Below are 144179 nucleotides of genomic sequence, written 5' to 3' on the forward strand. Positions count from 1 at the left end.
TTTCTGTGTGATGAATGAATCCTGAGCTGAGCTGTGAAGGCAATTTGGTTAAGATCCACTGCCCTAGTTAAATTTCCAATGAGGAAAACTTATGCCTGCAGGCCACTCATGAGGCTTTATGCTAGTGGGCAGGAGGTTATTTCTTTTTGCTTCTGTAGGAAGAAGGATCTATCAGTTACTCCTGTGGTATATTTGTGTGTGCTGGTTACTGGCTGCGGCTTCTTTAAAACAAAACAAACCAAACCAAAACAAACCAAAACAAAACACCCTGCAGAGATGGCTCATGATGAAAACCAAAACCCTTTGTAAAGAGGTTTGGCTATGCTGCTTTCTATGACTAAGAACAAAGGAAGATTTCTTCCTAAGCCTGTGTGACCAAAGAAAGCACACCTCACTCCAATAATACGATTTCTCTTGTTGTTGTTCTGTGAGAGCAATGAACACAGTCAGGAAGGACCAAGGTTTAGACGTGCTTAGCACTTCAGGCAAGTTGACAGCAAATGTGTCACTAAAATAGTTAAATTTGGGCCACTGAAAATTTTTCTTTTAAAAAAAATAGAGACTGTTAAAAGAATTTCATTTCTTACCTGTTCCTTGCTCACAGACTGGGTAATTTCTACAGTGCTTGGTGATTTTCTGTAGCACATGGGATATGTGAAGAAGAGAAGGACAGATGAATCCAGTACAAAATGATGACAAGGAGGATGTGGTGGCTGCTGTGGTTGGGACAAGCTGAATCTGTGGAGTTTCAGAGCGTTCCAAAGTGTTCTGGGTATCTGGAGGAGAAGTACAGGGCTTCGATACTGGCCGTACTTCATATTCATCGTGAGCGTCCTGGGCCTGTTTTCCTCTTTGTAAAATGGATATTAAAATGCCTATATTTATAAGTTGGCAGGATTACTGGAAGTGCTTGGAAAGCATAAAATAGTTCTTGGCACAGGGTGGTTTTTCAGTAATCAAAGATGATCATCACCATCATTGCCATAATCATCCTTATTACCTAGGAGGTTGACGTTTAAGGAGTCTTTGTCCCATAGTTAGGATTTGTACTTCCAGCACATGAATGCTAGATTTTTCCTGTTGGAGATAAGGTAAGCAAAAGTAGTGGAGCAGAAGTGTGGAAGGAGCACATTGTCTGTGAAGGCTTAAATGGAAGCCAGGGGTTCGGGATAAAGCTTATTTAGTTTTGGTTTTAAGTTGATATTTTTTGGCATATATTTGACTACTTAACATCAAACCAGTACAGCATCATTCAGTGACCTGGTTCCACTAATGCTTCTCACTAATTTTCACAAAGGCTATGCCATTCATTAATGACTCTATTATTCTTTTGTTTGAAATGTCTTCCTCCACCCCCAAATTAGTTTTATCCTACTGGGTCCTTCATTAAAGTACCAAGCCTTCTATAACTCTTCAGAATGTTAGAAAAATTAATATGTGTCTATTTAATTCTTATAAATTGTAGTTGCCCCTCTCTCTGACTCCACATTTACTTAACAACATCAACATGCCATATGCATTGCTAGGCATCAGGGAATGCTAGTTGGTCAAGTTCCCGAGGCATCAGGGAATGCTAGTGGTATTCTAGCCTGTGAGGATGAAAATCAAGAGAACAGATAAGTGCCACCAGTATGATTTAACATGGGTTACATGGGAGATGCATTATGCTCAGCCAGGAGTGACTGCTTACAGGAACTTTTGACCAATGTCAGTGGTGACTAAGAATCAAGGGGACCAAAACAGGTGACACTCAGCCACAGAGGGAAGCCAGAGAAGGTGTGAGGGCTTGAGAAATGCTACTCCTCTAGCACTGTGAGAATAAAAGGAACCTGAGTAATTTCACTTCTGAAACTCTTTGCAGGAACATAACCCAAGTGAATTCATAGCTTGCATAAAACTAGCCCTAGAAGGAGTAATGAATAAATGAAGACGGTATTCATTTTTAAACATTATTTAAATGTTTAAAAACATTATTTTGTGGTCCATTATCTACTAAACATAATTCTTATGAAAAAAGAGAATTAAAATTACTTTTTAGATTTAGATTTTGATATCCTAGGGCTATCTCTATGAGACCATTAGAAAAAGAGATAAAGGAACAAGAAAAAATACTAAAGATAGCAGAGGCAATAATTTATTTTAAGGAACTAAGAAACCAGAAAGAAAATTCAATCCAATACTTACACAAACAGAACAAAAGAATATTCTTCATTTTAAGAATCTATGCCTTTTTATATAAATAGATGAATATATTGAATATATGCATATATTTATATGAATATATAAGCTTATAAATAAGTATATATATTTAGTTATAAAACAGTACATTTCCATATGGCCTTTTCAAACATCTTTAATGTTAAAATTGTCCTTTTCCCCACCTCTTCGCATGCCCTACCTTCCCCACCTCCTTCCTCATTATTCCCCATTTCCCCTTCACAGCTTCCATTCCTACCTCTTAAGGTGTTCTTTAACTTTATACGGGGAATATTGTTCCTTCTAGTAGCTACAGGTCACCAAATAAAACCCCAGTGCCAAATGTGGGAAACCTCCCCTTGAAGTGTTGGTCAGGGATGTTCTGGAGACCCTCGACCCCCAAACAATACAGCTTATCGGCGTTGTTCTTGGTTGTCTACCAGAACTTGATAGGTTCTAGTAGAGGGTCTTGATAAGAATGCTGTTGACGACTATCCACTTTGGTCACAGGACATGGAGAAACTTTGTTGGTACCAGTAAGGAAGTTTCCTCCTTGATGGCTAGCTTTCATAGTACTGGAAGATGCTATGCAGGCTGCTGTGGGGAAAAGATATCCACAGTGGTACCCAGATCAGAACCCTGTGAAGTAAAATAATGACTGGCACAGTAAGATACACCCATGCATCGTACCATAAATGTTATGGGGCTAACCAACTGTCTTCTGATTGTCTATAAGGCCCACTCCCCAGGAGCTAACACATGTCTTGTACTGTAAGTCTGGTCCCAAACCTATGGTAGGGAAGTCTACCATCTCCATGCGTGAACCTACTGCTGGTATTCTGCTAAATGGACATTCTATCAAAGTGCTCTTTAAATTTGTGTCTCTATGCCCATAGATTGATGCAGCTGTTGAAGTGAAGAGAGCTAAGTGTCAGTGGAGTGCTCAGTCACAAATATGTGCATTAGCCCTTTCCCAGCCCTCAAAGCTTGGAGACCATCTCAAAAGAGAGGGCAGAAAGATCAGAAATGCCAGAGGTCAGGGAATACTGGGACAAAACTTTAGATACAACAGGACCACTCCACTCTTGCGTATCTAAGGGCTGCACAAGACCAAGGCAGTCAACATTCTATCAAGGAGGGAGGTGTGCCTCATGAACCCTAGCTCTAACTGAGGACCCACTGGCAGTTGGTTGCTTCTTGGTGAGAGTTTCCCTAAGCTGCTATTCCTTGTAGGCTGACCGTGCTCTAGTAATGGCCCCACACCAAGGAGTGCATGGACATCACAGATTGGACTGGGTAAGTAACTAGCAACAACAAAACCCCCAACAAAACAAAAGTGGACATGAAGTTGGGAGGGTGGGGAAATGAGAAGATCTGGGAAGTTAGGGTAGGTGTGGGGAGAAAATATGACTAAAATGTATTATATTAATTTTTGAAGAATTAATAATATCTGTGAACATATATTTTAAAGGAATATATGGCCTCACAATGAAAAAGGCTAATATTCAGAGGGTAGAACTGTCTTATACAGAGAACATTAATCATTTGATGCAATTGTTTTTACTTAGCAGTTAAATGAATATTAAAAAACCAGGAATTCTTTTTTTCTTCATCTATTTTTGAGACAGAGTCTTGCTATTTTGACCAGTCTGGCTTGAACTTATGAGCCTTCTGCCTTCGCCTCCCAAGTGATGGGATTATAAACATACACCACTTTGTTCAAACCTATTTATTTGTTTAAACTTATTTAAAATTTTAATTTAATTTTATAGTATCGTGTGCTGTCAGCACACCATTCCTCCAAACACACACCTACCCCTAGAAAAGTAAAATGCTGAGATGGTCTCTTTGGGGACATCTGTGGGGGACAGACAGGACAGCGTTTGAAGAGCGTGGGAAGTAAGGAAGCGCAATGTAGTACATCCTTGAGCACGTGCGAAGCTGCGCTAGTCACAAGGACTGCCAGCCGTGAACAGTTTCCATCATTCTCCCAAGAGCCTCTGCAATCAAAATGCCAAAAATACTTCGAATCCCAAAAACAAAAATCAGAAGACCGAAGTGTTATAGTTTTCCTCTTCAAATAGCATGGAGGCTGGAGATGGTTTTCAAACCAGTGCATGGACCTTATGAAACAACTTGGAGGATCCTGGATTCTTACTTCCTTTCCCCTTAGCCAGGCACAATGGCAATTATAGGATAATTATTTGTAGGCCTTAAAAGCAAATGTGAAATTACCTCATGTGTCTTTATTTGAAGATAGGACTTTTTAATGTACAATCCTCAAATGGAGAGGGTTCTCACTTCAATTTACACTCCAGCACTTTCTCTGTTACTTTTAAGATAACCTTTGCAAAATGTACATGCACTTTGATTACTTTTAATAAATAAATATTTCCATACCCATAAAATTTTAATATCACTAATTTGTATAGCTGAATGAAATTTTCAATGGCCAATGGATAAGAACAGGGAAGGAAAATATTAGACTTATTGAAGTTTATGGATTTATCATGCATTTGCTATGAATAATAGGCTGTTATGAAGATTGGTGAGAATCTGAATGAGGCTGTGGACCATTTCCCCTCATTTAAATATGGACAGATAAATACTGAGGGGACATCAATACATAGACGAGAAAGATAGTCACAGTCTGGACAGTTCTAGGATGCCCAGTTGCAATGAGGAAGAGGTAAAGCATGAGAGGACTTGGTGTGAACTAGCTGAGGATTTCAGAGGCAGACACACATCAGTGTTCTCTTGCTGTGTCATCAATTAACCACAAACTTACAGGAGCGTGGGTGTCCTGTGGATGTGGCTGCTGGTCCCTTTACCAGGCTTGCTTGGGTTATCTCTTGGATAAAGTTTCTGCTAGATTTGGACTCTGGCTACAGTCAGCCTCTGTGGTCCTTCCTGCTGCTGAAGAGACTCTGCCAACCACCTAACTGGTGTCTGCATACCACTTGGACTCCGCCCTCATGAACACGAATGCTTCACCAGTCCCCTCTCCCATGATCCTGTTCAACCAATACAAATGATTACTAGATATTTCAAAGTTGATATTGACCCATATTTCTCAACTCCATGCTCTGTCTGTTGCTGTGTTTATAAGAAAATTAAGGTGGTCACCCATGAAATACAGGGACTCTGCTGCTGACACAAAGCCTTTGAGTTTCAGTCTATCTTTTTCCCTCTCAGGGGATGATGTGTCTTTCTTGTAGTGCACGGTCAATATTGCCATTTCCTACCCTCAAGTGTAGTCTTGTGATGAAGTATATGAGAAGTTCTGAAGACACAGCGCAGATTCCCAAACTCCAACATCTCTTGCAGATTACAACCCGATGCTCTTCTCGCTCTCTCATATGCCTCATGAGTAACACCTGAGTTGAATTCCAAGTTCAGTTTCTTTAAAAAAATCACCGGAACAAAGTCACCCAAAGAACGACATCCAAGGGTGCTTATTGCAGAATAGTAAGACCCGTGCTCAGCATTACATGGCTACATGAATCCTATATTCTAGATAGCAGTTCTACTGTATAGAGAGAATGAATGATTGCTGTAGAGAGGAGACACGAAGCTATGAAGCAAGCCACTGATGCATGCCTTTTTGGGGGGGTGGGGCTTCAGGAATTGTCTCTAATGGTCATAAAAGAATTCAGCATTCTCTGTTAAAAGCCAGGACTTAGAGAAGTTCAACGACTCAAGCAGAGAACCATTCAGGAATCTGGCAGACCTTAGAACCCTTGGATGCCTTGTGGTCAGGTGGCATTTCTGAATGGCAAGCACAAGTCGGGCCTGGAGATGTAAATGGTTTTAGTTCAGCATTTTGCATTACTTGAACCAGTTGGCTGAGCAGCCATAATGGGAAGAAGCTCAACTGTAATTGAGTGAGACAACTATGTGTTATGAAATTAGGCTTTCAATTAGTTTACACACTAAGTTAGGCAGCGGCTACTATAAAAGGAATCAGGGTTTGAAGCTGGAGGACTCCTCTGGTTGAATTTTGTTTGGTTTAACATTCTATAGTCCATCCCTGTTTGAAAGTGGAGTGCAAATGAGTTGCGATTATGAACACAAATGCTGGGCTATCAGAGACCTCCATCCATGGATGTTGCTTACGCACTAAGAGGCGTAAGATTCTCTTAGCTTGAGCTCCCGGACCAGAGGTACTAGCATCATCTGGGGAATTTGGAGCTGCTGTCTTTGTGTCTCCCACAAGAGCTACTGGAGCAGAATCTCTGGGGGTGCAGTCTCACCATTGTGTGTTTTAGCAGATTCTCTGGGAGATTCTGATTCTTTAGAGGAGCAGGGCAGCTCATGAATAAATTTGTTTCTTATAATGGAAGGTAGAATATAGTAGATAATTGTCTTTGAAAACAAGGGGGCCGAATGCACCCAGCCTCTTGAATGACTGGAAGCTAGAAGCACGAAGCAGATGGAGGTTGGGGGAGGAGCTCCTCTCTGTATTTATAGATCTGGTCTCTGGGCAAACTAGATTCTGGGAGCCACCAGGTAATGTGGAAGAGTTTGGTTTCCTGTCATCCTGAGTGTACCTGTCTGGCTTCTGTCACATGGAAACTCTTCTATATGTATAATCTATACATATATAGATCTCTTCTATATGTATAATGGGCTCAATGACTTACCAAGCGAATGTTTGGAAATGGTATATGGCGTCATAAACGGTGACTTGATGAATATATTAATGTAGTCTTGATAAAATTTAGAAATAATGTACAATAGAGACAGAATGTTGTTTTAAATGATAGAATCCTGATATTTAAAAAGCCTAAAAGTTGATGCTGATAGACTAAATATAAACAAAGCTTACATTTGGGAACAAGGGGGAAGGCTAAACAAGTGTTATTTGCCACCGAGAATCTGACTTAGGGTCTCTGAACACTTAAGCCAGGCGTGGTGTGTACCTGTAATCTCAGCACTCCCAAATGTGATGGATAAGGGAGACAGCAGGGTCCCCAGGAAGCTCCTGGGCCAGGCAGCCTGCTGTACACTCTGGTAAATGTCAGGCAGGAGAAAAAGCTCATTTTAGTAAACCATACATTTAATATGAATCAGTGACATGGTGTAACTACAACTTGTAAATATATAGTTTTATTTATTCATTTGTTAATTTATGCAATGCTTATTCATTGAATCTACTATGAATCAGATTCTCTACTGGACAAAAGAATATAAAGATGTATAAAGCAGACATTTAAAGAAAACAGGAACAGTCGTATAAGATTCCTTTTAATTGTGGTGTTCACTCTCGTTTGGATGACCGTTATCTGATGATCCATGTGCTAAAAGCTTGATGCTTAGAATAGCGCTTTGAGGAGGTGCTGTGGATTTCTGTGAGTTGGGGGATTGCCGGAGGTCCTCAGATATCTGGGAGCACGCCATTGAATAGGATTGTAGAGCCCTGGCTACCTTTTTTCTCTTTGATTTCTGCTTCATGAGTAACCTGCTACACATTCCCACCAGAGACCCAAAGCACTGAAACTAATTGATCTTTAGCTGGGATCTCTAGAGCTAAGGGCCAAAGCAAACCTATGATCTTCATCTCAACAACTTTGTCACAGCAACGGAAAGCTGACTAACGGAGAGTTGACGGGGTTAACAAAGTCACAGTGACCATACTATGTTTACGTCTTTTCTTAGTCCCGCCTCTGTGCTACGGTGCTCAGCGGAGGGTGAGAGATGGACTGGGAAACTCAGGAGACAGATGAAAGTTTAGTGGTTATTAAACTTCATCACAGACAAGGCACACGTGGGGGTATTGCTAAAACCCAGAGTGGCATGTTCTAAGCTCCAGAATCCTTGGTTCAATTGGTTTCAAGAATTTGTATTTCTAGCATGCTTCCCTAGGTGATGCTGATGCAATTAATCTGGGAGTCTCCATTTGATAATCACTAATTTAGTGTGATGGGGCTTGAGAGGGCTAGGACCAGAGGATGTTTTGCTTAGAGAATTCTTTAATGAGACATTATAACTGTCTTGAAGTATCTGCAGGAGTGATGTATTTAAAGTAGATTAAATTTATTCTATGTGCTCTCTGAAGTAGAACATGAACACTTGGTATGGACAGAGGCAGAGTATGGATAAGCCTGAATAATGTTCATTCTTTAGGCTGACTTAGACAGGGATGGACAGATCAGAAAGAACAAGATTTCTCCCAGGGGCTTTGAAGACAAGAAACCTGGTGGTGACCTATTGGAGTGTTACATAAGCAGAAGAAAGCCAACCACCTACAGAGACTGAGGGAGTCAGGGTGAAGGCAGGGAGAAAACACTTCCAAGCTGCCAGTCCTCTCTGCTTCCAGTCCTTCCTTAAGTGTGTTGCTTTGTCTTTGAACTTCATGGAGCAACCTCAGAATAAATTCTGCATATGATTAAGCTAGCTGTTTACTTTAGTGTTCTAATCATAGCATTAAAGGACAAAAATCAAGCATCAGTGAAAGGGTGCAGTAGCTCAGGGCATTTGTTGGAGCAAGCAGCATGGAGAGCCCCCTTGCCAGCGTCATCTGTGGCTGTATAGTGAGCAGATGCTGGATTATGGTGAGCCAAGAAGTAGAGGGATCCCGAGCAGTTTAGGAGTAGGGCAGAGAGAAAGGAGGGGAAGAGGAGGCAGAAGATAATGACAAAGCACATTGGGGCTGAAATCAAATTGGGTGAGATTAAAGTTCAAGGGAAGGAGTTGGTCTTGAGTATCATGGAAAAGTGTCACCTGACAGGCCAAGAGAAAGGAGGCTCAGCCTTAAATAAGTGGCATGTGGGAGGGCGGGCTAGATATGGAAATTTGTGTAAGTCTGGAATGAGATGAGTGCCTGAGAGAGAACAGAGAATCCTGGCTGTGGAGGGCTGGGCAGGAAGCTTGAAGAAAGCTTGACCGTTAGAGACTGGAATCTCTCAGATTGGGAATTCAAGAGGGACACTGGGGTGGACTTCCCTTTTTAGTAAGAGATTTATTCTGGAGCTCTTGATGTGCAAATCAAAGGTCCTGAAGAGAATTCAGGCCTCTGAGACAAAATGGAGTTCCCTTTTGGGTTTCCTGGAAGGGTGGGAGGGAGAGTGCAGAGGAGATCCTCCTACCTTTGCACCTAGTTACCAAGTAGCTCCCAGGACTGCTGTCAAGTTGCTTCTGGAGTTGGGGGAGGGAGGAAGAAGCAATTCTACCTAAATGCAGGGCCACAGCAGGAGTTTCTCAGTTTCCTAGGGTCCAATTACCTGGGGATGCTGCTGAATTCTTTGGGAAAAGTAAGGATTACACACTCATAGACTGTCACAGCAAGGTGCATGTCACTCCACCCATACCCCCAAGTTAGTCCTGAGATTTAAGAAAGAGGCCTGAGTAACTCCTGGCTGAAACCACTGATTTTCAACAGTCACTCAGGGGAGAAGAAGGTGTTGGCTAAAACATAATAAAGGCTCTTGGGACAGCAAGATACCCAGGAGGGTAACACTGGTGACATAAGGAGAAGCAGGTAGACCAGAAGCCTGGGAGAATGTTGGATAGATTCTAGATGGTAGGTGGTCCCACTAGCATCCTTCTAGGTTGCCTAGGAACCTCTGATGTCATCATCTGCTACCACCAGAAGCACTCCAGGTGTGTTTCAGATATAAAGGACCAGATATAAAGCACACATCACTGTGTGCTCCTCTCCCTCTCTCCCTCTCTCTGTCTCTTTCTGGGGTGCCCCTTCTCTCTCCTCTTACACTCTCCCACTGTTTGTCTCTCCCTGTCTCTTCCTCTCTCTACCCTCATGCCTTACTCAGGCCCTAATTCCGCCCCTATTCCCCCTCAAATAAACCTCTTTGTATCAGACCTGTTGCATGACATGCAATTCCTGCAATTTCTTATATACTATAACACTAGGGAGCATGAAGAAAGACAAGATAGTGACAAGAAACAGTTAGAAACTAGTTAGAAAGAGAGATCACCTGAAACTCTGTTTAGGGAGCTGAGACAGTGAAGACAGGATGCAGAGGACAAATGAACAGGAGGAGCATTGAGAAATTCCATTTCTTTGTAAATAATTGAGTGATGCATTCAAGATCACATCAAACTTAGTTCATCATTTTCCAAAATTTGTTTCTTGAAATACTGTTATGAGGGTTCTTTATAGTGGTGCGAAAAAAATAAGATCAACCAATTCTGCTTCTTCACACCTTTGATGACTTAACACACTCAGATAGCTACTAGACAAGGGTGATAAATGGCTGAGAATTCTGCGAAGTGAATAGTCTGGCTGTGCTTAGATTTGTACTTTTCAAAGTTGAACGTAAACACCTCATCTGTAATTTCTACCCACATCATTAGGCGCAGTGTTTGATAGATACCGATTTGGGAAATTCAAAACGAAGAACCCGGTATAGAACTCTGCTCTCCAGTTTCCCAGTGAAGCATCCTCTTTATCCATCAAAAGACCTGCACTGAGAATGGGGTGTTGGCATTTAGTCAGGGGAACTATATGACAGAACCCATAAAGTCACACCACACAACAGGCCTCCTGTGGGAGGTTTACTGGGAAAGGGCACACGGAGCCGGTCTCTGAACAAGAGAAGCGGGGAGTGGGGGAGGGAAGGGAACAGGTCATTTTATAAGGTGATGCAGTGCCTGTGCAGGGAAGGAACAGGCGGCTAGGAGTGGCAGTGGAGGTGTGTCACATCTCTGCAGCTAGCCACGGTGTATCCTGTTGTTGACAAGTCTGTGAAGCTGTCTACAGAGGTGCCTGATTGCCAACACAGGGATGAAAGGACTGTTACTCATTCCTGTTTCCTTGAAATGTAGTATAGTTGTGTCCTCAAGGCTTTATTGAGCACCAGCTGCCCTTTGTATGTCTTTAGTGCTTTAGCTTCTGTTGTACATCATACTCAGCACAGACCCAGCCTGAGCTGCCTGGATTAGAATCCTGACTCTGTGATTTTTATTACTTGTATGTTTTGGATAATGTCATTTTATGTCTACAGCTTCTGTTTTGTTTTTTTCTTCAAATAAAAAACAGCTTCAGGATTCAGCAAGATGGTGGCACCAGGACTATTCTCATTCTGACCAACAGCACATCAGGCTCAGCACAGTGACCAGCAATCAGAACTCACAGCCATAAAACACAAGTGATTGTGTTCCCCAGGTGAGAGGATACCCAACGGTGGGGGATTCAATCAGCTTTAACTCACCCAGCTAAACCATGGAAGAGATCCCGGTTCCACCAGGCACTTGGTCGCCAGCCCAGAGCCACACACCAGAGTACTCTGATCACTGTCCCAGACTGAACTGTGGGTACCACAACATCAGAGACTGAGATTTCCAGTCAAGAGATAACCCCACGGTGCAGGAAACGGTTAGGACTGACCTTAGGTCACCCAGACATTCCCTGGAAAAGACTCGGGGTTCCGAGGGTGCCCAGGAGCCAGCCCAGAACCAGAGCCGGGGACCCAGGCACCCGCACAGAGTCCTGCCTGACTCGCTGCCCCAGATAGAACTATAGGCCCCAGGGCACCAGAGACTGAGTTTCTCTGTCAGGTGCAAACCCACAGGGAAGGGAACGGCTGGTCTGATCTCAGAGCACTCAGCTGATACCACCACCCCGAAAAGGTCACCAGAAAAATTACCCAGTTTCGGCAGATGCCCAGGCACCCAATCCCCAGAAAGGCAGAAAGGTGAAGCCATTAGAGGCCAGCGAAAAAGCATAACCAACAAAAGGCAAAGCAATACGGCATCTCCAGAACCCAGTTATCCAGGGGCAAGTAGCCCTGGACACCCTAACATAAGTGAAATTCAAGAAGATGACCTTACATCTATGCTTATGAAGAGGTTAATGAAGGAAGCAAATAAAATGTGTAAAGAATTAGGGGAAGATATAATAAAAAAGATTATGGTCATCCATAAAGAAATACAGGAAGATGTAGCCGAATAGTTTGTGGCATTCAGAGAGGAAATGATTAAATCACTGAAACAAATAAAAGAAACAGAGGAATGTTCAAACAAACAGCTGAAGGAAATGAAGGAAAAACAGGAAAATACAGTCAGACAGGCGAAGGAAATCAACAAAACAGTTCAAGATCTGAAAATAGAATTGGAAAAATTAAAGAAAACAAAAATGGAGGAAATCATGGAGAGGGAGAACTTGGAAAGAAAATAGGAACTACAGAGGTAAGCATAACCAACAGACTACAAGTGATGGAAGAAAGAATCTCAGGTGTGGAAGATACAATGGAAGAGAAGAAATTGATGTATCTGTCAAAGAAAATAATAAATCTAAAAAATTCCTGACACAATCATCCAAGATATCCAAGACAACATAAAAAGACAAAACCTAAGAATAATAGGAATAGAGGAAAAAGAAGATTCCCTCCTCCAAGGCCCAGAAAATATTTTCAACAAAATCATTGAAGGAAATTTCCCCAACTTAAAGGGGAGGCCTATAAGAATACAAGAGGCCTACAGAACACCTAATAAATTAGAGCAGAAAATTCTCCTATCACATAATAATCAAAACAGTAAGTATACAGAACAAAGAAAAAATACTAAAAGCAGCAAGGGAAAAAGGCCAAGTAACATATAATGGCAAACCCATCAGAATCACACCTGACTTCTCAACAGAAACTATGAAAGCCAGAAGAGCCTGGGCAGAGATCATGCAGACCCTAAGAGAACACAGATGTCAGCCTAGGCTATTGTACCCAGCAAAACTCTCAGTCCTCATAGATGGAGAAAACAAGATATTCAATGACAAAAACAAATTTCAACAATACCTACACACAAATCCAGTGTTAAAGAAGATACTAGAAAGAAAAATAGAACCCAAGAAAACTACTTTCAAGAAAACACAGGAAATAAATAACCTCACTACAGCAAAACAAAAAGTAGCCAAACACACTACCATAGCCAACATCAATATCAAAGGATCTAACAGCCACTGGTCATTAATCTCCCTCAACATCAATGGACTCAATTCTCCAATAAAAAGACACAGACTAACAGAATGGATGCGTAAACAAGACCCAACAATCTGTTGCATACAAGAAACACACTTAAATCACAAAGATAGACAGTACCTGAGAGTAAAGGGCTGGAAGACTGTTTTCCAAGCAAATGGACCCAAGAAGTAAGCAGGAGTAGCCATTCTAATATCTAATAAAAGAGATTTTCAACCAAAATTAATCAAAAGAGATAGAGAAGGACATTTCATACTCATCAAGGGAAAAATCCACCAGGAAGATATCACAATCCTGAACATCTATGCCCCAAATGCAAGGGCACCCACATTTGTAAAAGAAACTTTAATAAAACTTAAACCACACATAGACCCCCACACATAGTGGGAGACTTCAACACCCCACTCTCAACAAAGGACCAGTCAACAAAACAGAAATTAAACAAAGAAACAATAACTCTGACAGAGTTATTTGATTCTGACAGAAGTCATGAATCAAATGGATCTCATGGACATCTACAGAACCTTTCACCCAAACTCAAAAGAATTTACCTTCTCAGCACCTCATGGAACCTTCTCCAAAATAGACCATATAGTTGGTCACAAAGCAAGACTCAACAGATACAAGAAGATTGAACTAATCCCTTGTATTCTATCTGATCATCATGGACTAAAGCTGGACCTCACTGACAAAAATAGCAAAATGTCTACACACACACATGGAAACTGAACAACTTGCTACAAAGTGACAGCTGGGTCAGAGAAGAAATAAAGAAAGAAATTGAAGTCTTCCTATAATTCAATGAAAAGTAAGGCACAACATACCCAAACTTATGGGACACAATGAAAGCAGTGCTAAGAGGAAAGTTCATAGCACTAAGTGCCTTCAAGAAGAAATTCGAAACGTCTCATGCAAGCAACTAAATGGCTCATTTAAAAGCCCTAGAAAAAAAGAAGCAGACACACCAAAGAGGAGTAGATAGCTGGAAATAATCAAACTCAGGGCTGAAATCAATAAATTAGAAACAAATAAAACAATTCAAAGAATCAATGAAACGAAGAGCTGGTTCTTTGAGAAAATCAACAAGATAGACAAACCCTTAGCCAAACTAACTAAAATGAGGATAGAAACAATCTAAATCATCAAAATCAGAAATGAAAAGGGGACATAACCACAGACATTGAAGAATCCAAACAATCATTAGGTCTAACTTACAAAGTCTGTATGCCACAAAATTTGAAAATCTAAATGAAATGGACAATTTTCTTGACCTATTCTACATGCCAAAGCTGAATCAAGACCAGGTAAACCAATTAAATAGTCCTATATCCCCTAAGGAAATAGAAGCTATCATCAAAAGTCTACCATGCAAAAAAAGCCCAGAGCCAGATGGTTTCAGCACAGAATTTTACCAGACCTTCAAAGAAGAGCTAACACCAATACTCTTCAAACTATTCCACAAAATAGAAACAGAAGGAACACAACCAAACTCATTCTATGAAGCCACAGTCACCTTGGTACCTAAACCTCACAAAGACTCAACAAAGAAAGAGAATTTCAGGCCAATCTCCCTCATGAACATTGATGCAAAAATACTTAACAAAATACTTGCAAACTGAATCCAAGAACATATCAAAGATATCATCCACTACGACCAAGTAGGCTTCATCCCAGGCATGCAGGGGTGGTTCAATATATGGAAATCCATCAATGTGATCCACCACATAAACAAACTAAAGGAGAAAAACCACATGATCATCTCCTTAGATGCTGAAAAGGCATTTGACAAAATCCAACATCCATTCATGTTTAAAGTATTGGAGAGATCAGGAATACAAGGCACATACCTGAACATAGTAAAGGCGATATACAGCAAGCCTATAGCCAGTATCAAACTCAATGGAGAGAAACTTAAAGCAATCCCACTGAAATCAGGGACAAAGCAAAGCTGCCCACTCTCTCCATATCTCTTCAACATTTTTCTTGAAGTCCTAGCTAGAGCAATAAGACAATTGAAGGAGATCAAGGGGATACAAATTAGAAAGAAAGAAGTCAAAGTATCAATGTTTGCGGATGATATGATAGTATACGTGACTCCCAAAATTCTACCAGGGAACTCCTACAGCTGATAAACACCTTCAGCAAAGTGGCTGGATACAAAATTAACTCAAAAAAAAAAAAAATCAGTAGCCCTCCTGTATACCAAAGACAAATGGGTAGAGAAAGAAATTAGGGAAAAAACACCCTTCACAATAGCCACAAAGGACATAAAGTACCTTGGTGTGAACCTAACCAAGCAAGTCAAAGACTTGTATGAAAAAAATTTCCAGTCTCTGAAGAAAGAATTAGAAGAATATATCAGAAGATGGAAAGATCCCCCATGCTCATGGCTTGGCAGGATTAATATAGTAAAAATGGCCATCTTACCAAAAGCAATCTATAGATTCAATGCAATTCTTTATAGACCTTGAAAGAGAAATTCTCATCTTCATATGGAACAACAAGAAACCCAGAATTGCTAAAACAATTTTCTTCAGTAAAAGATCTTCAGGAGGTATCTCTATCCCTGATCTCAAGCTGTACTATAGAGCAACAGTTATAAAAACTGCATGATACTGGCATAGAAACAGAATGGTGGATCAATGGAATCGAATAGAAGACCCTGGCATAAATCCACACACTTATGGACACCTGATTTTTGACAAAGATGCCAAAACCATTCAATCAAAAAAAGATAGCAACTTCAAAAAAATGTTGCTGGTCTAACCACATGTCTACATGTAGAAAAATGCAAATAGATCCATACTTATCACCCTGCACAAAACTAAAGTCCAAGTGGATCAAAGACCTCAACATAAATCCAGACACACTAAACTATGTAGAAGAAAAAGTGAGTGAGACATTGGAACTCCTTGGCATAGGAGACAACTTCCTGAACAGAACACCAACAGCACAGGCTCTAAGAGCAACAATCAATAAATGGGACCTCATGAAACTGAAAAACTTCTGTAAGGCAAAGGACACTGTCCTCAGAACAAAAAAACAGCCTACAGCCAACCCTTTATATAACAGAGGACTAATATCCAGTATATATAAAGAATTAAAGAATTTAAACAGTAAAAAATCAAGTAATCCAATTAAAAAATGGAGTACAGAGCTAAACAGAGAATTCTCAATAGAGGAATATCGAATGGCAAAGAAACACTTAAAGAAATGCTCAACCTTATTAGCCATCAGGGAAATGCAAATCAAAATGACCCTAAGATTTCACCTTACACCCATCAGAATGGCTAAGATAAAAATCTCAAGAGACAATACATGCTGGAGAGGTTGTGGAGAAAGGGGAACCCTCCTTCACTGGTGGTGGGAAGGTAAACTTTACAACCCCTCTGGAAAGCAATCTGGCGCTTTCTCAGACAAGTAACAATAGCACTTCCTCAAGATCCAGCCATACCACTCCTAGGCATATATCCGAAAGAGTCTCAAGTACACAACAAGAACATTTGCTCAACCATGTTTGTAGCAGCCTTATTTGTAATAGCCAGAAGCTGGAAACAGCCCAGATGCCCCTCAGTGGAGGAATGGATGCACAAATTGTGCTATATCTACACAATGGAATATTACTCAGCAATAAAAAACAAAAAACAAAAAGCAAGGAAATCATGAAAATTGCAGGTAAATGGTAGGATCTGGAAAAGATCATCCTGAGTGAGCTATCCCAGAAACAGAAAGATGCACACGGTATATACTCACTCATATAGACATATAATATAGGAGAAAGCTAGTAAAACCTATAACTAATCAAGAGGGAGGACTCTTGCTAAAATGCTCAATCCCTGTCCAGAAAAGCAAGGAGGCTGGACATCAGAACAAGGAGAAAAGAGGGAACAAGTCAGGAGCCTGACACAGAGGACCTCTGAAAGGCTCTGCCCTGCAGACTATCAATGCAGATGCTGAGACTTATGGGCAACCTTTGGGCAGAGTGCAGGGAATCTTAGGAAAAAGTAAGATCTGGAGAGGACAGGAACTCCACAAGGAGAGCAACAGAACCAAAACATCTGAGCACAGGGGTCTTTCCTGAGACTGATACTCCAACCAAGGACTGTGCATGGAGATAACCTAAGACCCCTGCACAGATGTAGCCCATGGCAGTTCAGTATCCAAGTGGGTTACACTGTAATAGGAACAAGGACTGTCTCTGACATGAACTGATTAGCCTGCTCTTTAATTACCTCCTCCTGAGGAGGAAGCAGCATTATCAGGCCACAGAAGATGACAATGCAGCCACTTCTGATGAGACCTAATTGACTAGGATCAGAAGGAAGGAAAAGAAGACCTCCCCTATCAGTGGACTTGGGGAGAGGCATGCATGCAGAGGGTGGTGGAAGGGAGGGATTGGGATGGGAGGAGGGAGGGAAGCACAGAGGGGATACAAAATGAATAAAGTGTAATTAATAAAGAATTTAAAAAAAGATTGAAAAAACAGCTTCACTCTAAAAACGTGGAAATAATAGTTCCAGTTCTCAGTCTCATAGGTGTGCTGGGATAATAGGGAATTGCTTCACGTGAAGCATTTACAGAAGTGCCTAGTCCACAGCAGCTATTTTGTTTCCTTTACTGCTACTTCACCCCTGTCCCTACCATCACCATCATCACCACCATCATCAACATCATGATTATCATCACCACTAGCACCATCACCATCAAAGTCATCACCATCAGCATGACAATCATCACCATCACCATCAAAGTCATCACCATCAGCATCACGCTCATCACCATCAGCATCACAATCATTACCATCAGCATCACAATCATCACCATCAGCAGCACAATCATCACCATCACATCACAATCATCACCATCACATCACAATCAGCAGCAGCACAATCATCACCATCAACATCAAAATCATCATCATCAGCAGCAGCACAATCATCAGTATCGGCCTCCTCCTTTTACTCCTCTGAGGTAACCTGTAATTCATAAAGGCTCAGTTAACTCTGGGAACCTTTTTCCCAGGGAGTTTGAGTGGATGTGATAGGTACAAGTAGGTAGGCTATTCAGAAGGTGCTGTTAATGGTTTAGCAAACCTGTTTTTCTTCCACCACCCACATTTCCAGAGTGTCCCCAGCACTTTCTTCTTCACAGTGACCTTCCAGCGATGTAATACTGTCTTGTGAATCTGAAGTATCTTTGCTGTCCTCACTCATCCATCCATTTGTCCACAGCTCAGCCAGCCTCCCAAACCACTCAGCGCCCTCTTCAGAGTGCACTTTAAAATGGATCTCCCCCTTATGGTAGTTGAAACCAAGCTGTAATTTTGGTTTAGTTATTCTTTGTAAAATTGCTAGAATTACCTTTCCCTCAAGGAGAGAAGCCCTGCACTTCCTACTTCTCTGTTATGCAAGGGCAGTTTCTGAAGAATGGCCAAAGGCATCTTGGTGCCTGGGACACATTCAAAGCACCAGCTGCCTCCACACAAGGACTCTAGGTTTGCTTGAGGTATGAGATCAAAAGGAGTTTTAAACTCAATAGCAGAGAAAGTTCTAGTAAGTTAAAGAGGCCACTGGGGGGAAAGTATATATTGTAATAGCTTCTTCTTGTTGCTATGGTAAACTACCACAATGTGTTGGAGCTTAAAAGAACACAAAATATGTTCTTTGAATGGAGGTTACAGGTCAAAAGCAAGGTGGTAAGAATATATTCTTTCATGGCTCTCAACTTAGTGGGTTGAGACCACTTTTGGGGTTTGAATGATCCTTTCACACAGGTCATCTAAGACCACCAGAAAACACAAATATTTACAGAATGATTCATATCAATAGCCAAATTTTAGTTATGAAGTAGCAATTAAAATAATTTTGTGGCTGGGCATCACCATAATACAAGAAACTGTATTAAAGGGTTGCGACGTTGGGAAGGTTGAGAAGCACTGCTCTAGAGGTTTTGGGGCAGAGTCTGCTTCTTTGTTGCATCTTTTTGGAGTTGTCTATGTTTTAGGGATAATGGTCTCTCCTGACTCCAGCTCCAAGCTCATCTTATTGTCCTTGTATCTTTTGTGATGGATGACAAACCTCTGCCTCACTCTCATCAGGATGTTTTGATTCTACTGGGGATACAGGGGAATCTGCCATTCTTATTTCAACCACATGCATAATTCGTTTATAACACAGGATAACATAGTCAAAGGTTCTGGAGATTAGAATCGATATTTTGGTTTTGAGGAGGGCATTAATCTTTCTGCAACAGACACTAACCATTTTAGGGGAGTATGAAGAAAAACATCATTTCACTGTAGGATTCTCTTTTGTTGAATGGCATAGGATAGACAGATTTTCTTAAATAGTTACTAGGCCCAGTGGTATCTATTTTCAGTGAGGGTTTTACATTATCTGATTATCTTATACATTATCACCATCATTAATGAATTAAACTAATAAAAATATAAGACAGGATATAAAAAGCAAAACATGCTGAAAGATATCATCCTCTAAATGCCCATGTAATAACTAGTAACATTTTGAAATGTATCATTAGAAATTATTTTTTTAGAAAAACAAAATTAAGAAGTAAAATTATCCATTTTTTTTCTCCAAAGAAATATATTCTCAGAACCAAGAACATCATGAGCTTGTAGTTTAAGGTACTTTTAAATTTTGACCACATTTTGAGCATTATTCAGTCACTATAGCTTAATGGGAGGGAGTTTGCCTAATGTCTAAGTTTGACCCTCAGCACTACAAACCAATAAACAAACACAAAACCTCTAAGTTAAACCACTGTAGAGCATCCCATGGCATGCATGATCATGATTTCTTTAGATAATGTTGGGTTCAGGGGAAGTTGAGAAAACTCATTTCAGAGACAAAAGCTTAAAAATCAAAGCTTTATTTTCTGTGTGTACAGGGAGGCAGCCAATTCAGGATGTGAAATGTGTCCCTAAAGGGAGACTGTACAATATTTTGAAAGAATGGGACACAAAGAGAGGGGAGCAGGGTTGACTGTTTCATTGACCAATCATATTATGACGAAAGGAGTTGAGCGAGGAAGTAAGTGTGAGTGACTGGGCCTTACCCACCTGGTTTCAGGACCCTCAGCTTAGCTTCTGCAATTAGATCCCCTCTTGGATTTTGGTCATGAATTTAGAGTGATAAGGGAACCAAGGAGTGGGCAAGCTTTAAGTTAAGACAGACAACACATTTATGCCTTGTGTGCTTGAGTTTAGATAATGGGATAACGTCAACTTCCCTCTTTACATCCTTTACTGGTTAACAGCAAGACTTGAAACACCCGAAGAGGCATCGTCCCTCCTGAGATGATGAGACTCAGGCAGCTGTCTTCTAACATTAAGATATTAATCAATTATAAAAATATTTTGGCATCATTAATGCTGTTAAATAAATTTCAAAATAAAACCAAACCTTTAATTGAAAGGAGGGAAACATTTTAGAGCACAAGGCAATAGTATAAATTATCATCTAAAAAGCATTGCGTTGCTTGTTTCCTTCCTGGTTTGTCTTCTTTAATACTGGATGACATAATGGCCTTAAAATAGTGTCTTATTAGATATATGAAAATTAGCTTGGCACCTTTCTCCATGATAACTTGTGACTGTTTCCTGGCCATATTTCTTTTCTGTTGAATTGCATATTCAGTAAGGCAAGAATTATAGCCTTACTATATTAAAATATGCTTTATGATTTCTGTTTTTATTACTTCGATTCAAAAAGACCTATTCTAACATCAGATAAACTGTGATGTATGTTTTCTTCTAGTTCATTTATGTCTTTACTTTCTATATTCAAATATTATGCCAATTAAAATCTATTTTTATATACAATCTGAGGTAGGAACACACACAGCACTTACACATACATGCATATGCACACGTATACACATGCATGCTTTACACCAGCTGTCAGAGTAGGTGATACTTACTATCCATGTATATCATTTAGGAAATCCTTCAGACATCAGCATTGGAAAAGTGAAGATGAGACTTAAATTTTTAAAATAAAATGATAATTTTTAATTGTAGTATGTAGGCCATTTATATTTAATGCAATTATCAGTTTGGCTTAACTCTAAATTGCTTCTATTTGATCTCTATTTGTCTTACTTTTACTCCATTATTTTTTGTTTTGTATTCAATAGTTTTGGTTTATTGGTCATTACTTTCTTTGTTATATCTAAGTGGCTGATTAATGGTTTCCAGTATATGTTTTTAAATGTATCAGAATATACTATGAGATCATATATAGCTTCACATGAAATGTAAAGTCCATGGTCCCTTCCTGATCCCTGGGCTTCATTATCACACAACACACTATTGTTACTTGAAATGCTAAAACAAACACAAAATGAAAACCTAAAAACAACAACAGAAAAGAAAAGTGAGAGAAAAACACTTCCATTTACTAATGTTTTATATCATTTCATGTATGCTTCACTTCCACAGAGACCAAATTGCTAGCTGATCTCAATTTCGCTCTGACCAAAGAGTCTGGAGCATTTACTTACATTCCCTGCAGCTTGGGTGTGCTGTACCTGTTTCTTTGTTGCTGTTTTAAGTCAAGATTTATCTTCATTTTTAATTTTGCTTAAAAAAAATTGTGTTTGCTGCAGGCAGAATTCTAAGTGGATTCGGCTTTCCCTCCTCTTAGCATTTTACATCTATTGTCTCCTAGCTTGAAGGATTTATTACTGGAAATTGGAGATGATTTTTTTTTTTTTTGTGTGTGTGATTATCATGTGTCCCTTTTCTAATCCACCCACACCCGTGTGTGTGTGTGTGTGTGTGTGTGTGTGTACATGTCTGTGGATGACAAGAGGTGGCATTGGGTGGCTTCCTCAGTCACTCTCCAGCTAATTTCCCGAGGTAAGGTCTCTCAGTGAACCTGGAGCTCATTGGTTTGGCCAGGCTGGTTGACAATGGCCTGCCGCTGGTGTTGGAGGTGCCTGCCACCACTTCCTGGCTCTTCACCTGCCTAGTGGGCTCAACTCCTCACACTTGCACACTTTACCAACTGAGCCACCCCACTAGATTTTAAAACTTTTCTCTGGATTTATAGGACCTTCATAATAATGTATTCTGGTTTTATGCTGTGACTGGGCGGTAGGAGGCTTTTAAAAACATGTGTTCGTATTATTTTAGAATAATTGAAATATATATGTAAATTTATATACTTTTCAATTTTGAAGACATTTTAGCCTGACTTCCTGCAGATCCTAACTTAGTCAGTCAGGTAACCAGTATCTCCTACTTATCACAGCCAATCATCTTCAGCCTTTTTTTTTTTTTTTTTTTTTTTTTTTTTTTTTTTTGCCTTTTGTGTCTTTAGAATATTGTTCTACTCCTCTTTTGCAATTTTTTTTTTTTCCTGTAGCTACTAGCTTGGACTTCTTTTGCTTGTCTTCCAAGTGAGATATAGCTAACACTGAGCTTTGCTAGCTGGGATCAGGCAGGTGGGCAGAGGAGTGCCCTTATTGTAAACGTGGGTAGTGTTTAAGACCTTTCTAACTGCGTGGTTCCCAGTCCTACTCTTCCAGTCAGAGTTCCATTACCTGGGGAAAAATCCTTCCTCGCTGCATTCTTGACCTGTGAAGTAGTACCCAAATACTACACTCCCCAGTGTTGGTTTTTCCCAGTGCCTCTATGTGTTTGCTTCTGTCTTACTTTGCTGCACTGATAAAACTCTCTGATCAAGGCGACTTGGAGAAGAAAGGTTTATTTGGGTTCACAGTTCCAAAGGGATAAGAGTCCATTAACTGTTCTAGCAGCGAAGTGTGGCGGCAGGAAGGCGTGGTGACTGGGGCAGCAAGCCCAGAGCTCACATCTCAAACTGCAAGCAGGAGGCAGAGAAAACGAAAGTAGGAGTGATGTCCGGCTTTTGAGCCTCAGTGCTGGTACCTAAGGGCATACTTCCTCCCGAAGGCCACACCTCTTAAGTCTGCTCTTACAGTGCTACAGCCAGAGGACCAAGGAGCAAATGCCCAAGGCTGTGGGGACATCTCATCAAAACTACATGTCCAAATCTGTGCATCTAACCCTCTAAGGATCATGTTCTCTTCCCTCTTCTGTCTATCTCTCTGTCTGTCTCTTTCCTCTCTTCCTTTCCCTTCTTTTCTTTCTTTCGTTCTTTCTCCCTTTCCCACCCTTCCTCTCTCTCTCTCTCTCTCTCTCTCTCTCTCTCTCTCTCTCCTTTATGTTGCTTAATAAGGAATGCTATCTTTGACTAGGTGTTAGAAGGTAGTTTGGGCTTGGCGTGAGGTAATGATGGATTTAATCACATTTAAGTGATACAGTACTTGTCTCACAAAGACTAGCATGGGTGGAGACTCTGAGTTCTTTGAAAATTATGTTCCTCTGTTTTAAACATTTCCTTATTACAACTGTATAAGCAATTGTTGGCATGCTTAAATGACTCCATGCCTCTATTCTGATTATTTTTTTGTAGCTTTGATTTGTTTGAGAAATAAGCTGGAAATTTGATTATCTCAAATAATAAGACTTAGAGTCTGAAATGTGGCTCTCAGAGAAGTAATTGGCTTTTCATGCTTTTCCTCATGATTTTTAAGGCTCAATTTGAATTCAGTGCAAATACAAGGAACCCGGGAGCTAGACTTTTAAATTTTTTTGACAATGATAGTCTTGATTCAGAAAAAGTACTGGCAAACCCTCACTTCCTCACTTCCTTCTGTATATTGACATAAAGTTATCTCTTCTTAGGCATGTGGTAAACTGAAGCACACATTCCCATTTCAACATAGTCAACACAGTAACATAGATGTGTGGGGTCAAGCCATTCTAAATGATTTGAATAAACATGGCCATTCAGATGACATTCAATCATAGACCATATAAACTTACATAAACTTCAGCGTTTATTAACAATAACATACCAGAAAACTTTCATCTTTGATACCTAAAAGTTAATGTTTTAAATGGCATGATATAGGGTTGACTGGTTTCTGCAACAGCAACAACAACAAAAGCCTAATAATAATAATAATAATAATAATAATAATAATAATTTATCGTTCTTGACATTTTTATTTCAGTTTAATTACTGCTGACCAACAGAATTTATATCTAATAAAAGTAAAAAAAAAATTAAACCCTCTAAGAGAATTCTTCTTAGAGAAGAATTTGAAAGGTGTATGCTATGTCTAATCACACCTATTGCTTGATTTTACTCATTTCACACTAAATTGTTACAAAGCTTCGGAGAGAATGAGAGATTTGAGGACAAGTAAGACACCCGCTTCAGGGACACATAAATGTTTTTAATTTTTGAAGATTTAAAAAAAAAATAGCTGTTTTGGTTTTATTAGAGTCATTTGTAGCCATATTCCAGGAAGAAAGTAACTCATTTAACTTCAGCTATCCTAAAAAAACCTCAACTTTTGTTCTCATTTTGCCTGGTTATAAGATTGAGCTTAGAAAACAAGCATGTGATGTGGATGAGAGCAGAAGCCATAGGCAAACAGTGTAGTTTTATGGGACTAGAGGCTGCCATTGCCCCTGAATGTTCCCCAATGCTCCAGATGCCTCACTTCATTTTCTTTGCGTATTTGTTTTGAGGCCTTCCAGGGTTCTCATTAACAAGGCCTTGACAGTGCATTAGTAGCCAGTCTGACAGGAAGATCCTTAGGGTATACAGAGCTGAACTAGGAAGCGCAGGCTCTCCAGGCAGAAGACTAAGGGAGAACCCGAGCCTCTAGGTAACTCCTTATTTTGCAACCTGCATGTCTCCTGGAGCATCTCCAAGTGTTTTCTTATAAAATCCTTCAAGATCTCTGTAATTCAAGGACAGATGGATGAAACAAGACCAGACAGGCCTAGTGATTTGCCCAAGGCTATATAGTTCATTAATAATATGCTAGAGTGACTGAAGTCAGCCACAACCAGGGCTTGCGCAGTGCCTCCCACAGGGTACTACCAAGCCTGTTCCACACAGAAATAGTTCCTAGGCCAGTGAAATAAATGGTAACAACAGAACCACCAAAGCCCCACGAACAAGGGTCATTTCTATGTTCACGGAAGGAGAATGATTATCTGAATTAGATTTCAGCTCAAAAGAAAAATAGATGAAAATTCTCCAATACTGAAAGATAACACAGATGAAATACTGCTGAAAAGATAACAAAAGCAATAGTTTAGAAGTATCAGAAATAGAAGCACCATTTACAAATATAATGCCCCAAATGACTTCATCAGAAACCTCTGAGCTCATTGACAAAGGATGTGGCAGGAAAATGACATGGAGGAGAAAGATCAATTTCCATTAGTCAAAATGTCATGGATTAAAAGAATAAGCATGCTAGGTAAAAAATAAAAGCTAATGAAAATCAAAACAATTCCATAACTCGTTAAAAACCATTGAGTTACACAGTGACAGAACAAACATGAGATTTGTGGGGAAGATTACCAGAAGCATTATCATTAGCCTAGAGCTGCTCATGTCATGGAATTACTCATGGCTTGAACAGTAAAAACTATGTATGCACTGATTGCTGGTTTGGGTCTCTTTCTCCTTTTCCTTCCCCATGTGTTGGGATTACAAGTGCATTCCACCATGCCTGGCTCTCTCTCTCTTTCTCTTTCTTTGAGTGTGTGCCTTTCTCTCTCTCTGTGTGTGTTCCTCTCTCTCTTTCTGTGGGGGTTGTTTATTATTAATATTTATTATTGAATTATCTTTTAGTTAAGCAATGGTTATTCTTAAACCAGCTGTATACCCAAATCAGCACACAGAGACTAGGATGTATTTAATTAACCTAGAGCACAATGCTGGGCAATAGTTACTCCACCCTAAACCTCCAAGCCCTCATAGTTTCCTCCCATTCAGATTTCCCACATTATACTTGTTTTTAGTCATATCTTAGGTCCAGTTCATCTCTCCTGGTGGTTCCAAGCCCTCTCCTGCCAATCTCTTCTCCTCCTCCTCCTTCTTTCTACTCCCTCTGGACCAGCATGTCCTACCCTATTCTCTCTATTGCTCAGCACTGACAAAAAAGAGAACAAATGGTGGCATGTTTACACAAACTTGAGACAGGTGATGCTCACAATAAACATCACAGTGCAATGTCCAGACTGAAACCAGATAGTGGGGGGAGAGAAATCAGCATGTGAATGAACAAGGGTAAACTGTGTACATCCCACAAGAACATTATACCAACATCTGTGCCTTTCTCTCTCTTTCTCTCTGTGTATGTCTGTGTGTGTGTGTGTGTGTGTGTGTGCGTGTGCACATGTATGTGTTGTGTGTGCCTCTCTCTCTGTCATGGGCTTTGGGGGACTAGATTCCAGTCTTTTTGCTTATAAAACGTGCCCTGTACTGACTGAGCCATCTTCTAGCTTCGATCCCGACACTTCACTGTGGTACATGCTTTGAAAGAGCTTCAGATTTATCACCAAGGCAGGCTTCGGAAGGGAAAGATGAACACCACTCACTGTTGCTCATTCTGTTTGAAGAGGAGACTGTCGCCGTACCTTCCTGGCTAGGATGACAAAGCTAGCACAGTGAAGAATAGAAATTGATTCAGCCAGTCTTGTTTTGCCTCTGGGGAGACAACCACAAATCTAAAGAAAAAGAGCTTATTTCACGTTTTTCCTTATATTTCTACCCCACCCCCACTCTGTGGCTTGCAGGGCTTCAACATTGCAGCATCTACTTCAATTTCAATGACAAAAGCCTGTGATAATGTGTCTGGGGGCCACACTCATTTTAATTTACTTGTTTCTCTTTAAAGTCTTGGTGGTGGTTGAATTTATACAAGATGTTTAAAAATCCCTGGGACAAAACCAGACATAACTGATCAGAAGAAGAAAATTATGTGGGAAAACTTATAAACAACATAAAGAGAAGTCAAAGCAATCCTATTAGGAAAGTCACATAGACACATCCATTGGCTACATACAGTGTCCTTCCTCCCTTTCAGCAACTGGCCTGGCAATGGGTTCGTTATGGTGTCATGCATTAATAATTTGCATATTGTGTTTCCATTATCTTTGCAGCAAGACAAGTCCAGGTATTGGAGAAGATTTTGACCAGCAATTTCTGAGAGAGAACATGCAGCTCCTACTCTCGTAGGTGCCTCACTTCCTCATTTAGAAAGTGTTCAAAGAGTTCCGGTTACACGCTGTGCCGGGTCCAGGTCTCCGGATGCACCCGTGGACTCTGGATGCAGCTATTGTCTTTATCACAGACTCGGCTGTAGGGATGGGGTGGGGGCGGCGGCGCCGATGGGTAAGACTTGTTCCAGAGGTGCCTGCAGCCGAGTGCTTGGTGAGGGATAGGGAACCGAGCTCATGTCACCACGAATCCTATGCAGGTGTTGGCTTAGGGGGCAAGCAGGAGTTAGCCAGGCAGAGGGCAGGGACAAGGTGAAGAGTGTTTCCGGCTGAGGAACAGCAGGCAGCCAATACTGAGGTCAGCGAGAGGCAGCTCCATGTGCTCAGCCAGAGTACTGCAGAGAAGCAGGAGGTGAGGCTGGGGGTAACCGCATCATGTCCCGAAGGACCCTCTTCTAGTCACTGAAGCCTTTCCTCCCCTCTTCCAGAGAAGCCTGGCAAGACCCGGCCTCTAGGCTGAATTGCTGTTAGTATAAATGAGATGGTCATCGCTATCGGCTTGTAAGCATCCGTGTGAAATTTGAAATGAGTGGGTGTGCAATCTGAAGGGTTTCTTTTGTGTCAGGTTCAGTAGCAGAGAGAAGAAATTTTGCTCTGGGGTTGTCAAGAGCCACCAGGTTATGGTTTGGGATGTTTTCATTGAGAATGTAATTGTTGCCTGAGTTCAGAATGTTAGGAAGGAGGGAAGATGTTAGGAAGATGGCTTCCAACTGCAAAAGATTCCATGAGGAGGATGGTGTTTTGCCTGTTTGGTTCTTAAAAACTAGAGTAATCTCTTTAGAGGTATTGCCAAGCTGAGTGGGGGATATCGATGGTCTGCAACAGTCATAAGTAATGGTGTGTGTGTGTGTGTGTGTGTGTGTGTGTGTGTGTGTAGAGGTGCCCACAGCTGAGTGTACCAATATTGATCGTTTGTGAAGCACCAAGGCTCTGGCGAAGCTTCCTCCTAAGGACTCCCTTGTGCAGGACAAAAGCTCGATCTCTTTCCTGATCTGTAAGGCAGTGAAGAAGATACCAATCCGGCCTCCTCTGTTTACTCAGAGATGTCCTCTCCTGAGAGGAGGGAGGTGGCTTTCCCTGGCTGGGGGTGACAGACCCATCGGAAGCAGCTTTCTGCAAGATGAACAGCTGTCGCTGCCTCTCCTAATCATGATGCTAAAGGACTCCGGACCTTTAGGTAGTGAATGAGGTTAGGTGTTTATAAGAGAGAGCAAACAGGGAGAGCTCAGTAAAAAGTATATTTTTTCAGGCTCACAACACAGATGGCACTAGGCAGAGTGTGAGACTCGCTTACTCCATTTCTATTTTCCTTTTCTTTTCTCATCGATTATTTTTTCAGGATGAAGATACAGCTGGATGAAAAGAAAGACCTGTTAACTTTTAAGCCCCTCTCATACCTGGGGCCTGGTAAGAATTTGGCCAGTAAACATACTTCATGTTGTAATGTTTCTGAAACTCTCTCAGGATAGACACTGTACATTCTAACTTTTCTCTTCTCTTCATTCCTGCTTCATGCCTGAAGTCTGGACATGATATTGGGACATGAGACAGGTATGAAGAAAGTCAATAGAAACGTTAGCCCTGAAATCTTCAGGCTGCTGAGCCCTCAGACTTTGTGCTCATTGATGGCAGCAAACGCTTGCATGTATAAATCACAGCAAGCACATGTGCAGACAAACCCAGGTCATACCAGACGCAGATGTTCCCACACATCAAGGAAACAGCAGTGGAGAATCCTCTTGGGCATGGGCATCTGGGACGTTCTTCCAGGACATAACTGCAGAGCCCTGTCTGCTCACATTGGAAGCCTCTGCTCACTCACTGGGTACAGGATCAACGGGAAGGCATGGCATGTGCCAGGAATCATGATCTCTCCATGTGTCCAAGTCACAACCTGGACATTGTTAATGTCTCTGTTTCAACCTGACTTATATTCTGCTGAGAACCAGTTTTTGGTTAAATTATTGCCAAGCACTGGAAACCTGTGAGAGAGCGGTGCTAAGTCTAACACAGAGAGTTTACTTTTCTCTTGTTATAAGGGATCAGGACTGGGGTGTGCTATGAGGGAGGATGCATATACCCGTGGTTTTATTTAATAGTTAATTCATCAATGATTATTCATAATGCTTACTATGCACTAGACCCTGGGTCAAATTTTGAGAGATAATGGTGAACATTACACATCTTACATTCATCTCATAGTTTAGACTCAAGACCATATTTTTAGCTTATTAAATGCTTACATGTCAGGTATCCTATTAGATGATTGTATGCATCTTCCTATATATTCTTCATATAAATCTATGACATTTTACATTACCAACTTTCTTTCTTGCTTGCTTTTTTTTGAGGTAGAGTTTCTTTCTATGTAACAGTTCTGACTGTCCTGGAACTGGCTTTATACACCAGGCTGGCCTTCAACTCAGAGATCTGCCTGCCCCTGCCTCTTGAGTGCTGGGATTTAGGGGATGTGCTACCATTTCCAGCTTTATTTATTTTCTTTAGAACTAAAAATTATTAGATTTTTCAAGTGCTGTAATTTCTAGAAAATAGAGGACTTGATTTCTTACGTGGCTTGTAGGTTATGGTTCCAACCAACTTGAAAGTCTCTGTTGGAGATCAGACCTCTACTCTTGCCTGATGCGTCTAAAACAAAAAGGGGGAACTGTAGAGAGCTGTGGAATGCTATGCCTTAAAGATGGAGCTGGTTTCTGCCTTCCATCTTCCCGATGGTGAGAGCTCTCTGTCACGAACAATTCCACATTTGGCTGAGGCTGAGGATCTGGCTTGCTTCCATGTATGTGGACCTATCTGCATTGCCCCCGTGGCACGCCTGGGTTGGCTACCCAGAGGCTATTTAAGCTGTGGGCTGGCTTTCCCCAGGGTCAGAAGATTGTTCAAGGTTCCTGAATAAACTGCATTGAAAAAAAAAAAAAAGAGAGTCTCTGTTGGTTGTTTCTGTGAGGGAATAAGTACTCTCACGGGCTCCCATGCCTGCACGATGAATGATAAGAATGGAGGTGGAGAGGGACACTGGAAGGAGGTAGGTAGAAACAGGCTTCCTTAAATAGTGGTTCTGAGGAGGAGACCAAGCTCTTCAGATGATGCTGTGTAGCGGAAGGTGTGCTGGATGTGTATTGTCGGCATCACCCAGACGCTGATTGGCATCATTTCATGTTTGTTAGGGTGATTTGAAGCAAAAAGCCACTGATTTTTTTTGTGACTTCTGGCACTTCTTGCAGCAAATATGAGTCAGGAGACCAGAGCTGCAGGGAACAAGGCTCTGGAGATGTGGCATGTGGTGGTGGTGGGGGTAGCTATTTCCTACAAATGAAAATATTCCATCCTGGAGGCTGCAGAGAGGCTCATAATACCTAAGAAGCCAAGAAAACCTAAGGAGGCTCAAGAAATGCATGAAATTATAAGAGTCACAAGGTCTAGTGACATGCTTTGACTAAGAATGGCCCCTGTAGGCTCATAGATTTGAATGCTTAACCACCAGGGAGTAGAACTGTTTGAAAGGATTAGAAGGATTAGGAGGTGTGGCATTTTTGGAGTAGGTGTTGACTTGTTAGAGAAAGTGTATCACTGGGTGTGGTTTTTGAGATTTCAAAAGTCCACACCAGGCCAAGTCTCTTCTTCTGCCTTTGGATCAGGATGTAGCTCTTGGCTACTGCTCCAGCACCTGCCTGCATGTTGCTTATGCTCCCTGCCATGATGATAACAAATTGACCCTCTGAAACTGGAAGCAGGCCCCCAATTGAATGCTTTTTCTTTTTAGTCTTGGTCACTGTGTCAGTTAGCAATAGATACCTGACTAAGACACCTGACTCAAGGTTGTATAATCAATGAATAACTACTTAAGGCAAGGACTGTCTTTAGTGGAGCTGCCTGTAGGTTGGGCAGAGAGCTTCAGGGATACAGTGTTGATCCTGAAGTTAATTCCCTGCAGCTCATTCGCTGCCTCCCCACCCCCAGCTAGACTTGGATGTAATAATGTCTTTGGTCTGTCATCTGTACATCATCTGGGATGAATAAACATTTGCTTAGATCTCTCTAGAAAATCACTTACCATAGGCAAAGCTCAGGTTTATTATTAGATAAGGTCAAAGCAAGAACAATTTGATCATACAATGAATAGAAATACCAGATGCCAAACAAACAAAAGTTGCGTATTTCAAAATAGTCTTGGCTTGATCATCAGAACAAGACAAGGTAACCATCTTAGTGTTTCTGTTGCTGTGACAAGACACCATGACTAAAAGCAAGTTGGGAGGAAAGAAGAAGGGTTTATGTTGCTTACATTTCCACACTGCTGTCCACAACTGAAGGAAGATAGAATAGGAACTCAAACAGCACAAAAACCTGGAGGCAGGGGCTGATGCAGAGGCCATGGAGGGGTGCTGCTTACTGGTTTTCTCATCATGGCTGGCTCAGGCTTGACCCTCCCTCATCAGCCAGTAGTTAAGATTGCCTTATAGCCGGATCTCCAGAGCCATGTTCTCCATGAGCTTCCTTCCTCTCAAATGACTCTAATTGTGTTAAGTTGGCATAAGCTAGGCAACACAGCCACACAGGGCAGAACTTTGGCCGTCTGACATGGAACAGCATAGAAGTCTTCCCCAATCAGCAGCATTTCTGTGGTCTACATTTCATACCATTCCAGAACTGATTCTGGTGCTGTTTGAAATAAGAAGTGGCTCACACATTCTTTGTATTTTCTCAAAAGCTCTTATTTTATGTGTTCTCTCTACAGCACATTTAAACTCTAAGGTAAACTGAGGTTGGGCCGTCTGGCTTTTCTTTTATGCAGGTTGAGACTTTGTTGGAGTATTCAGAACCCTGGGGATTTTGTGCTCAATAACTTTGACTTACAAACTCAGCCTGACACTTGCCAGAGTTCAGTTTTCTTCTGAGAACATTTCAGTGTTCTTGATGAGGTCATACCCGTGGCCTCCCAGCAGGTGGGAAGTAACTCTGTGTATCTGTCGTGAGCACCACAGCAGAATTCAGTGATGTGACCAGACGCTTAGGTGGAAACACTGTTTTTAATCTGTTTTGTGATTGGTTCATTGGGAGATATTTTCTCTTGACTTTTCTAGAGGAGAGTCCATCCGCCATGATGTTTTGGTGATAGGAGTTGCCCTTGAGAAAAGCAGCTGTGTTATTCCAAATGGGGTATTTGAAAGAGTGATTATACATTTGAACACGAGGAAGTTTTGTTTGTTTTGTTTTTGAAATAGTGCTAAACCTTTAAAAAACTGAGTTGAAAAATCAGCCATGATGTGTTTTCTCCCACAGAGCATTCTCTGTGGGGAAAGAATGGTGGGTCTTTACAAAGTTTTCATCCATCTTCTGTTTTACAGGGAACCTCTGTAGGTGACTAAGAATAACCTCCAGGCTCTCCCTTCCTTTCTGTAGACTATCACTAAGATCATATTCTCACAGGTTTTCATCCTATTCAGATGTGATTATCATTTATCTCCAGATGTTTTGAGATAATGGCTTTCCAGTTCTCATTTTTATTCTTTCAATAATACTTCCTCTAATTCTTGTATAATTTACCAAATTAAATCACATCTTTCCTCAGACTTCCTTTTTCTAGTTTAAGTCTTTGCTATCTCTTTTCAAAATCTCTTTTCAATGCCTTCTTAATGATACAGAAAATTTAGATGTAATTCAGACCAAATCCCCATAACATTAAAGCACACACAAATATTTCAAGGACATAGGAAGTTCTTATGAGCTATTTTAAAATATGCTTTAATGGTCTTGGTTTCTACTTAAAACTGCTTAAAATATAAGCTTTCATTTTTCTTAAGTCTTAGAAAATGCAGACTTGATATTACTTAGATACTGAAATGTTTACTTCTTTCAGAAGTAAAATGTTGAGCAATTTAACTAATTTTAAAGTATCTATCTACTTCTTGTGTTTATGTTAGTTTTTATATTCAGCTTTATTTGGTTCTAGCCTAGGTCATTCTAGAAGGTTTGAAGTACTGCACCAGTGTTCATTGGATTAAAAAGTTGCAGTTCTAATCTGTAGATATATTGCTTTTTCACAAAATACTAATGGTTTTTGTGGAAGTTTTCTGGAGGCTTCTCAGAAAAGGGTTTTGTTGAATTCATTATGCTCTTGCTAAATGCAAACTCTGTTCCTGGTTTGGGGTAAGAGAATCAAAGATGAGTGAAATTGCATCCTTTCCCTCAAGCTGCTGGTAAGAGGCATCATGAGAGCAAGACGTGAGCTGTGGGAGAAGATGAAGTAGAAAGAATTTGTAGCTGAGAAAGTCGTGGGCAGTGGAGTCTACAGAGCTGACAGGCTTGATGGAGAAGTAATGTGATGGTTAGTCTTATTGTCAACTGGGCTAAATTTGGAATAACCTAAGAAGTGGGCTTAGGTGACTCTGGGCACGCCTAAAAGGACTTTTTCAGAGGGATTTAACTGGGGAGGGAAGACCCACCTGGATCTGAGCATCACCAGCCCATAGACAACAGCCCCAGGCTGAAGCAAAAGGGAGAAGGCACAGCGAGCTCCAGCCTTTCCATTCGTCAGCTTCCTCTCCGCTCCTGCTGCTGGGTGGCCCCACCACGAGGCACTATATAATTCTGAACTGTGTGGCCGATGAACTCTTCTTCCCATGAGCTGACTTCTGTTAGGCATTTTCAGGCCTTTATTCTTTATAAACTACCAAATCTCAAGTATTTTGTTGTGACAAGATAGAGCAGATAGTGTCAAGGAGTGAGGCCAAGTGTTCCTGTTGGAGGATAAACCACGGGCAATGGCCGTTCTGTGTGTGCAGAGTTAGTGACCCGGGCAGGAGTTTGGTGGCACCACTCCATCTGGTGATAACAGTAATCAGCAGCACCAGTGAAAGTGCTGCTATTTAATCAACCTACAGTGGTTGATCTAATACAGGGAACAAGTCAGGGTTCCAGGAATCGCCGTGGAAGGAGTAGAAATATGGTCAGGTAGAGCCTGTGTGAGACAACGGTTGATGGACACGGCAGGGCTGCAGCCCCTGTGCAGTCACCGTGGGAACTGCTTGCTCAAGACCTGCACAAGACAATTAAGATCCCAGAATGGCTGGGCGAGGGGCTCGTGAAGCCCTGCCTCTAGCTGGGGAGCCCCTGGCAAATGTTGGCTTCTGGGGGTGGAAGAGTTCGCTTTCTCAGGGGTTCAGCCTCTGAGGTCTACTCATGCTCCGTAGATGGTCCTATATGCATGCATGTAGAGGCAGAGCCAACTAGACTCTGGTCCTCTGAGCATGCATGTACAGGCAGAGCTAAGCAGACTCTGCTTAAAAAGAGAGAGAGCACATGAAGTTGGCAGGAAAAGTGGTGGGAGGGCTAGGGAGGGGATTGAAGTGGAGGGAATGGGAGGTGGATTTAACCAGAACACATTGTGTATTTGTATAAAATTATCAATTAAACAATGAACAGTCATTTTTAAGAAAAACAATTGCATTAGGTCAGTCTGGTGGAAGAGGAGGCTCTTGAACCAGCTGGTCAGATCAAGAAAGACCACATGGAAGAGGAAATGATGAAAATAGAGGCTGGGGCGTGGCTAAATCACATGTAGAAGGGTCTTCGTGAGGCAAGGACGGGCTCAGGGAGTGAAAGTGTGTGTGAGGAATGGGGAATAGTCTCTTCCCTTGTATGTAATAAAAACGCCCGAGTTTGGGTGGAAAGGATCAGGGCTGGGTCGTGGGAAGCATCATGCGGCAGGGGCAGCGCTGTCTCTAATTTTCCTAGACGGCCATCACCATGAAGGGCATTCGCATCGCATCTCCGGTTTGTACTCGACCTATCTGTTTAGCCACAGCTTTTGAGGGAGACCAGCAGTGCTGTATATTAAGATGAATGCCGACTGAAAGAATTCATGCTCAATGTTTTCAGCAACAGAGAGCTACGCCAGTTGATTCGTGAACCTCACCTTGCCCTGGATTTGCTTTACATACTATGAAAACTTGAATCACACTTTAAAATCTTAAAACGTGCTTTTAGAACTCCAAACTTGAGAATGAAAAATCTATCTCAGGGCAAAAAAACTGTTTGTTTGTTTGTTTTTTTTGTTGTTGTTTCCTGTCCTGGAATTAAAGCATCAAAGCTGCTGATGCTGACACATGCATTGAAAACACGGTGCGCGGTAAACTGGGCTCCTCATGGGCCATGCAGCTCCACTCAGCGCAACCAACGTGACGAGTCAGATAAACAAGGGAACTGGGCCTGCGCAGTACAATGCAGGTAGGTGCTTGAAGCAAGCCTGGGAACTGGAGTTCAATTTGAAGACTCCATACGGTGAATGGAGAGAACCAATCCCCCCTCCGCCACCGCCACCACCACCAACAGCAACAACGAAAAGCAAAAAATACACACTAAATGGGAGTTCTCAAAGACTCTCTTTCAGACAGGGTCCAAAAGAAAAGAAAAAAAAAATTCATGAGCAAAAACCCGATTATTTCCTTATCCTAAGAGCGCCTCACATCTAAAAGCTTAGATTATTCATTTGTGTGGATAATGATTTTCAGGCAGGAAATCATTCTCCCAGAGCCAGGCTCTCTGCAAAGATTCCTAATGGCTACTTAAATGTTCTTCAGGGCAGAATATGCTCTAGTTCCCCTATATCCATGGGGAAACACCCGTACCTGATTCCCAGGAGTTTCCCAAGGACGGCATAGCAGTTCCTACTAAGAACAACTGTTTAGCAACATGTCTGCAGAAAATGAGCACAATTATGACAGAGAGGCTGTGGTGTCTGTGGCAGAGCTAGGGCTGACTATCTCCACATGCATTTGTAATCACAGAAAAGCTGTTGCTTCTAGTTAGCCAGCGATTCCCTTCCTCTTTCCCGAGAAGTTACTGGGCTGGTTACTGAAGGTCCACAGACCCTTCGGAACTAAAGCCTCGAGTTCAAGGCTCACTTATGTCCTGCCATTCAGGAGCATCTGTAAGAGCACCACTCCGTTAACACGGACATATGTCAGGAGAGACGCTGCTCTCTTACGGATTGCACAGTTAGTGTGTGTGTGCAGATATTAGACCATTCTCAACACCAGGGATGGAAATGATTGGCAGGGGTTAGAACTTTCTAAGGAATGCACAGAATGACAGCAGGGGCTGAACTTTGGGTTTTGACCGCAACAGAAACAGTAAGAATGGCTTCAAGTAGAGAGACACTCTGTCTCTTGTGTTGCAAGGGCGGGCTGGAGGCCAGGCTGGTGGGGAGGGCAATCACCAGTTTTCGCTGAAGCTGCCATAGTCCCTCATGCTGTGCAGAGGGAGGCATCAGTCTTCATCATCGGGAACTGGTGTATTATGACACAAGTGTGGCTTCCCATGCTCACATGCCTGCTAGGAATACAACAGTAGCAGATGCAACCACACACACTGTCAGTTTTGTTTGCTGTTGCTTATTTATTTTCTTTCCATACTAGATAAATTGTGAACTTATTAAATGCAGGGTGACAAGTTAATTAATGAAACTCAGCAAGATATGGGGCCAAATTAGTACTCTTAGGCTAAATGAGGTTCAAAGCTCTAATTACTTAAATTTTGAAGTTGTAATGAAACTACTGACATGTGTAAACCTTTAAATTGTGTCATTAATTATATTACACGATGATTTTAGAAACCTTCATGTTCTTTTTTATCATAACTAGAATGATACAAAGACTTTTTACAAGTGTAAGGTTTAAACATTGATAACTGAATGCTTTAAACATAAAGGACACATCTCAGGATATACTGTACATCTTCAGAGAATCATCTGGCTTACAAGTTTTGTCATGAGTTTCTCAACAAAACTTAAATCCTTGAACCAGTGAGTCCTAATCATCAAAACGAACACCTTAAAAACTTTAAGTGTTCGTGGTCACTGCTCCTGAGATTCTGATGCTTTGAGTCTGGGGTGTGTCTTACTTTAAAAAATGGTGTGTTTATTATTATCATTATTTCTAAAATTTTTGCATGTATGGGCATTTTGTCTGCATGTATATCTCTGAGCCATCTGAGCACAGTGCCTTTGGAGGCTAGGGGAGGGCATCAGACCCCTTGAAACACAGAAATTTGTGAGCTGCCATGTGATTGCTGGGACTCCAACCGGGTCCTCTGGAAGAGCAGCCAGTGCTCTTAACCACCGAGTCATCTCTCCAGTCCCAAGTGACACACACACACACACACACACACACACACACACGCACACACACACACTTTCCTAACATATACATAATTTCCTAATTTTTGGCTTAGCTAAAACTCACTCAGGAGCTATGGAAGAACAATGCTTGGCTGCTTTGAAATGTTAGCGGTTTCTAAAAAGTATTTTATATAATTTTCTTTGTATTAAAAAACACAAACCAACCAACCTTGATATTAGTAGTTTGGCAAAAGAAATTATTCTTGCTTTTTAGTGATTTCCGAGAACCTATTGGCTTAAACGCACTGCTGAGCAAATTCACCTGACAGGTAAGATGAGGCGTCTTGCATCTTAACTGCTAACTAATTTCAGAGCTGAGTCTTTCAAATTTTTGTACTAGCTCTGCCAGTTTCTCTCAACCGAGTATGTTAAGAGCGCAGTGAAAAGCAGTGTTTGCTTTTGGTTGCAGCGGTGCCATGTCACAGGCCTCTTAATCTTTCAAGGTGGTGTTGTAATCAAGAGTTCATCTTCACACTTCCGTGAGAGACCTTGCCTGGGGCTCCTTCTCTGCCACTCATGGCAAAACCGTCTGGGCAGCTCTTCAGGTCCCGCCCACATCCTTACACCATTGAGAAAAGTGTAACATGGTCTCCAGCTTTTTCTCCAGTGAGAAGTTGGACATACTGCCATGGAGGTTGACCCTCACCAGCAAGAATACATTTGCCATTTGACCCAGAGGAATAAATCAGTGACCTGACTCTGGGCTGCAGAGGGAGGCTGGGTTCCCTGAAGCATCTTCATCACTTTACTTAAGTCTGCCCACTTTGAGCAGTCTCTTTTTCCTCTCTTTTTGAGACTGTGTCATGGCATTTTTGAGAGCATGACTCAACTACCATCAGCCCACAGAACTCCAGTGGTTCCAGCTGAAGGATTAATAGCCTTTGCAAACACAGGGCACCATTTCTTTGTTTCCTTTCAGAAGGGCCATGATTCATTTTCAGTAAACAAAGAAGGGATTTACCAGCCTGCAATTCAGCCTCCTCTGAATGCGCTTTCTTCAATTCCCAGGAAAGGCATCATGCATTTCAAACAGTTGTCTTTCTTCTATAATCCACTTTCTTTCTTCCAAGCATGGAAAAGATATGTAATTTAGTTCTCACTCAAATCCAAATGAAATGACTTTCAAAGGCCATTCAAGCCCTCATGTTTGTCCTTCGAAAGAGCATGTGACAGCAGTTCTGAATCATAGCCAGAGACGGTGTCACTGTCGGAATGCAAAGGAAATCATACTTCACAATGGCATCTTGGCACTCCCGACATTGATGGGTCCTGTCCTCGCCAGAGGGAAGAAAATTAAAATATCTTACCTGTCTGCACAATATCGTCAGTGGTTATACAACAATAAAATATCCGGCGGTCTGATAAGTTTACTGTTAGAACTGAGAGGCCAAGTTGAAACTGGTTGAGATCGTGTTTGGTATCCTGTTCCTTTCTTCAGGTTAGCTTTCTGTCATAACACCCACGTTCAGGAGAGCTCACATTGACTCAATTATAAAGCCAGCTCAAAGGCATTAGCACTAGATTGCTTTCACAAGTCTGAAATACTTTTAACTGTTGACAAAAGGTTCGGTTTCTTTCTGCTGAGTTCCAGAGGAATGCTACGGTAATGTAGTTCTCTTTTGTCATTTGTATGGTCCCAGAAAAATCACTATAGCTTTCTGGAATTATCTGAAAATGGTACCGAGTGAGCGGTTTGTAGGTCAGTGAGAACTGCAGAGGCAGCTGATATTTCCCTATTCATTTATTTATTAGATTAGAAATAGGTTGCAGAGAGCCAGTTTTCTTTGACACAAATGTCAAATGTTGGAAAGAAAACACTGAAGGGAAAGAAATAGCCCAGATAATACACCACAGAAGTTCAAATTTTGATAATGAATCTAAAAAGCATATTAACAAATGAGCCCATTGCTATGTGTGATAAAGTGTCATGCTTTCCCCCTGGCTTGGCCCCGTGGTCTCCCCGTTGTACAAATAAATTCTCTGAACAGAAACCCAGCACCAACTCAGAAAAAAACCTGACTGAATATTTTAGTCAAATGTTACCAGTTCAAAGTGTAGAGAAGATGACAGTTTTCTCTTTGTTTTCTGTTTTGGCTCTGGTTTGATTTAGACCATGTTAGAAAACCCAGCCCTACAGAGGACGAGGTCCTAAGAAGGGCTGTGAGCAGGGCAGGGAGTGTCCCCAGCCCGTCACTGCCTGGGGTCCCAGGCGTGACTGTGGTCACAACTGCACCAAAGTCCCTTTCCCCTAGCCAGTGTCTCCATGACCCTTTATGTCACCTAAGACATGTGTGTCCCACTTCCCTTCCCTCTGTCATGTAGGCTAAGTTATATGTTAACTAAGCCTTTTTCTTGAGGTACAGGATCTCCACCCTGGAAGTCTAAGAATGGATACCTCGCTTTGTCTGCTGGGACCAGAACCCCTTCTCCAGGCTGCCTACGCACAAGAGCTAATCAACTGAACGTCTTTCTCTGCAGCTCTCTTCCCCCTTTCCATCCCTCAAACCTAACAGAATGGACCCTCATGAGATAGGACAGATCAGTAAGAGAAACACAGAGTTTATAAATATGCATAGCCCATGTACACATAGCAGACACCCTGGGAATGTCAGCAAAGTTCAAAAGGTGATTTCACATTGGGCTTGCAGACCACTGCCTGAAATATGGAGAGAAGGAGGTTGTAGGGAGAGTCTGGGAAGAGCACAGAATATAAGCTTGATGTTTGTTAAGTGGAGTTGAACGAGAGACTTCTCAGTGACCAACAGACTCAAGGCTCATTTTACTTTTACATTTTGCGACTGTATGTGCGTATGTGCACATGAAGGCAGGGGCCCTCAGAGGCCAGAATCAGGCCTCTAGACAGGAGAGAATAGGGTCCCGGGCCAAAGTCCTTCATTCTAAGCAGGGACTGTAGAGAGCAGTTGGAAATATGTCCAGCGGACTTAGAATCATTGTCATACTGATGACGTGGGGAGGGAGAACAGAAGGAGTTATACTGAGTATAGGTGAGGAAGGTAGCAGTATGTGCGGCAGGGAAAGTTTTGAGGTGTGTGGAGAGAGTGCCATGAGAAAGTGTGAGCCGATTCAGAACTGGTTTGAGTTAACAGCCTGGAAAGGTGGTTTGCAAGTTGACTGACTACCTAGAATCATACATCAAGAATGCAACACCCCAAATCAGAGTGTGGGCTAGGCTTTAGAAATTAACCCAACAAAGCCCCATGTTCCTCAATTCCATCTTCTGGTCCTTGTAATTAGGCTGAGGACATGGCCTAATTTTCCATTTATCAGCTTATCTGGACTAATAGAGTCGGTGCAATCTAGGCGTATCCACTTATTGACAGTAGGTCCGATTTCATTGGTAGGAATTGTGGGAAAGCTCTATAACTTTTATTTTCTCCTGAGGAAAGCTTTGTACTTTGCAAATAGTCACAAAGCGGGATGAGCTTTACTTACCTCCACCCAGTGATGACCAAGCTTCTTGACTTTCGTTCATCTGCTTCAAGTTGAATGCTTCATGATTTCACTCACCTTTCTTGTGTCTGTACTTTAACCAGGAATGTGAGCTGTCAGCATAGATACATCAATGTTTTAATCACACTTATTGGGTTTGGGGTAACGTAGAGGGAAAGAAAAATTTCACTCCACTCTCTGAGGGTCACTGACAATAGAAGTGGGAGGAAAGGTGTGTCCATTTATCAGCGGACAGGGGCAGCTCCTGTGGCTGCTTTTCTGATCACCCACTGGGATTCAGAACCTTGTATCCTCTTCTTTATATTACAGGGGAAACAGCGGCTGTTTTGAGTAAAGTAGTTTCAAGGGACAGGCAATGGCCTGTAAACGATTATCTTTGAAAGTTAAATGGACCAAGACAGATAATGTACATTTTGAGAAAGCATGTTTGAGTGCGAACACCATCCTCAGTCTTCCCAATGTAGGACTTTCTTTCCTTCTTTCTTTCTTTTTCTTTCCTTCTTTCCTTCCTTCCTTCCTTCCTTCCTTCCTTCCTTCCTTCCTTCCTTCCTTCCTTCCTTCCTTCCTTCCTTAAGAAAGAATATGGAACTAGATAAGATTTCATAATAAAATCTTTAAGAAAAATTCTTGGCACATTTGTGTGTGTGTGTGTGTGCAAATGTGTGTTTGAGCCTCAGGGTGTACGCGGAGATCAAAGTGCAATCCCAAGGACCTCGTTCTTTCTGTTCACCATGTGAGTTTTGGGGTCTCTTTACCTGCTGAACCATCTCATTGGCCTCTGTGATAATACCTGCTGATACACAAAGGTTTAGTCGGGGTTAGACTGCTTGATCTATTGTTCTTATGTTGTTATCTCTGGATCTTATTGTTGCTTATGCTGCTGGTTTTATATTTAATAGGCTCTGCTAAATTCAAGGCTATGAAGGCTTATGTCTGTCTTCCTGTAAGGCAGTGGTTCTCAGCCTTCCTAATGCTGTGATGCTTTAATACAGTTCCCTCATGTTGTAGCAACCCCCAAACATAAAATTATTTTCATTGCTACTTCATAACTGTAATTTTGCTGCTGTTATGGGTCATAATGTACATATCTGTTATACAAGATGTATTTTCATTGTTACAAATTGACCCAAAGGGGTCACAACTCATGGATTGAGAACTACTGCCTCAAGAGTTTTACAGTTTTAGCTCTTAGGTTGTGGCATGAGGTGAGAGTTCAGCTTTGCTTTTTTGGGTGAGCATATTTGTTCTGTTGCCATTGGTTAAAGAAACCTCACGGTATTAAAATTATGTCTGTATGTTATATTTAATGTATATAAAATGCTTAACTTGTCTATAAAGCAAAAAAGTCTAGTAAAACGTGGAATGCTTTTGCAATTACTACTCTTGATGAACTAGAATATTCTAAATAAATTGCTTTCTGTTGTGTTTATCCACTTGTGCCTATTATTCCTCACACCAGCTTTTCCCAGGGGTAAACTATTTTGTATTTCAAATTTATATTTCTCTTACTACAAAATATTCTGATTACATACATATGTATGAATAAATATACATTATTTGACTTTGTAAGTATGACATCATACTCAATTTCCTCCTTTCAGATTTGCTTTCACCTTTATTCAACATTATTCAACAAACCCAATATAACTCTATTGTATCATGTTTTCATTATTGTTGTAGTTTTCTATTCTGTAGTTTATTGCAGGTCAATTATTCATTCTCCTTTATTTCTGCCCTAGTTAGGGTTTTTATTGCTGTGATAAAATACCATGACCAAAGCATCTCGGGTAGGAAAGGGTTTATATGGCTTATGCTTTCACAGCACTGTTCCTCACTGAAGGAAGTCAGACAGGAACTCAAACAGGGCAGGAACCTGGAGGCAGAAGCTGATGCAGAGGCCATGAGGGTGCTCCTTACTGGCTTGCTTTCCATAGCTTGCTTTCTTATAGAACCCAGAACCAACAGCCATGGGGCAGTATTAGCTACAGTGGGCTGGGCTCTCCCCATCAATCACCAATTTAAAAAATGTCCTACAGCTAGATTTTAGGAAGACATTTTCTTAGTTGAATCTCCTTTCACTCAGATGACTTTAGCTTTTGTCAAGTTGACATGGAACTAGCCAACACAAATGTCACTAGAATTTTTCCAGTTTCTTTTCTAAGGGAGTAGTGCTGCTTTGATCATTTTTTATGTGTGGATTTTGATGCAAGAATCTCTTCAAAGCTAAAATTCGCATATCAAACAGCGAAAGGGGCTGAGGAGCTTGCTGCAAAAAGGTGTAAATCTGAGCCCAGATCCCAGCACCCACCCAAAAAGCTAGGTGTGGTGACATGTACCTGTAATTCAAGGCTGGGGTGTCTGTTGGTATAATGTTCTTTTGAAATGTATATACCTTACCCTTGTTCATTCAAATGCTGATTCCCCCCCCCCCCCCGGGTTTCAATCAGACATTGCATTGTGGTGCTTATTCTAAGCATTACCTGTCTCATCTTTGTGTAAACTTCCAAATAAAGCAACTAGCCAAAATGTTGAGTAGGGAAAGGAAGTAGGCGGGAGAGGGGAGGAGCCAGAGGACAGGAAAGAGTGGGAAGAAAAGGGCAGGAGAGCTGGGAGAACAGAGGCAGGAGCAGAGATCTTGGAGAGATGGACTTGACCTAAGATATCACTAAAAGGAAGTATAATGTGGGAAATCTAAATGTTAGGAAACTATGAGGGCTTGGAGGTTTAGGTGGGAGTAACTGTTGCTCAGCAATGTGTGCTAGGTTATCTAAAAAAACCCAGTCTCTGTGTAGTGATTTGGTTATACAGCTGTTTAGGATTAACAACAGCTTTACCAGAAGATGTATCAATAGTAAATATTAATCATCACCTACAACATGTGTCGGAGGCAAGAAGATCACCAAGACATGCCGGCCAGTTCATCTTCTCACCTGGTGAGCTCCAGGTTCAGTGAGACCCTATCTCAAAAAAAAAAAAAAAAGAAAGTGACAGAAGACACCCCAAGTTAACCTCTGGCCTGCATACGCACATGCGTGTATATGTGTGCAGATCTGTACATCTGTACACACATGCAAACATGAACATACACACACACAGAGTGGGACAGTTTATCAGACAGATGTACATGCTCAGGTTTATAAAATAAAGACTATTTTCCTACATGGCTCTTGGCGAGGTCCCCTCTCTGCAGTAGTGATCTTACTGAGTTGTTCATCTGCATCTCTACCACTGGTTACTTGAGGATCTGTTAACATGTGTCAGTCCAGGAACTGTCAGAAGACTGGCACTGTCATGGAAGTGAATGGTTTCTCTGCAGTTCCTCATGAGGCTGACGTGCCCTCAGCTTCACTGGTCTCTGCTTTCATCATCTCCTTGAAATGGCCATTCAGGCCTTTTGCTTGGCTTTCGGATTATTTAATTGATTGAGGGAATTTTATTTTACATCCTGGGCTCGAACTCTCTGTCATTTGTGTGCTAAAAGTATCTTTTCCAAGTTTCTGGCATGGTTTATTACTTATTTATATTTTTGCTTTCTTTGTGCTGTTTTCTGGTGAATAGTAGCGATGAATTTTAATAATTTATGTTTATCAAATGTTTAAAGTTAGTTTTCTATGATGTGTCTTACTACATCCTTCCCTATCTCAGTAGTTGAAAAATATTCTAGTTTGTTTCATAAGTTTTAAAATTTACCTTTCCCCACCTCAGTTTATCCATATGTACATTGGAAATAATGCTACTTAACTCTTAAGGTAATTCTGAATATTAAATTAGTACTTAGAAGAGTACCTGGAGTGAGATAATGTTTGTCTTGGGGTTTCTGTCACTCTGATAAAACACCATGACCAGGAGCAACTTGGGGAGGAAAAGGTTTATTTCAACTTACACTTTATAAACCATCATGAAGAAAGGTCGGGGGAGAAACTCAAGGCAGGAACTTAACTTGGAGGGCAGGAACAGAGGCTGTAGAGGGGTACTGCTGATTGGCTTGCTCCTCATGCCTTGCTTAGCCATCGGGACAACCTGCTCAGGGGTAGCACCCCCCTCCCCCCACACATTGGGCTGGGCCCTTTCATATCAATCATTAGGGCACAGTCACTGATGTATTGTCCATGCTTCAGCTGGTAGCCCCACACCATGCCCAAAGGCCTACCTAAAAAAGAAACACAGACCTGGGAGAAAGGCACGCTGTGGGGATGGCCGAGAAGTTGAAGAGGAATAAAGGAATACATGATACGTTAGGATGATATATGTGTGTGTGTGTGTGTGTGTGTGTGTGTAAAAGAAAAAGTGTAATCAGAATGTCTCCATGACTACACCATTCTGGGTCCTACTCTCCCAGACGTATGGACGTTTTTCTGATTTCCGCCATTTACAAACCTGCTTGGTAAGATTCTCTTTTGATTTAATGATTGGATTTGATTCTTCTATAATCAATCCTTTTGAGGGCATCAGGGGCTGCAGTTTACCTCTGCTATATACACCCAAAGCATTCTTGATGCAACTAAGATTAGATCGCTTGTTACTCAGGTAATGGAAAAGTGTGGTAATTATTAGAGAACACATGCATATTTTTATTTGATCACCATAATTATAAATATATGTACACTTGCTGGTCCTTCTGATGGTGGCCACCTATTTAAGTGTAGTTTCTTTTTAGAATATTCACATCCCAAATATATTTCCTGAGATTTCTAATTGTGATTTTATTAATTTGAAAACCCTAAAGCATTTATGAAACAACTGGGGATAAAGTCCAGATTTTTCAAAACTTTTCCTGATCATTTATATTTATATACTTGATGTAATTGAGCTGGGTTTTAAAGACGTATCTTTTGGGTTTCTCTCAACTTTCTACTTAATATTTTCATAAAAATTCTCTTTTTTTCTTATTTGTATTTTGTAAATTTACCAAATGTTTAATTAAATTGTATGATTATGATAACATGCAACTGGCAGCACAGGTTTGAGAATAAATGTCTTTTGCTAAGTCAGTAACTGCCCCGTTCAGTTGGAGAGAAAAATCTAAGGCCATATGGGAGATAATCTCCAATTTGCTTGCTGTTGGAATTAGCCAAGGAATAAAGCAGATGTCATTAAAGAATGCTTCTGTGGGTCTGGGGAGATGGCTCAGGGGTTAAGCACAGTCATTGATCTTGCAGAGGACCCAGAATTAGCTTTCAGTGTCCACATCATATCATAATCACCCATAACTTCAGCTCTAAAGGTATCTAATATCCTCGTATGGCTGCCACGGTGCACACACAGAGGAGCAGGTACACATATGCACATAAAATAAGTAAATAAAAAAATAAAATGACGCTTTTATTGAACTCCCATTTCACTTTAGAACTTCTTTTTAAACTTTTGTTTCTTTTTTAAGATTGCATAGGAACTCCTTTGACTTTCCCAGTCAGATAGAAATGAATTACTTTGAATGTGATGGCCTTTTATTTTTTTCTTACACTGTTAGTGTTGGTCACACTGAACTAATGTTTGTTAACAAACACATAATAGTTGACATTTCTGGTCTGATTGTTCTGTTGTTGGATGCAGGGCTTACAAAGATGAAGCAGAAATAGCTTGGACTTACACAAAACACACTATAGAAAGAGAAGTAAATCTCACTTTGAACCTCAAACACAACACACAGAGAGAATTTTAGAAATGCTGTGTGTCCAGTCTTTAAACTCTCAAAAACTGCCTTTAGCAAGTACTTCCTCTAACAAGGCCACACCTCCTAATTCTCTTCAAACAGTACCACCAACTGGTGACCAAGTATTCAAATACCAACGTCTATGGGAGGCGTTCAAGTTCAGACCACCACAGAGGCAGACAAGGTTTCCGATTTTCAGCCCTGAGGGTGTATATTCTGGTCACGGTGTAGAGACCCCCATGGCAAATGCACTGAAGCATGATGGTACACAGCACATGCTACGCAACAGAAAGAACAGGGTCCTAGATGGATTAGACTGGTGCTTGGAAAACTTGAACCTTGGGGATGAAATTTGATTTAAATGAAGAGATGACGTCTACTTTGTAAAGAGCTGACGGAAAATGTCTTAAGTAGCCATATAAGTTAATGAAAAAGCCCCCCCCCCCCATGCATTGTGGCAGGTAGGGGAAAAAGGATGGTTCTACTTCTAGGGAGTGGTTGGCTTCCATTTATTTCTGCAAGACCATGACAGATCATAAGCAAGGATCTCTTGCTGTGTCTAATTAGAGGAGAACCGTGACCTTTCCCAAACTCCTCTGGGATCCTGGATTCCTGGGCAGTCACATTACTGTGTGAAACAGGCATCACAGCGGGGGAACTGGGCTTACCAACCCCACCTGTCTGCAGCAGGGAGACACATTCTTGCTGCCTCATTCCTCAGGCTGAGCTCTTATCCATGCCAATCCTCAGAATAATGGAGAGGAAACTACACACTCCAACAGGAAACTTCAACGCTCTCCTTTTACCTTCCCATTTTATGACTTTCCTTTCTGTCCAGGCTCTGTTCTGACAAGCCAAGGTTTCTTGCAAGTGAAAAGTAAGCTTAAGTGGCTGAAAATGATCCCAAAGATCCAGCATACCAGGATTACTCAATTAGGGAACTTGTTTAGGACAAAAAAAAAAATATCTATTTTCTCATTCCCACAGACAACGTAACCTCAGGAAAATCACTCACGTTTGAAAGCAAAGTCTAGCTAGCGCGGCCCTATATTACACCATTGCTTTGTCAGAGGAAAAATAAACAACCCACAAACAACAGCGTGTTCTCAGAAAATGATGGGCCAGTGGTTTATTTTAAAGGGAGAAAATTCTACGTTACCACACTTCAGTGTGATTCCAAAGGCTGGCAGTAAACAACAAAAACTTCCTCTAGAGCAGGATGCTGTAATTTTTGAATCTTAGCCTTGGGTTTGGGTCAGTATATCAATGGGCTATAACTTTGGGAAGAAAAATCGAGCAGCTGCTTTCTGGTTTCTCAAAGGACAGGTTTAGCTTAAGCCACATGTTAACGCCTAAGTAGAAAGGGGATCTAGATGTTTTGGGGTTTGGTAGGTCGACCTTAAAAAAAAAGGAAGCAAAACAGTAGCCACCAATAAATTTTTAGACACATATGGAACTAATGAGCAGCGAGTAATATTGGTGATTGGGAAAGATGGAATAACCATCATACTTAGGGTGGCTGAAGGGACGGTGTTCTGCACAAGACACCCCAAGACCAAGTTCTAAGCACAAAGGACATTTACTCAACCCCAAGGGACAAAAGGCATGGAATAAGAGACAAAGGACTAAGATAAAGGACTAAGGAGAAGGGGAAGGGAACACCAGAGAGGGAGAAGGGACATTTGTTTTGGGGTGGGGTGGGGAAAGGACAACATAAAAAACTGTCTCTGGATAGAGAGGTGTTATAAGTGACTATTAATATTTACTATTGATATATCTTCTGGTAATTTTGCTGTTAATCCTAATCAGCTGTATAACCAAATCAGCACACAGAGACTGGGTTTATTTAGTTAACCTAGAACACAATGTTGGGCAATAGTTACTCCATCCTAAACCTCTAAGCCCTCATAGTTTCCTAACATTTAGATTTCCCATAGTATACTCGCTTTTAGTGATATATTAGGTTCAGTCCATCTCTCCATGCTGTTCCAAGATCTCTCCTCCAGCTCTCTCTCCAAGCTCTCCTCACCCTTTCTCCTCCCACTCACTTCCTGCCCTCTGGCTCCTCCCCTCTTTCCTGTCCTCTGGCTCCTCCCTGCTCAACTTTGTGTGTAGTTGCTTTATTTTGGCCTGTTTACACAAGAGTTGAGACAGGATGCTTAGAATGAGTATCGCAATGCAATATTGGGATTGAAACCAGAGAGTGTGGGGAGGGGGAGAAATCAGCATTTGAATGAACAAGGGTAAGCTATATACATTTCAAAAGAACATTATACCAACACGAGGAGACAGACATAGCCATAGGCAAATGGCACTTTATAAAGGTAAAAGGGAAAACTTTGAGTTAGGATCCGGTGTTTGGTTTTAATTAGTCATGCTAATTATGTAAGCCAAAAGGGGGCTTTTGATTGCTACACTTTAATACTTTGATATCTGGACATTGGTAGTCAACCTCAGGAAAAGAGAGTGGCCAAGTAAGGAGACAGACCTTGGTGGCTAGCTTTAGAGATGTAATCTAATGGTTTCCAGCAAGGCAGAGAGAACAGGGGAGAAGGGCCAGGCCTTCCAGAGCCATATTTGCATTCTCAGGCTGCCCGAGTTCCCTCCAGTGGCTGAATGTGTGGAGTGCCCATGGCTGTCCAACTTCCTACCTGTTGTCCCAGCACCATTACCCACAGCAACCTCCCTTCCCCCCAGACTCATGTAGCAGCTGTGGTATATGCAAGGAGAATTTCTCCCCTGGGGTGGGGGTGGGGATTCTGGTTCTATAGAAGATGGGCTTGTATTTCAACTTTAGTATCCAACCATCCGTGTATTCACGAATATGTCTGAAAAATGCAGTTTGGGGTAATTTTCTAGACACTGAAATTACACATGAAGAATATGAAACAATTGATTTTGTCCAGGACTGGGAGAGTGAACACAGCATGTCCCCAGTTGCTCCTCTCAGCTCAATGTGGGAATCGCTAATGCGAACACGCCCTGCTTAACACGGACCTGGTACTGTGGACGAGAGGTGAGCCAGACACTCTGTAATGCTCACAAGGGGGTCACGCTGACTGAAGCCATGTCTCTGTGTATCATCTCATTTCACTTGAGCTGCCCGAGATGTGTATCCTGAACTCAGCACCTTCTATCTGCACACTCCCCAGGCTTTATTTCATTCTCCGCTGCCACTGACTCACTGAACTCTAAACAACTTGGCATGGTCCCAGCTTGCCTGTGCTTCAGGGTTTGTGTATTTGCTGTTTCCTCTATAGGGCGCAGATCCCTTCCTCAGGCATTTTGCAGCCATCTCCTTCCTATCATTTATTCTAGCTTTATGTAAGATCTCTTTTAAAAGGATTTCTTTAACTACCTTATCCAAATTGACTTCCCTTTCTTCTGTCCTCTTTACTATGCCATCTATCATGTAGTATGTATGTATGTATGTATGTATCTATGAATCTATGATCTTTCTATCTAAATCATCTATATATACCTATCATCTATCTATATATCTATCATCTATGTATATCTATAATCTACTAGTCATCTATCTAAATCATCCATCTATCTATTTATCTATCATATCTATTTACCTATTTATCATCTATCTACCTATCAATCATCTATCTATCAGTGTGTGTGTATGTGTGTGTGTGTGTGTGTGTTTGTGCCTGTGTATGTAGGTCAGAGGACAAAACATAGGAGTCATTCTCTCTTTCTACCATGTGGGTTCCAGAGATTAAATTTGGGTAAACAGGCTGGGTGGCAAGGGCATATACCCACTGAGCCATCTCATGAGCCCTACTATCTACAGCTGTTACCATCTCTGAATGTAATTACTATGTATTTGCTTTTAGTTTGTCATCCTATGGTAAACAGTAGTCAGACCTTTTAAGTGGGCCGTCTCCAAATACCTGCACTTACAACACTGTCTGGTTGAGTTAAACCATAGACAGTTTTGAATAAATGTATTAGTACACTTAATGATTTTTTCTTGGCTTTATACTCTTCCTCATGATTGAGCAAGTATTGTAAATGCCCCTTTCTTCACTTTTCACATGATTCTTTTGTACTTTGATCTTTTGTTTTTTAAATTCTTTTTAAATTAATTACAATTTATTTACTTTGTATCCCAGCTGTAGCCCCCTCCCTTGTGCCACCTTCCTTTCCTATTCTCCTGCCTTACCCTCCCCAAGTCCACTGATAGGGGAGGTCCTCCTTCCCTTCCCTCTGACCCTAGCCTATCAGGTCTCATCAGGAGTGGCTGCATTGTCTTCCTCTGTGGCCTGGTAAGGCTGTTCCCCCCTCAGGTTGAGGTGATCTAAGAGTGAGCCACTGAATTCATGTCAGAGATAGTCCCTGTTCCCCTTACTATGGTACCCACTTGGATACTAAGCTGCCATGGGCTACATCTATGCAGGGGTCCTAGATTATCTCCATGCATGATCCTTGGTTAGAGTAAAGACCCTTGTGCCCAGATTCTTTTGGTTCTGTTGCTCTCCTCGTGGAGCTCCTGTCCCCTCCAGATCTTTCTGTCTCCCCCTTCTTTAATAAGATTCCCCACATTCTACCCAAAATTTGGCTATGAGTCTCAGCATCCACTTCCATACCCTGCTGGGTACAATCTTTCAGAGGCCCTCTGTGGTAGGCTCCTGTCCTGTTCCCTGTTTTCTCCCTCTTCCGATGTTCATCTCATTTGCCTTTCTGAATGAGGATTGAACATATTACCCAGGATTCTCCTTCTTACTTGGCTTCTTTAGGTGTACAGATTTTAGTATGCTTATTCTATATTGTATGTTTAATATCCACTTATAATTGAGTATATACCACGTGTGTCTTTCTGCTTTTGGGATACCTCACTCAGGATAATCTCTTCTAGTTCCCACCATTTGCCTGCAAATTTCATTATTTCTTTGTTTTTAATTGCTGAGTAGTGTTCCATTGTGTAAAAATACCACAATTTCTGTATCTAGTACTCACCTGAGGGACATCTGGGTTGTTTCCAGATTCTGGCTATTATGAATAAAGTTGCTATGAACATGGTTGAACAAATGTCTTTGTTGTATATTTGAGCATATTTTGGATATATGGCTAGGAGTGGTATAGCTGGATCTTGAGGTAACACTATTCCTAATTATCTGAGAAAAGCCAGGTTGATTTCCAAAGGGTTGTACAAGTTTACATTTCCACCAGCAGTAGAGGAGGGTTCCCCTTTCTCCACAACCACTACAGCATGTGTTGTCACTTGAGTTTTTGATCTTAACCATTCTGATGGGCATAAGGTGAAATCTCAGTGTAGTTTTGATTGGCATTTCACTAGTGACTAAGGAAATTGAACATTTCTATAAGTGTTTCTCTGCCATTTGATATTCCCCTAAACAGAGCATTTTCTGTTTAGCTCTGTACCCCATGTTTTAATTGGATTACTTGACTTGTTACTTTTTAACTTTTGAATTCTTTATATATTCTGGATATTAGCCCTCTGTCATAGGGTTGATGAAATCCTTTCCCAGTCTGTAGACTGCCATTTTGTTCTGATGACAGTGTCCTTTGTTTTACAGAAGCTTTTCAGTTTCATGAGGTCTCATTTATTGATTGTTGATCTTGAATCCTCAAGTGTTTCATTTTCAGTCCATTCTCCTACCAGGAGAGTTGCTCTATTGTTGCTTGAACCAATGTTGACCTGAGAGATCCACACAGGTACAAACTGTGCTGCTTGTGCCTTTTGGTGCCACTCTGCTCTAATAAAGAAAAAGAAAATGAGTAGATTTCAGCCACTTCTCTCGCCTCCTTTCATATCTAGGATAACTGACATCAATTCACTTCAGTAGGGAGAGAGTATTGAGAAGTCTAAGTACTGAGTCTGGCAGTGATGTGGAAGGGTGTCTGTGTTCTAGATTAGAATAGAGCACCTTAGTTTAAACAGTGTATGAGTTTTGACTGCTGATTGCTGTAATGGTGACAGTTTGTCTGTCCGTTAGACATAGAGCTATTGACAGTGCAAAGGGATGCCTTGTTTGTGCTCAGGTCAACGCAAACTGGTCGTTGAGACCAGCCTTGCCATATGGGCTGAGTAAAGACTGTACTCCACCTAAAGGGGGCCAGTCAGGAAAATTGACCAGGAAGGTGCATATGTTTTGGTTTTTAGCTGTGTACAGAGACAATCTTATATTTGCTATAAACCAGCAATTTGAGTCCTCCATGGAATTTTACACACCTCCCTAGGGACATTGTACCAAATGCAGGTGGTGTCCACAATGAGAGATGTGTCTAAGTTACCAGCTGTCGCAGAGATGGACAATGACACCATTAGAGCCTGTCTCAGCCCTCTGAGGCCACGGCACCCTACTTCCTCCCTACTGTGTATTACACTTGCACCATCTAAGTCTCTCTCTTAGCTCTTTCCTCTTAAGCGGGGACGATGCATCAAGTATCTTCCACAGGTCTCCTTGTGCTCTATATTCACATAGAATCCATTGGTAGCCAATGGCATCTAAAATAAACAAAACATTGCCACTCTTGTCTCAGAGTAGTGGGTGCCAACTTGGAATGAGATAGCTAAAGATTTTGTTGAGTGAGATGTGATTTCTTCCTAGAAAATAAAAAGAAAATAGGCTGCCTTATGAAATAAGAGGGGATTGCTTTGCTAAGATTTGACATGATCGCCTTCAACTTAGATAAAACATGTGTGGCCGAGGGAGGCCCGTATGATTGGTTGGATGATCTAGGACCTTTTCTAGTGATGACTGCTTGTTGCGTGTTACCTTACCATGTCTTATAAGCTCTCTGTCTTTCAAGAGATCTGTGTATAAAGCATAGGGTTTGGAGTGAAGGATTGCCAGTACCTTGTGCTGTTAGCTGCCACAGGACTATAACATGAAGTAGTAATGATTAGAGGATTGGACCTAAGCTAGCAGCTTGAGCTTTATCGATAGATAGGGTAAAGATCAGCGTGCCTTGCACATACTCTCTAGCTAGTCTGAGAAGAATTTTAGCAAGGAGGGATCTGTCATCTTTTAGTACCACAAATTACTTACTTTTTAAATTTCAGAATCCAGGCCATTTTAGGCACTATGGCATCATGGTCCACCCAATAAAAGAGACCAATGAAGTAGACAATGGTGGCGCTGAGAGACCAAAAGATAAGCAGCGATTGTTAACACTATGTAGAGTAGGCGCAGTATAGCAGTAAGTTCCCTGAGGGGATAGCTACCTCGCTGCATTCTTTCCTGCCTTCCCGGTTCCGGGTGAGTACGTGACCCTGCTCACAATCTGCCTTCCCGCCTTCCCTGTTCTGGGTACGTGACTCGACTCACAATCTGCCTTCCCGCCTTCCCTGTTCTGGGTACGTGACTTAACTACGGCTTTGTTCAAACCACCCAATCAGACCCCTGTAACTATGCTTCTCGCTTCTGTAACCGCGCCTCCTGCTCCCGAGCCCTATAAAAACCCGTCACCCCAACCGAGAGGCGCGCAAGTCCTCCGATAGGCTTGGTCGCCCCGGGTACCCGTGTATCAAAATAAACCTCTTGCAGCTTGCATCCGAAGGCTGGTCTCGCTGTTCCTTGGGAAGCGGGGTCTCCCCGTCTAGATAGGCTCTTGGGAGTCTTTCAGGCGCGACCTCACGAAGCCTTATAGAGAGGAAAATGAGAGAGGGAATGGTGCATGCATGCATGTGTATGTTTGTGTGTGTCTCTCTCTCTCTCTGTGTGTGTAAAGATAAACACCAAGGCAACTCAAGACAACCCAGCATCTCTGTGAAAACCAGTCTAGGTTACACACACACACACACACACACACACACACACACACACACACACACATATATATAACTTACACTTACTTATTTGAACTTCTATTATACTTCTGTGGTATGGAGGCATGGAGGGGCTAATAAGAAATAAATCATTCCTCCTCGTCATGTTACACATGAGCTTGTTGAAGCTATAGTTGTATTTGGGTATCAGGCTGACAGTGAGTGATTTTTAAGAATAAAGATGCCCATCAACGTTTGTGCTGTATTCAGCTTATGGAGAATGATTCCTTCGGGAAGTTTGGAGCTGTGTGTCTGCAGAAAAGAACTGATAGCTCTCAGAGCAAGGGCAGCCACAGCCTTCTATGCCTTCTTTAAACACCCTCAGCCTTTGTTCTGTTTTCCCATCCTGTGGCGGCGAATACGACGTATGCTTTTTAAAGTGATAAAGGAAGAAATGTAGCTTTAACACTCTCAGCCTTTAGAACCTCTGAGTTTACTTGCAGCACTTTCTAGGACCCTAGTCCAGCTGTAACCACAGAGCTTAGCTGGACACAGATCACACACTGTCATAACTGAGTTTTTCCAGTCATGGTAAGACTGAGTTAGGAAGCTATATTATGGTTAAAGTAAGAATGTATTATTTCATTTTATAGAAAATATGATGTCCTGGAAATATAAATACTTCTTTTGGGGCTTTTCCTCGATTTTATTGAACTCACAAAATGTGATGCTCTTGGTTTGTTCAAAGCAGCTTTGAGAACTTCCTTTCTAGACCAGCCAGCCATTTGCCTTCAGGTAGCCCAGGAAGGGGCTGCCATACCGAGTAATTTGTGAGAAAAGCCATCCTTGCCTTTCCTGTGCCCTTGATGAGGTCACTGTGAACAAGATAAGACAAAACAAGTTTCCACCCAGAGCGGAACATTCTAAGTCTTCTTTTTAAACACCTTTCCCCATTATTATTCACTGTGAGTCTGTGCTTATGCCAGCATGATTTTGACAGCCTCAGAATATCTGCCACTATAATTGTAGGATTCTGCCTTTAATAAAATAAAATTTGATTTTGATTTACACCAGGAGGGAGGGAATGGCTAGACTTAACACACGATCAAAACCAGACCAATTTAGTGGGATTCCACCGGTTACAGTGTGCAGAGATCAGCTAGAAAGTCAACCTTCACAAGGTTGGACTCCGCTGGTGATATTCCCAAATGCTATCAAGTCTTTTGAGGCCCAGGGACCCTTTCCTTCACTGTGGCTCTCTGTCTGTCTGGTCATTCTTGTCTCCAGGCACCTGCTTTCTCTCCTGTCCCTAGACTCTTTATTGGCAAGCAATTAGCCTCCCCGTTGATCCTTATTGTGCTTAACATGGAAACTCAAATTTACTGTTTCTTATCATTTATAGACACACACAAAAAACTCATATTCTCAGCTGAGAATATACCTTCTTCCCTGCTTACAGTCTGCTCGGCTTTCTTAGATCATGCTCAGGACGTTTCTGTTTCATTGAGTGGCGCTGTCGTGCAGACAATTTTCAGTCCCTTGTTCCTCATAATGAACGACCCATGTTTAGTCTTGAAAAGCAATGACATATTTCCTTGCTCTCGGGCTAGTACCCACAGAGCAGCCTGGGTGACTGTACTGCCTGCTGATAGTAACAGGGAGCCTGTCGGGAAGATTTTGGTTTTACATCTATGACACATACGTGTGCACCAAGCCAGGCAGCTTCTGCCACATTCCCCTCTGCCAAGACCCTAATCATACCAATCACTGGATGAAGCCTTCCTTCATGTGACTGTAGCTGTATTCTCTTTAGTTATCACTTGTAGATGGCAGGCTTTTTGGCTGGACTTTGTCCTGGCCACCTCTGTGCTGTGTACCCATCACAAGCTAGTCCCTGTGGAATGAGGGAATCTCAACTATCAAGTAACTTTCTCAATCAGTTTTTTTCCCTTTGAAAATTAAGTAAAGTTTTTATGAATAAAAACAAATTCAGCCAAGCATAGTGGTAAATAATCACAATTCTAGCATTTAAAAGGCTGAAGCAGGAGGAGTTCCATAAGTTTGAGAATAGCCTAGATGAGATAGCAAGTTCAAGAGCAGCCCTGGCTGTTTAGTGAGACCCTGTCTCAAAAAAAGAGAACAAAATTCCAAAAACAATGACAAAAAACCCAATCAAACAAATAAAAACATTGAACTTAGCATTTCCTTCCTTCCTTCCTTCCTTCCTTCCTTCCTTCCTTCCTTCCTTCCTTCCTCTCTTTTTTCTTTTGGGTTTTCAACACAGGGTTTTTCTGCATAGCCTTGGCTGTCCTGGACTCACTCTGTAGACCAGGCTGTCCTGGAACTCACAGAGATCCACCTGCCTCTGCCTCCCTGAGTGCTGGGACTACAGGCGTGTGCCACCACTGCGCAGCTGAACATAGTAACCATCCTGCTCTGGCATGGCTATGACTTGAGTGTGTCCCCAAAGGCTCAGTCATTAGGCGCTTGGTCGTTGGTCCTTGGTGGTGTAGTAAAATTAAAATGGGGGAAGGCGGTCAAGTCACAGAGGGTCAAGTCCCTCAGAGGGACTAATGTAGTTCTCACGGTATCCCCATTATCCATGTTTAGGAAAGTCATCACGGGAAGAGAAAGCTTAGGCCTTGACCTGCCCCCATCATGCGCCTGGGACAGAAGTCCATACAAGGTCCTAAACAGGGTCCTCCTCACCTTGCACTTGCAGCCATGAAAACTACGAGATAAGCAACCACGCTTTATAACATTCCCAGATTTAGGTGTTTGTGGTCATATCAGAAAAGAGCCTGAATGCCCCTTGAAAATGATAAATTATAGGATTCATGGCAGCAAAATGCTTTTCATCAGCAATCAGCACACAGCGCAGAACTGAGTGCAGTACTTACAGTAGGCATTAAAACCGGAATTTTCTAAATGCGTGTGTATGTGTTAATATGTGTGTTGTATGTACTGTGTGTATGTGTATATACATGTATATAGTGTGTAGTGTGTATATATGTGTATGTGTCCTGTGTAGGCGTGTGTGTGTGTGCACATATAGGTTTTGGGTCTCTCCCTTCACCTCTTTCCACCTTATACATCAATGCAGGGCCTCTCTCTTAGGCCCAGAGCTCACTAATTCAAACATTCCAGCTTGACAGCTTGCTCCAGGCACTCCCTGTCTCTGCCTCCCAGATGCTGTGATTGCGGGCAGGCTGATGTGCTCACCTTGTATCTATGAGGTAACTGAGTATTGAGCTCATGCCCTTATGCTTGTGAGGCAACTGCTTTGCCATCTCCTCAGGCCTTGTAATAAGCAACCCTTCTTCTTCTCCTCCTCTTCTTCCTTCTCCTCCTCCTTCTCATCATCTGCCATCTCCTCCTCCTTGTCCTCCTCCTTCTTTTCTTACTCGTTCTTTTCCTCCATTTTCTCTTCCTCTTCCTTTTTTGTTTTTTTCAAGACAAAGTCTCACTATGTAGACCAAGCTGGCTTCAAACTCACAGAGCTTCACGTGCTCTGCCCCCACCACAAGGTAATCCTTTTCAATGAGAAACATGTGCAAAGCTCTTCATTCACACCCTCTTACAACAACATAAGATACTTCCTAGTCTTTCTCTGTAGAAATTCTGGTATTTGATTTATTTTATGAATGAGGAAACTATGGTCTAAAGGGGTTAAGGAGGCTGCCAACCTTACGCAATAAAAAGTAGAACCAGGATTTTAGTTTAAAATACCCAAAGCTATGAGCTGACCATGCTTCAGTACCATACTGGGTAAGTGAATGTCACAAAAACTTTACAACACTTTCTGGATTGCAAGCTTCACACCATCTTTTCGCATGCTGCTCCTGAAGGACTGAATGTTATTTCTCCAAGGAATCACAACAAAGCTGATGAGGCAAGACCTTGGGAGCAAGAGAGAGAGAGAGAGAGAGAAAGAGAGAGAGAGAGAGAAAGAAGCTGGGACTGGAGCTGGAGAAGAGAGGCCAGGGCACATGGGGCTTGGGAAAATGTGTAAGTTACATAACTAAAGTTGAAAACACTGCAGGAGTTCTGATTTGATCTCATTTGGATTTAAACACTGACAGCACACGGTGAAGATGGTGTAGGGGCAAAGGAGACACTTAAAATAATTAGCCTTCCAGAAAAGAAAGGTGCAGGAGCAGGTCCTGCATCAGTATTTGCTGAGTCAATGTACAGATGGTGGGTATGAAACTGCAGAGTTCCTGTCCAGAGGTAAGTGCTCAGGAACTGGTGGTTAGCATTGTCACCAGTCTCTTCCTTCTGAGAGTCTGTGCAACAGCAGCAGTGGTCACAAACGGTGAGTGGCTTCCTCTCCCTTCACCTCTGTCCCGTTAGCCTTTGCACTTCACAGAATCACTTCAAGAAGTGATACCAAGCTGTTGAATAAAGTAGGGTTTTCTTGCTTTTCATTCTCAGGCGCCTCTCTAAAGTCCCTATTCTCTCTGTCCTTGAACCGATTTGCGGGTGGGTGTGATTTGCGGGTGGGTCCTCTTTGCACAGCTCTGGGGCTCCCTCTCTATGCCTCCATTCTTTCTTCCAGCCCTTTCAGAATGGAGGTAGCTGGAGAATCTGATCTTGAGACTCTCAACCTCATCAGTCGTCCACAGAAGGTGGAATTGTCATCTTTGACCCTCTTTTAAGGTCAGCTCTTCATTTTCAGTTGATACCATTTTCTTCCGAAGTCATAGCTTGAAACTAGAAAAAGACAAGGGAACTGCATCCACACATAAGTCCTTTAATTTCCTACCTAAGACCATGAAATACATATAATTGGAAATCTCAGGAAACACACAAAACAGAATTTATAAAGGATAGGATTCTTATAGAGAACTAATTTTCTATTGAGGACATTAGGAAAAGTTTTGAGTTTGACTGAAATTATCCATTCCTAAAATTAATCTTATATATAGTTATTTTTTGGAGGGAGGGTAGCTTATATAATACTCATTTTTGCCTCCTGAATAATTCATGTGCCACTGACCAGCACAATAAACTATTTTAGTTTGAGCATATATCTATATTTCTTAACTTAGCTCTGGATTCTAATTACTACATTCAATTTCTGTTTCTTGATGAGAAGAGAAACCCTACATAGACCCGAACAACAGGTAATGAGCTCTATAAATGGGCCGACTGAGCAAAGCTCCCCAAGATTTACACATAAATCAAATTTTCTTCCTGAGTTAGAACTTCAGCAAACTGTTAAGTAGGCAGTAGTTTATCCATAGACTTGGCAGGCTTGGAGGTTGTACTGCTGTCACATCCTTTCTCCCTTCTTCTTTCACAGTTCTTCATGACCAGGGCGCGCGCGCGCACGCACGCACGCACGCACGCACGCACGCACGCACTCTTTTCCAAACTGTGTTGTTCTCAGTGAGTTTTGGAGAAGGAAGAGCAGTAGGGTAGTTTTCATAGTCCCTGGGTTTCTCGCCCATACTCTCCCTGCACTGTGGGTGGGATTGTCCTGGTCTTGATGGTTCAAGAGAAGGGAGATTATCAGAATATGTCTCAGAGACCTTTAGGAGATACAAAATGCTGGAGCTACTCTCAGGAGAACCAGAGACAGGAAGCTGCTCATGCAGCCTCTTCCTTGGTGTAAGGAGCAGGGCTACTTTGAGCACAGGGTTCAGGGCCCAAGCGGTCATCTTCACAGTAGATGAGGGGCTCGGGCAAGACTTGTATCTCTCTATGTACAAGCTCCACAAAGTGAGGGTCTAATCCTGAACAGTGTTGCACACACAGAAAATGTCCAGGAACACTGAGTTATGAGGAAATGGACCCTTTTACTTTGATTTCCCAGAAACACCAAGGATGGAAAAACTTACCAGACATGTTAGAGTCAGTAATCTGGGTGAGGGAATTAAAAGGAACATAATTGCTCTTCTTCTTTCATTTTCTGACCAAAATTTCAAAACATACCCTTATAGAAATTCTTAGTCTACAGTTGTGTGTGGTTCCACACCCATAATCCTGGCACCCTGGAGGCAGAGGCAGGTGGATCTCTATGAGTGTGAGGCCAGCCTGGTCTACACAGTGAATTCCAGGACAGCCAGGGCTATATTCTTAGACCCTGTCTTGAACAAACTAACAAAATACCAGACCAAACCAAACTAAAACATGAACAAACAAAAACTTCAAATATATAAAGAAAATTTCCTAGCTTACAAATACAAGTTCTTTGTATGGCTTCTTTTATTAGAATAAGAAACTTTTCCTTCTTTATTTTCATTTTCAAGACAGTGTTTCTCTGTATTGCCTTGACTGACCTGGATCTCACTATGTAGACCAGGCTAGTCTCAGTTTCAGAGATCTGCCTGCTTCTGATTTCTGAGTGCTGAGATTAAAGGTGTGTGCCATCACCACCCAGCTAGAAAGAGATCTTTTAAATGTTCCTGGAATCCCTAATCCTTTCCTCACCATTCCACAAAGAATCATGTTTATATTTGGTGATTCTTTTGCTTCTGTGTTTTGTACAATGTATGTTATTAATTTCATATATATTTATTTTTAGTTACACTACACCATGCTACAGATCTCTCTCTTATTTAACTTTTACTCTGACCACAGTAATCCACTGTATATGTGAGCGAATATCCAATTCAATCATTTTTGATTGCATCCTTGTCTGTGGTGGACTACATAGTAATCTCCCTGTATTTGTGGCTTTGCTTTTTAATGGCTTTAGGTAACTCTAATCAACAGACATCTGAAAATATCAGGCAGGACATTTTCCTAGTAAGTCAAACATTTTAAGTTGTGGATTGTAGCGTGATGGAATCTCACACTGTCCTGTTTTGTCCTAGCTTGGACATACTTGGACATAAAGGTCCCCTTTGTTCAGGGTGTCCATGCTGTGGACAGACGCACCCCTTACTTAATTAGCTATCTTCCCAGCCAATTGTAATGCACTAGTGTTTGACCTCAAATGACCTTTAGTTCGTGCATTCCAATAGCCCACAGCACAAGGGTAAACGGCTTGCTGCTATCCATGTGCACTGATGGTTTTTCTCATAATTGTGACAACACAGCCGACCGAAGTAACTTCAGGGAGAAGCTTATATCAGCTCAGTATTTGAGGATACATCATGCCAAGGGAGGTCCGGTGCTAGGAGCCACTACAGGTGTGGAGGCAGGAGCATGACTCTGTCCTCAATCAGGAAGCAGGCGAGGTGAATGCCGGGTCTCTACCCACCTTCTCGTGTCTTATTCAATCTCAGGCCCCAGGCCGTGGGATGGCACCATGAACTACCAGAGTGAGCCCCTCAGCACCAGCTAATCTTCTGCATAGAATGTGTCTTCTAGTTTGATTCTAAATCCCAACCAGTTGACAGTCAGGATGAGCCACCACGTAGCAAGCTCTCGGGAACCATTAAAACATTACCCATAGATAAAGATAATTGATCTGTTTATTCCTCAGTGACCAACACCTAGCTGATTTTTGATATCCTGTTCCCACACTTATTGGAAAACATCTTAGTGTTTGTCCTCTCAGAGAAAGATATGATCGCTTAGTGGGGCCTGCTTGCCCAGGAGTTACAAATGTGACTCCTAGGTAAGGTAGAAGCGCAACCATTATAGATTTAACTAAAGCCACTTGAGCCAGTTCTCTAGAATGCTGCCCAGTGCCTTCCCACCAGTAGTGGCAATGGCGCCTACACTCCTCTACTCCTCCCGGTGTGACAATATCTGCTCTCTTCACCCATGCCATTGGCATGAAATGAGATCTTAGTACTGCTGTCATTTACACATTTTAAACTCATGTGTTTTGATTAAGGTTTCTTTTAGCATTTCATCTTCTTAAGTTTACCAGTCTCTTTTTCTGTTTACGTTGGGATCTCTCTCTTTTCCTTGTTAATTGTGTGAGTCTCATCATTTTCAGGCATTGCAAGTATCTTTTCCAAATCTACCACAAATGTCTCTGTTAACTTTTCCTATGACATATTTTGTTGAACAAAATCTTTAACTTTTATGAAATCAAATTCCTCTGTTTGGTTTCACATTTTATGCCTCTGGGTTTGAGCTTTATTAAAGTGATTTTTTTTTTGGTAGTAACACAAGGGGTGGAGAGATTTTTCTCCCCCCAACCCCTGATGGTCTATGTCAAACAACAAACAGCATTTCTAGAGTTGAGTATCAATCTCTTCTAAGGGCCCCAGATGCCTCCATTATTGTGACAACTCTGAATTCCTGTAGAGCCAAGTGGAGAATGGGGTTTGCTTATGGCATACATATAAAAGAACTTTGTCTCCATTTTTGAAGAAATGACAAGAGCCATAGAAATCTGGGGCTCTTGGTACCTGGCAGAGTGGCACTGTCCAGGGGCTGAAGAATTGAAGACAGTATGAATACACTAGTCTCCATTTGACCTCCTCTGAGTGCCCTTAGTTTTCTTATCTTTATTACAAATGATGAAAGGCTAAACTATGGAAATTGCCACTGTGGTTTGTGTTTATTTTCCTTGTTGGCTGATTACTTCAGTTAGCTAGAAGTAATTGCAGATTGGTTCCCCAAAGTGGTGAGTAGGTCCAAATTTGAATCATAGTTGGTATGAGTGACATTCTAGCAACATGGGTTGAATGTAGAATCTTCACACACAACTAATTGTACAAGCGAAATCACTCTGAATTTACAGTGGGCCCTTGATGCAATGATGATGGAGTCCACAGAGAGCTGCCATGGAAGCAAGGCAGTTGGAGCTACCGCTTGGAGCTGTGGTGCCTCAGGCAGGTCAGCAGATTTCTTTGCTGGTGTCTTCAGCTGGACTGGGGTTCTACCGCCTGCTGAGGGACCTAGGAAAAGATGTCAGCATCAACAAAGCAACATTTTCAGGGATAAAATGGTGAAAACAGCATATGGGCTCATTGGGCTTTCCTTTGACTCAAATGAGATGCAGATCAGATCCTGGCAGTGGTGAAACAAAGCACAGTTTGCTGTCCCCTGGTTTGTAACGTGTCTCCCCTAGTTTTATGTTTTACTATAAAATAATAAAGTTCTGTGGTTTTCAGAAATTGACTATCAGCTTGACAGGAGATAAACCTAAGGGCATATTTGTGATAAATGATCTGGATTAGGTTAATGCTGGGTATCTCAGTGAGGGTTTTTTCAGATTAGGCTAATTAAGGGGGGCTCTTTAATTGTCAGTGGCACCCTCCCATGGCCTGAGGTTCTGGATGGGATAAAAATGAGAAAGTGAGCTGAGAGCTAGTGCGCAGTGCAAATGGCTGCCATACGCTACTGAAGCCATGACTTCCCTAGCCTTATCGTGTGTACCCATAAAGTGTCAGCCCCAGTAAGCTTCCTTCCTGAGGTGCTCCAACTGCAAAGTGCCTTCCTTGAAAGCACAATAACCCAACTCTAATCCCGAGACTGCATTTTCAAAAGCCAGGTGTGGTGGCATGTACTTGTCATCGCTGTCAAAGATACAGAGACAGGCAGATCCCTTGTGCATGGTGAACTGTCAGGCTAGCCAGGTTGGTGGTTCTAGGCCAGTGAGAGATCCCATCTCAACTACAAAGATGGCACCTGTGGAACAAAGCCCTGTCCTCCACCTATACCTGTGCACACACAGGTATGAACACACACACACAAAGCCTTAAGATTGTTTAACGTCTAAGGCCTCTTATTTGTATATTAGCTATAAGCTAATATAAGCTAATGCTTTTTATATTGAAATTTTTGCATTTTTTACTAATTTTTTTTGAGAAAGATATTATTATTACCATCTTCGGTATAAAAGAACAGAGATATAAATTAGACATCAGGAACAACTCTGGTCCCAAAGCACATGAGAACATCAGCAAATCACAAACCTGTAATAAACTCCGGTTAGTGCAAATGGGTCCTCATATTTAAACTCCCCCATGTTTAAAAACATCCACAAATATTCACTGAGCTACTTTCACGGCAGCTGTTTCACAAATGCCCTGAGGTGGATTCATTTTCTTTCCTCACAATTTTCAAACTTGAATCAATACTGAAGACCCACTGGCCAGCCTGTTCTCCTGTCTCCTGTTATGTATCTCATCTCCAAATGAGGCCGGAAGGGATGCAGGAGGCAATCGATAGGAGGGCTCAGCCAACGTTCACTAGAGGAAGGAAAGTCTAATGAACAAAATGTAGGACTGGGAGCTGTGCCCGCCCTGAATTCCAATCTCCTCTCAGCTTGCAATCAGAAGCCCAACCCCGCGATTTCTCTCCTGGAGTTGGTTCCTCCATCTGTCCCCTCCCCTCAGCTGAGGAGCACGGCAGGAGAGGCCCCTGCGCAGCAGCAGAGACCACATGAGGGCAGGTCCCGTGCTGTCCATGGTTTGCCTCCAACCCCAGTGTGTGCGCTTGTGTGCCCATCTTTGTGCAGGGCACATGCTTACGTACTTCTCTCCTCCAGTCTACTTATCTGCCAAGTGTGACCTTGAGAACCTGAGTGACATGTGTTCAGCCAACACCAGAGGTCCACCCTCTGTGGGGAACTTCAGGAGGCCCTCACCCTCACTTCTCAATAATCCATCAGACAAGAATAGCTGGCCTTCCTTTTAAATGAACACTTTCAAGGATAAAGGAGAAGAAAACAGTAAATAAACCCCAATGCGACTATTATCCAGCTCTTTGACCCATCTGTAGTCAGCACTTGCTGCCTCGTTTATACACTTACCCTCTGCTTCAGTCTTGCTAACCTTGCCCGCACATGCACGCTAGCTGGTTATGGCGCTGGTCTCTGGCCTCACAGTGCTCTAATCAGGCAGTTCACATTTCTTCAGGTGGAGTAGGATGTGAGCTCTTGCTAGTGTTTGAACCTCTGTTTGCATACTAACTGAGTCTCCTCATCTCCCAGTGTCAGGCTTCAGACATTGCCAATGGCTGCTCAAACACACCAGGACCCTGCAGGAGTTCACTTACCTGCAATGCTTCTGCTCTCAGAAGATGCCCAAGTCCCAACTATGAAGAAGGAAGGGCATGTGAGCCGCTGCTGTGCACAAGCCTTTCAGGATCTTTGCGTCCAAGCTTAACTGAATTCCCAGGCTCAACCTGAATTGAATTCTCAGCCATTGCTAGTTGTGGGATTTTATTGTTTCTCTGTCATTGGAGCTTGGTGTCTGGGAGGTGGGGTGAGCTATTAAGGAGTAAGAAAATAATAGTAGCGAGGATGATCAAATTTTGATTGAATCGATGCCGGCTGCTGTGTGCTGGGTACTGAACTTTCCATGAGGCGGGTAGTGTTTTCATCCTCGGTAAGTAGCAGAGAAACCAGACAATTGGACCCAGGCCTCAGGGCAGCTGTAAACAGAGCTGGAATTCAACTCTGAGCAGCTTGGTTCCAGAGCCCATCCTGATGTAGCACAATGCTACATTGTGGCTTTTCTGGATTCCATGAACAGCTACTATCCTCTCAGGGAAAATCTATCAGGGGAAGGATGGGGAGGATGAGAGAGGAATGAAAATAACGGAATGAAAACAAGCCATTGAACTCAAGTTTAATTAATAAACAAGTTTTCATAACAGGAAAAAGTGTGTGGGGAAGTAGGAATTGTATTCCTTCTCTACAGTTGTCTTACAGCCTAAAATTGTTCTAAAAGTACCGTCTTTTTATTAAGGGATGTTTTCCTAAGACAATTTTTAGTGACAATTTCAACAATTTAATAGTCAAGTTGAAAGCAAAGATGAGGGAAGTGTTCATGCTTTGATATTATTGGGGGGTTAGATTTCTCAAAAAAGAAAAAAAATCATTTACTTCTTACGCTATATTATAAAAATCAAACAAGGCTCACAGACCAGTGCATTCATTTATGGAAATACCGTAATGAAGGCCCTCACTTTCTGCAGCTGCTGCGCTAAATAAAAATGAGATCCATATCTCTGAGAATGCTCAGGTATGGAAAAGCTTTCAGGTTTCTGCTGACGCCTTTGGCTTTTGCTCTTCTTCCTGTGTTCTCTTTGGCTTTCTGTTTCCAGCCAGTATTCCTTGCCCAGCCAGGCTCTGTTGCTGGAAACTGGTCCCACATCTGCCGTGTTGTTCCATATTTCTGTTTGCAAATCAGCAAGATGTGGAACCCTCGGACACCTTGCTCCCTCAGGATAATTGGGGGAACACCTGGATTTGTGTTGATTACTGTGAGGGTCGGTGGGTGTGCATCTGGCGAGTGCGAATGGCGTGGATTGCGAGGCGGGAGCTCCTGCTCCAGAGAGTTGCATGTTTAGGCTGGGTGGTCACTGCCCACAGTAACTGGCCTATGCAGTCCCATTTTTCTTTGCTTTTACAGTGCTTGTGCATGTGTTAGTGTCTGTGCATGTGCGTGGGCAAAGGCCAGAAGAGGGTTTCAGATCCTCTGGGGCTCAAGTTACAGGCAGTTGCGAGGCCCGGCTTGGGTGTTAGAATCTGAATTTCAGTTCTCTGGAAGAGCATCAAGGACTCTCAACCGCCTAGCCATCTCAAAGAGATTGCCTTCTTGGCTTTCCTTGGGAATCATGAAAAACAAAAACAAAAACCAACCCTTCCCCCAAACCCTGAGCTATGTGTGCAAGACTGCGTAACAGGACATACGTTCTGCAAGGTATGATGGTGGTTTTTATCTTCACGACCTGAGGGATCATGAATGAGCCTGAGCGGTTGCATTGTGTTCTTCACTTTGTTGGATGGCTTTGTACATTTGAAAATCAAAAGCCAGAACTTTGGTTTTATGCCTCTGTGTATTCACTGTTAAATAAGTAATGGGCAATACTGCTCAGTTGATAAGATTAGATCTCAGGGGACAGTGAACATGTACATACTGTGTGGATTAAACTACAGTTCTGTGTATTGTAATTCAATCATATTTCAAAAGGTTTGGTTGCGTGAAATTGCCAGAGCTATCAAAGTAACAAGCCACCCCTCTTTACTAGTTTTGATACATATAAAACAATCTAAGACAAAAATCAAAACAAAGAAAAAGATTAAACTCCTGTGTTTGCTAAAAGGAAAAGAAAAGAAAAAATAAAGGTATAATTTAGAATAAATAGAGGCATGGTGTTTGAGAATATAGACACTTAATTTCCTATTCCAGGTGCAATAGGAAAGATTAAAAACTATTTCTAATCATTACCCCACAAGAATTATTTTGCTTGTTAGTGAGATGTTTAGACATACATGCACTGGGGGATGAACACAGGGCTGCTTCTGTGTGCAGACCGTGGAGGGCTCTGACGTGCTAGACAGTACTCTTTTCTCCCCCAGGTCTACACGCTCCTAGGAATCATCAATATCGGAATACACGTCTTAGAAACACAGACCCTCCCAAACTGCAGTCAGCACTGTGTGGACTCTGCCTCTGCTAGGCTCCCTTCCTTCCATGCTTCAACTTTCATTTGTTACCTGCTAGACAAAAGGAACCCCACCTAGCCACTCCGAGTGTGTGGCCATTACCTCAGATCTCGGATTTATGTCCACCTGCTTCTCCTCTATTTCTCCCTCTTGCTGTGGTCACAGAGGGACTACTTCCTTGTGTCTGTTTGCCAGAGAGGTACCTTTCAATGGAGGAACCTACTTTTTATCAATGGGTATTGCATTGCCTGCCATGTCATGCTTGTGTGTGTGGGAGTGTACAGGACACAGACATAAACTGAGGAATTTAAGTCCACTGCTCTTGTCCCCCTCATTTTAGGAGAGTGACGTCTGCTGTACTTTAGCTTCATGGAGTAGAGACGTTCCGCCCCGTTTGTCTTCCGAGCATTCTAGACCCTGCGTGGGACTTTAGCCTCTGCTTCATAGGGGGATCTTTGTGAGTGCTTATTTGAGTTCCTTGAGATGATTGACCTGAAGAGCTTTTAGATCACAATGAAATCCTACCAGTGTATCATCCTCAACTACATGAGATTGCTTGTTGAAACTGTGGGCTCCCTGCCTCACACCTCCTCCATTATAGAGGGAAACACTGCCTTTTAAAATGTGCTTATTTATCAAGCATTCACTAATCCCCAGGACAGTTCAATGAGGAGAATGTTGTACATTTCTCTTCTACTCATGAGAAAACTGTGGTAAAGATGGCCGCTGCTTATTCTGTGTGTTGAAATTCAACTACACCTCAGAGAGCTTTGCTGTGGGACATCACTAGGACTGAGAAAACTTCCAACATCATGCAGCTGGCAGAGACTGGGATTTTGATTTCAATCAAGGCACACAGTGTTAGTTGTTTTGACTCTGCTTCTGCCCCATAACCATGGAGTGGCCCTGGCCCCACATGTGTATGTGTGAAGGCTGGACATCCCTGAAGCTCATATGTAAAGTGAGATGGCTGGTAGGTGTTCATGCAGCTTTTAGAGGAGGGTGCTCATTGGAGGGTTCTTGGAGGTACTTAGGGAACTGAATTTTGAATTTCCCGTAGCTATCCTTGTCTTTCTCAACCTCTGTCTTCTAAACGTGCAACTGAAGGAGAGAACAGCGTGGTTGCTATGGAGAGTATCATTAAAGACTGTCTAGTCTCCCAGTCCATCGACTGGTGCCAGAGGCCCTCCTCTTCAGAAACCTTAGAGCCCCCCTGTTTGGTTTCTAAGTCTGTAGGTTATATGTTCTCTCACTGCTCTAAAGCAAGACATATGGGTCTTTGAACTTTGAACCCAGCTCATCTTATGGTGCACTTTCCTTTAACACCCTTGGTTAACAGATCCATGGAAGCCTCATAAAAATGTACTAATGAAGGGTTACCATTTTTTTATTAATATTGAATTTATCCAGTTCCCTCTATTTTTTATTTGTCATGCATAAAGTTTTGTATGGCAAAATTTTAACTTCTGAAGAAAACTTCTAGTAATTTTTTTTTTTTTTTTTTACTTCTAGTAATTTTTGTGTCAGTACTTTTGTGAAAAGCTCAAGGACAAGGCAGGTAACAGCAACACTAAAAGACTGTAGTTATGAAAAAAAATCTACAATTAATCACTACTCCAATTGGACCACTGGCATTTATCCAAAAGAAAAGGAGAAGCTTTTATGGGAAGAGATTTGAGGGCACAGCCCATGTTGTCATTCATTCATAGGCTGTTTGGGAAGTTCAGAGCGGCAGTGATCAGTGGTAGGATGTTTGGGCTCCTTCTCAGTGGCAGCTGGAAGTCTCCAGCAGTGGAGACTGATGTTTCTGAGTAGCCTATCTGAGTCCTGAGATTATTCACTCTCTGATACCTACAGTTTTCAATTCATAAATTATGCATGAACGAAAATGTTCCTCAGAGCCCTCAGGGACCTTCAGCTCATCAACTGATTCCACGACATGCTAAGTATTGCAACTAGTACAGTTGCTCCGCATTTCTCAGGAAAACATTTCTTTCTTGAAAAAGACATGCAGAGCGGCGCTTCTCCTTATATTTGTGTACGTGTGATACGCTTTCACACACTCAAGGAACTGACTTCTTACATGTTGTTATGGTCTGTGAACTGAGAAACATTTACCTAAAAGGAGCCGGCCCCGTTCGGGATAGAGAACACGTTCTTTTCATTATGACGAATCACTATAATACCAAGCAGAGTAAAAAAAAAATATTACTAATGATTTCTGGTCATCAACATACGAACACGGTTAGAAATTACCAGGACTGGAGAGACGGCCCAGCAGTTAAGAGCACATGCTTCCTTTGCAGGGACCTGAGTTCAGTCCTCAGCACCGATGCTGTTCGGCTCTCAATGGCCCGTAACTGCAGCTTCAGGGGACCCACTGTCTTCTTCTGTCCCCATCAGGCACAAGTACTTGTGGCTATGCACACACAGAGGTGCATATGCACATAAAGAACCCTCATCGAGCATAATAGAGTATATTGCGTCCATGAGAAGGTTACCAGTGCATAGCCAGTGAAACGGTGATTACGGCAATCCACCCTGTTAAAATGCTGATACTCTGGCCGGGGCCTGGATATTGCACACCTGGCACATGGCATCTGAAGTTTGGAAAAGTCTTGTTTGTGTGTTTGTCTTTATTGTTGTTTCTTGAGACAGTGTCTTCTCAGGGGAGCCTTTAACTCACGCTCGGCCCTCTTGCTAGGAGTGCTAGGATTGCAGACACGGATCCCCACGGTTAGCTTTGTTTTTTATTTCACATTCATTCATTCACTTCTGTTTGTGGACAGTGTGAGTGTATTTGTGTGTGTGTGTGTGTGTGTGTGTGTGTGTGTGTAAGCCAGAGGCTGACCCCAGGTGGTTTTTCTCTCTTACTCTCTACCGTAATTTTGAGAAAGGGTTTTTCAGTGAACTAGAATGTGCCCACTAAGGCAGGCTGGCTGCCCAGTGAGCACTAGGCTTCCTCCTGGGTTTGTTCGTTGTCATCTTGGCACAAACTAGTCATCTGGGAAGAGAATGCCTTGAGAAAAATTCCTTCATCAGATTGGGCTGCAAACAAGTTTTGGGGGCCACTTTCTTGATTAATGAACAGTTTTAAAGGGCCCATCCCATTGTGAGCAGCCCCCGAGCAGACATGGCTGCTGCAGTGTATGAAAACGCAGGCTGGCGAGCCGTGGAGAGCAAGCCCGTGAGCAGCACTCCTCCACCATCTCGGCTTCAGCTCCTGCCTCGGGTCCCGGCCCTGCGGAGTTCCTGCCTTGGCTGCCCTCAGTGATGGAGCATGATTGAGACATGTGAGACAAACCCTTTATCCCTAAGCTGCTTTTGGTCATGTTCTTTACCATAGCACTAAAAACCTAAGTAGGACACTTCACCTCTCCAGTGTGGAGTTCCAGGCAAACACGCCTCTAGGCCCAATTTTGCATGTGGGCGCCAGGGACCCAAACCGTGTTTCTCATGCTTGTGAGCAAGGAGCTCACCAGTAGCCAACACTCAAGGCTTCTGTTTTTACGTTATACATAAAACCTTAATTTCCAGAATCCAGTACTGAAGGTTTTCATAGTTTCATGAGTTTCATTTCCTTCCCATCATGGGTACAATACTATTTTCTCAGGAAGTTTATTATACAGGGACTCACTTGCTGAAGCTCTTGGGTATTTGCTTGCTGGTTTACTCTTCTCTCTTTGTATCCCAGAGTGAGAGTTTCACTGTCCTATCATTTCTATGTCTGTCCTACTTCTGATCCTGGTTCTCGGAGAGTTTTATTTTGCCTTCTTTGTTTTAGGGTAACTTTTTCTTAATGTCTGAGACAAAAATGCATGCCCTCTTGGTGAGGTGTGCCAGGACACTTAAACCGTGACATCAGTCAGTGAGTCTCTATTCCATTCCACTCAAATCCCAGAGATTCAGAAATTTTCCTTCTGACTATTTATTTCACCCATACCTCAACATGGCCTGTGCAGGAGCCTACAACTGTGCCTTAATGGCTTGAGCTCAAGTTTTGCTCAGCATTTTTCATTTTTATTTTTTAAAGTTAGATCTATTGTCATACTTTTAGGAGTAAAAAGGCACTTGCTACAGTTCCCTTTCTGTTTTTGGTTCAGAATGATTATGCAAAATTCTAGTCTGAAACAGCAAGCAAATGCTTGAATTGGTGTTTCTATAAAAATAAAATTTTTGCAAATGAGATATATATGATAAATACATGCAGAGTTTTTGTTCGTTTGTGTTTTTCAAGACAGGGTTTCTCTGGGTAGCTGCAGCTGTCCTGGACTTGCTTTGTAGACCAGGCTGGCCTCGAACTCACAGAGATCCACCTGCCTCTGCCTCACAGAGTGCTGGGATTATAGGCGCGTGCCACTGTGCCTGGCATATGCAGTCTTTTATATGAAAGTAAGATGAAGTTTACCGTGAAGTTAAGTTGTTCATTGATAAGTTTGATGAGGAAAAACTGGTAAGAAATATATGGAAAAATTAGCTGGTTATGTTGAACTCATCTTAAACAATGGATGCTATGAGGAATGGTTTCAGACAAATGTCCTTTTATTTTTTGAGAATGGCATTTGGGTGTACTTGACTGCTATCCTGGCAAGCCGTTTGACTGAGCTCTAAAAGTTAGGGATGTTATTTAAGTGACAGTTAAAAAAGATCAATACATGAATGAGTGAGCTCTTCCTGTCCAGCTTGTTTTGTGTTTTCCTAGGCTTGTGGAGATCAGAGCACTGGTCACAAATTCCCTAGCTTTGCTTCATAAATCTTAAGTTGCCTAATTGCTGGTTAGTAAAGCTTTAGAAAGTCATTTTCCTAATGATGATTTTTTTTTTCTCATAGAAACTGCTCGAAGACCTGTGCTGGCAGGGAAGGTCAGCTGGGTATTTGGGTCCGTGTGCTCTCGAAGAAGGGAGCAGGCCTTCCTCTACTCTTTGGACTTCTGAGATGGCTGTTTGAGCTACAGCTCTATCCTTGAAAGGACAAGAGCACTTGAGAGTAAGCTGTATTTTATTTTTAAATCTCAAAACCAGAAACTGCTTACACAAAGACACTGTAGGCTCCCTGGTGAATAAACCCAATGAGAGGGAGCTAGGATTTTTTTTTTTTTGAGAGAGTTGCCAACTGAAAAGTATCATCATATTTGTTTGCTTAACATTTATTCATTGCTTAAAGAGACACATAACTTATTGCTTTGCATCCAGAATGTCTGATCTCCCCTAAAGAAATATTCCTATTTTCTCTGGGTCAGCCATAACCCAGAGGAAAACACCATGCCTCTTCACTGCTATGTTCTGATATTACAAACAGCTTGACACCTGCAAAGGACTCTGTGGTCTGCAGATGTCTTCAAGGGAGTAGAAGACAATGGAGGCCACAGTGAGTCACCCACCAAAGGGAGCTGAGGGATGCTGATTTTTCACCACAATCCTTCCAATACTCCTTTGATTTAGCCTGATCTTATTCCCTGCCGCCACTAAGGCCAGTCCTCCGGGGAAATCCCCCCACCTTCTCGCTCTGGTGACTGGATTTCTGTGTATCAGGAGCTCTTATTCCAGGATCTGTTTCTTGGCTTTGCCCTTCAGTGAACGAAGTGACCCATTTTGTGCTACTGCAGAGCCCATGCCACTGCTGTCCTGCCCCTCCCCTCCCAGTCACCGAGCCCCTCAACACGGTCACCGTAGAGACAAATGACTTCTGATGTTTTGAGTCGAATGTCAAAAAATTTTTTTGCAGTGTATAAAACCACATATGTAATTTTGTTTGTATTGAGGCCTTTCCCTTTTCCTTGTTGAGGTGTCACGGAGGAAGTTCATCTGGGCCAGAAACTTACTCTGCAGGTCAGGATGGCATTCACCTGAAGATTTTCCAGCCCTGGCCCTCTGAGAGCCCGCAGTGGGAACATGTGCCACCATACCTGGCAAGAATTTCTTAAAACAAGGCTCTCACAAAGATTTATATGCAGTTTTTCTAAGAAAGAGTCTCCGTGAAAAACTAAATATACAGGACTTTAGCAAAACGATAACTTACGTGTTTACCAGCTGAAGCTGAAAAGCCATTCTAGGACACCGGAAAGACAGAGCATCAGACTGAGTTGCGACAACCCGCCATGAACGGAAGTCTGACTTTCCGTGCACTAGTTTAAGATAGAGTTCTTATTTCCTAGTTGTAAATATTTGCTAAGCCCCTACCAGGGAAATACTGATTTAGGGGCTCTAAGTTTGACAGGATGCTAATCGCGATGGCATTTGTTTCCTTGCTGGGGAGATGAGATATAAGCTAGAAAAATGACAACTTGGAAATGAAATACAGGAATTAAATTTTATGTAGGTGGCAGAAAGTTGTCACCCTGTGTTTAGGTTTTATTTTTTTCAGTCAGAGTAACACCTCTTTTCATGTCTTTGTTCTTTGTCATAAAACCAAAACACTTGTTTTTATTTGTGGCTGTAATAATTACAGTCTACATAGCGGTGTGAACTGGTTTTATACTTTCAGTTAGTAACTGCTTAACTCTTCTATTTTCAGGCTAAGGATTGTCATGATGGTCTTACATGTGGAAACAATGAACATAGATTAAAGAAATACATATCTAATCATATGTATGTGATTATTTTGCACTGTGTGTGTGTCTGTGTGCATGTAGTCATATGTAGGTACATGTGTGTGGGGTACTCATCTGCACACATGTGCTTAGGCAAGAGGTTGGGTGTATTCTTCCATTGCTCCCCACTTTTATGTCTATTGAGGCAGGGCCTTTGCTTGACCTCAGAACTATCCTGGTTGGCTATTCTAGTCAGCCAGTTTATCCTGGGGATCCCCGTCTCTGCACTGGAGTGCTGGGATTGCGGGGGAGCTGCACGCTTGTCTACATTTACCTGGGACCTGGGTATTCGGATGCAGATCCTCATGCTATTGCAGCAAGGGCTTTAGTTTTAACAATACTCACAGAATTGCTCAGCTTGTGTTATATAATCAGAACAGGGCGAGATTTGGTATTGTTTATGGTTGTATTATTTCCAGACAACACCCAAGGAAGCAATGTTCAGGAGCTACAGGAAACAAAATAAGAGGTCCCCATAGCGACAAGGATTCTTGGTCAGGAAAATGATGCAACTGTAATCCCAAAAGTTAAGAAGTAGAGTGAGATTTTCAAGGATATCAGCAACAAATTGATTCTGTAACACTAAGGGGGAATGGAAGGGAGACTATGCTATGTCAGCAGGATGCAAGGGCAAATCAGGGGAAAGCCATGTCGACAACCTGGGAGGCAGGCGCTGTGCCTGCTTGCTGCTCTGCTCGACATGCTGTGTGCCTGTGTGGAGAGTAACACTGAAAACAAACTCACTTGGGAAACGACTCTCCATTCGCATACAGGCAGACTGCAGAACATCATCCACAGCGAGATTCTAATTCAGTTACTTGGAATTCCAATGTCTTCACCCTTAAGAATGTCTTATTTATAAAAAATGTTTATTTTGAAAACCCAAATGTTCTAAGCCAAGAGTAGGTCCAGCTCATCATTTCAGAATAAGTAGTCCCAAATCTTTCTTCTTTTTATTTTAAAAATAAATTCACAGCCTTTTAAAGTGACAGGTCAAAAGGTGTTTTGATTTCTGTCTCACCTCATTTCCTCACCTTTTAGCTCCTGGGAAATATGAACGCATTTGTGTGGTAACATTAATATCTATTGTGAATACATATTCACAGGCCCGTGACACAAAACTGTGTACAAATTGCAAAGGCAATAGCGTGCTTTCGCATTCTTATTCTTATCTTCAATTGTGATGATCATCACAAGTTTAAACACAGGATGTAGAACTGAGTAGAACAACACTCAAGAGGAAGAGACTGGAGAGTCACCTGCCCAAGGCTGCTGACATTAGTGACAGCCCTGACCAATGGCTTTGGACTTGTCAGCTCAATTCTGTCTTTATTCCACACATCCTTTAAGGCAGAATCAAGAAGGAGAAAACTCCCCCAGGCTCCCATGCAGAGCAGAGCTATTTTCTGTTATGTTTCTTTGGCCACAAAGACCTTTGCCGATTATAGTCACAGCATAACAGAAAACAACATTTTGGGGCTGGAGGTGCTCAGAACTCGGACACTGCCTAAGATGTGCAGGTGGGGGGTTTGATTCCAAGCATCACAGAAACAAACATCTCTCCCCGAACAGTGCTAGAAAATATGAGTGTACTCCACAATTTAATCACTCATGTCTCTATTATTGTACAAGAAGATAGCAGCTATTTAGAAGGAAATTTTATATCTTTCCATACAACACACATCAGTGACCTGTCCCCAAGAGTTCTTAAGACCATATCACTGTGGGATGTAACCACAGACACCAGACATGAGCGAAGACTCTGAGACCTTTGGTCCATGTTTAAATGTTTCCATGAGAAACTGAGCTTCACTGCTTGCTGAAGACTACCCACGAGTAATAAGACAAATAGGTGAATGCCAGCTATTTGAGATCAATAGCACAGGTGACCATAAAACAGAACGAATGCTGTCTACCTGAGAATCAAGTCAGTCTGTGGTTTTCATAAGCAGGTCAGACTTTCAGGAAGTTTTAAAAGAGATGGTGCAAGCTGGAAACATAAAGAGATTCAAAGGCAATTCAAATATCCTTTCATGTGTATGTATGCATGCGTGTCAACATGTGTGGATGTTCATGTATGCAAAGGTACGCATGTGTGCATGTGGCTGTGGTGGCCAGAAGTTGGCATCTGTCACCCATCTCAGTCACTCTCAGCTGAGGGCTGAACTCCTGTCTCCTGAGAAAGCAGCACTCTCTTCTAAGCACTGGGACAGCTGTTCTTATTGGCTGTCCATTGCTGTGGTAGAACACCCAAACATGCTTGTGGGTACAAGCAGGCATGATGCTGGAGGAGATGAGAGTTCTTGATCCACAGGCATCAGAAGGAGACTGTGCGGCAAACGAGGCATAGCTTGCGCATATATAATATCTCAAAGTCCATGTCCACAGCAACTCACTTCCTCCAACAAGGCCACGCCTCCTAAAAGCGCCACTCCCCATGGGCCAAGCATTCAAACACAGGAGTGTATGGGGGCCAAAACTATTCAAACCACCACAGGGAAGAAAGGCTTCACTTTGTATTTCAGTTTGAGGTGATAGTCCATCACTAAAGGAAATCAGGGCAGGAACTCCGGAAGGAATGTGGAGGTAGAGTACTGGTTATTAACTTGCCCTCTTACACAGCCCAGGACGGTCTGCCAATGTGGCACCAGTCGAAGTGGCTTTCCCACAGGCCAACCTGACAGGGGCAGTTCCTCAACTGACTCCAGTTTGTGTCAGTGATAGGAAAACAGCTTCCCGCCAGCTCTTAGGGTGGTTCCTTAGGCAGCTATAGACAGGCACCTGAGATAATTTGCAAGTTGGTTAGAGGTAGTTGGGAAAAGTCTTCGCAGATTTTAACTTTACACTTTGGAAGCTAAAAAAATTGGAAAGAAAAACATGCTTCCTTCCCTAAAACATAATAAAATCTCTATAGTACTGAGAGCCCCTTGTATACCTATCAATCACTAGATCCTTTTAATATACCCCATTTTTCCCATTACAGCATATGAATTTTTTTTTTTTTGAGACAGTGTCTGGCAATGTGTTGCAAGTTGGAATGTTCCTGCCTCAGGCTCTCAAGTGATGGGATTATAGGCCCGTAGCACCACAGCTAGCAAGGAGGGCATGACTAAGCCACACACAAAGACAATGTGTTACAGCAAAGGCTTTTTTAGTAGCTGGCAAAGAACACAACACAAAGTCGTGCGATTACAGGCCAGTATCCTGGTTATTTCTGACTTATTTTCTTTTAGACACATTACCTGATTCTTTACCACTTTACTCCCAGACATTGAGGTACTTTTTTTCCTTCTTGGTCATCAAAATTTAATTATCATACTCACAATCCATGGTCAGTGTAGAAGTCAGCAAAAATTCTGCTGTCCTCTTTAAAAGATTTATAGGATCATAGCGTACCGTGAGAGCCCACACTGTATTGGATCTCCCTTGCTGCTGTCACCCCTGGCTTATTTTGTTTCCTCTGGTCTTGCTGCTTCCCTCTTAAGTCACTGGGGAGGCTCCTGTCTCAAGGCTCCCTCTACTCCACAGCATAAGAGGTAGAAGGTATTGGATCATATTTGGGGCTTCTGGCATAAATAGAATGAGCTGAGAAGTTTTCAGTCATAGCCATTGGGTTTTAGCTGTGGTAGTTTGAATAAGAATGGCCCCCACAGGCTCAGAGATATGAATACCTGGCCACCAGGAAGCAGGAGCAGGAGGTGTGGCCTTGTTGGAGGAAGCCTGTCACTGGTGTGGCCTTGGGGTTTCAAGAAGCCCAGTCCAGGCCAGAGTCTCTCTCTTCCTGCTGCCTGCAGATCCAGATGTAGAACTCTCAGCATCTCTCCAGCACCGTGTCTGCATGCATGCTGCCATGCTTCCACCATGATGAGCAAGGACTAAACGTTGAACTTAAGCCGGCCCCCTTAGATGCTTTCCTTCCAAAGGGTTGCGTGGTCTTGGTATCTCTTCATGGCAATGGTGCTTACCACAGTAGCTTATAGCACATTCTTGCAGAGTTCTCTGCTGCAAGATTAGCCAGTGGCTCCTGAGTACCACATAGTCTTTGTGAGGAGAAGGTAAGGGAGGGGCAGAATCATGTCAGGGCCTAGAATAAAGTCCCACAAAGCAATGCTTTGCGAAAGGAGAATTAAATTCTACCCATGTGTTTGTGTGGATCTTTCTCTTTATAAGTACTATGTACTAAATCACATATATTTTAATATCATGTTAATTTTTTTAAAAATAAATCAAATATAGTTTTTATAGGCACCTGCATTTACTGGCATATGATTACTTAAATTAATTTCTACATGGAGACAGCACCACATCTTGGAAGTAGAGTGATGAAAGGAAGGAGAATTTGATATGGAGCAGAATGTTCTCCTAGAGTTAAAGTGCTAAAAGTATGAAACCTCAAATGTCATACTGCTAAACGAAAATTAAAGCCTATGTAATAAAGAAAGTTCTGTATAGGACGAGTGAGTGACAGAAAAAGCTGCTCAGCTCTGGGGTCTCAGCCACAGACACTTAATGTGAATGCTGCGTGCCTTGCCATGACATCTGCACCTTAGCCGGAACCCACCATGCTAAGACAGCACCGTCTGGGATTTGCTGTTCCGAACACAGGAGCCTTGACTGGCATCTGGAGAATTCAGCCTTATGCTGCTCAGGGCTATGTGTCTCTCCGCCTTCTGGTCCGATCTGTAATCACTAAGTTCTTATTCATCACATCTAAGGCTCAAAGTTTAATTGCCATTTGTGATGCAGGAAGACATCCATTGGGCCTAACGCAAGGCTGAATAAACAAAAGCCGAGTGCTTCTTTGCCGGATGGCATCCGACTGTGTTCGCAGGTATCCTCTCTTTCTCACTCTAAAAACCTGTCTCATCATTTTGTGCTTAGTGCTCGCTCTAGAGGAGTGGCCTTGCTCTGACATATTCTTACGAGGGTCTGGCTCTGCTTACCACCTTCTTCAAAACTTGGTTATAAGCTTGGGAGGTATGGCTGAGGACAGAGAGGGGGAGAGGTGATGCTGGGGAAACTGCTTAGTGTTCTACAGGCATCAAATTTATAGCCGCTGCAACTGATCACCCCACTACTCGGTGTCACGGTGGCACATGGAGAAGACCTAATGTGATCAATAACACTTAGATGTGTAAGTGGCTAATGAAGTTTCCAAGAAGAATGGGCCAGAAAAATGGTTCACCAGAAAAAGTCGCTTGCAACCAAGCCTACTGACCTGAGTTCAGTCCTTAAGACTTGGATGGCGAAAGGAAAAAGATGATTCCTGCCAGTTGGTATCTGGCCTCCAAAACCACATAGTAATGTGGGGCACGATGGTCCACACCTGTAATCCCAGCACTCAGGGAGGCAGACGCAGGTGGAACTCCATAAGTTCCAGGCCAGCCTGGTCTACAAAGTGAGTCTAGGACAGCCAAAGCTACACAGAGAAATCTTGTCTCAAATGTCCACACCGAACCAATCAACCAACCAACCAAACAAAGAACACATAATGATGCATTTACCCACACATGTATGTGCACACTCACGCATGCCCAAGCACACATAACATAAACAGGTATACAAGAACAAGCCAGCCAATAAGTGACTGCAGTACAAGTTCTTTAAAGCTTCTAAGTCAGATTTCAAATGCAGTATGGGAACCCCATGACCTGCTCGTGAGAGAGCAGAGACACTGTGTAGAAAATCCACTGTTAGAATTCCTCTTGTTTATGGATAATGAGGATCCCAGTAAGACAGGCGATTGCACAGAGGTGAATCAGCCTTGAGGTTATTTAGTACCTGTATAAACTATATCATGTGATTATGATAAAAAAATCCCACGAAACTCTCCACACAAATAGTAAGCTGGAAGCAAATTGAACATTCTAAATTATTAAGGGACTTGACATGGAGTTTGATCCCCGCTAAGCTAGCAGAATATGCAAACAAACAAGCCAGATAAGAAAGTGTAAATGACCTAGTCAATCAAATATCAGATAGCATCACCAAATGAAGAGAGCATCCCTCAGAGAACTTATCTGAGGCAGGGAGAGATGCTTGGAGCTTTTATGCACAACTAGCACACATCCCTCAGAGATCCACACACTTAACTGACCTAGTAATGTCACCGCATCTGACAGATTGCAGGCATTATCAAAGGAAAGAGGCCACTTAGAAAACTACTAACGAGAATGGTAACCAACTACAAGCCAAGGTTTGCATCAGAATCTTGAGACTTCAGTATGGGAAAATGTTATCCTTTAAATCATAATTGAGAGGAAAATGAAAACTAGGTTGTAGAGAGAGGAAGTGAGTGCTTCTGTCAATATCATCACATTGGGCTCTTATCTTGTTTTGTAGCAAATGCATTACCAAGGACACAGCTTGAAAAATTATTATCAAGAGATTAGCTCGTTAACTTGTTAAGAACCTCTGTGTACTTGGCGATGTAACAGACGTAGGAGGTACTGAGGTAAGTAGAAGGCCTTAAAGAACATCCTAGTTGCTCAGAGAGATAAAAGCAAACAGGCAAATTCCAATACAGTTTTGCAAGTGCTATTATATATGTAAGGCAAAGAACTATCTCACTCAGCTCTGTCTCAGTCAGGGCAAGGAAAAATTTTCTTATTTAAAGGTACTATGTATGCAAGCATATTATTTTAGTACAGAAATGAAGAGAGAAATGAAAGGGAAAGAGAAAGAAAGAGGGAGAGTCTGGGGAAAGGGGAAGAGGAGAGTAAAGGAGAGAAAGAGAGAGAGAGAGGACTCATATTAGTGTTCAGTTCACTCAAAAATTAGCTAATGGTGGCATTATGTGTTGGGAGACTAGAGGCTGGGTAGGCTGAGGCTCTTCCTGAAATAGATGTCTTTCCAACAGCACAAGCGTTATATCCTGCAAAGACCTTCAACGTTAATATCTACACCACTGATTTATTTTACAGCTTCCCCCACAGGCTCACGCATTGGAAACATTGTTCCCAGTTGCTGGTGGAGTTTTGTGGAACCTCTGGGACCGTGGCATATCTGGCAGAAATGGGTTGCTGGGATGGGTCATATAGATGATAGTCAGTTCTGGATCCCACATTTCTGGCTCTAGGCTGGTTGCCTTGACAAATGACTCTAGTGGCCGCAATACGGCGACCTTAGAGGATGTCTGCACACCCCACTTGAAAACCCCCCTTTAACAAATACACCTGATGAGGTGGACTGGAGTTGAGCTACTGATGGTGACATATCCAACATTCATTCTAGAAGGACTGCTTCTTAGGAGCTCGTCACAGCGAAGCTGCCATGAGAAAACAGCCTTTGAGGCTGGGGAAAAGTGCAGAGTAAGTGTGTGCTCCTTCTGGAAGGGACTGCCGTATTACGTTGACTGAACCTAACTGTGTACCAACTGTTGGGGGCAATAAAATACTGATTGTTATGGGCAGTCTTGGTTGTCATTTTGACACACCTGTGGAGAAGAAACCTCAGTTGAGGAATTGCCTCCATCAGATTGGCCTGTGGACGTGTCCATGGGGACAGTTTCTTCATTGCTACTTGATGAAGGAGTTTGTGGATCCTTAGCCCCGAGCCTGAGCTCTATAAGATAGGCAGCTGGATGTGAGCTTGAAGCAGAAGAGTAAGCAGCACTCCTCTGTGACCTCTGGTTCTCTCTAGCTCCCTACACCCAGTTCCTGCCCCAGCCTCTCTCAAAAATGGACTGTAAACCCGAAGCTGAAATAAACTCATTCTCCCCAAGTTGGCTTTGTTTTAGTGCTTTATCACAGCATCAGAAACAACAACAACAACAACAACAACTAAACTAGAGCAGAAGTTGATTCTAAGTTGTTCCCAGGGGGAACAACTTAGAACAGGGGGCCTTGGCTTTGATGGACCTTAGCATGCAGCTTTTATGCCGTGCAGTATATTCTGGGAGGAAGTGGAGGATTTGGAACTTTGGGCTGGAAAAACACGAGGTGCCTGGAGCTTACCCGGCTGTCAGTTGGGAACTTATAATGCTGCTGAGAGAACAAGGCAGTGGAGTGCTGGCTTGCAAAGCTTCAGAAGGAGATCTGGAAGTCCCCTAACCCCTCCATCAGGGCCTCTCTTAGGGATTACTAAGACATCAGCATTATTGAGGTGAAAAATTCAGAGATATATTTCCTCAGGGTCAGGATACAGAAGCCGAGGTCCAGAGGGGGCCAAGGCTGCACATCAAGCTGGCAACAGAAGCTGAGAAATAATGTGTAACAGACTCCAGATGATACTGGCTTTGACAGAGTAAAGAGGCGAACAGGTTCCTCTGTTCAGAACGTTTCTGTAAGTACACAAACACAAATCTGGGAGGAGCTAGCTAATTTTGTGATGGGGCGTCTGCAGAAGTCAGGTAGACTGGGCTTGCAGGCTCCATGAGCTCACCAGTGTTGGGTAGAAACACAAACTGTCCCTACATGGGAAGAGAGAGAAAAGGCATTGCACTTTCATATCTCTTTTGTGTTTGAATCTACTCTGTTTTGCTTTTTGTTTTTTGTACAGTTGATGTCACAGCCTACAAAATCCTCTGGAGACTGGAACATTATCTTTGTATATTTTATATAGCAGAGTAATCACTTCATAATTATTCATTTGCGTGAACCTTACTTGGTGTGGAATTAGCTTATGTGGACTCACTGGTACTAAAACACACTGCTTTTGCTATTCTGATCTTCAAGGTGTAAAATGGCTCCGCAGTGTTTGATGCTGTTGGATGTATTTCTCAGATAGTTATATAGCGCTTTATCAACAACTCTATATAGCTCCTCTAAGATGTTAGGTAAATAGTGTTTTCTCCTTAGATGAGTGGGATCATACATGGTGGATGTCCTTAGGACAGTTGCTAGGGTCATGTGGCTATAAGTAACACTATAGAACTGAGTTTATTTAATCAAGTCCATAATGATTTCATTGACTATAAAATCTAATGAAGTGATAATAAACATGGATGATTTGGGACTGGCATGGGGGTGTTCAGAGGCACTTATGATGCCATTTATAGGCTAAAATACGGCAGAGGATGAGGCTCAGAGGCTTAGGACACTCCAATATCCCCTTGTTTTTTATTTTGAAAGTAGATTTCTACTATTTTTGACTTGAGAAAAACAATTATTCAAAACATTCTTGATCCCAATATAAGCATGAAAATTTCACTTTCCTAAGAACTGAAATAACCCCAAATATGGGGAAGCTCCTGTGAGACTTGGAACATAAGATCTCTGTCTATCATTACTGGCTATTTAGTCACAAAATAAAAATAAATGGCAGGATATGGCTGTGAATTGAGATGAACACTTGTGTCTTGTCGAGGGGGCAGGAGGAAGAAATGACTTTGAGAAATTTGCCTGCAGGCTTAAGAGAGATTTTCAAATTTCTCTAGCATTAAAACTAAGAGCAAAACAACAAAAATGTTTAAAAAAAGAAAAGAAATCAGAAGCCCAGGCAGGCTGGAGATGTAGCTGGAAAAAAAAAAAAAAAGAAAAGAAGAAAGAAAAAAAGAAAAAAAGGGTTGTATTCATTCAGAAGTCAGGATGAAAGTCCCCAGTTTGCAGTTATGCTCATTTGAACTTTCAGGAGGAAATGACCTTGCCAGAAATAGCAACGATTAAAGCGGATCTCTGCAGAAAGAAAATGCTGAGAGCAAGATCAAGGTAATAGGAAGAGAGACACAGAACAAAATGATTCAGTACATCGAAGTATAAAGCAGTCACCTGAAAACACTCGCGTACCAAATACATACTTGGGAAATATCACTGAAGGAAAAAAAAAGAAATTTGACATGCAGTATGAGCACAGAATGTGATAGTTTATTTCTGTATTTCTGTGCTTTTAAAGGATGCCTCCAGCTTAACACTCAGGCCAATAGATGTAAATAAAATTGCATGAGTAAGTATTTACAGAGAAATAAAGCAAAAAGCTTAGAATATCAGAAATTACAATGGAGATGCATCTTTTTTTATTCTCCCTTTTTTTTAAGTAGCTTACTGTCCAAAATCATCCATCTAAGTTTCATTTTTGTATTTATGGTCATAAAGACAATTCTCCTGAAGTAAAAGTGAGATCTTGTGTCTTGCTTAGGATGATACTGTGTTCATACCAATGAGTTAGATAGAACTTATGTGTTGCAAGAGAAACAGGACATACATCTTCTGGAAATTTTTTTGACTTGCCTAATTATTTTCTTTGTATTTTTCATTTTATTCGTTTGCATGTTTGTTTGTTCATTTGTTTATATGGAACCAAAAGACACTGAAAATAAAACAGAACTGTGCTGGGTAGAAGGCACTCACAGGCTATTTTAGTCCAAGGTTAAATGTTTGCTAATTTTGAAGAATACATGGAGTAACAAAATTTGAAAAGTTATCTTTTAAGCTTAGTAAAAATCTTGTCTTTAATTTGAAGTTTCATCTATTTAAAATTACAAGTTGAAATCTTTGATCTTTTGAATTATGGTTTATATAGTTAACATTTTTCTTCCTTTATATTTTTAATATTAACTCTATTTAAAACATATTAAAACATGAAATTTTTACTTATATATGTTTTATGTGTTTTTATGAATTTCTGATTTACTTTTATGATGGGCAGAAAAAAAAGCCTGGCCCAAGGGAGGTGAAAGAGAAACGTTTATAAATTGGGGGTGGGGTTAAGGATGTGAGGTAGGGTGGGGAAGACAGTATGCCGGCCTTGGGAGCTGAAGCAGGTCATAGGTTATTCTGTCAGCTGTCTTTCTGGTGACAGGGCTGCTCACTCCATTCCAGCAGCATCTCTAGGCTAAGGAGACGTGGCACTTTCCTGATGGCTCCCAGTGCTGCTCATGGCATTTCTCTTTCCACTCTGTCTGCTCTTCCTGGCCAAGTTTCTAAAGGAAGCTGATCCAACAATCAAGCCTGGTCAGTTGCCAGCCTTGTCCTAACTTTGAAGGGTGTTCTGGTATACCAACAGCACACTCTGTGTGAGGGCCACACCCAGATTTCTTCTACTTGTTCCTGAGGTGGGCTAGCCCATTCTGACTTGTGTACATAGGAAAAAAATATGAGGAATGAGAGCTGTGAGAGTTTTCTTTGTATCTTTGTTTTGTTTGTTTTTCAAGACAAGGCTTCCCTGTGTATCTCTGGCTGTTCTGGAACTCACTCTGTAGACAAGGCTAGGCTGGTACTCAGATATCCACCTGCCTCTGCCTCCAGAGTGTTGGGATTAAAGGTGAGCACCACCACTGGGCTGGGACAACTTCCTTGGTGGCCATCTTTCCTGGCAGAGTTTCATATCGACTGCTTCAGCCTTTGCTTGTCATTGTTAGATTTAACTTAGTAAACCCACAGGGTTAGAAACATCTCACTGTTTGCCTTCTGTCTAGAAACTGAAATTGACATAATTTCCTAAGCCTGAACCTTGAATGCCAGCAGCTATTGGAGGACAGAAAAGTTTACCTGCTGGGGATCCGCAGTTAACATTACTGAATCGTTTGCCTAGATCCTGCAATCTTGCTCTAGTCACAGAACATCTTTCCTGAAGAGCTGCTGGGTGGTAGGTGTTGGGTGCTGGGTGCTGGGTGCTGGATGCTCTGGTGCATTTGAGGTTCCTATCACATTAATGGCTCATAATAACTGGATATGATATATATATATATATATAATCATTTCATCATTTCCATTTACAGGAGAGAAAACAGTGCAGAGAAATAGTGTGCTGAAAACATGTATCATAAAAACTATTCTCAGGCAAAATACTATTAACTCTGAGACTCAAAGAAAAGTTCTTAATTTCACTATTCTTTTATTTTCTCTCGTAAGCAAAGATTTACACCAGAAAGCATAAAGGGGATAGAGCACGTTCATGTTCCTTGACCCCCTGTTTGGAGGTGAATGTCATGGTTTTCACTAAAAGGTATTTTGGAGAGAGGGAGGAACGTGAATATGATAAAAATGTATGAAACTCTGAAAGAACTAACACAAATCCCTCTAATAAAAAGGAATATGCCATGAACAGGTCTCCCCTGTCTGAGTGCACTTGCTGGTCTGGCATTTTGCCCTCTTCTCTCTGGACAGGAAGTTACATTGCCTTATACCAGGCAGCCTGGGAAGTCTTCGTGGTTTGTCCTTTCTGTCACCTGTGCTTTTTGGAGCTGTGTGATGGTTAGCACTGTCAAGTGGACAGAACCCAGAATCACCGGGAAGACCGTTCTCTCCTCTGGGGAACCATGCTGATGAAATTGGTTGACACAGAAAGGCCCGCCCGCTGTGAGACACCTTGGGATCATGAGTTGCAGTAGTAGAAAAGGAAGTGAGCAGAAGCATGCATTTGTCCCTTTCCATGTCCTGTTTTGGCTGTGGTATGGCTAGTGGCTTCAGACTCCTGCTACCTTCATTTCCCTGGGGATGGACCCCAACTTGAATTATTAAGCCACAGAACCCAGGACAGGAGTAAACTTCCCTCTGCACAGAAGAACCCCGCCAATTCTTACCATTCAGACATTTAGAGCTCAAACTGACTTCAGTGGAGAATGGGTGAATCAACGTTCCTAACTGGCCACCATACATCAGTCAAGAATTTCTGGCCCAATGTATACCTGAGGACACAGCCACGCTAATTCTGCTTACACATGCTCTGCCTCTTTGTGCTCCTTCACAAGGATCATGGGAGGCTTTTTACTGGATGCCACCTGTTCTGGGGAAGAGCAGAACAGTTTCTCATCGGTGGGTGGACCTGAATCATGAGATTTTCACTTTTATCCTTCATGTCACTCTTGCGGAGATCTTTTCATGCGGGCAACTTTACTTGGCTCCAATTTGCTGTAGAAGTTAGAATTAATTACACAAACTTAATTTGCATTTCTTGTGACTCAGAATCTTGAAACCCAGGCCACTACCAGCTAAATCGCTTTGATTCTATTTCCTTTTTGTGGTTACAATTCATTGAGCCATCAGTAAGAACATGTGTAGCTTTGGCTAATTTCATACCAGTGTGTGTGTCTTATCAGAGTCCATCTGGTATTTCTGACCATTTTGAACATGATGGTCCCCAATAATTTGTTGAATTGCTATGAGAAAAGTAAGATAAGAAAATGCTTAGGAGAGTGGTTTCCACTCCAAAATTATTATTTCTATGTTGTTTGTCTTTAGCTGTGATCATGGACTTGATACTAGAACCCAGCATTACCGACTGACTATGGCAGCAGAGAAAAATTACAGATTTTATTATTATTATGAATCCCTTTCTGTCTCTCTTTCCCAATGAGATACAAAGAGCAATTACAGGTCATCATCACAACTGACGGGGCTTACAGCCATCTTTCTCCTTATGTTGATACTTTAAATATCACCTTGTCTCATAGAGCTCTTTTCTAGAACATTTAAAAAACACATGTTGATTCACTTTTTTCTTTCAGTAAATCTGATATTCAACTTTTAAAATATCAGGGGGATCAGACTTCTTTTTTATCCCTCAGGTACTTTTTAATGCTTTCCCTGGATTCTTTACTATCGGATGTTTAAAGTTTTATATTAAGAGACCACAAGCTTACCCTCCCACCAGAGCTACAATTTTTAAAAAGAATCTCTATCGTTGTTTTATTGTTTTATTTTATTTTATGTATATGGTGCTCTGACTGCACATCTGTTTGTACACTACATGTATAGCTGGTGCCTGCAGAGGCAAGAACAGGGCATTGGATTCCCCGAGATCCAAGTTACAGATGTTTATGAGCTTCCACGGCAGGGCTGAGAATGGAACCTGGGTCTTCTGGGAGAGCATGCGGTGCTCTTAACCACTGGCCCATCTCTCCAGCTCCTAGAGTTACAATTCATATGTGGCTTGTGTTGTTTATATTCTTACATGACCATGCAGTGCTTTAAAATTTCTAGATTTTTGTCTTTTTCTCTTTTTGGATATGAAGACAGACAGAGACAGACACACACACTCACCAACAGCCATTCTCTCTTCAAGACACTGCTTCCCCTATAGCTGTCTCCAGCACTGGCTGTTTGTCTCCATCAATCCTTACGTGACCGCTTGTGGCCATGAAAAAAGCATCCATTGGCCTGCCCTCCTTCCTGCCTTCCCTGCCCACCCGCACTTTGATGTTCATTCCATCAGATCACATTAACCACCAATCCCCCCATGCTGTCACAGACTGACGTTGGTGTCAGTTTCCCTCATAGTCAAACAATTTTTAGTCCAGCTCACTGTCATTTTGTTTTGATGCTACTGCTCTTTTAATGCTTGCTTGCAAGGCTAACAACACAAGGAATGATGAAAATGCAGAGTTCCACTAACAGTTAGTAAGACTTTCAGGACATCAGTGTAGATCATTAAATGTAACATAAGCTCTCTCTGAGCATGCGCCCCCAAGAGATCACATAGCTGGTGCACCTGTAACATCGGCCCTGCTCGGTTGGAATCCATGGCTCATTTTATGACTTTCATCAGTGAGAGCACTTCAAAACCTCTCTGGAAAAGTACTGGGGTATCTCTGCTGTCCTCCTCAACTCTTGTCTTTCCTTTATCTTCCCTGGGAAAGGAGGAATAGCTCTGTGGGTTAGTAACAGTTTATATCCTCTGAGCCCCATCTCATCAGTCCTGAATGGTCTCACCTCCTCTTCATCGTTTCTGTTAACTGGACTCAGAGAAGTCACCTGCATCCAGCTCCCCTGCAGTGAATCAGGGTCTTGCTTATTGTCCCAACACCTCAAGCCAGTAATTTGGGCCCAGCACCCTTGATGCAGTGGAAACAGTTTATGATACCCTGGCTTTGTCTTCAGATCCAAAGCCTTGTTTCTCCACACGGTTCACCCAACTCTCCTAGACATCCACCCAATATGACCTGCCTTGTGCACACGTAAGCTGCTGCTTTGAACTCCATTTGGTTCCCACCTCTTAGTGGTTGTTTGTATTAATTATCATAACACATAAGGCTGTGGCACCATCTAGCTGGGCTGCTTCCTGGTGAAATGTCCTGAGATACTGTTAAATGATTCTCCTATTTCTATCTCCCAGAACCCCCATGTAGTTACTGGTATTTTCCTTTAAGAGAATTGAATTTGAAAACAAAACAAAACATGTCTGCCTACAGTTTCAGACTTTCATATCTCTGACTGGCAGGGAAAACAATTTTGGCAGAGGTGACCATGAATTGACCCTCTTTGTTTCTGACAACCTCAGGGAAGGAAAAACATGACTGATAATAAGAAGTGGTTGCTTCAGGGCCAGCCCGGCTGACAGCCTCAGTCAGGCAATGCCTTTAGTCCCTGGTCGTTTTTGACAAGTAATATTCTCTGCGTAAGCAGGGAGGACAACACCAGCAGTTTGTGTTTGTGGAAAGTAAAGGAATGCCCTGTGTGATTATTCCTTAAGCCCATGCATTTCTCCTGTGTAGCTGGAGAATGTTAGAGAATCCTCCTGGTGAATTGAGTCCTGTTTGCCCTCAGGCTGTGGTAGAAGTTCATTTTCTCATGGATAGTCTCCATGTGGATACAGGTGAATAATTTCTTTCTGGTATTATGATCAATAATTTGTTCTCTATGAGCATCATCTTTTCTTATTGTGGACACTGATAATCTGTTTGCATTTGCTATAAGCAGGCAAAACTCTATAATTTATATCCCATTTCTCATAAACATAAGTGTCCTATATTGAGTAAGTGAATTGAATCAGACTCATTTGTTTTTATTCTCTCCTTTTCTTTTCTAGAATGTTTTATTTTTTTTACTCATTTAAAATTCTTTTTGTTTTATGTTTCTAATTGCCTGATGTATGTATGTGTACCACATTGCACGCATGGTGCTGGTAGAGGCCAGAGGAAGTCATCTAATCTTGTGGGATTGAAACGGCAGATGGCTGTGAGCTCTCATGTGGGAACTGGGAAAAGAATATGGCTTCTTCATAAGAGCAGCTAGGGCTCTTAACCACTGAGGTATCTATGTTGTGCCTTATTTTAGGCTTAATACTATTTGCTATTATATCTCAAGAACATGTCACAGTAGAATGAAATTAATCCATATTAGAAAATAAGAAAGTTTATAGGTTAAAGGATATTAGAACATATCACCTTTATACAAGGTATGGCTAAGTGATTAAAATCACAGAGATTTGGGGATGGAGAGATAGCTCAGCACTTGAGTTCTTATAGTTCTTCCAAGGACCAGAGTTTGATTCCCAGCACCCACCTGGTGGATGCCAACTATTTATAACTCCAGATGTGGGGGATCTGATACCCTCTTCTGACTTCCATGAGCATCACACATGCATGTGGTACACAGACACCATTAGAGTCACAGCGCTTTGAGACTGTGCAGAAATAAAATGAGGTCCAGGAGATAGAAAGTCCCCATACTAAGCATCATGGCTGGCCATTGCTGTGTGGCTTTGTGTCTCATAGATGTAGATTTGCTCTGAAGAAAATGCAGGGACTTGTGTGCTCAGAGGCAATGTGGAGACTAATTCGCTCCTGTGGAGATTTGACAGGTTAGCTTCATGGAGAGGAAGTTAGTAACATGAGCTGTATCTTCACTAGTCAGGAGGGCGGGTGTTCCATGAAAGTTGAATAGTCAACCTGCCCCCTTAACAGTTGTCCAGTCACAGAGCACACCACTGGCTTCCAGCTAAAAGCAGGGCTAGGCTTATTACTAAGTCCAGATCTGGGACTTTTCTGATCTAATTAAAAGCTGAGACTTTTCTGATCTAATTAAGAACTTATACCACCTTTCATTTTAATTTTTATGTCAGAAGCATTGCTGAACACAGTCTTGATTCTATGTGTACGCCCCTTGCTTCTGCCTGCTCTGTTTTAACATACAGCTGATGTTGGCTGAGGTTTGGTCCACAACCACTCCCTTTACATCACTGTTGATGAGCAACCATCTTTGTTCCAAGTGAGACTAAGTCCTTATCCTCGAAGAGCTGGCTCTGCTTTCATCTGGGTTCTAAGGCATTAGATCTACACACCCTTTCTCCTCTAATCTTCTTTCTCTCCTCCCTGCTGTTGGGGGATTAGGAGGGATTGGGTTGGAATAAGGGTAGGAAGGGAGGTAGACGTTTACGAACCCAAATAATGTAGCATAAAAATATGCCAACAGATATAGATTATATTTGGTCGTGTATTGGAGTCACCAAAAACTCGTGTGAGCATGAGGGAGTCTTGCAAAGGTCCAAGTCTGTAACTCTTTATATGCACAGACCACACTAATGGAGGATGGCTATGCCAGTGGCCTGTGGATTGCCAGGAAACAATTGCAAAAACCATGTGGTCCTATCGCTAGTGTTACCATGCTGACATCCCGTTTGGGTGGTAAAAATTTTTACTTGCTTGTTTGTATAATTATCTTTGCTTTTAATATCCGTTCTCTTCTATCTAACAGATCCAGAGTCACTGTAATATGCAAGAAGGAATTTTCATCAGAATATTAATTCAAAAATATGAGTTGTGAAATATTTTCTTGTCTTATGATCTGAAAAAATATTAAAAATTGATTTTAGTTTTCCATGAATAGTTGTGAGAATGCTTGGTTCTTGGCCTTTCTTTGTAAGTATGCTATTTTGAAGATGTGCATTTTCTTTTTTTTAAAGAATTTTATTTATTTCATTTTATGTGTATGAGTATTTTGCCTGCATGTATGAATGTTTATCATGTGTGTGCCTGGTGTCCACGGAGGCCAGATCCCCACCCGGAACTGGAGTTACAGACAGCTGTGAGCTGCCATGTAGGTGCTGGGAAGTGAGCACATGCCCTCTGCAGGAGCAGTCGGTGCTCTTAATCACTGAGCCATCTCTCCAACCCTGATGTGCATTGCTTTTACTTTCAAAATCTGTGGCCATTAAAAAAAAGCAAAAGATATAAAAAAAAAAGTAAAACTGGGTTGGGACACCCAGGTGTGGTGACACATGCCTATAATCCCAGCACTGGGGGAGGCAGAGGCACGCCTCTGTGAGTTCAAGGCCAGTCTGGTCTACAAAGTGAGTCCAGGACAGCCAAGGCTACACAGAGAAACCCTGTCTCAAAAAACAAAATAAAACAAACAAACAAACAAACAGACAGAGTGGGGCTGTTTCCAGAACACCTTTACAAATATGCATATGTATGCAGAGATGTTTATTACATTATTTACTCTATTAAGTGCAAAGACCTACTACATTTGCAGGCTCTGAAGAATCTCTGGCAATTTTTGTTTTGTATCTTCTTTTACTTTGAGACGGGATCTCATTATGTAGCCCAGGCTAGCATCAATGAGCTCCCTGCCTCAGCATCCTGAGAATTAGGGTTATAGGTGTGTCTCTATGCCAAGTCCTATTTGATGATTTTGACCAACTGTGCTATAGCAGCTAATTTGTTGTTAATGTGCCCAGACAATTAGAAGGGCAGCAACGGTAGGTAGGAGAACCAGTGAGAATCTGTCCACAGGAACCCAGGCAGAAAGCACTGAGCACTTGACTTTGGATAAAAATTTAGAGAAATTAGGCAGAGAAAACACTGGTGAAGGGAGAGGCATGAGGGTTTGCTCTCTGGTTAAATGTCATGGGTGAGCTGGAAGAAGGCAGCCCTACCCAACAAGAATGACAAGAACTGAAACCATAGGAGAGTCCCCTCAAAATGCTCCAGAGCTTGAAAGAATGTTGCTTCCCAACATTCATGGTATTTATTAAATTCTGCTCTCTAAATTTCCTTACATTTTTCAAATTCCAGCACCTTGTTTGAATCTTGGAACCCAGGTCACTGAAATATCCAGCAATGAAACTGCTTTTTAATCAGGAGCAGGTGAGCCAGACTGTGTTTGAGGCAATGACCCTTTCAACTGCCATGTACTCCACTCTGCCAGTATTTAATTCTGAGCTCCACAGGCAGGAATCATTAATAACTTATCTCCCTTACATGTCTGTGCAAAGGAAGAAAAACTGATAAAAATTTAAAATTGTGATAGGCTAATTATAGTAACTAAATTTGCAATAACTAATTAAAATTCATGTAACAGAACAAACATATTAAAATGTAATTGCCAACGGGTGACTATATTCAGCAGAACTTTTTTCATCTGGAACACAGTACGATTATGAGAAAGAGTGATAAGGGGAAACTGATTTAGCTTACATTCAATACGTAAATGCATTTATGGAAGGCATAAAAATTGGTCAGTGACAAACATATCTAAACTTTGTATTTCCCTTCATGAGAGGCATCTTGAGGTTAGCAGCGAAAGAAGCCACCTAGGACTGTGACCCTGAGTCTTTAGTACGGTGCAAACGTGTAAGGAGAAGTTTCGTCCCCATCCAGTAATGAACACTGACTGAGACAGCACAGCCTGCCTCACTGTAGCAAGTTTGTGTGTGCTCCTGTCTCTCCTCACTGGTTGCCATGACTACAGGTTGCCATGCCTACAGCCTGGCGCAGTCACTTCATGTTGTCACCATAGGACTGGACTCTACTCTGGTTACACAGGTGAGGCTAACGGAGCTTCTACTCCTGCCCTCGGTTCTGCGGGGAGCATAGCAGAGGAAAGATGTATACTGAACCTTAGAGTCTCCATGCTGGCTAGTGTTACTTAGGCCCTAGCCACCCTCCGAAATGGTTTTTATCATTTTTTTTAAATTTCGCTTTTGTTTTTTCTAGTATTCACACTGAGATTATAGGCTTCCCGAGCTTCAAGTCATGTGACACTTGACCATATGGGGGAGAGTTGCTGGTGTTCAGTATTAGAAAACTGTAACCAGGGTGGAGAGATGGTTCAGTGGTTAAGGGCACTGGCTGCTCTTCCAGTGGAGCTGGGTTTGTCCCAGTAGCCACATGGTGGCTACGACCTGTCTTTAATTCCAAATCCGGGAAATCCGGGACTTCCTCTGGAGTCCAAGGGCACTGCATGTCCGTGGTTCACAGACACACCTTTTAGACAAAACACCCTGTTGTAAGTGTCAATTAATATTTGCTATTAATTATCTTTTAGTAATGCTGCTATTAGTACTAAACAGCTGTATAACCAAATCACCACACAGAGACTGGGTTTATTTAGTTAACCTAGAACACAATGCTGGGCAATGGTTACTCCCTCCCAAACCTCCAATCCCTCATAGTTTCCTAACATTTAGATTTCCCACATTATACTTGCTTTTAGTGATATCTTAGGTCCAGTCCATCTCTCCACCTAGTTCCAAGATCTGCCCTCCAGCTCTCTCTCCAAGCTCTCCTCCCACCTTTTCCTGACCTCCAACTCCTCCCCTCTTTCCTGTCCTCTGGCTCCTCCCCTCTCCCGCCTACTTCCTTTCCCTGCTCAACATTGTGTCTAGTTACTTTATTTGGAAGTTTACACCAAGTTGAGACCAGATACTTAGACTAAGTACCACAATGCAATACCTGGATTGAAACCAGAGAGTGGGGTAGGGGGGCAGAAATCAGTATTTGAATGAACAAGGGTAAGGTGTATACATTTCAAAAGAACATTATACCAACAACACCCAGACAGGTAAAATAAAAAGAAACAACAAATGCTTTTAAAAAGAAAATTGTAACCCAACGTGTTTACTTCCATGAATGAGGAAATGTCTGGCACAGTTAGAGGATAAAGGAGAGACCACCGGAAGTCCATTGTACCTGTGGCCAGGAAACAATGACAATGGCACTGGGAGAGACCACGGTACTAGACTTTTCCTAAGTCAGTGTTGGTGAGGGCCAGTTGCCTCTTTCCACAAAGCTCTGAAGAAAGATAGTTTTAACAAGGCTGAAAGCTGTATTTGAATTTCTGGGACGTGTGAGGTATAGAGCAACAATGACAACAATAAATCACTGGTAAGTTGTTAGCATTTATTAATAGCAGCTATCAATGAATTTGGGAATAAGAACATGTTACTGATTTGATTACAGTTAAGGATATATCCATATTCAGCAAACTTGGTTCATAATGTTAGGCCTAAGAGGGGAACCCCCTAGGGGACCCTAACTTTCCAAGGGGGATGAAGAGAACTCAGGAGATCAATCATGGATGCAATAGCATGGGGTTTAATTCAGCCATTGTACGATGGGGTTGCCCCCCCCCCAAAAAAAAACAGTGAGGAACAGCAAGGAGAGACAGAAGTCTCTGAGGTTTTTAAAGGTAGGAGCGTGGGAATCTCGGAGGTTGTGAGCTTGGCGACACCAGATTGGGTAGTTGACTTTTAAAATGATTGGTTCATTTTAGGTGCCAGGTCCATCTGGTCCTGCCCGGATCTGGGTTGGGGAACTCTGATGTCTGGATTGGTTACTAAGCAACGTTATCTCATCCTGCAGATCTGGACACTCCTTCACAGCGGGGAGGAAGCCTTTAGCATTCCTTTGCAATGGGTCTTGTCTCAATTCATCCACTCCTCCTCCTGCCTTCTGTAAAAGTACTGGGAGAATTTAGTTTAACATGGGTATAGAATTTATAAAGAAACTTGTAAAGCTAGCCTGTTCCTTTCAATAGTAAAAATATTTAAATTTTAGTGCTCATTATTTATCAACTATGTTCAGTTTAGCAAAGACTCTACCAATATGCTTTAGACTGAATGCATTGCTCTTCAATTTGTGCATTACAGTCCCAGCAACAGAAGTGAGGAGGTAGGGTCATGTATGTGGAGACAGTGGAGTTCTCATGGCTGGCATGCATGCTCAGAGAGCTTGCTCCTTTTCATTGGTCACTGCCATGTGATGAGAAGATGAACACCTGCAGTGCAGGAGCTGGCCTCTTCCCAGTTCTTCTACCTCCTTCTGGGGCTTCCCACCCTCCAGAACTGTGAGAAGCAAAGTCTTGTCATTGAAGTCACTCGGTCGGTGACATTCTGTCATGGCAGCCCTGAATGACTATGCTGATATATATTGTTTAATCCTCAAAAGCTCCCTGCAGAATGTGTGGTTTTAATTCTGCTTTCTTTCTGGGGGAATTGAGGTTTAGGCTGGCTAATACATCTCTTAGGAGCTCACAGGCAGTTGTGTGTACATCTCTTAAATACATCTTTTAAGATCTCACTGACTTCAGTTGGCAGATGCTTCCCTGCCTCTTGGCTGTTTTGACAAGACTTTTCTGAGGATGTCTTTGTGATCTCCAGAGCCCTACAAGTGGGAGTGAGGAGCAGAATGGAGGAGATGCCACTTCTGGGTAATAGCAGTGGATGTCACGGTGTCACCTTAGGCTTTATCTATTTTTGACCTGCTTTGAGAGCAGTAGGGTCACTGGGAGGAGAAAGCTGCCAGTGTGAAAAAGACTTTTGAAATAACAAATGAGATGTAACCTGGAGATATCCTGAATTGTGAGGGATCCTGGATTCCTCAGATGGGCTGGGTCTCCGCTATTCTCTGTGATGCTACTCTCTGCATGGTTGCACAGTTGTGGGTCTCCTCCCGGGTCTAGTATGTGCAGGTTCTCGGGAGCTGGTTTCTTATGGGATACCTGAAGGGCATGGAAGGAGGGCTAGTTTATGTAGTCTAACCCTTCAGGAGCAGAACAGAAACTGAAGTCACTTTGGATTTCTTCCTTTTATTTTTGAGGATTATAATATAATTACATCATTTCTCCCTTCCTTTCCTTCACTCAAGACCTCTCATATATGCCTTCTTGCTCTTTTTTACATCCACAGCCTCTTTTTTCAGTACTTGTTGTTATATGTATGTATGTGTTACATGCATATGAATGTCTAGATCTAACCCACTCAGCCTGTATAATGTCATTTATATTTGTGTCTCCAGGGAGGAGCAGGTATTAGTAGCCAGTTGGAGTGCTCCTCTGAAGGAAACACTAATTCTCCCACTCTTACATTCCTTGGTTCTTTGTGTGGTGTCAGGCCTTGTGGGCCTTTCCCATCCCCTTTGGCAGTTCTGTTGTTGTCCTTGTTCAGTTCGTGTTTAAGCTGTCTTGCCATGCTGGTAAGACACTTCATGGGAGTAGCTTCCGACATTTTAAAAGTTTATTTTTAATTATATGTATGTGTACATGTTTGTGCTTGGGTATGTGCATGTGAGTGGCAGTGATCACATGGCCTTGAAGAGAGAGCTGGGTCCTTGGAAGCCGGGGTTGCAGCTGTTTGTTTGTGGGTGGTGAATGCTGAGCTTGGTCTCTGGAAGAGCAGTACTCACTGTAAACCACTTAGCCATCATTTCTCCTGGCCCACTTCAAGTGTTACATTTACTCAGGGCTTTAATAGGGAGCTAAGGGCATAAACACTTCAGGAAGGGCTGAAGGAGAATGCCATAGATTGAACTCAAGTTCTTATTCTCAGAACAGACCAGAAAGCTGACGTTCCGTGGAGTAGGGTACTAGGAGCTGTTATCCTGAGGCTGCTCTGGGTCTCTGCAGATTAAAGCCCTTGATTTAGCTTTTTGAACCTCTGATGTCCCAAAGCAGGTTAGACATCAGTGTGATCCTTACTGCATGAAGTCAGGTCAGGAAGAGCTGGTGCTGCTAATCTAAGCTGTGCAGTCTACACCGGGAGACTTGGGACGGACCCTGCCAGGCCTCTGCAGAGATGCTTCACATTTCCACAATGGTGTGGCGCAGAACTAGAGAAAAAGGCATGAAGGTGGGCTCCACCTCAGTCCTACCGTGCAGCCACTCAACCTGCCTTCTGTCCAAATTTCAAGGCGGTCCAGAAATGGTAACTTTTAGCTTCTATGTTAGCTGTAGGTATGAAGAGAGGGTGAGTCAACAGTTAAGGGACCCAGCTTCTCAAATGTGATCTGCCCATCAAAGTGAGACATCGCACAGTAAGAAAGACACACAAGCATTATAAAGCATCATATGACGTTTAATGGTCTGATTCATCCATGACCTATTATTCAATAAGGATTCATGTTTCAGGCATGGTTTTAGGCACAAGGGATTGGTCAGTTTACAGATCAGACAAAATATCTTCCTTGAAGAACTTTTAATAGGAAAAAGAAGTGAAAAATACCCAAATTGGTATTAGCAGGTAAATTATTTAGTTATTTGTAAGAATAAGGGTATACAAGATGGAGAAGAAGAGCACATGAGGGGAGTGCTAGGGTTTTGGGGGATTCAGATGGCTGAGTTAACCAGCAAGGCAGGATATAAGCAAAACAGCAAGGGTCATGAGGGATCCAAGGGAGTGCTGGGAGGGCAGAGAAGAGCCCCTGTAAAGGCACCTGCAGGTAGCGTTTCCTGATTGTTACAAAACATTCCTTCTCTATTGCTAGAGAAGCGTTGTGGAAATCAGTGTGCTCTCAGAGGAGAGCAGAAAGTGAAGAGCTTTCTTCACTTTCTTCACTTTCTGGGACAGGAAGGTCACCGCAGCTGTGCTCCATGGGGCATGTGGGTCACTGATAGCGCTTGTGTACCGGTCACTGTGAGTGAGCTGGCATTGTGGGCACTTGTCATAGCGGGAACAGGATCCATTTATGCTTAAAGGATCATCTTGGCTGTTGAGCTAACAGACCCACTTTATCACCCTGATACCTAACTCCAGTCATACTCTGTTCAGCAGCTATGTACTAGGTATCTATTATGTGTCTGACATGCAGCTCTGCTCTGGGGCACTGTGGCCAGCTAGACCAGTGCCAGCCTCCTGGGCAAGATTTAATTCATGACAGGAATGCAGACTCCTGAAGACGTGGGACACAGGGCCTAAAGCTGTGATGGGCAGACGGAGAACGTGAGCGAGTGGGGGAGGGAGGGTGACCAGACTGCAAAGCTCTACATTACGAAGTCAAAAGTCTTCCTGAAGCTATTAAAAATTTTTGGAAAAAAATCACATATATAGCTCAATATGATAATGAACACTTAAACTGTTAGGTGACAAATTTTAAACAGTGTCAAACTTGAATAATTGCTCCACTTAAGGAATCACTGATGCTCAGGGAAGTGAACTGGCAGAACCTACAGACTTCTCGCATGATCACCATCAGGCACAGGATTAGCTGACGAACAGAAATGACATATTATATTTGTTAACCCATCAGGTGGTGCCGAAGTGCTTCTGTAGCTTTGCCCATCTGCTATTATCACCGTTCAGGTTCACCCTGCAATTATCTAACTGCATGGTTTCTACTCGTTCAGCAATCTTATCTTAATAAGATTTTATCATGAGCATTTGCCCCGCCCAAGCCATTGAGATAATTGTTACGTCTCAGTATATGACTTTTGTATTAACGGGAGACATGTCATCAACCCTCCCTCTCCTTTTGTGGAGTTTCTCCACAGATACTTCCCTTTTCTCTCTTTTCTACAAAAAATCTATATTTTTTAGTCACAAGAATAAAGGGCTTTATTACCTATTTTGTGTTCTAGATCTTAGCACCAAATTGCTGTCTTCCCCCAGGGACTTAATTTAAAGCACCTAGGTATAAATAGCCTTTTAGATACAAAGACGATATTGGATGGTTACAAGATGATACTCTCGTGACTGGTGTAATGAGAATTTAAAAGTTTAATTTTCCTTCGCCTTCTCTTGCCGTGGGTTCCTCTTACTGGGTTAGGCAAGGTCAGTCACCTTTATCCTTTAGGTGATAGAACATTGACAAGAGCAATGCACAGAAGGAAGGTTTTGCTTTGGCTAGTTGTCCAAGAAGAGAAGCAGCCCACGGAGTATGGAAGGCTTAGTGGCACGAGGTAGGCAGTCACAGCTCACCCACAGCCAAAACCTAGAGCCAGAAAGACAGAACTAAGGAACACCCACCCGCTTTCTCCTTTGTGTTTGCCACGGGCCAGCGCAGTTCACGCCCATGGGGTGCTTCCTCACCGCAGCTAAACCTTCCTGGATCCACCACAGAGGCTCGTCTCCTGATCAATTTCAAGTTTAGCTAACTTGACAATGAAGATTAGCTGTTGCGAGTTCGCCCCCTGTCACCTTGACACTTACATTTATCACCTTTAACCATAGCATCACACCCTATGTTCTCAACAGGTCATAGCCGTTTCATAAGGCAGAATGCATTTAGCTCATCTTAGCAGTTTAAACACTGACCAAGGGCCCCAAAGCCCAAGGTTTCTTCCAATATTTAAGGCCATCTATTCACTATCAGCCTCTGTAAGGTCAAAACGCAAGTTGCACACTTCCAGTGCGTAATGGCTCAGAGTACATGTCCCTACCTAGTCCGCCCGAAAAGATAGGGGCACGGCAAGGAAGGATCGGACCGAAGCAATACAGAACCCCACAGGACAGTCCTCAAACCCTGCAGCTCCGGGGCTAGCTTATGCTGGCAGCACTTGGACTCAAATGGACGGGAGCAGCCCCACCCTTCCATGCTGCTTGCCTGTGGTTCATGTAAGCATATGCCTGCAGGGCACATCCCACAGTCTCTAGGCACTTCCAAGTTCTAAACTTTCTCACAGCCTCCTGGCTGGGAATCCCTATCTTCAGTTATTTTCTGGAGCCTTGATGAGTCTTAAACTTCCCATTAAAAAAAAAAAAAGCAAACCTACTTGGATGAGATGAAGTTCAAGATGACATTTGGCTTCTTCTACCATTCACTGTTGTTATTTTCAAGCATCCTGACGGCTGGATCTTGAACGATAGTCCCTCAAAGATTGTCTTCAAGCAAGGCGCATCTTCAGGAGCTTTCTAATGAATTTCCACTTTCATGGGTTGGACCTTTGATGTGCGGGGTTTTGATTTCAGAATACCTTTCCTGTCGCTCCACTGAAGAGCACGAGGCTTCCCTTTCGATAATCATCTCTAGGGCTTCGAGTCTCAGCAATTACAGCTGCTTCCTTGACTTCTGCTTCTGTGTCTCTAGGCTTGTTCACATCCCCTTCCTCAGCACAGGTATGGCTTTCCTGTCTCCCTGTGTACTCCCACTGTATGTTTAAGAGCAATGAGCTATCAACTGCTGTTCCACAGCCTGGATGTTAAAGTGGTCTTGAACTTTCCTCCAGTAAACAACTTGGTGTTACTTTTAAATTCTGCTCCACTTAAATTCTCAGGGCGCAGGCAGGATCCAATCGGATTATTTGTCAGAATGTACCATCCAGTCCTTGTTTCCCTCTTAGCCAGATCTACTGTGTGTATTTCTCTTGGTACTCTGCTTTCCCAAACTCCCACCTAAATGGCCCCTTAAGTTCTGCCTTTAGTACCCTGGGGTTTCACCCAATCCTGAAGCTTCAAACTGTCCTGGATTACTCCTGTGAACGACTTAGGCCAATGTGATCAGGTTCATTACAGCAACAGCCCTGCTCAGGGTGCCAGTTTTCTGCATTTAGTTGCCTTTTGTTATTACAAAATAACTGACAAAGCAACTTAAGGAAGGGCGCGTTTATTTTAGCTCATGTTTTGTGGGATGCTGTCCGTCACAGAATGGAAGGTGCAGCGGGGGTGGGAAGCAGGGTCTGAGGTCCAGAAGAGGAGAGAGATCAGTGCTGGCGCTCAACTGACTTCATCCCTGCACCCATGCTTTTCAGTAAATCTGGGATCCCAGTCCTTGAGATCATCCTGCCCACAGTCAGGGTGGATCCTATCCCCAAGTTAAACCTCTCTGTGAGCATGCTGACAGACATGCTCAGACACATACCTCCTTAAGATTTTAGACTATCAACCCAGTCAAATCGGCAGTGAGGGTTTGTCTTTATTGGGGACTTCACCTCAATCTCAAAATAAAATAGTATGTGCCTGGAGGTTGTAGCATGCCTCAGTAACTGTGTAGGCTCTGTGGCTGTACCTAGATCTTTTACAGCAGGACTAGAGGAGGTTGAAAGATGGTGAGGGTAGATATGACATATTCATGTGTTGATGAATATTCATTCATAGTACTACCTTAGTTATTCCTCAACCAGCAATTTTCCCCAAATAACCATCTGTTGAGACTGGGAATTTTTTCAGAGCTGAGCACAGAGCTGAGCACGATATCTAATCTTCTATCTCATTATCAGTTTCCCTTCCTCCCATCCAAAGTCACCAATACTTGCATCATTGTCCTCTCTGGAATCCTCCTTTCTCCTCTCTTGCATCTCTCTCTTCTCCCGATCCTTCTCTCTCCTTAATCTGCAAACCTCTGCCCCCTTTCTCCTGCTCAGCCCTGTGTCAGCATTTTATTGATCAGTCAGGAATAATTTGGAAGACAAGGTTACACAAACATCATTTTGTTTACCTGAGGCTTTGCTCCTAGAACAGTAAGAATTTCAGGGGCAATTAACATCCGAATACATAGGCTCTAGAACAACCCCACAGGGATGTAGTCCCACCTGTCCAGCATGTGCAATCACGGAAGGTTTCTGGTCACACCTGTACTTGCAGTTCCTCCTTCAATATTGTGTCTTTGGTACCTGGCTCTCTCCACCTAAGCCTTAGCTTCCAATTGTCAACAGAGTGGATTGCATTAGAGTTAGAAGCCTTCATACTTTTGCTTATATCCTTTGGTCTAGAGAAGTTTGCTTACACCCCGTCTAGATTCTGAGCAGGCACAGCATTTCCTTCCAAGACTGCTCATGGGTGTCCTCCCCTGCACCTCCTTATTTTAGATGCTTGTTTGTTTGGTGCCTGTCTCCCTTCAAATGTCAAAGCCCCCCAAGAGAAGCAGGATTTCATACCTTTATTTGTGGTCCTAGCACTTATGCCCAGGGTCCTTATTCACCACTTTTTGGTGAATAAGTAAAAACAAACAAACAAACAAACAAAAAACAAAACAAAGAAAAAAAACCAAGCAAACACACAAACAGAAAAACAAAAACGTTGTAATTAAATGAAAAATTACTCTAGGCATAAAAGCAGTTGTTTTTTAACCTAACCACACTTAAAAAAGCAAATCTCTCAGATGCAAATGGATCCTAATTATGTTCCTCATAGGGATGCTTCTCCAATACTGACTGTTGACTGTGTACGTAAAATCAAGTTAAAAAATTATTTCTAGAAAACAGATAGCTAAAATGTCAGGTACATTATTATTTCAACTCCACCAGCTGCCAGCTAATTACCTTAGCCACAGGTTCTAAAGTAAACACAGATGTGGCAGGAGTAATTACCACCAAAAGCCAGAGCAAAATCACTTGCATTGCAGATTGGATGGCGGCCTTGGGGTCTCTGCTGAGGGTTGGAAAACACTGGAGAGGACCCAGACTTAGGTGGACAGTAAGGGGTCCAGGGATCGCCATGGGAGGATAGTTGAAGGGCACAATCCAAGGACATGGAATGGATGTGTGAGAGTCATCGCACTTCTCCCTTCCCGTGATGGAAGGGCTCCATGAGAAAAGGTTGAGAGTCATTTGTGAGTTATTACCCAGACTTCTGCCAGCAGTTATAAAACAAATGAAAACAAAGGACAGACACCTAATACTTATAGAACCTTTATATATTATCCATGTAATTGTATATTTCTTCATATATACATATATGTGCATATATACATATACATGTGTACACATGTATGTATTCGTATAGATATCTGTGTACATACATTTATATTAGTATATACATATATGTATATATATGAACACATATGTATATATGAAGAAATATATAATTACATAGATAATATATAGATATAGTTATAGCTCAATTAAATCAGAATAAACCTGATTGCACAAATGGGGGAATGGAAGGTGATGATAATTAAATGAGTTATCCAAGCAAGGATACTTGGAGTCAATGGAGGCATAGGATTTGGAGAGTCGTGGGCAGAGTCTAGTCTTCGTCCTCATTACTACTCCAGATGCTTTTGGTATGCATGCACATTGGTAGGGTAGCTTATGAGGCACTCTGTGCCTATCTCAAGCCACTGGGTCAATCACAAAAGGGCACTATGCTCTTCTGTAAGCAGTAAGCTGTTCAGGGTCACATGACCAGTTGCCCAGGGAGCAGAACCTTCTCAGTTCCACAGGTGTGTGGTCTGCAGGGAAAGACCCGGTGGCAGAGGCTGCTCCTACCCTCTGGGGAAGGTCTCTAAAGCAAGAAGCACTCGGATTCTGTGGTCTTCAGCTTGTGGAACTTTTCTTTTTATATATCACCTATTCCAATAAAGCAACAGGCTGCAGCAGCCCTATTTTAAGACTGGAGGCCAGTGAGAACATTGATTACAGTGTTTCAGATAGAGCAGTCCTGGGTGGGCACCACATAGAAGCCCCTCCCATTAGAGCTAATTCAATGCAAATCTGCATAAGAGTAAAACAGAACTGAAATAACCAAATACATGTAAAGAATATGAAAAAAATGACACTTCAGCCAAGTGGAATTACAGCCATGTTAGTGCATCATATATAATTTAATGACTTTTTAAGGCCAGAAGAATTTGATGGTGGAAAGAACATTATTTTATATTAATGGATTTTAGTTTCTCGGTATAACTGAGGGTTGAGATTGAAAGAGTCCAGATGAAACTCAGCTTTTCTATTTAAAGAAAAATGCAATGTTTAATTTACATGTTTAGCTTTATGCTGCTGGTCTCCAAAGCCTGGTGCATAGCATTCCATACCAAGATCAGCTCATTCATTAGTAAACTGAGAAGATCAGAATGCAACGGTCATGTCAGTGTTAATGTACTTCTACCTCATTAAAGAATTCAACACATGGAAGAAAAATACTTTTAGAAGATTGCTGGGGATGGAATTTAAACAAAAAGATTAGGATGATCTCACTCACTGTAAGTTAACTCCATATTTGGTTGTGTGGTTATTTGTTTAATTTTTATAACTTCTTTTAGAGTATTTTGCTCAGTGTTATCTTTGCAGTGTTTAACATATAGTTTGGAGTACAGCAGGACCATAAACAGCTGTCAAATGGGTAGTTTTATCAAATGGATTATCAAATGGATAATGTCATGATGCTGACCCTTTCCTGTGGACTAGAATTCCCTTAAACATATTCTTTAGTCTGAGCAGTCAAGGAGACAATTGATGAAGATGCTCTTTTGCTTACTTTAAAAACACATTCCTCATTACCTAACATCGATATTATTATTATGCAACTACTATTATACAATTGTGTATATCACAATTTGCATCGCATTACTTCCACTCTAGATCTCTAGGATCTTTTGGGCAGGTGCTGCGTGTTCATTTCCTGCATGGACATTTTGGTGCTTAGCAACAGAGCCAGTTGCATGATGAATATTTGTTGAATGAGCAAATGATTACCTTACTGAGAACATAGGCCAGTGCAGGGATAGGAAATGAATGAGTTGCTGTGGCCTTTTCTTACACTGTGGCAGATGCCACTAATAGATCTTGGAGAACTTTCCTACCGGGGTCATATGGGAGCATGGCCTCCTTCTCCACCGAAGCCCCAGGGAGCATGAGTAATCTCCTGGAGTTTACAACCTCAAGTCTGTTTTCTATCCTGATCTTATTATCTTGGCCGAGCCTGGGGAATCCCTTGTTCAAAGGTGTAGGCTGCTTCTCATTCAGCAATAAACATTTATCGACTCTGTTGTTCAGTTCCTGCAGTAGCGGCACCAAAGCATATCTGACGTTCATCTCCATCTTCTTCTAGTTCACTCTGCAGTGGAGGAAGCGAGCCCTGGACTTCATGCGGCAATGCATCATTGTATCTGCTACAAGAGAGGAATGTCTTTGAGGGAAGCAAACTTTGGGAGGGAGGAATAGATTAACTCAGGGAACACTGTGTGTTTGCACATCTTTGCGTTGTTGAAGGAACAAATGGGGAGTTAAGGAACTGTGTAGGGAAAATAACATTTATTTTGGCCTTGAAATATAATACAAACTACATGGGAATAACATTTAAGTCAAAATGTTTGTTCTAAAGGGCAAAATAAAGACACTAAACCCAGATGCATGTCATCTTCAATACAGCCATGCTGACACACTGGTACGTTGGTAGCGTGAGGCTGTTTGAAAAAATAGTGGTCCATACATGTTGGAATTTCAAAGGTAGACAAAGGCAGACCTCCTTCCTGATCTTTCTAAGAAGATGTCCATCTGTACAGTTGTCCAGCCTTGAACATGAAGCCACCTTGTGTGTGTAGCTACTGAGTAAAATGGCTTGTGAGCATATGATGGCGTTGGCACCACGTTGCTCAGCCAATTAATAAATCCGAACAGATCCATCAGACAGTCAGAGGAACCCTGCTGTTGCCCATCATGCCATCAAGCACCACAGGTCATGGCCATGCGATGGTCAGGTTTTGAGGACCATGGCTTACATACTCTTTACACCAACATTGATCATGGCCTCGGTCTGCACTGCTCCCAATTTTACTAAGTTCTTGAGTCAAGAAAAGAAAAGAGGAACAGGTGGAGAGGGTAGGATGGTGGAGAGGATTATAGCAGTTCAAACCCAGAAGCTCTGGATGGCCGGTAGAAAGATCCATGCAATCACACACACACACACACACACACACACACGCAATCACACACGTCAACCTCTTAGCTTTCTAAGCTTTCTCTTCCCTTGCCTAGGCTGCCACTCACTGTCTTCACTCGGGCAGCTTTAGGGGTTCGCTGTACATTCCCTATTTATTCCACAGGCAACTTATATTGAGCTGGAAATTCTGCTAATTCTATTTCAAAAATGCACCCCTGTCCAAACCCAAACACAGCTTTTCTTTACCTCCCACCATTGTCCTTTTCAGTTCCTTTGGAAAAACAATCTTGTTTGCTCATGCCTCAGTCCTCTAACTGGTCTCCCTGTTCCCAGAAAACACAAGGTACCTACTCAGAGTTATGATCTAATAAAGTTGTGGCCCAGTAGCATATACAGTAAAATCACAGAGTTATGATCCAATAAAATGTAGCAAACCCTCCCATAGAGGGTCACATTCCCTCTTCCACTCATGTTTGGCAGGGGCCTTCAGCTTCCTTGCTCTGGCTCCAGAATTCATATTAATCTAGTAGAGATACATGGTAGGCATCTATATATACTTGTATTTGTGGAATGAATTGCTGAGTTTGAAGTTTTTCATAAGCTAGTATGTTTATACCTTCCCCCACACCCTTCACCTCATTCTCTGAAACTATGCCACCTTTTCATCTTTTCTTGAATGGGCCGAGGCCTGCTCCTACGCAATGCCAGGTCTTCTCATTGACTGAATTCCCTTCCATTTCCTCCTTATCTGGAAAACCAAGACTTTTTCTCTAAGATCTACCAAAGACCCCACCAATAGAAAGTAAAATGACCTGCTAGTGCCCTTCCACTTGCCTGTGGCTGTGTCATGCCTGTGTGTCTTCTCTACTTTAATCAAATATTGCAGATTTGCTCCCTAGTCCTTATTTCATGCTCTTCTTATGTTTCATAAGATGAATTTGGAGGGGGAAGAGTTCAGCATTTTCATGAGAAAATCTCAATACTTTAAGTAGCCACTACTACCAAAAGACCATCCAGATATTACTTGTCTCTTGACTTATCAAACAAGAAGCTTTGCTGGTAGAAAAGTGGTTGGAAATAGAAATTGGTGTCACTTTAACCTGTTGAAAAGTTTTGTATTTTTTTTTGTGGGAGTTTGCTCTAATTGGAATATGTTGAGAAAGCCATATGGGATGGTATTTTGAAAAATGAAAATTGAATATTAAAAACTGAAAGTTGTTTGCCCTACTAGTTGTAGGATAGATAAATGCCTCAACAACGGAAAGTTTGGAGAATATAATTCAACAAAGCCAGTCATCACCTGTATATTTTTCTAATTCGGACACATCCCCAGTCACTCTACTGTACTAACGAGGACAGGAGACAGGAAGACAGGAGAAGGCACAAGTGTGCAGAGCACACACCTGCCTTGCATAGTTTTGCCATCTTTGTCTCTCCTCCATTTTTTTTATGGGAAATGATTGTTGTTTATATTTCCAGACCTCTGTTATCAGCATTTTTCCCCTGTGCAGTCAGCTATCAGTGATGAGAAACAAAACACTGAATGTCAAATTAGGAAGAGCAAAGAATAAATTCATGTACAGAGCCAAAGTCACACCACTCTATAGCGTCTCTCACGGCCACACAAAAGTCCCTGAAGAGCTAGACTGCAGAGGTATTGTGGACAAAGAGATTCTGAAAGATTTGCAGAAACACAGTGATGCGCAAGATGCTGGTGAACTCTGCTGCCTGAGCTATGAGCCCACTGTAAGGGCTAACTTGGTGAGAGGGGCAGTGACCGCGCCTACGAGTTCCTATTCTGTCACTGTGAGGGTCAAAGGAGAAGAGATGGGACAAAATGGTTTTTGTCTCTGGGGTGAGTTCACATTCTGGAATTTATTCACAAGACAGGGGAGTGTCATAGGCAGGATGATGCTTGCTGATTTTGCTTCTGTATCTTGCTACATGTTGGCTGTTGTTCCCCAACTTTCTCTTACCGCTGCCTTTACTAACAGGTCATCTCTTCCAAAAGGCAAAAGGTAAGATCCCTGAGGCAACCATTACTGAAAAAGGGGAATGAACACGGTACATTGTAACTTCACCTTGGAGTTCCCATGTGCCAGTCATGGCACTAGAGTTCAAACACGTGCAAAAGGTAAAAACAAACTGATGGTAGATAGTGGAACATGGTGAAAACTGGGAGTCAGGTAAAAATGCTATTATGCACATGCGCGAGGTACGCGGCAAGTACACTCAGGTAGAGAAGGGGTGGCCTAGTGGAAGAACAAAAACCTCATGGAAGCGAGGGAGCCAAGAGCAGTTAAAAACTAATGAAAATATGGAATTGCAATGACAGTAAAAAATGTCATTCACTAAGTTTCATTGCAAAAAGAATGAATGAGTAAGTGAAAAAAATTAAAACGAGTTGGTACAAAAGAAAGAACAATTTTTCATCTTGGGGAAGCAATTATCAATAGCATTTTGTTGGGTTTTTTTTCTTGAATTTATTTGGGAGAATTAATTGCACATTTAGCTTGTGCTTGAGCATTGTAAACAAAAATAAAAGTATTAACTATCATTTCTATTTTCTCATTAAACATAATAACTGAAAAAGGAAAGAACAGGATTAAAATGGATTCAAAGTAGCTTTCAAGTTTCTGCTAATTAGAAGCCTTTGCATTGCTTGTCCCTTTTCCTGTAGCATGCTGCATTCTCCTCATCACCAGAACACTGGAAACAACATGTCACTTGTGCCTCTGGTGATAGTCACACAAGCAAAATAACGTTTTAATATATTAAAAGATGATATCTAGAGACACACACATAAATCTAGCTTTATTTAAAAATACACGAGCTATAAATTATGACTATTACATACTGTAAATGAGCAAATATTTATGAACAAAAATTTTATGATGATGGCAATGTGGGTTTTATATGTCTGAGTAAATTACTCCAACCTCAGCAGGGGAAATCAACAACCAATTCACCAACCATGGTGAATGTTAGAGCTTCTCTGGATTAGGAACATGGAACAGGCCTGGCCGGTGGCTTCTGACTCTGGGTCTTTCGGAACACCATCAGTTGGCATGAACCTCAGCCTTAGTGGCAGTCATTTGAGATCTCGACTGAGGCCAGAAGATCAGCTTTGCCGTGGCTCATTCCCACATGGCTGTTGGAAAGAGATCTCGGCACCTTGCTGGATACAGGGTGCTCCTCACCATGGCCTCTTTATAGAGCTGTGTGCATAGTCTCAGGATCTAATAAGCTGGTTACCCCTGGAAAGAGAAAGGCAAGAAAGGCACATAAACCTTCATGATTGAATCTCAGAAATTCTATACCATCAGTTCTGCTACATAATCTGTACCAAGGCAGTCACTCCAGGCCAGGAGGAATTACATTCTACATCTTGAAGGCGATAGTACAGAAGACCCTTCTGTATACTACGTCAGTATGAATGAATTTACTGAAGATCTCAATGACAAGCTTCCCTTCTGAATCAAACACTTAGGAGTACTAGAAAATATGTTTATTCATTTGTATGACTCAAAGGTTTCCAGAGCCTCTTCACATCCACTAGATAAATGAGGAAACTTAGATGCTACTACATTTTGAGTTAAGTGACTTAAATGCATAAACATTGAACTTAGATTTTAACATTAGCTATATTATTTATAGTCAGCCAGTTTCCAACTTATATTTTAGAGACTAAAACAAACAATCTGAAAATCCAATTCAAAACAGTGTACAGAGCTGGTAGATACCGCTGTATTCTACATTCATCAAATATAAACTGGCTTCCCTGAGCTGTTAACTTTTAGTAGAAAGTGTATCCCCGAAGCTCGCGCTGTAGCAAGCGTCGTGCTTCTGAAAAGCACGGCGGCTCTCATTTTAACTTTTAAAGAAGTTACTGATGGATATGTAACGTGGCACACTGCACTCCCCAGTTAAGGGACACAATAGCCAATTTGTGTGTTGACTTGATTGGACCACAGGATGCTCAAATATTTGCCTGAACGTTACTCCAGGGGTCCTCAAGGGTATTTCTAAATACCAACCTTGAAACTCTTGCCCCTCGTTCGGCATTGATTTTTTTTCCCTGCCTTTTCATTCACTCTTAAAACACACCCTTCCTGGGTCTTGAGGCTTCTAGCTATGGAATCTTTCACTTACTTCCTGTAAGTCCATGTCTGTCTCCCTCCATCCACTCCAGAGATTCTGCAAATCCTCAGCCTCTGTATTGATAAGTCCTTGTATGAAATGCCTTCTTTTTTATTTCCGTGGTGTATGTGTGTGCATGCTTGTGTGTGTGTGTGCGTATGGGTATATGTGAACACACACATATTTGCATTTGTTCTCTAGAGAACCTTGACTACTACAGATATTACAAGGTAAGTGTTGTGTCTTAGTTAACACCATGCTGACTTTTTGGACATCTGTGCTGAAGTCTTTGCTCCAGTTCATATAAGACAGACATCCCCACCTGTGACCGGCTGGAAAGTGAATGTCAGTTTCTTTTCCTCTAACAGTCTCTGGCGGAGCCTCCAAAGGTCTGCTACTGGAGGTGAGGCCTTTGGGAGGCATCTAGATCTGAGAAGAGGTGGCTTGCTTCTCCCACTCCTCTCTCTGCTGCTGGTCACCCCAGCGTGCAGTCGGAGAGGACCACCTGCGAATCAGGAAACCAGTCTTCACTTCTGATTGCTGGCCTTCCAGCCTTTGGAACTGAGTCATAAGATTCTGCTCTTTAAGTCACCCTGCCTGTGCTACAGCCCACACTGGCGAAGACAGCTCACTTCTGGGAAGTAAAGGCTTCGGGTTAAGTGATTCCCATTTCCTTTCAGTTCTGATGTGAAATTTGCCATGACTGTATAAAAGCACCCTCCCCATTTCAGTCTGTCTCTCCCTGCTATTTATTAGGTAACTACAAGGTCAGCACAAGGCTTTGTGGCTTGAAGTTGTAACCTGAGCACCTATGGAGGAGAATTTGTGTGTGTAGGAACTGAGGGTTAAAACCCGAGCTCCTGGTTCCTCTCATTCTCAGTCAGGGAATTTGCTTTTAATGTCCTGTTAAGCAAGTAAATGTGTGCAGGTTCTGTCCTCCCTGGATATTTACTAACTCTTCCAGAAAATGTATGCACCGAAGCTCAAATTTATATGCTCTCTTTAATTTGTTTGCCTTACATAAACTACATACAATGGCTTCTTCAGAGCAAAGATGGTTAAAATGTGAGCAGGACATTGAAAAATATCTGTAGCATAACCAAAACAAACAAAAACCCCTATAACCTGCAGCTCTTTATTCACTGAGCCGTGTCAGATTTATCACACTTCTACAGACTCAAACGTGTGTGAAGAGAAGAAGTACAAGCAACCAAATGGAATCAAGATTGCAGCCCACACCAGGCAATGCAGCGCGCATGGACCTGGGGTCGCAGGGACCTGGTGTGAATCTCCGCTTTAGTATCTGTGTGATACTGAGCTGTGGAGTTAGGTTCCCTTCCCATGTTGGTATCCTCGGCTGCTTGCGACAAAGGGATGGAGGGAACAATAAGACTACACGGGGTGATGGCAAGCAGGAGTTATTTGGTGAATGGTCACTACTGTGATGGCCAGGCAGCATTTTCAAAAAGAATTAATCGACCCCAGGTCATCTTGGGATTTCAAAGGAAAATGGCGTCTACTTTATGGTTCTGTTTTAGTTTACTCCGTGGCTTTAGCTCAGTGAAGCAGCTCACTGATCTCAGCCCACGCAGAAATGTAGCCGTTATAACTACGGATTTATGTTTTCCAAGGACTCCCCATCTTTGGATTTGGCAGGGGCATATCTGCAAATACTAGAACACAAGAGGAAGTGGAGCCTCAGCCTCTCCTTTTCTCTCAAGGGAAGCCCAGGAGCGTCCCAAGAAGATGAATCCTGGAGCACAGGAAGATCTGAGAGGACATTGTCATCTGTGCGTGGCTTCCCTCTCGGGGGACCCAGGCCTGGGCTGCTCTGCAAAGCTGTGTGCACTCTCTCAAACTCTTTCCTTGGAGACAGCGCGTGCTGTTGTTCGCTGCTTTATGTTAGTGGCTCAGGTTACACCTACTGTTCTGGAATACTTGTGCATCTGTCTACAAGGAGAAAGCACGTTTTATTGAAGGGGATGCTTTTCATCCTAAGTCATGTTGTCAAAGCCCCTAATTCTAGCACTAAAGCTACAGCCTGGCTTTGTTGTTTGAAGGCTGGCTTCATGAATTTCTGTTTTCTTTAAGCTCCAAACTAATCTGTTAATGTTTGTTGAGATATCGTGCATACCAGTTTATCAATACTTGGAAGAGTTAATTTCCCTAGCAATCTGTCTCAGCAGGCTCATTTCACATGGGCACAAGAAGAGGCAAAGACATTGCTTGTCTGGCATATGTAATGTGGAAATATGTTGAAATGAAGCCTCCTTTTTCCTCCCAGCCACCTGACTGCGGCTGCCACATAGATCCTGCCGAACAGCAGTGCCTTACCCATCTTAATAAGCACATTATAAAATGGAACCAGGTCTCCTCTTCCTGGAGTCAAGGAATGCTCAGGGAATTAAAAACATCAAAAGCAGAAAAAGTTAAGTAGCTCCAACAGGTACAGATCTAAGGCAAAGCACTACATCTAGCTGCAGAATCTCAGATCAAATACGCCTGCCTTTTCCTTTCGCCCTTTGGGGTCGTACCTCTGATAAATAATTCACAGACTGCAGTGCAAAGTAGTTTGCATACTGACAAGATTAAAAAGAATGCTTTGTCTGGGTTAAATTTACAATCTGAAACCTTCCTTTAAAATGTCAAGAAGGTAATTAATTTAAGAAGGTTTGCCAAGCAGAGTCTCCGACCCTGTCAGAAACATTTCATTTCCTAAGGGTGAAGGGGGGTGTTGCATTTTTCTTCCCCAGATGCCTGCTCTGCTTCCCATCTTAAGATCTTTCCTCTTCTCCCTAATATGGTTTCATAGCTCTTTTATTTTAAGCCCCCCAAATTAACCTAGGATTCTTTCCTGATCTTTGTGATTAATATTATCTAACATAGTTAGCAAATGAGCTCTGCCCAGGGACCTGAGTATAGGTCAGACCTTTTGACACAAGCTGGAGAAGAGCATTTTCATAGACACACTCTCCCCTGCCTGAACATTCAGACAAGCCTTTTGAGTAGCAGCAGGAGATGCATAAATTTAACAGCATGAAAACCTGCTTTTGGCATAGCAAAACATCCATTCCCACATGTGTCTGCTAGTGTGCATTCCTATGAATGGATGTTTGTAACAGTTGGTGAGGTTTGTTAGAAGCTCTTCATGCCAAGTGTATGGGTGTAAAATTTTATTAATGATTGTGTCCCCTTAACCAATTCCTGGAGATGTCCAGGCAGAGATTAAAGAACGTGCTTCTGTTGGGAAATGTACTCCCAAGCTCCTGGACCATAGCACTCACCCACATGGATCCACAGGGCAGAGATTCGTATTAATTAGTGTACTAGAAGTGCATTCCAGTCCCTCCCAAAATTATGGCTAGTGGATGCTGCAAAGTTAAGTTAGTGCCACTTCCCTGATGCTAATCAGGAATAAATATATCTTCTCCAATTTACTTCAGGAAACAGAGGTCAGCCAAAATATGTCATAGTGCTAAATGAGAATGAGAGTGGTTCAAACACATGAAATTGTAAGTAAGATTCTCACGATTTTAATGTAATTCTAAGTGGGAAATGTGCCGCTGGATAGAGACGGCGTTGGGTGCTCAGCTGTCTTCCCGGGTTACCAGCTCTTGACATGTGAGCGGCGTTCCTCTTTCCTGAGACCTTCCTTTTGTAGCTCATGTCATCACGGCAGGGTCAGGACATGCTGTATCACTCGACAGCTGTGTTCTCAGAGGCTCGGGAAGGACAGCCATGGGCCGAGTTATTCTGTAAACGCTCACTGGGCGCTGGATGCCCTGGAAAGGAATCTTCTCACTAAAGTTTGTGCTGGGTTCACCCTTCATGAATTCTCTGTTCTTTGAGGCCCACAGTCTGTGTGTTCATCTCCAGTGCTGTTCCTTCAATTATTCGTTATCTCCTTTGACATAATTTAATTGGTGTACAAATTAGCAGATTTCATTATTTCATTGTCCTGCATCCTTGGTCTGGTTGGTCCTCGCTCCTTCCCTCCCCATCCGCTTTCATGCCTTACTTATCCTATCGCTCTCCACACGCGCTTTCCTCAATATGTCTATTTCCCTGCTCACAGTCCACACTCTCGTTTCATGGCCTATATGCACACTCATTCTCATACAAAAAAAGCACAGTTTTAACAATCAGAAGTTGGGATTCACACCTGAGAGCGAGCGTGTGACAGGCGTCTTTGGGTCTGGGGCACCCCACTCCATGTAGTGTGCTCCAGGCCCATCCACGTTCCTGCAGACCTTGTCATTTCAATTTTCCTCACGAGAGTCCGTTGTTTAGAGTTTATCTGCCTTGAGTCCCTCTGGACAGCTGTGACATTATAGATTAAAAACAAGTAAGAGAAGACAGTGAGTGAGATAGTGTTTAGTTTTAATTAACATAAAACAAACAAGGTTACAGCCAAGTAATTCAAATTTAAGGGTGGGATAGAGCTCTGCGAGTAGAGTGTTTACCTCACGTCCAGGAGGCTCTGGGTTTGATGCCCAGCACTCCAGGAACTGGACATGGTAGTGAACTCCATGAAGTGGACAGGGGGTGCATCATCAGAAGATCGAGTTCAAGGTAAGGCTGGCTACATGAGACTGTCTTTAAAAAAAACTGCAACTTAAGTTTAAGAAAATTCTTATTTCTCATTTCTACTCATTACTTTTACAAAATAATGAGTATGGTTGTGCGTGTGTGTGTGCACATGTGCGTGTGTGTGTGTGCGCGTGTGCATGGATGCCCAGGGAGGACACTGGCAGCCTGTTTGATCACTGTCTACCTTAGTCCCTCCTAATAGGGCCTCTCACTGAACTTGAAGCTTGCATTTCGGCTAGGCTAGGTTGGGCTGAACAGCACGCTCCTGAGGTCTGCCTGTTCCCACCCCCAGCTCTGGGATTAAGCAAGCGTGTCTAGGCAAGTGTTTAGTCTAGGCTGACAAGTGTTCTATTGCTGTGAAGAGAGCCACATGGCCACAGCAACTCCTCTAAAGGAAAGCATTAAGTTGGGAACTGCGTACAGTTTAGTCTGTTGTCCTCACGGCTGGGAGCATGGTGGCACTCGCGTAGACACGGTGTTGGAGAAGGAGCCGAGAGGTCTATATCTGGATCTGCTGGAAGAGAGTGACAGTAGCCTGGCTTGAGCCTTGAAACCCCAAAGCCAGACACACTTCCTCCAACAGGGCCACACCTCCTAATCCCTGTCAATTACTGCCATTTCCTAATGACTAAATATTCAAATCTACAAGCCACCACGCATGGGTATTGGAGATTTGAGCTCAGGTCCTCATTCTTACCCACTGAGCCATCCTCTAGCCCTTAAAATCCTCTTTCTGTTCCCTCTGTCATGACTTTATGGCTTTATCTTTTCTTGATCTTTGTTGCTTAGTTACAAAATTATGGTTTGGGGTTAAATTCTTGCATCCGAGATATCATCTAACTTTTCTAGATTCTGAGGGTTTTTCCCTTTTTTTTCTACTTGCCCTTCAGCTGACACACTTCTTTTTGGTGGAGCATTTGTGTTTGTAACAGCCCTGAGAGGTGCTGTAAACGCGTGTCTATTGCGCAGTCCAGAGGCCTTGCCAATACTTCAAAGTGTAGCATTTGTGAACACACTCCTAATGGACAGCCGCATGCCTCCCCATTCTTTCCTGACTGGCCCTGGGATCCTGAAAATTCCAGCAGAAGTAACTGGGATGAATTTGTATCAATAAATAGGGGCCTAAATAAAGAACAGTTCAAATGAAGGAAGGTTGGCTTGTAAACCCCGATTTCATGAAGCCCAAGGCTCACAAACTTTAGAGGTCCTCTCTAACATAATTCAAAGATATAGGTAAAAATTAACACAACAATAAAAATTATTTTAGAAGGGATAAAAATGTTGCATCAAATTATAAGTTTGAAAAAGTTAACAAATACCACCAAAACAATCTCAAAAGGTCACATTTTATTAAGTGATTGGTATACTTCTAAAATCATTTTATCTCTGCCTTTTTGATCTCATCTTTCTATAAGCAGTGTTTTTTTGTGATGTTATTTAAGGAGGGATATAAAGGTAATTTGATTTTCCCTTTGATAAGTGTGCTTTCTGTCACTGTGATAAAATACTGACAAGATCACCTCAGGAGAGAAGGGATTTATTTCATCTTACAATTCCAGGGCACAGTTTACCACTGTGAGGAAGTCAGGGCAAGAGCTCTATGCAGCTGCTCACATTACACCCATAGTCAACAGCAGAGGAAAGAGATGCACGCTTGCTCATTTGCACGCCGCCCTGTGCTCTCTGCAGTTCAGGACTTCCGTCGGCAGGCCGACCCTTCCCCACTGAGTCTCTTCTCAGGTGATTCTAGATTATATCATGTTAACACGTAAAGTTAATCACAATATGTTTAGTGGAAATGTTAAGTTAATGCATGGAATTCATAAAGCATATGGCTTCACACACAGATGTTTTCATCATCATCAGAATAACCAAAAATATTTGTTATACAAATTTTTAGATATCTGATTAGCTTTTTTTTTTTTTTTTCTGACAAAGAACAAATAGTGTGTTTATAGTTATATGCACTCAATTATCCTTCACAACAGAAGAGAATTTCCATTTTGGTTAGCCATTAATGAGAGCCAAGCTCTTTGCTTATAACTGTACAACAGCTGGAGGAATTTTCCTAAGATCGGCTTACAACAGATTTGTATTCATTTTTCAAGGAGAGCTGAAATATTCCACTAGGCTAAATAAAGGAATTGAGAGGTCTATGCCCCCCCTCCAGCCCCAAGTTTCAAAGGCAAGCTTCTTTTTCCTTTGTAGCCTCACCTGTTATCCCTTTCATATCCAAAACCAGCAGTGGCCAGTTCAGTCTTGCTTACACAGCATCACCCAGACCCTTGACCCTTGTACCTCTTCTTGCCCATCTAAGTATATTTTTGATTGCTTTACCAGTATTTTACCTTGATAATTAATGAAAATCTCCACTCCGCAAGGTCAGTTGTTCAGAAACTTCAATTTCATCTGCTACTGTTGTCTTATAGTATGTTATTCATGTGTTTCAGAGATTTAAAAAGTAGATCTTTAAAGAGCCACTGTTTTGCTTTTGACAACACTTAGGACTTCCTTCGTAATGGATTGAGTTACTGAACACCAAGAGAAGAAATTCTGAGAGGGAAGAGGTGGTAAACAGTATCAAATTATCTTGAAATCAAGGATGAAAAGTGAGAAATACACTGTGGGCCTGCTAGCCAGGAGGACACTGGTGGTCTTGGAAGAAACATCTCTGCAGCTATGGGCTTGCAAGGTCAACCTGGGCTGAGGAGATTAAGGCAGGGAGTTTCTGCTGTGTTTTAGAATAAGCATAAAGATAATGGCATCAGAGAGACAGAATTCCTACAAGTCTTTGGTTATTATTATTATTACAGAAGTTAAAATGGCTAGATAAGGGTAAAGGAGACAATGTACAGAAATACGAAAATAGAGAAAAGGATTCAAAGTTATTGGTGGATCAACACCTTTGAGAGAAAAATGGGGTCAGAACTCATAACAGAAGATAAAATGAAGCATTATAAGCCTTCCAAAGCTAGAACGGAAAGAGACTTGGCAAAGAGCCAGGCATAAGCAGAATGGGAAGGGCACATGTTAGTCTAATTTTACGTATTAACTGTGCACTCGCACCTGAACAATGGAGAGAACAGCTTAGACCCCAAAGGCTAGGAGGGGACATTTGCCACATGTCCGCAGACGCACATGTGACACAGCAGATGTGAGGCAGCATGTCTATAAGACGACCCTGGCACATTTGGGTGCTCAGTGAATTCGGGTGTACCAGGAGAAACCTAGCTCACTCTGAGGTGATCAGAGACAGCAGACTGTGTGTTTGCTGGCTGGGAAAGACAAAACTGTGTGGCGGAAAAAGAGTGAGAGCACAGAGGTCTCTTTCCTACAACAGCCTGCTCTCAAGAGCACTGCCTCGTGGCTGACCACACCGTCCGACCTGGGTGCAGAAGGATGTGACTGGGCATGGGAGTAATGGGCTGAGACAGCAAAGAGTAATAGAGCAAGCAGTGGAGAAACCCAGGCTGCGGTGGAGTTAAACAGAGAGACATTGAGGATGGAGGTGGGAATGGTGTGGCTAGGCTTGTGGGGACTAGAGTGGAGGAAACAGTAAGGACTATGAAAGCATTTGAGGAGCCAAGAAGTAGGAATCCTGGGTGACCATCAGCATGAGTGTCCATGGAGAGTGGACTATACAGGCAATGTGAGGGTAGACAAGGAGGTTCATTAGTTAAAGTGCCTCCTGCCAGTCATGTAACCTGGGTTTCATTCCTGGGACCCAGAGAGAACTGATGTCCACAGGGTATGGCTCACACCTGCCTATCTACATGTATGAATAATAAGTGAATAGATACTTAACAAAATATTTTAGAAAGGAAATATTAAAAGTATGGAAGAGGAAAATTAGATAGCAGTAGATGACATGGACTTTAAAAAAAAAAGAGTAATTATTGAGCAATGGCTGTTGAACACGACCTGAAAATGAGTGGAGGACAGGATAATACTGACTCCTTTTTCTTATCCTACAGTACTTTAGAGAAACACTCATTAAATTAGCAATGTGCAACAGATGCTGGATCAAGGAGTCAGCCGCCAGTGAACAAACACAACTTGTCCTCATGTCTTTCACATGATACATTTTAAAAAAAAGGTTTTATTACAAATCATGGTAAGAGCTAGGAAGATACATTTCTACATTTCTTTAAACTTTTTCTTTGTTCTTGGTAATTTGATCATATGCACTTCTAATCTTTTCCTTTCAACACCCCTGTCTTAGTCAGTATTCTGTTGCTGTGAAGAGACCTTGACCACAGCAAATCTTTTTTTTTTTTAATTCTTTATTAATTGCACTTTATGCACTTTGGCTCAAAGAAAGCATTGAGTTGACGTTTGCTCACAGGTTCAGGGGCTTAGTCCATTATCATCAAGGCAGGAAGCATGACAGTATGCAGGCAGACATGCTGCTGAAGAAGGAGCTGAAAACTATATCTAAATCTGCAGGCAGGAGGAAGAGAGAGACTGTGAGCTTGTCATGTGCTTTTGAAACCTCAAAGCCCACCCCAGTGACACACCTCCTCCAACAAGGCCACACCTCCTAATCCTCCCCGAACAGTTCCATTCCCTGGTGACCAAGTGTTCTCACCCATGAGACTATGGGAGCCATGTTTTCTTTCCAGTTCTTGTCTGTCTCCCCTCTCTCTTTCTGGGTAACCCACTAAGTCTACCTGTTCATGTCCACATGTGCACAGGTATGAGGCCATCTAGTGGAACATGGCAATCCTAACAGGAGCCACATCCTCTTGCTTGGTTATATTTGTTTATATAAGGTGAAGAGAACACTAGTGACTCATGTCCGAACAATCCAAAAGCTGAAACCAAATCAGATTCTGCCTTTCTTCACCCTATTCTGTTATACTCCGAGTAACCTCCATCTTCCTTTGCAATCTCTAGAAGACTCCATGCCATCTGCTTCCTCATACCTCTTTAAACTCATTTAGCCCCTCTGTATTTACCCCCTCACTTACCCCCACTGCACTCCCTGACCAGCCAGTCTGGCTCCCTTTGGCGTCCAAAGGCTCAGATCTCCTTTCCCCTGCAGGTGGCCCTGCCTCCATCCTCACCTCTTCACCTCTGTTGAGACCATCGTTTTTCTCAGAGACTCCCTTCTCATTGACTTCCCTTTACCATGTTATCTTTGGTTCCTCCATCCTGCTCCCAAGTCTTTCTTATCGGTGGGATCTATGACTTGAGCCTCCTCCATTCATTCTCAGAGCTTCTATTCTTTCTGTGCTCTGTCACCTTGCAGTGTTACCTTAACCCACACCACACCTCTCAGCGGCAGCAGCTCTTTGTAGTCTTATCAGACCGGACCAACAGGTAGGTCAGTAAACCCTAAACAGGAAATATAAGCTAAGATCCTGGGCTTCTCCACTGACGCTACCAAGTCTTGTGTCAGGTCAGTTCAGAGGGAAATGGAACAGGGATCAGAGAACTCATTGGTGTGGTTAAATTTGTTAGTTATTATCATATATGAAAGATAAGGTTGTCCAAAGATATTTGTGTGTGTATCAGATACCCCCAATATCCCAAATGTTATGCTATCTCATAAGTTTTATGGATGTTGACTAGTGTTTCAGGCTCCTGAGTTTTAAAACAAACCACATGAGACCAACACCTCCTGTGAAGTTGTGAAGGATGGTTTAAATGCTGAGCATCACGCCTGGCCCATGCCGGACCTTCAAATGTGCTGGTTCCTGCATTTCTTTTTTCACAATCTGCCTAAGACACAAGGATATAAACGAGTGAATGGGTTCCCAGACACCGGGCCGCACTATGCAGCAGCTCCAAATTCAATCCACACGCTCCATCCAAAATGGAAAGTCTCACATACTGAAGAACATCGCACCCACTGCTTCCCCCCACGCTGTCCTTTCACATTTGTACATGATCTTAGAGGCCATTTTATGATTTTCAGAAGTGACGCTGGATTCAAGTCCTGTGTGTCCGCGGCTATCTATGTCCAGCATCTTGTCTGCTCCCCTGGGCGTAAGCCTGTGTCTAGATGAATCACGGCCCCTTGAGCATGCCCGAATCGCAATAGACAGGTGATGCTTTGACGAACTCGGATCTGATTTGTTTGAAGGCAGGTTGTCATGGTAGGTGGGAAGAGGTGCCTGAAGAAGCCAGGGGCTTGGGAGGAAGATAATGAGTTATGGAGGAATGAGAAACCTCAAGGAAACGACATAGGCCTGCAGTGATTTGGAGCCTGACGTGGACCTTTACATGTCCGCTCCGAGGAGGGAGCCTGCAGGGCGGGGTCTAGTGAACATTCAACGAACACCGATGGAGCTGCTTAACGAGGCCCTCGACAACACGAGTCTTTGCTTTACAGCTTTGACGGTTTCTTGGAGAGTCTGAACAGTGCTTGCTACTTCCGGGGAGGCCCTGTGAGGGCTTTAGGAGGTCACGGGACCTGACTTGGGCCCTGGCACAGGGCGAGTTCTCAGTGCAGCTGTCAATCATCATTCCGCTTCTGGAGGAGGTGTGCTCCCCAGACCTTCACTCCCAGCCCAGTGGTGAAGGATGTTTAAACGCTGAGCATCACGCTGAGCAAACGCTATTCTGCATTTCCCAACAGCCACGCTATTTTCAGAGCTATTGTTGATCTTGTATTACAAGTTCTGGAAAGGCGAATTTGGCGAAGCAGATGTTTGAAAAATAGGTCATAAACACAATTATTAATTTTTGGAAAAAAAGGAAAACCAAAGTTCTAACACACTCATTAAAGGTATTATCTCAACAACAGTGAGGAGAGTCAGCTGGAAATCACCAGTGACATAGTTTACTTGAATAGCAGTCAGCTGTGTCCCCTCAGACGGATCCGGGCAGGCCTTCAGCTGTGCACATAGCCAAGGTTTGATCCGGTGGGGTGTGTTCACGTCCATTCAGTTTTCATTCCGCAAATCCCCACTGATTGCCTTTCATGTGGCAGGCTCGGAGCTGGCCAAAGTTAGCCGGGTGGGAAGGAAAGCCCGAGAAGGCCGTGCTGTTTACAAAGCACGCGTCTGAAAGGCTGTGCGCTCCTAATAAGATACTCTGCTAGCAAGCGGAGTGGAGAGGCGTGGCAAGGGGCAGTCGGTGAGGATTTACAGTTGTCAGCAGCTAACTGCTAAAGCCTCCTTGGAGGAAGAGAAAGCTAAACAGGAATGCCTTGTAGGTGATGGTAGCCATGGAAGGGAGAAGGGAAATCCCAGGATGAGGACATTGCAGGCGTAGCCGGTGGATGTATCTTGTTAGTTTTGTTTCCAGTACTGCAGGGGATTACCCTTGTAAATAGTTGGTATGAGTCTGCCATTTCAGGGGATGGGGAGGGATGTGCGCACACACACACACACACACACACACACACGCCACGTACACAGGAAAGGAAGAAAAATAACTTCGTCGTCTCCGTTTGTACGTTTTTAACCGTTAATCTTTCACATGTCTGTGAAGAAACAAGCCGGGGTGTCTTTACCTTCGGTTTGGCTCAACTCTAACACTAGTTAATCAGCTATCCAGTGCCTTAATTGGAAATAGTTTCTTAGGAGAGCTGCTGGGGAATGTCCCCAACACCGTCTTTCCGTGACCCCGTGACTAGCTACTGTGTCTGTAAATCTTCTCTAGAGAAATGGAAGCCTCTTCCACCTTCCTTAGTTTTCTCCTGTACACTGCCTTAAGTTGGCATCTTTACATTTTTTTCTTCTGTGTTTTGACCCGAATATCTCACTGTTGTTTTTACCTCCATCAGCACTTTCTCCGTAGAGTTAGTGAGTTCTCCCCTCACTGGCTTGTGACCATTTGGGTGTCAGATGCCCTGCTGTCTGGGCTGTTCCTACACAGCCTGGATGCACTATTGTGGTCCTTCTGCAACTGTTCTCCTTAGGGGGCTTCTTGCCCCCTTTACCTGCTTCCTTCTTCTCTTCCTGCCTTGGGGCCAGGTTGTTGTCGTTCCTGTCCCCCCTGTCCTGAGTCACTTAGTGAAAAGGGACCTTAAATCTCAGAATTCCTCTTCGGCAGATGTCTGCCAATGAAGAGCACCAGAGGAGACTTTGGAGGCAGGAGGAAGAAGCCACGGCTGTGTGCACAGAGCCGCATGCAGACACCCTGTCAGCTCACAGGGATTTCTGTACCTGTAGCCACCTCAGACCTTTCTAGCAAGCCAAGTGCTCCAAAGATGCAGGCAGAGAGAGCAACAGGGCTCCTGCGACCCCGTTAATTCAACCACCCCGCAGGTCAGTGTTTGAGTGATCCTGTGAATCCGCAATCTTCGACGCTGTGACTACTTGTATCACTATTTTCTGAGTTTATCAGGTAAGGTTGGCTTGAAAGAAGCCATAGAGACTTACACAGTAAATGTATTTTGTCATGTATTGGTCTACTGGAGTTGTGAGTGTGTGTGTGTGTGTGTTTATGTGTGAATAAGAATGTGTTTGTATGTACGTGTGTGTGTGTGTGACTGTGTGTATATGAATTTGTGTATGTATGTGTTTGTTTAGACCTTTTTTCCATTTGGTTTTCAAGTCAGGGTTTTTCTGTGTAACCTTGGCTGTCCTAGAACTCACCCGATAGACCAGGCTGGCCTTGAACTCACAAAGAAAAACCTGTCTTTGCCTCCCTGAGTGCTGGGATTACAGATGTGTGCTACCGCACCCAGCATGCATGTGTTTGTGTCTACATATATGTAAGTATGTATGTTATATGTATATATATGTTGTGTGTATATGTGTGTCTCTATGTATGTGTCTGTGTATATGAGTCTCCCTGAGTGTATGTGAAAGTATGTGTGTGTGAACATTGGAAGGTATGTTTTTTTGTAGCTGTGACAGATACCTTAGAGAAAAATTGAAAGGATGAAAGACTTTGACTCATGGTTTCCATTCATGATGGGCTATCTCATGGTAGAAGGGCATCTGTTCAGTTCCGTGCAGTCCGTGCAGTCAGTGCAGTTCAGTTCGTGGAGCTCAGAGGCAGTTTTTCTAAACAGAGCATTTCAGTGAGAAGCCGGGGAAGCCGCTTTGAATCAGTCAGTGGGGGGAGAAGCCTGCACCAGAGCAGCTGAGCAGACGCAGCCCAGAGTTCAGAAGAACAGGAAATGGTGAGCTCATTCAGCAGCGAGTGTCAGGCTGAAACCTCCAGGCCTGGGTGAGCAGACGAGGCTGGAAGCTGACACCTTCCCTGTCAGGCAGGCCGGAGGCATCCAGGCCTCGGGACAGTTGGATAAAAGCTCTGGGCACAGCCCAAGCTGGGCATTAGTAAAGCTTGGGTACAGCTCTCGTCTCATCCCCTCATCTGAGGAAACAAAAACAACATTTGCAGACCACCATGTTTTCCCATGCCACCAACCAACAAGTTGGCCACATCTTGAGTGACTTTTTTCCCACTTATCACTTATTCAGTGTGTGTGTGTGTGAATGTGTGCGTGTGTGTCTGCGAATGGGCATCTATGTGTATGTGTGTGTTTAAATATATATGTGAATGTGTATTTGTGTGTGAATATGTGACTGCATGTGTGTATGAGTCGGTGAATGTGTGTCTATGTGTATGTGTGTAAATATCTATGTGAATGTGTGTTTATGAATGTGTTTTCTGTGTCTGTGTGTATATAGATGTGTGTGTATGTGTTTATGGATGTGTGTGTATGTGTCTGTGAATGTGTTTCTATGTGTGTGTATAGGCACTGGTTCTCTCCTTCTGCCAAGTAGTCCTGGGGATCAAACACGGCATCAGGCTTGCCATCAAGGGCCTTCACCCACTGAACCACCAGGCCAAGGGTGCTTGCACTTGGTTCAGTACGACTTTGCAGTTGTTCCTGTGCACCCCTGGGTGCGCCCCATCCTCAGCTGTTTCACTGTGAAACTCTGACTGAGGCCTGGAGAGGCCGCTCTTTGGTTACAAACATGACTGCTTTCTCAGAAGACCTCAATTCAGTCTCAGCACCCACACTGTCAACTCACAAATGCTCGCAAACAAGCTTCAAAGCCCTCTTCTGGACTCCGAAGGCACCTGCAGCCATGTTTGCACATTCACACACACACACACACAGAGTTATGTACACTTATGTATCTATGCATTTACCTCTGTTTTAACATGCATTCTTTGAAAGCAAGGAAGTCCTGTGTGCTAAGTTCTCTCTTTTTATGTTATATATAAAATTTAATATATACATTAAATGCTTGTTAAATATTACTAAAATTAATTGATAGCAGCAATAGAGATAAATTGACAAAAGTGAACAATAAATAGTTCTAGACATTGACTAAAACATAATATAGTTCTTATTATTATAAGTTACAATTCTGTTTAGAAATTTCCATGATTGATAATTAATATACTTATAAAGTGAATGGAATAAAAATAATTTGTGGCTCATAAAAGGAATTTGTGTACATGGCATAATCAAATTCTGCACGTTTGCTGTTGTCTAGAATTTGTAAGGTCCTCATACAGTCTCTTTGTGCAGTTGGATTTCATTACTGTAGGTCACTGACAAGGTGCACATTTAATGCAGCTCTTCCTAACTCATAGATTTCCGCCTGTCTGCATCTGTTCTCACTTGGATTCATCTTCCCATCTCTTGTCCTCCAAAGTTTCCTTCTGCCATCCCCCTCTCTAATTTATCTCCACCTTTATCGAATTTCCAAGCTTGTGACTGCATGAAGAGAGAAAGAAGCAGGAAATCCATGGAAGAACAGACATTTTCTTTCCATAAATTTTAATACTTGAGCCCTTTTATCTACCCCAGGCTGTGATATTTTTTAAACAGATTTTTTTTAAGTGTTGGTTTATTTCATGAAGACATCACCAAGAAATATAATTGTGGCACAGGCAGCATCTGTAATTTGTCTAGGGGCCATTATCTTTTCTGTAAATTAGGGCTGAATCAATACCTAGTGAGCTGTTGGGCCATTGCACTGAAGTGATTTCTCTTTGAACAAATAAACTAACACACAATTCAGCTCCACTACCTTAGCAAAGGGAAGGAGACAAAGAGATGAATACAGCTCTTTGCCCTCAGTAGCTTATCATCTATAAGTAATTTGAAGATGTTCTTAATTGTGCTTATGGGAAAATTAATAAAAGCTTTATTTATAAAATTCTAGAACTCCAGTTAGGTCAATTTCATATCAGACCATCAAAATATTTATTGTTTATTTTTATTGTTTTTGGTTTAAATTATATTTCATCTTTAGTTTTTGGTTGCTATACTTCACTCATTCTACAGGTGTTTAATGGGTACCTACTAAGTGTGGAACATTATAGCTTTGGTGCTTACAGAACAGGACAAAGCATAACCTTTGTGAAATCTTATAATCCAGTGAGAGGGAGGTGACAGGAAAGTGAGGAAAATATAGGCAGTAAGTGCTACTGAGGAAGCAGTAAGGCAGGTTAAAATTACAGATGACCCAGAGGCTGTATTAGTGAGAATGACTGAGAGATTCTCTCCAAGGAGGTGACTTTTGAGTAAAAGTTTGAGTCAGTAGGAATTAGGCATGGGTAGAACTGATAGACAACATTCTAGGCAGAAGGAGCAGTGATTGAACCTGAGGGTGGAATGAACTTGATGGAACAGATATAGAGTCTGTGGGGTTGGAGCTTTGTTTACATACATGAACTGATGGGTGCACATACTTTTTCTTTATTCAGGTACAATGTCACTATGTAGCCTAGGCTGGCCTGGCCTTGAACTCATGATGTTCTTGCCTTAGCCTTCCCAGTGCTGTGGAGATTTTTTTTTTTTGTCTTGTTTCATCCAATCTTTCCTATTGTTTACTTTATTTGCACTCTACATCAAAATAGTTATTATTCTTTCTACTTGGTAGATAAGGAGACGACATTCTCTAAACTCAGCCAATCTCTGTATGTATGTAAATACACACACACACACACACACACACACACACAAAGATAACACTTAGCTTAGACTCCTAGTCAAGTGTCCTTTCCTTTCTTCAGAGAATGGTGAAATATTTGGTTGGCTCCAAGCTAGCTTTAGCATACCAAAAAATTCCATAAAACTACTTTTTGGAAAAAGAAAGTAGAGAGGAAAGCCATAAAGAGTTGCCAAAGAATCTCAGGACTGGGTGCAGGTCTTTGGTTTCTTGCAAGAATTTCTTTTCCAAAGGGGAGAGTCTCTAGGATGCAATTCTTTTGTTGTTTTTAATTAATTTATTTATTGACCTTACATCCGGATTGTAGCCCCCTCCCTTCCTCCCAGTCTCACCCTTTCTCCCTCTCTTCCTTCTCCTACTTCTCAGAAAAAGGGGAGTCTCCCTACCAACCCACCCTAGCTCATCAAGTTGTATCAGGGTTGCGTATGTCCTTTACCCCTGTGGTCTGGTGAGGCAGCCTCGCCAGGGGGAAGTGATCAGTCCCACTGGCCAGATAGATGGCGCTGTTCTACAGCACTTACACTGGCAGTTTCTATGAGCTTGGCCTGGAAAGGAAGGCCACTAAAAACCATCCTGATCCTCTTGATTCCCACAGTGATGCTCAGTGATCTTAGGAGTTAGGTGAATTCTCAGAAATCATTGGCTTTAGACCTCTCTACATGTCTTTGTTAATAAACCCAGAAGTGTAAGTGCTAATGTAACACATGGAGAGACAGGTAGGCTTGGTGTAAGGTTGAGTGCTTTCCTTCATATTTATTGACTGTCTGCTGTAAGGTCCTGTGACTGGTGCTCAGGACAGACAGACTTAGCTTTCCTTAAATAAAGGTTGGAGACTAGAGCAAAACTGAACCCGTAAACAAGTAGTGATAGCAAAGCTGGTAGACAGAAGACACCCACAGGACAGTGTAGGAGAAAATCTAAGGGGAGACTTGTCTTTTATTCTCTCCTTTTTGAGAAAAATCTGGCCTTTCCATTTTCTGCTGAATACATACTCATTTGATAGAAAAATCCTCTACTGACAGTTCTCAGGTGACTTAGCAAGACTTAAATATTTTCTGACAGTTCTTCAGCTATCTATCTGCATGTAATAAAGATGGTTTTCTATCCTTAGTGACAGTAAATTCAAGGGCTAGTGATTGTGATAAGACTCGGATGGGCTACTAAGCTAAAAGTGAAAAGTCCCTTTTGGTAACATTTAAGTCTGAAATAGACACAAACATGAATCTTGGTTGGGAAGATGGAGGCTGGACATATGGTTTGGAGGTGTCTGTTTTATCCGTGTGACATCTTATTTGTTGTGCTGAGCCTGGGAGACAAGCTGCATACGGTATGCCCAAGACATCACTGAGAGCTGGATGCTCCTAAGGAAGATTCCACTCCAGTTTTGTGTGGTTGTGTTCTCTGCTCAGCTCCTGCCACACTTTCTTGGTTTTGTTGTTTTTGACTCCTTTCTTACTCTTCCAGTTTGTCCCTTTACATGGTCATTTAAATGGCTCAGGATCTTTTTTTTTTTTTTTTTTTTTTTTTTTTTTTGTGGCCAGAAACAAATTCAGTCCACCCACATTGGGATGTGATACAATCACTATGATGAATGGTAGATGGTCTAGCCAGGCTCTGCTCACCTGACAGGCCATTTTCAAATGTCTCCATGACACAGAAAGTAGGACCTTCTTATTTAATGCCATCTGGAGACAGTCCACAGGCCCCGCCGCACATTTCTCACCGTGTTTTAACTGTTATTTACTAATGAAGCATGACTCCCATGTAAGAAATGTCTCCCAGACTATGCGTACCAATGACCCTCATGTTTGCATAATCTGTTAGGAGTTCCTACTTGCTGAAGGTCATGTATAACCTAAGAATCATCACTTCCGTGCTTCTGTGGTCATTTGAGGAGAGGTGCGGGCTGTAAAGAACTGGAGTCACCTAAGGTGCTTGTCCTCAGGTGAGTTCAGACAAGCTGATGTTCTGCATTCTTTCTTCAGCAAACAGAAGAGTCTGTGGTCTTGCTTGAGCTCTCACACCACATTCTTCTCTTGCCCAGTCTTCTCAATGCATTTGCTTTCACATCTGTGCTTTGTTTGAAATTTTGTGTTTAAAGTGATCCCAAATGCAGGTGGAAATGCCATCTACTGTTCTTATCTGCAAGAAAGCAGGCTATGGCATGTCTCAGAGAGAAAATATGTGTTAGAGAAACTTTGTTTGGACGTGAAGTGCTGCAGGCTGTGAGTCCATACCAATGAGTTAATGACACATATTGAGTAAGGTGTCTTTAATGAGAGACATACCTGAAATAAGGTTGATGAACGCAAGCAAACATTTACAGGGTCCTAACCCTACGGATCCCCTAGGCATCGTAGTTTAGTATTTGCTAGTTCAGTGTTTTTGGTGACTATATAGAAACGACAGGAATGAATAATGAGAATTGACTGTTTTGTACCAACACCTCAAAGGAGTAATTTGTCAGGCCATTCCCAATCGCAATAAGCACATTCTGGGAAGAAAAATATGAAACTGATACAATCTTCCCTACTGGGTAAAATGAGCCAGTACAGTCACACATTGTTTAATGACACCCATGATGTCACTAGATGATATAACCTTACTGGGCCATTGTCATGTGTGCAGTCTGTGGTTGATCAAAATGTCATTGCGTGGCACATGATTTTTGTGAGAGAAAATAGTCGTTTACAATTAACTAGGGTCTACTTACCTCCATTCAAATTTATTCTCTCTGTTTGCACACAGCATTAAATTTCAGTGCATGGAGACAGAGGATTCCCACCTGCTAATCAGACCTGCATTTGTGCAGGCTGTTAGACTTAAGGAGAGCTTGTGGAACATTCATAATTCATAGAAGGGGCCATCTGAAGGCATTTCCTGGAATTGTCACAGAACTCTGTCGGTTCCTGCTGTGATGAAAGCAAGGCCCCATGAATATGATTCAGGTGCGCTGGTATCTGAGCAAACCATCGAGAGCTGCTCAGGCTCTCCATGCTCTCGGACTGTACCCTCCAGAAGCAAAGCGCGTGACAGATGATTTCATGGTATTTTACTCAGTGTGGGATGTGCTTTAGAAGCAATGCTTCAAAATCCTGACCTTTGTCTCATTTTTTTCTTCTTTGTTGTTGATTTAGAAGATTAGAGGTATGCCACAATCTTTTTCTGAATGTCCTCTCATAAACGCAGGGCAAAGACTTCAGAAAGAATCTCTCTCTCACTTTATAGAAGCGTAAATCAGCCAAGAGAAGGCGATTTGCAAATTGTTCTCCCCTTTATAACTTAGTTTCATTAGGGAAGAAAGGACAGGAGGGTGTGTGAGCAGCCACAAGCAAGGATTGCATTTTCTTTTTAGATAGGTGAATGTCTTTCCCCCTTCTGAGATAACCATGTAGGTTTTTTTTTCCTGTGAATAAAATCCTCCTGGTGAGCTTTTGCAGTTTACAGAAATTTGTAAACCAAAATTAGAATCTGCTTAGCTTTTACATTTATTGGCATCTTACTGAATATGAACAAGCCTCACAAGGCAATTTTTTAATCCTTGATAGATGAAGATGAACATATGGTCTGAGGAAGATCAATGAAATACATACAGTTAGTTGCTGACATACAGCATGTGTGAGTGACCAAATATGAAGGCATGTAACCCAGGAGCTGCAAGGACAAAGAATGATTGTATAAACCCCTGGTTCACGAGCCTTCCCTTTAAGTTCTAACTGGAAACTTCTGATGTGGAAAGTAAGTGTAAATTCAGAATATGCAGTGGTTGTTGTGATAACATTTAGTCAGTCCTTATGTCCTGATAGAAATACCCTGTGTAAATATGAGTAAACCAGTGTTCAGCCATTGCTTTGTTTGAGATATTGTTTTTTAAATGACGTTCGCTGGGTAAAAACACACATAGCATAAAGCCTATTGCTGTTTGAATGGTACAATGGTATTAATCATGTAGCGACATGTAGCGTTGCTACCATCATTTCTAGAACATCTTGTCTTTCCCCATAGGAACTCGGAATCTATCAAGCCAAGCTCGGTTTTCCTTGCACTCTCACACCTGGTAGCCTTAGTTCTATTTCAGTCTGTCTGAATATGCCTGCTCTAGATATTACATATGAGTAGATCCATAACATATGTGAAGTGTCTGACTGGCTCATTTTGCCTAGCATGATGTTCCTAAGGTCCATCTATGTTGTACCATATACCAAAATGCCATTCATTTTTAAGGCTGAATGCACAACTGATGGTCTGGGACCTAGCATTCCATACAGCACCTAAGACAGGAAGTTCTCCCTGTTGGGTGTTTGTGTTTGCATCTCCATGATGGTCTCTACACTCTGGGAACTGGATCATTTAACTTTGACTATTGGCTTCCAAGCAGAACAATAGCTTTCCCCTTTTAAAGCTTGAACTTTGAACTTGTAATTAAAACTTTTTCAGTAATGCTGTGAATATGTAATTACTAATAATCCACACTAATCTGACAGCATCCAGCATTAAATGGAGCCATGTAAGAAGATAACAGGGAGACTCTGAAGCTGGCCATCCAAAGGAACTGCCGCTGTGTTCCTTTAGGGAACAGCTACTTTAGTACTCACTGATCAGGTGGTGACTTCTGTCAAAGGGTGTAAGCCCAACTTCTCTTTCTAAAAGGACAGAACGTCAAAGGAGACAAACAAAGGTTATCTTAACAATTAACAAAGAGGAAATGGCCCTTAGAGTACATTAGGTGGGAAAATATTTATGGAATTAAGAAATAAAGCCTGAATATTTGGACATATTTACAAGCAGATATCAGAAACTGAGAGTGGAGCTACACATGATAGCTCATGTCAACATTCTCAGACGGAAGAACTTGGAGTTTGAGACCAACCTGGTCATCATAGCAAGACTCTGTCTCAGTAATAATAATAATAACAACAACAACAACAAAGTCAAAACAAATTAACAAGTACAATAGTTTAAAAATAGGGATGCAGCTACTTTATACAAATGTCATAGACCAATAACGACAAACTAATCGCCCAAACACTAAACCAAACAGGAGAAACACGAATAAAGCAGTGGCCTGGCAAGACTGCAAGGGTTCCTTTGACCATAATGGCTAAGTTTTCTCACAAGTTCCCAGAACATAGTAATGAGAATTTAAGTTTAAAACACTAACATTTTCAGTCTGTTGCTAAATTAATCCAGGTTTTATTAACCAGACAGTGAAAGTATTTTAATTCTGTAGGACTCAGTAATACTCTGTCTATTTATGATGTTTAGAAAGCCCCAAGTTCCTCAGTTCCTCAAGGTCAATGGCTTTCCACCTTTAGCATGCATCAGAAATCGTGTGTGGAGTGGGGTGGGGCTGAGGTGGGGGCTTGTTGCAGTCTGCATTATGGGGCTCCAGAGTTTCATGTTCTGCAGCAGAGCCTGAGACCTGCTCCTCAGAGACGTTCCCAGGCGTGGGCCACATGGCTTATCTGGAGACCATATTTTGGGAACTGTGGGTGTACAGCTCACTATGTCTGGTTGTCTGGACCAGAAGGTCACATGTGTCTGCTTTCTATCGTCATTGTTAGTACAGCTGCTCACACCACCTCGTCTCAGCTGGAATACAGCAGCCTTCCCCAATTTTGATCTTCTTTCCCTCCAATATATGATATCTTTAAAAGGCTAAATCAGATTATCCTCATCTTTTGGTGAAAGCTATTTGTTTGTTTGTTTATTCATTTATTTATATGTAGCATGTATTTATTTATTATTGTATTTATGTATTTGTTTGTTTGTTTGTAGCAGGTATTCCATTGTAATACCAACTCTTTAGAATCTGGGACTCTTGTGATCTGGTCCCTGTCTATTTTCTCCATCTTTATTATACTGGGACTTCTCTCTGGCTCACTGAACTATAGTCATGGTGTCAAACTTTCATCTCTGTTAGGCTTAGAAATATCCTTTCTTGATAATTATATCCAGTCCCTGATATCCTGCCCCCCCGTTCTCCATCTTACCCCTCTGTTGCACCCTACCCTTCCCCCACTCCACCACCATCTGCAAGCTTGCTCAAAGCCTTGCTATTGTGACCTTTCACCACCTGTCTTTGTCTGGATAGTCTTTTGTGGCCTTCCTAGAAGTCCTGACTGAATGGACTTTTTAAAGTACCTCCCTCCCTTTATTCTGATTTTTGGAAAACACTTTATTATCTTCCTTTATAGCTTTTGTCCTAATTCTAAGGCATACTTCTCTGCTCAGTGACTTGTGACACATCACTCAACTCCAAGATGCTTGAGAACGGGGCTGTGTTAGCAAACACCCTGAGCCTTAGCAGCTGCTCAAGTTTTGAATTGCTGGAGGCACAGGAACAGGCAGGCTGATTTGGAGCGTAGTGCTCATTCTCTAGATTCAGTTAAAATAAGAAATCTGTCAGTTGGGGCCCTGCTATTTCAGTTAACGCTACTACTGCCTCACCCAAAGTCTCTCCATTCTAGCATTGATTGCTAAACATTTTTGTGGCCTGCTTTGGCATGGTTAGTGACTGTCAGCTTGGGCATAATTAATTTTCTTCTAATATGTTTTTCCTTTTTAAATTTATTAAGCTAGCTAGCACACCAAGCAAAGATTTTTATTATGGCGTCCTTATATACACACACACATCATTATACTTTGCTCTAATTCATTTCCTTCCCCTGCTGCCCTCCCTCGTGGTCTCTCCCTGTGTAGTTGTCTGCTTGTGATGCTTTCCCTGTTCAGCTCCCGTGTTCCACCACTTGGCTGCAAGGCCTCTTCTCCCCTCTTGGTGTCCTCTTTTAAGTGTCATCTCTGTCTGTTTGTTCCTATCGGCTCTGTCTCTGTCTCTGTCTGTCTCTCTCATACACACACATGGAATTTTAAATCCAGGTGCACTATGTATAAAAGAAAACTGAGGTATTTGTCTCTGAGTAAGGCTTGTTTCATTTAACAGTGGTTTCTAGTTCTATCTATTTTTCTAAAAATGCCGAATCATTTTTATGGCTGAAGAAAACTCTGTTGTGAAGCTTCCATTTCAAATGTCAATTCTAACTCAACAATATGTTGAGTTGTATATTGGATCTGGTTAATTTTGGTGTGTGATGGTTTTTATTTATTTGCAAGGTTTTTTTTTATAATAAGGTTTATAAAATATTTTTGTAAAATATTTTTAATTCCATAAACGAGTGTATTTTTTTTACCCCTTCCTGTGTTGAGGAACACCTGATTGTGTTTCCTGGCTGTTGTGAGCAGTGCAGCAGTCAGTATGGATGTCCAGCTATCAGTGTCGTACATTGTGTTAGAATGTTGTATTCTGAGATGTTTGGTAGCTATGACGTCAGTCTTCTGAGACACTGCTATCGTGTTCCAGTCGTGGCTACACTAGTTCATATTTCTGCCAGAGCTGTATTAGGGTTTCCTTTTCCATCTATCATCCTTGGCAGTATTTGTTATTATTTGCTCTCTTGATGATAGAGATTCTGACTAGGGCCTTGCCTCTCAGGAATGAAACCAACACACTCACGGCACATGAGCTTCTTCATGTAGTGTGCAATTCAGCTAGCAAAAATTTTATTGAGAATCTTTGTGCTTATATTTATTGGGGACTATTTTGGTAGTGTTTTTTTTTTGTAGCCTTTTTCTGGTTTGAGTATCGGGCTTCATGGAATGAACTTCAGTGTTCTTTCTGTTCGGTTTTATGGACTAGTTTGGAGAGTTCTGACATTACCCCTTCTTTGAATGTTTAGTAGAATTCAAGAATGAATCTACACAGCCCTTGGCTTTTCTTTGTTGAGAGGTGTGTTATTGCATCAGCCACAGTGATTGTTGTGAATCTGCTTACATTGTTTATCTCTCTTAATTTAGCATCAATAGGTCATATGGGCTTAGAAATTTACCCAGTATTATAAATCTTACAAGTTTTAAATGTAAGTTTTCAAAACAGTGCCTGAAGATTCTCTGGATTTCATTTGACTCTCTACTATCTGCCCCCATTTCATCTCTGATATTAATCTAAGGTCTTCTCTCTCTTTATCAGTTTGCTTAGGGGCTTGACAAACTTACAAATTTTTCAAAGACCTAACTTTTTCATTAATTCCTCCCTGGTTTTTGCTGTTTCCTCTGCCTGAACCAGGGAGCTCCGTGGCTGAAGCTGTATTGTTTTGAAAATAAAATGGTGTGTGCTAAATACTTCTTATTATTTGCCCTCTTATTATTTCAGAGGTATTATCCAACCTGCTATCACAATAAAACACAGATACCTGTTAGATTTTTATAATTGCCTTTTTACCTTAGGCTGGACAGATATTTCTACCTACACTGCCTCCATAACCTTCCCATCCGTCTGCCAGGCCCCATCTAGTGCCTGTAACTATTCCTATGTGGTCTATCCTCCATCCATAATCTTATAAATCCTTGCTTGTATTCTTTATCTGGATCTTTCCATATCATTTTTGGAGTCATTCCTCCTGGCCTACATGGTTCCTTCTCTACACTAACCCATCATGGCATTCTCTTTCCTCCTTTCTTCCCTTTTGTCTGTTTTCCCTGAGTGTTCCCTCTCTTGTTTCTCCATGATTATCCAAGCCTAGTCCGTTCTGCGCTGTCCAGGATTTAGGCCTCTTAATCAACCAATCAGGAATAATGTCTTAGGCAGATTTACACAATGATAGGGCAGTAACCAGATCTTGAGGGCCAGTAATTAGGACCAAAGTACAAGCATCAGACAACACTGTGTTTAATTTGCTTCAAGTCAGTGTGTCACCTATTCTTTTCTCCGTATTATTCAGATATCCTTTCATTATATTAATGGGTTTCCAAAGCTGTTCCTCTCTTCCTTTCTTCAGAACTCTTTCCTCCCCTAGGAAACATAGTGGGAGCTTCTAGCCCACCAGCTTATGTGGACATCCTCTTATCTTCTGCCTTCTACTTTTATGCCATTCCAGGAAGATGCCTGAAAGGGCCACCCAAAGAACTCAGGAATATAAAGACACTTGGGATAAAAATAGAGTATTCCTCCTTTATCTACAGTTTTAGTAACTAACAACTAAATAGTATGCAGAAATGGAGAATTCAGAAAGTAAAGAACAGATATTAAACAGCATATTATTTTAAGTGATGTGGTGAACTGTCATGACATACCACAGTATCCTGCTGGGATGTGGTTTGCTTCCTTGGGTACCATATCCATGCTGTAGATACCGCCCACCCTTTGGCTGGTTATTAGAAATCTCTGTTATGGCTAATTAGCACCACAATGCTTGTGTACAAATGACCATTCTTTGGCTTAATAATGTCCTCAAAGCATGAGAGTAATGCTCCTGAGAGTTCAGATGTTCTGAAGAAAAGCCATAGAGTGTTTCCTCCAATTGACAGATGAAAGTTCTAAATTTAATTGGGGAGAAAGAGTGTACATTGAGGTTATTAGTATCTATGTTAAGAATAGATTATCTATCTGTGAAATTGTAAAGGAAGGAAAAGAAATTTGTGCTGGTTTTGCAATAGTATCTCTAACTGTAAAAGTTACAGCCATAGTGTATGATAATTATAGAAAAAACAATATACATAGTGTTATTATATACATAGTACTATTCTGATGTCAGAGATGCACTGGGGGCCTTGAAATGCTTCTGCATAGACAAGTGGGCATTACTATAATAAAATATTTTTAGAATAGAAAACAGGGTTGTTGACAGTGTATACAACATCAAAAAACACCTGTGGAGATTGCATTAGGTTTGGTATAAGGGGGATTTGGAGACTATTCAGCAGAAGGCATCCAGCATTGACCAGAATTTGGGAAGTTTGTCATGGAAAGAACCCAGAATGAACTGGGGAGAAACCATGAAAGAAGAAGCTGCCATCTTGGAAAAAGAATGGTGCTTGTCTTAAGGTGTTCTGCAGGGAGTGCCAAACCTCAGACAGAAGTAGGTAATTTGATTCCAAGACAACGGGAAACAGAATTTTGTTATCAGTAGAACTGCTGAAAACAGAATGGTCTCACACTGTCACAGAATGAACCCCTCTCACTCCCTGTGTTCAGACAGAAACTAGAGAGGGTAAGAGGAAAGAAGAAATTAGTATCCGTCCCCAACTAGTCACTTCCTCTCTGGTGTTTTCATGACCTAAGTGGTGTTTTTATGACAACAGTTTTCTAAACCTTCACCGTCTTTCTGCATGAGGAGCTGTTTTAGAAGCAGCTGGAGTGGTATTGGGCTCACAAGACACACTGAGAGGACAGTGGTGGCCAGGAGCCAACCGGTTAGAGCACGTTTATTTTGCTGGACTTTATTTCTTTTTATTTTATTATTTATTTATTTATTTATTTTGAGACAGGGTTTCTCTGTGTAGCCTTGGCTGTCTTGGCCTCAATTTGTAGAGCAGGCTGGCCTCAAACTCACAGAGCTCCACCTGCCTCTGCCTCTGCCTCTGTGAGTGTTGTGGTACAGATGTGTGCCACCGCACCCAGCTGATGCACTCTGATTTTTAATCTAAGAAGAGAGATCACTATTTCAGGACAATGGAGAAAATTTGAGGACAATTTTTTGGAAGACTGATTTAGGGAAAAGAGCCACATGAGATTACATAGCTGTTGGGGTAGAGAAATTCTGAAGGAATAATGGAGATGCTTAGTGAGAAACTCGACGTCATTCTGTTGCCTCTAGGCTGACTGAGTTGACAGTGTGAAACCCACATCTTCACTTCTGTCTATAGTTCCACAAAAATACAGATTTTTTGAAATTAATGAGCTGTGGCGCTGGTTATGAGTTTTTGGAAACAAGAATGTGTTGAACTGGCCCTAATATTATCTCAGAAAAACCACGGTGGCCCATGGGAGAAGAGCAATGACATGTTGCAAGGTCAGTCGATTGTCATAGCAACAGGGCACAGTGGGGAGCACTGTCTCTCTACTGACGAGAGAAGACGAAGCCTGGGGAAATCGAGTCACTTCTTAATCCTGGATGATGATTTGTTTGATTTCTATTGTCTTTGAGGGAATTAAAAGAAATTCTTTCTTTAGATATAAAGCAAGGCTGCACGGCCACCAACACCTTTTCACGGAGCAACAGAACATCTGCCAGCCGAGCCCCTGACAACACCAGGACAAGCAGGGTGCAGTTGCCAGTAGAGATTATGGGGGAGGTACTACCTGGCAGTGCACACCACAGGCAGGGCCACTTTGTAGGTGTGTAATGAGTACCACACAAGGCTCTGGGCTTAGAAGGACATGGGCTACCATTCAACCCTCTGATGTGGCAATCTTGAAACTCTGAATCAATTCTTTTGAATAAACCCTGAGATTTCTACTTCTCTGAACCTCACAAATTTTATGTAGTGGTAGTTTGACATCAAAGCAGTGTTAGTTATTTGATGCCGATGTCTCGTAGAGTCTGAGTCTATGTTAGAGACCACACAGATGCTGAGTGGAAAGAAGGTGGTAGCAGCAGAGAGGCCTGCCTCTAACATACTCTTCCTTCAAAGCCTGTGTGCAAGGTCCTCTCCTTGCATGGGCAAGAGTACAGTAAAGATAGTTCGCAGTTCTAACTGTTCTTCATGAAGACTCTGTGAACTTTCCCACTTACTAGTGGTCCCAGAAGGGGCAGGAGTGGCTCAGCCTTGGAAGGGACCTGGATAGATCATTCAATTTAGTGTTCCTCACCACTTTGTACACTCAGAATCACTTGCAAAAAATTTGAAAATAGTTATACCTGTGTCCTAACCCTAGAAATAGAAGATTTAATTGGTTTGTGCTGGGACATCACATTTTTAGAATGTTCTTCAAATGACTCTAAGAACCACTGACCTAATTCATTGGTACCTGCTATTGTACAATTAAGCCTAACTTGTTATACCTCATTTGTTCATTTAACAAACACCCATTAAAGTTCTACTCTGTGTAGATCATTGTATAAGGTTTGAAGAGCCAAGGCCATTGTCATCAAGAATCTAATAATAGAATGGAGCTTTCAGTTCATCTGTGCAACTATTCGAAGGCTCTCTAATCAATCCATCTGTGAATCTATCCACAGGCTTTCTACGGGTGTCTTTCATTTCTCCTTCCTGAACCTTTAGAATCATCCCAGGCCTTTCTGAACTTGGAAACTGTGAAGACTTTAAACAACGTCATATTTGTTTTTATTATGAGAACATTTAAGCTTTGGGAGGGCCTCTGTTGAATTGCAAATATACTTATAAAGGCCCATTGCAGAAATGCATTTACTTTTGCAACAAGCAGTTCTGGTGTCTGTAGACATGTCTCGAAGCAATGCTTACATATTCCATTTTCTAGAAGATTCCATTCTCACCATCATCTGGGTTGTTACCTGCATTTCAGGTGTCCATACAGTCATTTCCAGGGTATGAAACCAGCATAACACACCCTCCTGTCACAGAAGCAAGCTGTGCACATGTGACCAGCCTCTGTCTTAAATCCCCAAGGGCATGCTTATTGTTAATGTTTAGCAGGATGGGGAACAGGAATTAGTTCTTAATATTTCTTTCCTGGGGATTTTCTTGGCTACAGGATCCATGAACAGTTTTTATCATGATAAACAAAACAAAATCTAGGGGGAAATCTCTTTAGGATTCCATCATTCATATGTCCATGTCTCCTAAGTCACCGAAGTCCCCAACTTGCTCAAGAGCAGTTCCTGCCCCTTCTAGAGCCCCTAGGAAGTGGTAGAAATTTCACAGACTCTTTATGAAGAACAGTCAGAACTGGAAACAATTCTTACTTTACTTTTGTTCCTTGTGAGGTAAGGACACAGGAGGCAGGCTTTGGAAGAAGAGCATGCTGGACAATGGGCCTACCCCGCAGCAACCACCTTCTTTCTACTTAGCATTTTTAAAACTCTCATTTGTGATAGGGTTACTCCACATCCTTGTTTACACCTGACAGCAGAAGAAAGCTGTGCTGCGGTGTCTCTCCTAACTCAGCACAGCTGCCAGAGAGGGGGTTCTGGGGCTTCTCAGTTGCTAGTGAGAGCCCAGCCTTAATGCAGCACATGTAATTTTAAGCTTTCTTTTTTTCTTTTTTATTCATTTATTTGTTCACTTTACATCTGAATCAAGCCCCTCCCTCCTCTCCTCCTGCTCCCATGGTCCCTCCCTCTCTCTTCTCTCCCCTTTCCCCTACCCCTCAGAAAAGAGGAGTCTCCCCCCCCCCCCCGAACCCACCCCAAACATCAAATCACATCAGAACTGAGCACTCTTCCACAGTGGCCCTGCAAGGCATCCCCACCAGGGGGAAGTGATCTAAAAGAATTCAAGAGTCCTTGTCACAAACAGCAGTCCCTGCTACTTTTATTAGGAGACTAACATGAAGACCACGCTGCCCATTGGGTAATATATGTAGGGGCCTAGGCCCAGTGAATGCATGGTCCTTTGTTGGTGCTTTAGTTTCCTCAAGGCTGCTGGGCCCAGGTTAGTTGGCTCCACTGATCTTTATGTGGAACTCCTGTCTTCTCTGGGTCCTTCTCTCCTTCCCTCAACTTTAAGGCTTCTTGCGCTCCACCCAATGTTTGGCTGTGGGTTTCAGAGCCTCTCAGAGGACAGCTATGCTAGGCTCTGTCTGAAAGCATAGCAAAGTGTCTTTAATAGTGTCAGGGATTGGCTCTCTCCCATGGAGTGGGCCTCAGGTTGGGCCAGGCATTGGTTGGACATTCGCTCAATCTCTGCTTTATCTTTATCCCTGCACATCTTGTAGACAGGGTTAATTTTGGGTTGAAGTTTTTGTGGGTGGGTTGGTGTTCTCCCTCCACTAGCAGGCCTGTCTGTTTAGAGAGTGTCCTCTTCAGTCTCTATGATCCCCACTACTAGGGTTCTCAGCTAGAGTAACCCCCATATCCTCCCAGAAGCCTGCTCTGTCATAGTTCTTCAGCTTGTCCAAGAGGTGCTACCCTGCTCCTGCCCATGTTTCCTCTTCTCTCTGCAAGCCCTTTGTCCTCCCTCCCTGCTCTCCCCACATCTGATTCTCAGCCCCATTTCCCTCAGCACTCCCTTTTCCTACCCTGTTCCCCCTCTTCAGCCACCCTCTGCTTACTATTCTGTCTCCCCTTCTGAGGGAGATTCAAGCACCCTCCCTTGGACCCTCCTTGTTACTTAGCTTCTTTGGGCCTGCAAATTGTAGTATGGTCATCCTGTACCATATGACTAATATGCTTCCTTTTTATGTTTTTGTTTTTTTTTTTTTTTTTTTTTTTTTTTGTTTTTGTTTTTGTTTTTTTTTTTTGAGACAGGCTTTCTCTTTGTAGCCTTGGCTATCCCGGAGCTCATCCTGTAGATCAGTCTGGCCTCAAACTCAGAGATCCACCTGCCTCTGCCTCCCAAGTGCTGGGATTAAAGGCATGACCCTCCACCATCCAGCCCCCCTTTTTTTCTTTTCTTTTTTTTCCTTTAAGATGAAGTTTTAAATTTAAAATTAAATGAATTATTGAATGGGAAAATATTCACAATTACTAGTCTTGGGGACCTAGTATTCAGTTACATCTTTATGAGAAACTTATTAGACCTGCTTATTCACCAGCTTCCTGGTTTCTCCCCACCTGGCATATTCCATACACCTGGAACTCCCGGTGGTCATGGAAACTGGCCAGACACTGAGACTGGAGGCAGATGCATTACTTTAGGGCAAGAGTTCTATTGTCACTGTGTTCTCGTTAGCTGGTGCCAAGGGATGGGCTCAGTGAGTTATTTACAAGTCAGTACTTCTCATTTGGAGGAGGTTTATTCCTGGCTAGAGTCATCTTCATGGAACTCCGACCTACCAGTTCTAAGTGCAAGTATTATTCTGTTTCTTTCTGATGTGGCGCTGACTACAAGAACTTTGATTTAACTATAAATGACTCTTGAATTGCTGTACAGAAAGAAAATCAAACCCTTGCCTCCAAATTTAGCTCTTATAAAAACAATGTTTTGTTTTGTTTTTCTGACACATACACTCCCAGTTGAGAAAATGAGTGTGTAGGAGAGAGAGGTTGGGTTTATACGTTCAGATGTCCTCTGATTGGCTTGTGCACCCTAGACACTCTAATAACATGCACGAGCACACATGTCATCTGCACGCTCTGACATGGCTCAGTGAGGATGGACAGACACAGCTATGCGCTGAATGAGGGAAACTCCACTGTTCCTTCACGAATGTCAAGGGCTTGGTGAAGATCTGATCCTTATCTTCTTTAGAGACATAGTCTGCTCAGCGTTTGTGTGGATGTTGTCTTGATTAAAAAAAAAAACTTTTTTTCTCTTTCTTTTTTTTTTATTTTATTATTATTTTTTTTATCAGTTACATTTTATTAACTCTGTATCCCAGCCGTGTCCCGATCCCTCATTCCCTCCCAGACCCTCCCTCCCTCCCTCATCTCCACCGTGCCCCTTTCCAAGTCCACTGATAGGGGGGACCTCCTCCCCATTCATCTGATCCTCTTTTATCAGGTATCTTCAGGACTGGCTGCAAAGCCCTCCTCTGTGGCCTAACAGGACTGTTCCTCCCTTGGGGGATGGGGAGACCAAAGAGCCAGTCATTGAGTTCCTGTTAGAAATAGTCCCTGTTCCCCTCACTTTGGGAAACCAATTGGTTACTGAGCTACCACAGGCTACATCTGAGTGGAGGTTCTAGGTTATATCCATACATGGTCCTTGGTTGAATGTCAGTCTCAGAAAAGACCCTGTGCCCAGATATATTTGGTCCTTGTGGAGTTCCTATCCTTTCCCCATCAGACTAACTCCCCTTCTTTCTTATGATTCCCTGTACTCTGCCAAAGGTTTGGTCATGAGTCTTTGCTTTGAAAACACTGCTAGTTAGAGTCTTTCAGATGCGCTCAGTAGACTCCTGTCATATGTTCAATGCACAGCCCATCTGTCTTTCTAAACGAGGATTGGTCATCTTACCCCATGTCCGCTCTATTGATTATCTTTTTTAGGTGTATAGATTTCATTATGTTTATCATATCTTATAGGTCTATATAAGTGAGTATATCCCATGTTTGTCTTTCTCCTTCTGGGATATTTCACTCAGAATGATCTTTTCTAGATCCCACCATTTGCCTGCAAATTTCATGATTTCCTCCTTTTTTATTACTGAGTAGTATTCCATTGTATAAAAATACCACAATTTCTGTACCTATTCCTCCATTGATGGATATCTGGGTTGTTTCCAGGTTCTGGCTATTACAAATAGAGCTGCTATAAACATGGTTGAGCAAGTATCCCTTTTGTGTACTTGAACAAACTTTGGGTATATACCTAGCAGTGGTATAGCTGGGTCTTGAGGAAGCACTATTCCTATTTGTCTTAGAAAGCGCCAGATAGCTTTCCAGAGTGGTTGTACCAGTTTACATTCCCACCAGCAGTGGAGGAGGGTTCCCCTTTCTCCACAACCTCTCCAGCATGTGTTATCGTTTGAGTTTTTCATCTTGGCCATTCTGATGGGTGTAAGGTGATATCTCAGGGTCGTTTTGATTTGCATTTCCCTGATGGCTAATGAGGATGAGCATTTCTTTAAGTGTTTTTCTGCCATTTGATATTCCTCTGTCGAGAATTCTCTGTTTAGCTCTGTTCCCCATTTTTTAAGTGGATTACTTGGTTTGCTGCTTTTCAGCTTCTTTAGTTCTTTGTATATACTGGATATTAGTCCTCTGTCAGATAAAGGGTTAGTGAAGATTCTTTCCCAATCTGTAGGCAGTTGTTTTGTTTTGATGACGGTATCCTTTGCTTTACAGAAACTTTTCAGTTTCATGAGGTCCCATTTATTGATTGTTGCTCTTAGAGCCTGTGCTGTTGGTGTTCTGTTCAGGAAGTTGTCTCCTGTGCCAATGAGTTCTAGGCTGTTCGCCACTTTTTTCCAATTGATTTAGGGTATCTGGTTTTATGTTGAGGTCCTTGATCCACTTTGACTTTAGTTTTGTGCAGGGTGATAAATATGGATCTATTTTCATTTTTCTGCATGTAGACATTCAGTTGGTCCAGCACCATTTGTTGAAGATGCTGTCTTTTTTCCATTGAATGGATTTGGCTTCTTTGTCAAATATCAAGTATTCATAGGTGTGTGGATTTATTTCTGGGTCTTTTATGCAGTTCCATTGATCCTCCTTTCTGTTTCTATGCCAATACCATGCAGTTTTTATTACTGTTGCCCTGTAGTACAGCTAGAGATTGGGATGGAGATACC

The sequence above is a fragment of the Meriones unguiculatus genome, chromosome 17 (assembly GCF_030254825.1).
Source record: "Meriones unguiculatus strain TT.TT164.6M chromosome 17, Bangor_MerUng_6.1, whole genome shotgun sequence".
NCBI lineage: Eukaryota > Metazoa > Chordata > Mammalia > Rodentia > Muridae > Meriones > Meriones unguiculatus.